This window comes from Fistularia commersonii, chromosome 13 (assembly GCF_037954325.1).
Source record: "Fistularia commersonii isolate RoL2024-O1a breed Wild chromosome 13, RoL_Fcom_v1.0, whole genome shotgun sequence".
NCBI lineage: Eukaryota > Metazoa > Chordata > Actinopteri > Syngnathiformes > Fistulariidae > Fistularia > Fistularia commersonii.
Genome location: NC_141296.1, coordinates 11,338,082 through 11,462,500, shown reverse-complemented (window position 1 = coordinate 11,462,500; position 124,419 = coordinate 11,338,082). Strand labels below are relative to the sequence as shown.

The 124,419-nt window shown below is 38.7% G+C and overlaps 1 protein-coding gene and 1 long non-coding RNA gene across 6 annotated transcripts in view; both read right to left on the bottom strand.

The window, feature by feature from the left end:
• LOC147227909 (uncharacterized) overlaps positions 1-1,391 on the bottom strand; it is a 7,334-nt gene extending 5,943 nt beyond the window's left edge. For both annotated transcript variants that reach the window (XR_015107040.1, XR_015107039.1), the window contains exon 1: positions 1,240-1,391. This is a non-coding gene — a long non-coding RNA (uncharacterized LOC147227909). The remainder of the gene's footprint in view (positions 1-1,239) is intronic.
• Positions 1,392-2,765: 1,374 nt separating this feature from the next.
• pitx2 (paired-like homeodomain 2) lies at positions 2,766-65,296 on the bottom strand. Of its 4 annotated transcripts, none has more exons than XM_086157996.1 (4): positions 64,993-65,296; positions 9,455-9,525; positions 5,208-5,407; positions 2,766-4,455 (listed from the first exon to the last, which is right to left on the bottom strand). In XM_086157996.1, the coding sequence occupies exons 2-4, from the start codon at positions 9,498-9,500 to the stop codon at positions 3,898-3,900; spliced, it is 804 nt and encodes a 267-aa protein (XP_086014122.1). In that variant the 5' UTR covers positions 9,501-9,525; positions 64,993-65,296; the 3' UTR covers positions 2,766-3,897. The 4 variants fall into 4 exon arrangements, with proteins under 4 accessions (XP_086014122.1, XP_086014121.1, XP_086014123.1 ...); XM_086157995.1 differs by lacking the exon at positions 64,993-65,296 and adding an exon at positions 11,760-12,174; XM_086157997.1 differs by lacking the exon at positions 64,993-65,296 and adding an exon at positions 11,760-12,174 and having other exon boundaries at positions 9,455-9,522.
• Between the last annotated feature and the right edge of the window lie 59,123 nt (positions 65,297-124,419).

The following is a 124,419-nucleotide window of genomic DNA, read 5'->3' as shown; positions in this document are numbered from 1 at the left end:
AGGATCGAGCAGAAGTTCCCACTTTTTTTTTTTTTTCTTCTTCCCTTCCAGCCGGCAATGCGTCTTGTTATGGAAAACTTCTCCTTGAGCTTTAGGTGAGGGTGAGAATGTGTGAGGTCACACCATATGACCTTTAGCTGAAGCTGCCGGGCTGCCATTGGTCCAGAGCCAAGACCCCCAAACCCTGGTACACCCTCCTCCCCCGCCCCCCTATAGCCCACCAATTTCTCGCTGCCTGGCTGGTCCGAAACCAAGTGCTCGTGCTGTTTGTGTGCCTTAACCTGGTCCGTCCTATCCACGGCTGATTTAGGACATAAAATAAAAAAATCCTGGGTTAAAACCGCCACCGCTTTAAATGTCAAATATATTGGTGTCGTCCTCAATGTTAGATTGAAGTTATACTACAATACACTACTGACTGCATGAACGTTACAGTCATGAGATCCTGGTTAAATATTGGTTCGACGGTGTGTTTGCACACGGGATAAATGTTTTCTTTAGTCAAGACACGTGGAAACGATAGAAGTTACTGTCTGCAGCCGTAGAGCAGAAAATACCCTGATGACCAATTTCACTGTTAAATATCTGTCCGATTTATCACTTCAGTCGGATCATAAAAACGAGCTGTTTTTTTTTTTTTTTTTTAAGATGCAATAGATGCTCTTCATACTTGATAAAGGTGCAATTACGGAAGAGACTGGCTGATCCATCTCCCGGAGCACATTACCGAACCTACGGGCCTCTCCAAACCTTCCGCAGCATGAATATTGAGAGCTTGTTAATTATTTAGATTGGATGTGTAGCGATTCATGTTTGGATATTTGCACTTCCACGCTTTTATTTGAATTCCCAGCGGAGAGGAGGTGGAAGCTGCGTCGGCGCGGCGTGTTACTTCACACTGTACGATTATTATTATTTTGAATTATCATTTTAAATATCATCCGGGTAGAACAAATCTCTCATCGTGATGTGCTGGTATATTTTGCCAATGGAGCGACAGAAGCGTGAATATAAATTCGACGGTATTGACCGAATTATGCATTGTGTGTATTTCATGGGCACTAATGTGTAATCACACAAGCGTGAAGTAATGTATCATTAAAATAAGTTCAGAAGCGACAATTATGATTTTAACTTCTACGGGTAAAAAAAAATTGTGCAAAAATTAAGATTATCGATTAACCACCATGCCCCCATAATAACGTGCATTTTATTTAAGCCCTTTAAAAAAAATCTTACCTTGAGTGACTTGCGCGGGAAATCATGAAGGAGTTAAAAACCGGCCTGTTTATAAAGTCCCGTCCGTTGTTCCGGCCCCAAATGAAGGTTGCCAAGTGAAGCTCCCAGTCTCCAGGTCACCTCTGCGCAGATGTGGATTGTGCGGATGTGTATTGAGGCTGCAGACGTGCGTATTGGCCTCGATAGGAGCCGAGGCTTATCCTGTCAGCTGATGGTTGCTACGCGTTACCAGCTCCATCAAAACCTGACACTCCGTGCAGCAAAGCGCCTGGACTTTCTTTCATTTTTCTTCTTGAAGAATCCAGTCTATTTCTGGGGGTGGGGAGTTTAGGCCCCTTTGAAGCTCAGTTGGTTCCATTTATGCAAAGAGAAGCGACCTTATGTTTGTTATTTGTACGTTTCTTAATAATAAAAAAAAGAACATCTGGGCTAACTGTGATTTATTTCTCATCAACGGTAATCCCCCCCCCCCCCCCCTAGAGAGATGACCTAAGGGATCTTTGCAAGTCCTACACCAGCTTTCAGCGAGTGGCCGCGCTTATTTTTCCTTTTTACGCCGAGGTCCTTTCATTTAAATTGCACGTCTTTTCATATACAGAAGCTTTTTAGGATGGATGTGGGCAAATTAAAACACGCACGGTTAAAACTGGGAGTAAATATGTCAGCCATTCTTGGGCTGTGTTTGTCTTTCTCTGACTCAGTCTCTCTCCCCGCGGTGCCTCCTCCTGTCCCCAAGCCGTGGAGCTGCAAGTCTCCTCCCGCCTCCTCATCCCTGCACCCGTCCTCATAGTTTCCCGTGTGTGTGTGTGTGTGTGTGTGTGTGTGTGTGTGTGTGTGTGTGTGTGTGTGTGTGTGTGTGTGGAGGGGGGGCGCACTCGTTTGTACCAGTTTGCACAAGTTTGCAGACACCCGCCACCCCTTTTTGTTTTGCTTTGACGCGTTTGCGCACCGTGGCGCATGGCTGCGTACGAGTAATATAGTTGATTTGTTCGAGTTTAATATCAAACAAATCGCTTTCGCTGAAATGACATTTGATTAGATGACACAAATGACCCAAATAGCAGTTTCTTCGCCAACTTGTTTTCCCTTGAAGTGTATTTTCCCTGTATTTCAACCTGATACTATAACTGTACGTGTATTTCCCAGAGCCTCAGCTCATCTGCCTTTGAGTGCCTTTGAGTTCAGACTGGAAAAAAAACCCAAATAGACCGAAACAAAACACGAGAAGACAAACTAATGGAGTTCTGTTATTGTTGTGTAGTCAAACCACTGTTTGTTGATTCCCGTGTTATTTCAAGCACCAGTGCCCGGTCAGGGGCCCCGTGGGTGAGCAGCAGACATGTATTCAGCGCTTAATCTGACGGAGCATCTTGTCTCTATGTGTATTGCAGTCGCCATTGTTTTCCTCTATAGATTAGCAGCACAAGTAGCTCGAATTATCGAATGTCTATAGACAGACTGTCGTTACTTTGCACTGCTAACAGACTTCTAAAACAATGATTCAATAAAAGTCCCCCAGCAGGATGTTTTGAACAATATATTTACTTCCATTAAATAAAACACATTTTTTTGGGGAGGTTGGGGAAAAAAAAAAATGAAACAAACAAACAAAAAATAATTCCGTACCAAATAGTATACACAGAGCAAAAACCAAATAATTTGTCGCAGGAACATTTTAATGCTTCATCTTTTCTTTTTCTTTTTTTTTTAAACTCCAGAATTGCTATTCTAAATCGATATTCACACAGACATTAATAATAAATTTATAATATGTTAGAAACACACAGCTTTTTGGTGCGTTTTAAGTATTTACATTCCCTTTTGTTTTTGCAAGCAAAACATGATTCCTCTTTTGGGGAGGTTTTTTTTTTCTTCTTTTTCTTTCTCCACATGCGTTGATCAATTGAACCTGGAGAGGAACGTAGGGCGAGAGCGCCTGGACGAATAAGAGATGATAATTCGAATATATACAACCTTTCAGTCACAATTGAAAGTCCAAAATCCACGGGAGACCCCCATCCCTTCTTCCTCCTCATCCCCCCGTCGCTTCTTCCCCAACACCATGGCGAGCTTTGAAAAAGAATAAGCCTTTTTTTCTCAGTGAAGCAGGGTGATGCTCGTCAAAGCGGAATAAACCTTTTCTTTAAAAAAAAAAAATGCCGTTTTAGTTTGACTCCGGTTGAGCTTCTTTCAGTGGTTCATCTTCTAGTACCCCATTTTTCCTCATTGAAATGAAAAAAAAAATGAGTTGTAGTAGTCTCTTGTTCCTGTGGCCGGTAGTTTGTAGATCGTCCCCGTACACACTGCAAAAAATGAGCACCGCTTAAAAAGCCATTCAAATCGAACCACCGTGACGCGTTCAATTCTCGCGGGGATGGAAGTGGCTCCGGGTCAAATCGGGGTGGTGGTGGTGGTGGTAGTGGTGGAGGGGGGCATCATGGATAACATACATCACATTCCACCTAAACTTTTATTTATTTATTTACGTATGTATTTCTTTATTTCTTTTAAAATGGCTGCAGATTAATGCGTCTTTCGACGCAAGGCAAAAGAAAGATCTCACCGCCGTGTCTGCTGTCCTCCGCCTCCTCCTCTGGACAGAGAAAAAGAAACTAATGGCTCGCTGGAGGTGGTTATTTTTTGCAGTGCATGTCGGGATTAGACCGGTCTGTCCACCGCGTACTGGCAAGCGCTCAGATTAGTGGCCGGATTCTGCACACTGGCGTATCCGAAACTCGAGTGCTGCTTGGCTTTCAGTCTCAGGCTGGCCAGGCTGGAGTTACAAGTGTCCCTGTACACGTAAGGAGGGGTCGGGGGCGCGTACGGGCACGCCGGCGTGGGCACCCCCGTGTTGAGAGACGGGTTGCTGAGGTTGTTCAAGTTATTGAGGCTGTTGAGGCTGGAGCCCGGGACCCCGGTCACCGCCGAGGGCACCATGCTGGATGTCATGGAGGATATGGAGTTGGGCGGCGAGAACATGGTCTGCGAGGACAGAGGGTTGACGTTCATGGAGTTGAAGAAGGGGAAGCTCTTGGTGGACAAGGAGGCCGACGTCAGGCCCTTTGCAGCCCAGTTGTTGTACGTGTAGCTGGGGTACATGTCGTCGTAAGGCTGCATGAGTCCGTTGAACTGGGGGCCGAAGCCGTTTTTGCAAAGCTCGGCTTGTTGGTTCCTTTCCCGCTTCCTCCATTTGGCTCGTCGGTTCTTGAACCAAACCTAGAGCCGGGCGGGAGAGAAAGAAAAGAAATGTCAATCATTTCCCTAACATCGGAGGGACTAGTTCCACTTAAACATTGATACATAAAAAAACAAATAATTCTGCTTCCTTATTAAAAAAAAAAAAGACCATGCTGATATCACTATTGCGCATTGACGGCGAGTTTATCCGTGCGCCGTCCACGCGGACGCGGCGGTGCACAATCTTGGGGCGAAGCAGGATGTGTATCCTCCCTGCCTCCCGGCCGATCTCTCGTCCAAAAAACCGCCGTGGCGACAATTGCAAAACACACAAGCTTTGCACCTCTTTCACACGAGCAGCGGAACACGACTGGTATCTGTCACCGACACTCGTAAAAAAAAAAAAAAAGCCGTAAGTGTTAACAATGTCATTATTGTGTAATTACGCCGCATATGCTAATGGGTCACTGAACCTACCGCAAACGTCTTGTTTATCATCGCAGTTTTTTTTTTAATCCAATAAGTAAACATGCACATGTTAATCAAAATGACGCGGGAGTGAAGAGTATTTAAACAAATGAGCGCAAATTTGTTTTTCAGCTAAATCCTGTTTATTACATATATGTGATTCACTATGCGCGCCGCCTAATAACGTTGTGAGCATTTTTTTTTAATATATTTTTTTAACTGAATGAGAGGCAAAAGACTGGGAATTATCCCCCCCACCCCCACCCCACCCGCGTCGTCCTTGTTTCTCCACCCGTGGAAGGCGGGCGGAGGGGCGCACTCACCCTGACCCGGGCCTCCGTGAGGTTGGTCCACACGGCGATCTCCTCCCGCGTACTCATGTCCGGGTACCGGTTCCTCTGGAAGGTGGCCTCCAGCTCCTGCAGCTGCTGGCTGGTAAAGTGAGTCCTCTGTCGCCGCTGCCGTTTCTTCTTCGACGGATCGTCCGAAGAGTCGTCGTTTTTGTTCTGGTTCTTCTCTTTCTCTGCCGTGGCGATAGTTGGGTCACGATCGGGCCATAACAACAACAACAAACAATAATATTTTGATGCGTTAAAATAATACGCGTGGGAATGAAAAGTGAGTTAGTCCTTTTTTTTTTTTTACTCATTTTAAAAAATTCAAATTGTAATCTCGAGTCAATTCCCAGTTCGTGTTTAGATCTTTGACACAACACTGAAACTTTTCTCCAGGACGCGCGGTTAAAATGACAGCTACAGCCGCGCATTGATTTTTTTTTTTTTCTATTTTTTTTTGCTCCCTCTTTCCATCAATGTCACCGATCTCTCTCTCTCTTTCTCTTTCTGGTGAAGACATCTGCAGTTTGAAATGAAAGAAATACAATTTAAAAAACAGAATCTGCACCCCGTCCCCTCCTCTTACCGACAGACTCCGGGCTGGATGTGTCGGACACCGTGTGCACCTCTAACCGGTGCTTAGAATCCACGGACCGCTGCAGCGGCTGTAAACTCGAGGCCATGGCCAGAGCCGTGTGCTGCGTGGGGGCGAGTTTATTCCCTGCTAGATGGTGATGATCGATGTTTAAAGGATCCCTCATAGAGTTCATGGGTGAAAGGGGGGGAAAAGGAAAAAAAAAAAAAAAGAACGGCACAACTGGCTGTCAGAAGCAGATTAAGTCCCCTCTTAGCGCGCCCGGGAAACGCCCGCGGACGTCCGTCTGTGGAATGTGTTCGGCTGTCCGAAAACACGCACCGCCGCGCGTCGGAGACGAGAAGCTCAGTTTGCGCGCTGGTTCAAAAGAGGCCATGGAGCGGTGCCATGTTAACGTCGGCGGCCGGCGGCGGCGGCGGCGGCGGCTACCTCGGCTGACTATCAGAGTGACAAGGACAGGTAGGTGATATTAGATCCAGAGGCACACGCACGCCACGCCGCTCTCTCTTCATTTCAGCTGTTGCATGAGCCGCCGGCCGTCCAACTGCGCCTCTGTTCAGCCGGCGACGTCACGGCGTTTGTGCCCGCCCAGATCCTCCCGACAGGCGCGTCCATGTGCTCGTGATGGCTCACCCAGCCAACCGTAGCGCTCGGAAACGAGATATGTCTATCCAATTCGTTCACGTCGGCGCCTCCGACTATTTTCCCCCCTTTTCCAAATAAAAGCATGTAAAGAGAGGGACTGGACGCGCAGTGTACCCGCGGCGCCCCGAGGTGTCGTTTCGCGACAGCCTAAGACCAAAAAAAAAAAAAAAAGAAAAAAAAACAAAACAGAAAACCTCCGAGGTTGGCCTGATTTTATGAGTTGTGGTTCAGTGGCCCAGTAAAACAATTCTCTTCTATTGATGCCCGAGTCGAGCTCAGCCGGCACGGTTTACTCAGGGACTCGTGGTGTATAAAACAAACCACTGGTTGGATTTTGAATTAGAAAAAAAAAAAAAAAAACAGATGGAAAGATGCGCACTGAATGTCAAACACGACAATCCTCCATGGCACATCGAAAAGCAGCTTTTTTAGAAGCACACACGTACGCTTCAAAATTTATATACTTTCAAACCCGCTTGCTGGGGGAGTTATAAGCGTGTGATTCTCCACCCACGGCTTGAGAACAGCCGGCTTAACATTTTATTTTTATTTTATTTTTTTTGTTTTTTTTTTGTCATTTTCATGGAAGAAAATGACATCCTTTGTCATTTCCACCTCACTGCAGTTCAATGGGTCGCGTTGAAAAGCCGGAAGTGATTTGACCTCCCCTCCCCATCCGCCAGGGTTGGAGCTCCCGTTCGACCGACCCCACCGGTGCCGCCGTTAACGGCACCGTTAACGGCGGGTTACTTCTGCTTTTTTTTTTTTTTTTTTATTATTTTGCTTGAGCACCTAACTTGATATTTCCCACCACACTTTGCATGTGACCCACAGTCCTCACCTCCCAACCCCCACCTCCATCATCAGCTCCCTCGTATTTGGCTAATCTGATAATACCCTAATTTCCCTTAGAATTTTTGGAGAACTTTAATGTTCATTTTAATTTTTTATTTTGATAAGTTTGATCCGGTACAGCAGCGGGAGTCTTCTTTTGCTATTTTTTTTTTTTCACCGAATTCCCCAATGGTTGTTTCGGTGATGGCGGATGGAGAAATGTCAGCAGGGTAACTAGATGATGCCCTGTCAAGACTGTTGGGGGGAAAAGGATGATCATATATATTTGTATATTTTCATTTATATTTGTCAGTTCACTCGGGCTACAGTTTTTCCGCCTCAACGCGGCCCGGATGACGCCCGTTCAGACAGGCACATTTGGATTTGGCCCTGTTAAGAAGTTACGGGCCTAATCCCGTGAAAGCCCCCCTGATATATAAATACCAGCAGACCGTGGGCCGTGCACCCAACACACACACGCACACACTCATATGCACACCGGGGAGGGAGACTTTGCAAAGCCAGGGAACCAATCCTCTTTCACATCGAGCAATAAAACCTTGTTTGGATGGTGCAGCTGAATGAAGGTGATGCGCGTTCGAGGTGAAAGTAATATCATCTTAAAACCCCGATAAAACAGATCGATTCATCAAACGCAATATGCGCGTACAAATTAATTGAATATCCCCTGTTTTTTTCTTTCAACACGGATGTTTTATTTACAATAATGTCTATTTTTAAAGTTTAAATGATCTTTTTTTCCCCAAAAGCAGCGATGCCCCATCTTCTGCCGTATTCTAATACCAAACTTGAAGTGGATTATCGGTTTCCTCTTCATTTCTACCTTCCGAATGCTTTATCTCTCTTCTGCGGATTACTCCGCGCAATAGGCCTCCGTCATGGAGGGCCATTAATTAGCAATTCAGTCAATAGGGTGATGGGGGTGGGGTGGTGGTGGTAAGGCTTTTTACATGGGATTAAGGAGACATCAGATTCCTCCATTAGTGTATTCCTCCTCACGAATGGAGCCTTCATTATACCTTTAGCTTTTTTTTTTCCTTTCTTTCCCCGAAGTCAATCCAACAAGCGCAGCATATATTACAGCCACAGCCGAACGGCCGAGGCGGCTTGTTTCTGTATCTGCAATCGTCGCATACGCTCGTCTCCTGCTTCTGCTTTCTTTTTCTTTTTTCTATTTTTTTCTATTTTTATTTTTTTAATCGGCAGCCGTTTAATATCTGCAGAAAAGGGGTGTAGAGCCTGGGATTTGTCTAAAAAAAGAAATAGGAGAAGAGGATGTTTATTAACTTTACTTTCTGGTACAAATGGATAGGGATGGTTATTATTCCTTGTTTTATGTATTCATATTTTTAAATGAGGCAGCCAATACAGGGGTTGAAATGGTTCAGTGGACAAAATAACCGGCTTTGTTAACTCACCAAGATGCCCTTTTTTTTTAATCCGCAAATAAATTGAACGCGTGATATCTGTGTAACCCCGAATATTAAATTGTAGTTGCAGGGTTGCAGTGATGCTCATTCTAGATGCAGGTCTGTATCTGACCGCTAGGTGGCGCTCCAAAACAGCGACAGCCTGCACAAGACGTGGGGCTCAACATGTAGAGGAGTTTCTAGCAGTCAAATCCTGTAAACTAAACCTGCAGGAACTTCTTTGACGATAAAACGAGACGCAGATCCTTTTGGTTTTGGATTCACAATAATAATAATAACCATAATAATAACAATAATAATAATAATGTTTCTTATGTTGAGGACAGCATCATCACTCTTGTCAGTTCTGAAATTAGTCTGTTTTCCTCACGAGTGTAAATAAACCAAAAATACAAGACGTTTATCAATTGTTCATTTCCACACTTAGCTTGCGTACAGTATGACACGGAATCAAATAAAATCAAGTTAATAAAAAATAACCAACCATAACTAACGGTTAACAAAGGTCACGTGTCTGATGCAACACATGGCAAGAACTGTCCAAAACTAAGAGCAAAATATATTCTAAACCATTTTTCTTTCTATACCGAAAACAAGCAAACATAAATCAGTTTAATTCAAAATACTGGGCTTTACAATAAACAATCCAATGATTATTAGGTGCGTGTAAAATACATGCGCAGTATTGATGGACGGATTAGACGCCTTACCTATTTGTGCGCAGGTGGTGGCCAGTTTCCGGCAGTGGGAGTCCATGATCGCAACAGGAAGAAACCAGCTTCTGAAAGAAAAACACAGACAAAAGATGCCATAATTAGACTTAAAGAGAGATAAACCGCCTTCCCACGCGGATTACAGACACGCCGTTCGTGAGCATCAGGCCAAGATGTGCCCACAAGATTAAAAAAAAAAAATTGTGTCTCATTCCACACAATAACACTGTTATTAATGTAAAATTAAATTGCGGGTCAATTGAAAGTGAAGTATGTTATTAATATAATCAAAATAAAAAGAAAGACAGATAACGACACCCGTTTAAACAAAATGGCATTTAAGGAGTGATTGTTTCACTTTTCTTACAAAACTCAAATGTAATTTTGTTCTTTTTTTTATAAAAAATAGCAATAGCCTATTTCAAGAAAAGGGCATTTTGATCGAATAAAACACAAACGATGAAAACATATCAATTTTTTTTTTTTGTTTTGCACTGGGCTGCTTTAAAACACACTTTTTTTGTTGTTTTTTTTTTACTCCCCCTCACTAAATGTATTTCCGAGCGTGTCCCCTCCGCACCGAAGCCGCCGCGCTGAGACAAATGCGGTGTTTTTATTTTCTCCTCCTGCGTGCAGCCTGCGTGCAAGCTGCGAGCGCACCGATTCCGTGGTAAAATCACGGGATTAGAGTCTGATTGAGATGTCTGTCGGTGGGATATTACAAAATTCATTACCGCAGCCCTTCTACTACCTCGATATGAAGTTACACAGATGGGGGCTTTTATTAGTCCAGGCTCTCACTGTTTGTTTATGATAATTCAAGTCGCGGGGGGGGGGGGTGGGGGGGGGGTGGAAGAGAAGGGGGGGTAAAATTTGCATGCAGTCACGCTGTTAACCGTTTTCCCTCAGTCACTCACATCACCTGCTCTACATCAGGTGTTTTTTTTTTTCATTTTTTTTATTATTATTCTCATTATTGCTTTTAGATTTTGAGGGAAAAGACTGCGATATTGGAGGTTAACTTTTTACACGGAGTGTACCTGAGCAACCTTTCGTCTCAGCAGCCCTCTCAGATTGGAAAAGAGGGGAGGTCAGGCTGTAAGGTGGAGGGTTGCAGCATGAGGCTCCATGTTATCTAATCAGTCAGATTTAATGAGGGGCCCCTCTACTATTTCAGCTCCGCGGGGCCCCCCATCACACCAGCCCGTCAAACCACCCTGGCCTTTTAGATTCTGCTGGACGGCGTTTATAAATATACTGACGATTTCCAATGCAAGTCCCTGCCTTAAATCTAAATAAATTGTGTGAATAACACAACGGACTGCTGCATAAAAAAAAAGAATCAAGATACTGACGTGAAATTAGAGCAAAATGCGACACTTTGTTAATTTTGCAAGAAAGACACAATAATAGAAGTGACAACACAACAATAATAACGATAACAACAAGTATAATTGTAATATAACGCATTTACCTATGGATTATGTGGCGTAAAATGTCCTAAATGAAGAGTAAAATGGAATACTGTTCTCTTTCTAAGAATAGCCTTACGTGTGGATCCAAACAGGAAGCGGCTCTAAAATATGGCCATATCAGGATACGATCACGCCGATCACGCGTTTTAATCTGCGGTGCGCTCATCCTCGTTGCACGGAAGCGCGGTCCTCTGCAGCAGCAGCGACGGTCGTTTACCGGTCGGTGAATACCGGTGGCGGCCGCCGCCCCCCTCCCGGTGCGGACAGTAAGAGCTGACAGCGCCCCACGGCTGACGCGACCGCGGCGCGGTTACGAGACCCGGCAGCGGGTACCGGGAGTTGCCGCCTCCGCCTTGGGTTTCATGTGCGGAGGTTACAGAGATGCGTCGAACACACGCACCGACCGGTTCAGGCGACCGGATGATTGCATTTAATCTCGATTTAATAGAATTCACAAAAAGTTTGCACTTTTGAATCTGTTACCAAGTTGCGTTTTTTCCCCCCCTCCTGTCTTATTTGTGCCAACACCCTCACCCCCTCACCTACCCCCACACTTTATTTTATTTTTTTAAATTTTACTTATTTCAACCACGCTCCATCGCAATAAACGATACATCATTATCATCCACCGACCGACCGACGAAGCGATGCCTGTCCTTACATCACTTCACGCTCCTTTGCGTTACAGCCGCGGGTTCGAAATCCGCATCAGAAAACGAAGGGAACGGTTGAAAGAGCTCGAAGTGGAACAAATTCCTTCACTTGCATTTACTCACACCCCCCATTTGGGAGGAAAAAAAAAAGAATGTGTGCGTCTACATACTCACCAGTTGTAGACACCGGTAGGGTTTGATCTTCCCGGTCGCTTCTGATAAGCGGAGTCTATCAGGAAGAGATAAATTCCAGCGTCCAAACTTAGTTTGACCGTCTGCAGTCAAAAAAAGTCGGGCCAAGCGGATCGTCCGTGGGCTTTTTCACGTCTGAGTTTCAGTCTGGAGACGCGTGTTTCTTGGCTCCCTCTGCTATGTTATCCCAAAAAAAAAAAAAAAAAAAAGGTAAAAAAAAAAAAAAAAAGAAACGCGACGCTACCTTTACGGTCGCTTCATGGACGCTCGCAAATTATGGTCTGTTTGCAGCGTCAAGCCAGACGGTGAAAAAAAAAAAGTTGCGCTTCCCCTTCCTGCGTCTCTTCTCTGCTCTTCAACTTTTTCCCCCTTGAAAGACGCGCCGAGAGTGGAGCATTTTCCTCCTTCTTTTGAGCTCAGAGAAGGAGCCGTGCATGTATGCGTGTGTGTGTGTGTGTGTGTGTGTGTGTTTGTGCACGCGCACGTGTGTCTGTTGCGTGTGCTTATAAAGGGGTGTGTTTGCGTATATGTGCGTCTAGTGTGACTGAAGATAAACTTGGAGCTTCTCAACTTTAAACAACCAGACATTCAGAATGGCGTTTTAAAAAAAAACTCATATATGGAAGGGGGGGGGATAAAAAAAAAAGAAAAGAAAGGCTGATAGCCCGCCCCGGTGCGTCAGCCGCACCAACACGCCGAGTGGAGGTGCAGGGGCGCGGAACCGATGGTTCAATTCCCGACCTGCCGCTTAAATACCAAGAATACCCCCCAAAACTCACCGTGCAAAAAAAAAAAAAAAAAAAAAAAAAAGAAAAATCCAAAGCAAAAGCAAAACAATTCTCGAGTCAATCCACTCACTCCTAGTTGATGTGGAGAGACCATTAGAACCTCGGCCTATTATGTAATCCGGAACAGTAGCGCCGTAATTAATGTTTAATTAAGCGGGGTGTTTAACATATTTATAAAGCGTCATGATTCGGAATATTTAAAGATGGATGGGAAACAGACAAATATTTAAATGGATGCATTAGGACTTCTCCCGGGCCAGACATAGCCCTATCGTGTTGCAGATTTATGTGCAGATGAAGTGAACAGCTGGCTCGGATGCAAATGTTCTTTATAGATCCGTTTGGATACAGACTGATTTTTCTTTTTTTTTTTTTTTTCTCGCCACCCTTTTCTTCTTTTCGCATCTCAAGTGAGGGGAGCAGACCGGACGCAGTTCTGTGCCCCCCCCTCCTCCCGTGCCTAATCCTTCTTTTACATTTTTAGTCATACTCCCATTAAATCAGTAATTAATGGGCGCGCCCACACGGGAATTTCCAAGGGGGGGAAGAAAAAGAGAAGGGGGGTGCACAGAAACAATATATCATCCCCCCAAAATTTGGCGAATCAAGTATCTCACGTAATAAAGATCAATACCTGATATTATGATGGTGATTTTGATGATGTAAGTTATGTCATGTAGCCGTTGCGCACAGGCCCCGCAAGGCCGCGTTTATTATCACCCCCTAATGCACAGTCCGGGTAAAAGTCGTGAACAATAATAATGGCAAAATTAATAGAATATATATGTGAGTGTGTGTGTAGGGGGGGGAGTCATTATTTTCCTTCCAACAGTGACACGGGTGTTTCTAATAATTTGACGCATTGGTAGGACGCGCGTATTCCCACTCAGACACTCATGCGTCGAGGAAAACAACAAAAAAATAGAAAAATAAAAAAATAAAGTCGCAGTCTGCATCAAGTACATCTTCAGACAGCGTCCCGCCTGCGCTCGGAGAGAGGCAGGCGTGATGTTCGTTCGTGGTCTCTCCGTTTTAATACAAAGAAGAAAAAAAGATGAGAAAAGAGAGAGAGCGAGAGAGAGAAAGAGAGCGAGAGAAATCAGTTAAGAGCCTCCTCTTTCTCACGCAGAAAAGGTGCGGAGGAATGCCTGGAGTTCAGAGGAGGCTGGCGGGTATGAAATCTTTCGCCTCGGGGGCCAAACTGGCGGCTTCTTTTCATTTCAAGCGCTTATCGATTCTCCGTTGTCATCTTTGGCGACGCAGAAGGACACTTGAAAGAATTTCTGATGTGAGAAACAGGGTGACCTGCTCGGCTGATGCCCTCTCCTGATTTTTAACGAGCACATCAGCCCGAGCTGTACAGTTGGATATGTCAACTTTTTTTTTTTTTTTTTTCCATATCCCCAGTCTCTCCTCTTTTCCTCCTCCTGCATACTGGAGAAGACTTTAAAACTCTATACTACTTTCATGTATATCAGCGTGCATCCATGGCTGCACTTGAATAAAAGCCGACACAGACATAACAGCTTCTAGGTTGTCCAATTTGGCTCCCCTTCATACCGCCTCAGACATTTTCATTTTGAACTTTCATTTCTTTCTTTATTTAGTTGATTGTAAAAGACCTATCTGCTTTCACTCCTTTTCACTATGTGATTGATGACGCCCCTGAAGTTTCACGCCACTGCAGGCTCGACATAATCTAATAAGGCCTGTGGAGATAAGGTGATAAAACATGTCCACTTGAAACGGGATTATTTTGATCTTTGAGGCCACATAAATATGACTCTCAAAGTAATGCAGATTTGCACACTTTTCAGATAATACGCACAGTTGTTATAGGTTTCTGTATGGGTTATTTTTATGCCGAATTATACCTTGACTCAAACTTATCTGTCTTATTGTGTATCAGGCCTTGTTTTATGTCCTTGGGAAATAAATAGTTTTTATAAAGATGCTGTCTCTCTGGGCTGTACATTATCCTTATGCCATGAGGAATCAATTAAAGTACAGTCAAATCAGTCAAACCAAAAAATGTGCTTAGAGGAGCTTTGGTATGATTTCTTCCCTTGCATTGCAGCATGTCTTCTGAATTTACTCAGACACCGCTTCAGCTGAATTGAATTTTTTTTCTCCCATCATTGAGTGAGATATATATATATATATATATATATATATATATATATATACATATATATATATATATATATATACATATATATATCTTCCATCACTCAGTATGTTGACTAACGTGACTAACGCAGATGGGAAGAGGCTACATCATTCTGGGATGCTCTCTGCACATACATCCAATGAATGTGTCTATATTTATATTTTATTCAGCTGTTGAGATGGTCTCCTTGTGTATTCTATCCTAACAAAACCCAAATGAATAAACCGTCCTCAAACCGTCCCCTAGATTTTTAAACTAATCACTTGGTGCATTAAATTAGAAATATAAAATATATATATTTTTTTCTTTTTTATCCAGTGATGCAGCTTTTACACGCCTAAAATAAGTGAACTCAGCAGACAGCAGACGAGGAGGGTGATGAAGACTATTTAGAGACGGACAGGAAAAGGAGAGACAAAACACAAGTCAAGACTTTTTCTCCTCCGGGATGGAAATATCCTGTGTGTAATTCCATTTGTCAAGTATCACTCCAGTATAGTTATTAACGAAAAAGCTGCCTGTAAATTAACCAAATTAAAAGGGCGGCTCTTTGATAGCTCTTGAGCTTGTTGAGCGGCTTTATGCTTGATCCGTACTATTCCAGCTCTGTCACAGTACCAAAGGGAGCGAGGCTACACCAACACTATGCACTCCAACTCAGCAACATGGTTTGTGGTTTAGAAAGTAATATGCAAGGCCAGTAAATGACTTACATGGTTGTCTGCCCTCACTTCTCCTGACATGGCCAGCTAACATGGTGTATATTTAAAAAGCACTCAGGTCTTCGTCTTTGTCTTCTTCTATAATTATCTTATCCTCAGCTTCCAAAGAAAATGTTTGGCTGATGTCATTGCGGTTTTGCTCCTGCGACTGCTCTAATATTAATGAGAGACAGCTTCAAATGAATAACTTCACATTAAACTCTCTTGCTTCTTTTGAGAAAAAAAAAAAAAAGAAGTGAACAAATCAACTCCTGTCATTGCAGGGCAGTAAGAAAAGGCTGTCTCCGCTCCTCTTGACTTTGGACATGACACGGCTTTGGTCGAGCATGATTAAAAACGTCCCTGAGACTGGGATGGCATTCATTAGGCTGACAGCCACAGACAGACAGCGCAGAAGTGTTGTTGATCTTGGGGAAAGTAATAGTCGGTGCATACATAAACACACACGGCTTCAGCCTTAATCACAGGTGTGAGCAGCCCAATAAATTGCTCAAGTAGGTCTCTGATCAATTACATGAAAAATCAATGGGAAGCTGCCACTAACCTGCCTGAGGGGAAATTGGCCAAGAATGAAATTGGTGTGATAAAATGACTATGATGCTCCCTGGGCCGTCAATAACATGTAAAACAGTTCAGCTACATGTTAACTCTCCTGTCAGCAGACCCAGAGGTTGACCCAAAGGTCGCAACTGGAATCAGCTTAGTCTTAATTGGTCTTCTGTGGCAGAGATGGAAAGAAGGCAAGCGAAGGGAGAGATGGCAGCGAAGATGTGATATATTCAAACTGAGTTAGGCCCTGAACTGTATATTTCTTTTTAAAAACAATCCCCAGAATGGATAAAAGATACAATATATATAAACAAATGTAGCTGAATTGTATGTATTCTAATCGCCACCAACCGCTTAATTCAGGATGAATTAGAAGAGTGAAAGACAGAATTGGCCACATTAGGACTAATTTGACACAGAACCCTTTCTTCTGGTTTTGAAAGCATCTACTTTAGATTAATTAATGTGCACGTTCTCAAAACATGAAATTTATGTCATGTTATCTTTGATCACAGTGCATATTGAATATTTGATTGTGTTGAATTTATTTCAAAACCAAGTTTCTCCAATTGAAAGTTTTACCAGAGGACAGATGTTCTTTATTCGGACAACAGGAGAACTTGATACAGTGGCGGTGCATTAAACCACAAAATCTTTAACTTCCAGTTACAGGTTATTTTTCAAAGTAGTCCACATTGCACTGATCTTACTCATTCACGCGAGTCACCTGGTGACTTTAAAAGACATAGGGTGTCTTGTTTTTGTCTCCTTTTTCTCAAAGTGTCATTAACCCCCCCTGCACTGTAAGTGGCGATACCGTATTTTTTTCAAGCCATCAGATAATCAAGAAAAAAAAAAAAAATTGCTTTTCTGATTTTTTTGATTAACAACAACGATCACTGATTGGAATTGCTAGTTATCTTGCCTAGTATAGCAGCTGCTGTACCATTGCTGTACCACAGTTTATAGAGCTGCAGTTTGCTCAGACTATTATTGTCTTATACAATTGCCTACATGTGCAGGAAGTGAGCTATGATTAGAGAATTTGATAACCCCTGTGTCGGCTGTTAGATTCAGGTGCTGCATAGTGGAACACGCATATGCCAATCGCATCCAAGGTCTTGTGATATGCATCGTCTGTGAAACATCTTTGGATGACAAACCTCTCTGAGGTCGTAGCTGCAGGGGAGGAGGTGGTCTTTAACCTCTGTGTTGAACAGGACATGTCAGTGTCAACAAGCTCTCAGTTTTCCACATTGTGTGGCCTTTAGAGTGAGGACACAATAGACTTTGGCTGACCTGGCCGGTTCATTTTTGGTTTAGCCCATGGCTGAGTTCAGCACCGATTAATATGGTTTAATCTTTAATAAAGAACCATTCTGTGCGGGTTGCGATGCTCAAAAAATATCCACAATTCTACAGCTGCTGCTCTCACAATGTAGACTTGGGTGTGGACGTTTTTTTTGGGCCACTGTGCATCCCATCCCTTGATGGTTTGACCACTGTGTCAAATTAGCTCCAAAGACTGGCGCTTTTCCCGGAGGCTTGATCCAGCCACCCTGTTAGCATCCTCAAACTGAAAAGAGGGAGAGCATGAAGATCCCAGTATTACAATTAAAGTGATTTTTTTTTGGGGGGGGGGAACATTTTCTCTATTAAATTTTATGATAATTTATAAAGACAAGCAGCTTGGCACTATTCAGCTACAATTCATTATGTAGCTGACCAAACTCAAGATGGACTTCCAAGCTAAAGAATTTCTGTAAGGGCACAGCGCCCGGCCTCTATCTCAGGTGCCAGCATTGAGGCAAAATATGTTCAAGCCTTCAGAGAATACTGAAACATAGTAGAGAGCAATGTGCACATTGTGTTAAAGGACTTCTTTGACACTGAAGACGAGAGGAGCCTTAAAATCCAAGACTACGGAAAACCCTGAGTCCCTTTTGGACTAGCAGTGATTGTATGGATCTACTTTGATTGTTAAAGTTTCCAAAAGTTCAGAACAAATAAAAAACAAAGGCAACACACAGGCTAATGGGTTCCTCAACTTGATACAAAGTGGTGATGGATGCAAAAACAACATACATGCCCTTACCTGTCAGGTGGATGGGTGTTGGTTATGTGTGCGCGGACACTGTGTGCGCTGTTGTGTGTTAATGTAGGTTTGCAGTTAATGGACCGCTCATGTGGACACAATACAATGCACCTCTCATTTATCTAGAGTTTGTCCGTAAAGCAAATGCAGCAAGTAAATAACTATCTTAGATTGTAAATGACAGGGTGAACTCACATCAGACCCCATCTTGATTATATTATTTCAAACAAACATCCCACATTATTCAGTTGAGCAACATTAGAGTGATACACAACATAGCAGCATCTAATGTGAGATAGTCCATCACAGCCAAGTATTTTTCACCCTTGGATTTTGGTGCGATCGCAGACTGTTTTACAAGCCAGTGAACAGCAGTCACTTTCATAAAAATCCACTGTTGATATAAAATGGCAGTTCACAGAGCTCAGACAGCTGCAGTGAGGAAAGCTTACATATGCAATTGAAGGAGTGTGATCGACCAAGGCTGAATATTTCCGTTTAAGATTTTTAAAGGAAGAAATTGTAAATTGGTATGAAACGAGAGGTGTACGTGGGACATTGTTTGGCATGTCTCGAGCTTTTTGACACTTGCCTGGAGTCCCCATCAAAACACCAGAGTTTTAAGTTGCAGCCCTCAACCTGTGCTCAACAAGCTCTAATCACTTTATTTACAATATGGCATTTTTTTTTATTCAACAATAAAATGAATTGTAATCAGACCTGCTAATTTTTCAACAATATTTTCATCATTTTATATTCACATAGAATTTCAAGTCTTCAAGGGTATACGGCTAAAGTCAGGAAAATGTTTGTGGAAGTCAAAAGTGTGTTTTTGTCTTTTCCGAAATCATAAAATTGCTGTTCATGTGCATCCCAATTGTATCTTACACCCACCTTTGGTTTAAAGACATAAGTATAACTTATTAAGAAACTGTCTTTTGAGTCTTACTTACATTTAAGTCATGTGACTCCAGTTTAACCTGTGTTAAATTAGTCTGATTATCTTCATTATGATAATTACAAAACAATGCACATGTCAGAATAATCAACATGAAAAAAGATGTCACAACAAAATAAAAAAATGTGATGAATCATGGCGATCCAATTTTATTTAGAGTTATTGTTGTATGTTGTTTGCAACTGAGTGGTCACGTAAATATTCTTAACTACTTACTTAAATACTACCAAAATAACAAGCAAGAAATGAGGAAAAGTTTTTTTTTTTTATTTATTATTCTGGCTCTTTTCCCCTAAGCCTGATTAAGGCTTATCAGACAGTGAATTGAATTTTTCTCCATTTAAAATTCAATTTATTCTAGGACTAGCCTTAATCTGTGTCTGAGAAACTGCCTCTTTAGGTTTTGCCTATGACCAGCATAAATATGCAGTTTAATGGAATTTTAGATGAATGACAGAAAAAGCAATAAACATATCTACACGATAATGACAATATAGGTAGATAACAAGCTTGATGGGAAAATATAAGCAACAGATTTAAATATGAGGCAAAAGTCAAAGGGATCAACACCAAAATTTAGAGAAAAATATCATGACAGAGAGAGGGAGGGTGGACTGAGGGAGGGTGGATTCAACATGGCTAATCTGAAATCAGGATGCTGGTCCCATGTCATGTATTCTGATTAATTCCAGTGTTTCACACTCACCTCACTCTTTTTACTGAAACCCATTTGTTACACAAAATACACATCCCAACTGAATGAATGACCCCATGTCCATACATTTAACATAAATTTAAGGTGCTAAAGAGTGAACATCCGCTTCTGCTGTGATCAACTATTAGCTCGTATCCCTTCATTTTTGTGACACGCTTTTCAGGAGAATGGTTCCATAAACTGGAACTTTGCTTGTGTGTAATAGCTACCTCAAACATATTTAAATCTACAGAAGTCTGTAGTAGATCAATAATAATGTCACACACAGACCTCAACAACCTTTCCCTCCGATCTGTACTTCACATTCAGTAATCCATAAGCAGAGAAACATCAAGGTAAAGGTGATATTGGGAGCTGTGTGTGTGTGTGTGTGTGTGTGTGACGGTGTATTAATACAAAAACTCAAGTGATGTGCGGTGGTTTCTGTGCAAGTGTCATGGAAGCGAGATAGAGCAAGGGAGTGAGAGATAGTGGGGGTGTGCTTGAACAACGCGGCTGAGATGGGGGTGTCTAATCCAGTCCCAGTGTGAAACTGTTGACATTTGTGCTTTTTTTCTCCTTCATTATGTGACTGGGGCTGTTTTGCGCTGGATTAGCTACAAATCTCCCATGCAGCACATTCAGCATGCCACAAGTAGTTTAACTTCATTAATAATGGATGAAGAGATTGTAATCCAGGACTAAGAGAGCATGCAGAAGCGCCATACACACAGAAGAGAGACAGGAATAGAGAGGGCATCCCTCTGGTAGAATCATGTTTTTCCCTCTTAAGATCTTTGTGATTGTTATAACATTACTAATCATTCCTACCCACATTTAATATTACATCAATACCATTGTCATTGATTGCAATTTGTCAAGAGCCCACAAAGGTAGGGTGTGTGTAATCAAGAACGTGGAAAGGAGAATAAAAAGGGTGTGGGGCTTCGGAAGTCTCGGGTGTGCATATGGCAGTATCTTCCATTGATTGTGTTTACTCAAGCTTCTCATTGCAGACTATTATAAAAGACCGGGGGACAAACCCTGGCCTAACAGCAGGATAAGGGGGATTAAAGGTATACATATTCACTATTTCTCTCTTTTCTCTGCCAGGTTTGACTTCTGTTAAGGTAATGGTCATATGGTTTTCTCATGGTCACATAAAGGCCAGTGGTGTGAGGGTGGAGATTTCATTTTCTTAGTCCAATCTATAATCCAGATAAGCATGCAAAACAAGAAGAATCTTAACCGGGGCTAAGAGTTGTGGAAAAAAAAATATTGATATCATTTTAAGAAGCCTACATCCCAGTATGGCTGTGTGTCACAATATCTTGTTTGCTTATTAAAAAGAATCACATCAAATTCACAACATATATACTGTAAATGTGTCCTAAACTTTGTCAAACATAGTTTAGTTATAAGGCTTTATATGAGCATCTCACACAGCTTATTTACATGGAAGTATTTAACCTTAAGACACGTTTTACAATACTTAAATACTTTGCAAATTTGTCCCCCCTCCCCCCCCCCCCCCAATTTTGTGATAATCTCAATCATTTTCCTATAAATGCTCTTCAATTTCTTGCATTTGTTCCTCGTCATTTCTTGTTAGCTGTTGAGCAGTTTCTTGCCCATTTTTAGGTGATATTTGTTGCAGATTTTCAGGTAAATTGTCTTAAGTTTGCAGATTTTTCATGGTAATTAACAGACATTTTGTCAATGGCATTTCTCCATGATTTTGAAAACACCTGAGTGACTTTGTAGAAGAAAAATAGCAAAAAACCTTAGTAAGTAGGTGAGTCAGTAAGTAATTAAGTACGTAAATAAATAAATAAATAAATAAATATATAAAAATCACAAATTAAGTAAAGGATTTTCCAGAACAAAAGAGACATTTTTTGACAGTTTACAGTTTGAAATGTGTATGTTTTGCAATTGCAAGGATATAATATGAAGTTGCCAGCTGCTTGGAGAGCTCAGGCATAGAGTATAACGCTGTCATCCTTTTTCCCTGTTTTTTTTTTTTTTTTAATTTCAAACCCTGTTGTCATTGATTTTAGTCAACATTATGAGAGTGAGAGCAGTCTGAGGCAATTTTCCGATTTCTCGAGGTATCCTCAGCAACCCCAAGTGATTAAAAGAAATAAACAAATATGAAACCAATTTCTTGAAATACAGATCGCATTAAATATCATACGATATTGAATTATGATGTGTTTATTTTGTGATACTCGCATTTAAACCGTTGTGACATTTTTATTTAGAGTTAAAATTCCTCAGCTTATCCCACCCTTGAAACAGGGCAGGCCCTATTTATATAACATCAGGAAGTATTAAGGATGTGAATCAATAGACAGTGAGTCATTTAGTTCATTTTAGCTTTTAGGTGTCTTTGAATGCAAAAAAAAAAGGGAAAGGCATTTGTTGTGTACATGTAAGAAATGAGTTAATTTAGTACAGTGAATGTATCCTTTGTTGAATTCATATTTTCTTAAATGTGAAACAAAAACATTCACCAGTTGTTAAGAACATCAGTAGAATCATGATACTGAACAGCTCGGTGGCTGAGGTGTGCCTTGGCAGGGCAGTGGTTGTAATAACTTCCCATTCCAGGTTGAACAAAAATCTTGTTTGTTCTTGTCAGCCTGAATAGAAGGTGGATCACTTCCCTTGCCAATTTAAAGTAATATATTCTCACGAGTTGAGAGAAAACATGACAACTAATCACAAACTTCTTATGTTAAATGATGAAACTGATATTTTAATACGAAGCTATTGCTCTCAGACAATGTAGTCGAATATTGAGTACATTTGACCGATAATATTTTGAGATTTATTCTGACTCAAGGGTATCTTCTAAATGTATCTTTCTATTCTAAAACCTTTTTTTAAAACCTTTATGGGCTGGGGGTACAATTATGTCGTTCACCTGTTATCACAAGTTCTATTAATTGAAACAAACAGTCAAAACCTATGAATCTCATTATCTACTCTTTAAAACTATTACTCTTTCAAATAATAATAATAATTTATATTATTATTATTGGTATTGGTATTAGTAGTCGTAGTAAAAAATCAAAAACCCTTCCTTATTTTAATTCATTCATTCAGTATCTATACTGCTTATCCTGCACTCAGGGTCCCGTTTGGGTTGGAGCCGATCTCAGCTCTGAGTGGGTAAGAGTCAGGCTTCACCCTGGACCAGCCAATAGTCGAGCCAAGGCCTCATATAGAGACATACAACAATTTACGCTGTCATTCACATGTCTAGGCAAGCCAGGTTCTCCAATTCAGGTTCAGGTTCTGCTGCATGTTTTTGTACTGTGGGAGGAAACTGGAGAACCTGGAGAAAACCCTCACAGACACATATAAACTTCACACAGAAGGGCCCCGGGTCAGAATCGAACCAACCAGGGAGCTTGTTGCTGAGAGGTGGAAGCCTAACCGCTGGGCCTATTCTTGTTTACATTACTTGACAATGTGCTTGAAAGAAAAAGATACCACTGTTCATAGCTGTAATAAAAGAATGCAAATCTTGGGCTGAAAAATAACTATCAAGATCAAATTTGACTAATCTATTTATCTTGTCATCATTCGACTGTCCGAGTCAGACATGTACGTTCAGATATATTTACAGCCAAATTAATTTTTCGTGCATCACTCTTGTTTTACTTTAGCGGAAGTGTTTTAAAAAAGGTTTGGTCGATATGGCCGAGCCGCCCAGTTTTCACCTTCAATGGCCGATGAGCAGCTACTGGGCCGGTTGTGGGTTTAACACTTTGCTCAAGGGCAGAGCTGCTGATGCTGTTGATTCAATGGTGAGCACATTCACCGTCCCAGCAGCAAGCCCAGTCCCAGCCCTCCTTGGGTGAGGCTTCTCCTGATCATGCAATTAGCTTCAGGCAGTCTGAGGTTATAGAATATCGGGAGGACAACTTTGATGTGTGAGGTGCCACAGCCTGGGTGATGTCATCGCTCACGATAACTGTAATGGCCAGCCTCGTAAATATTGCTTAAAATTGTTTCAAAGTACATCTTTTGACTGACAGGTCAGTTTGCTTCAAACTGTTGCGAGTGCCCCCAGGCCTGCTCTGAATGTCGCACAGCAGTTTCTTTTGCAGAAACAGAAACACAACATGCCTATAATGATTCCCATCCCTTAATTTCTTTTCTTTGGAATATTAAAAACATGGCAGCTGGATCACATCATAGTTATTAGTTCTTTAGTCATCATTTGTTCAATCTCCTCCAAGGAAGAGAGTGTCTATAACTTTGGAGCCACTTGCACATGCAGGTTTTACTTTGAGCAAGAGCATCATCTCACAAAATCAATGATAACTGATCATTTCTTACAATATCCTTTTGAGAGAAATCTTCCTTGGTTAAGATTGACACAATGGCTTCAAAAATATGGTGATCTTTTTTTTTTTTTTTTAAGGGATTCTTAACTGTTGGCATGAAACAGTGAATCGAGTCAGGGGTGATAACCCATCTGCCACCCTGAGCGTTTTGCATTGAAAACCCTTGTACAATCTAGCCCACGTTTCCTCTGATAACCTTCTGAACTCTGTCATGGAAGATTCTGATAAAAAAAAACTTTTTTTTTGATTGTCTGTGGAGGTTCTCAGTCATCCAGATCATTGTGAATTCTTGTTGAAACCCAAAGAGAAAATTGACATCTTCACCCTGCTACCTCCAGCTCTGCCTCCTGTCTTTTCCTCACTGCTACTGTTTTCCAAGCTGTATGACTTTTTGTCAAATTCTTCTTATCTTGGCAGCTGGACTTAAATTTCTTCTCTTGAAGACATTCCACCCTTCATCCGAGAGGCTTCTTCATTTCAGAACTGACGAAGCTCTGAATGCCTCTTGGAAATTCAAGAAATTCAAGTCCAGTTCTCAAGATAAGAAAATTTTGACAATTTCATCGATTGCAAAGGCAAAGATCATTTGACTGGAAAACAAAAGGTCCCACAGTGAGATCATGGAGTTTGAGGATATCCACAAACCAGTGACGTGCAATGAGGGTCATAGCTGGTGAGGCACGCCTACCATGAGGCAAGAGACCTGTGTGCCTCACTTAGTGGCTCTTTGCAGACATTTATGATCACTCAGCACGAGAAACTAGTAAGATAAGATAAACTTTAATGATCCCCATAGGGGAAATTCCTTTGTCACAGCAGTGTAACAGTTATAATGTCAAAAATTGGACGTAATGGCAGGATGCGGGTGGGCTGGGACCAACAAGGGTAAGAAAGACAGCAGAGTTAGGGCATGACGTGAATGGGTGAGGGAGCGAGGTTGTGGAAGTAGCACAGATGCACCTCAGGCCGGTCAGAGTTGTGTGTAACACACTTGTACGTAGTAACACACATACGGTTGTTGACGAAAAAAAATCACTGTACATTGGAAATGAAGTTCAACACTGCAGCAAAAGTGTTTAAACATTTTAAAAGGGGCATACAGAGAGACAGGCTACGATTTGGAATAAAAGCAATCTAAAGCTAATGAAGTCAAGTGAAAAATACCTTGATCGTGGAAATCACTGATAAATATAGTTATTACCATTTAATCTTTTTTTTTTTATTTTACATTTTTTTCGGTCAAAGATTTGCAAGTGAGGCATGGCCTCTCCTGCCCTCTCCTGACTGCACATCACTGCCAGAAAACAGACCTTGTGAACAATAAACTGGGAAAAGGGGACATTTGTAGTGTCACAGAAAAGGGAAACTATCACACAACAGACAGCCTTTGTGTATCAGTTAACAGGGCAGTGGCTAGTTTGATGAAAGAGTGCAGGAAGTCAATGGTCAAAAGGTATGGAAAAAGTTAATGCGGCAGATAGTGTACGAATGATTACTTTGCAAAGTTTTCTCACTAAGAAATACTTTTTATGGATTATTTCCCTGCACTAGATGGCGTCTGTCAAATTAACCCTAAGGAAAACTTGCTTTTGGCTCTTGGGCTTTGTGACTTATCTGCTGTTTTCCTTGGGAGGAATGTCTCACAGATTTATTGGGGTAAACTATGCTGAAAGAGGAGGTTGCGGCCCAACACTGAGATCCTCAGTGGAGTGCTTAACCCAAACTCTGGTTCAGTCCAGAAAGGTTAGAACATCTAACATTTCCAACCGTACGAGGACAAGACACTCATATTTCACCTTTTTTTATTTGGCTTGCGTTGGAATGACAATTTATAGGGGATATTTAAATTTAAATTTATAAGTATCAAATGGTCACAGCAGAGACATAATGCACTTAGTTTCGATGATAACAAATTAATGTAATGGCATCAACATATGTGAAATATAAGAACAATGACAGTAACACATTTTACTTGAAATCAGCCGCGGCCCCTGTATGTTCATTACAGTGGCTCGGCATTAGCCAAGCCACACGTTCTGTGGTCTGATGAAGCTGAAAGTAACTGATGGAATTATACTTTACTATCTCTTATGAATGAGACTGAAATAATCATATCATGCATGAAATTACAGCTATCTAATTTCTCTCTAAATAATGTGCACTGCTGTGAAATGCATTGGTGTTGCTGAATCGGACACTTCTTTCTTTTATACAGTGTTCGAATACCAGCCCATGCTGGTGAAGATGCCCAGACAACTTATTTATAATTCACTTTACTGTTGCAATTGTGTGAAATGTAAAAATATAATCGTCACTAATCAGATTTTTTGATACATTTTCCATACACCATAGTCATTTTATTGTTCTATTGCCTGCTCAATAGAATAAAAACACACCAAATAAAACAACAACAACGCAGCAAGAACAAAAAATGAAGGGTAACTACAGTATCAACTAAAATAAAATGTGAACACTATAATTTTAACCATCCAACACTTCAAATTGATTGATTCATAGAATTATTTACTATGACTTAGTGATTAAATGTGACAATTTCTAACTTTCTCGGAGTGCCGTTTTCAGTACAGATGTGTAAAATTATGATTTGAGCTGGAGCTAAAAACATTTACATTTTTGATTCTTTTATTTGACAGACATATTTGATAGAATATAGCAGATTATCAAAAATCAATGCTTCTCAAATGTTCTCTTACTTGAGTATACATCTCTAATCATTTGGCAACAGGACGGTTTCTCAGATCAGATCAAGCTAAACCTGCCACTCCTTACTCTGACCTTGCGTTTCACATGCAACCCTTTCTCTATCTACCACCCTATAACAGGTCACTGAATAAACACTAGAAACAAGCGTCTCCATTTCGAGTCTTTCATCTGTAATTCTGAATAGTCTTCAAGCAATGACATAACAGAGCAATAACCTTGTCATGGAAGGGACATTTTCTCGGTGGCTGACTTTACAAGATGCAAGCGCGTATGCTGAGTGCAAAGTTACATCTGGTTCCCCCCGGCTGGAGGGAAAGCTAGCCAGCAGATCCTGAGACTAGGCTGAGCTGCGGGTGGATAGCTCATGCTATCCATGTTTTTTGGACTGTGCACTGCATGCGACGCATCAGCCAAGGCCACATGAGCCCCTGAGCATTCCTCCCACTCTAATGTTTCAATTAACTGCAGCGCTGTCACGAATGGCGCTCGGCTAACAGGAAACACATTGGATTTGACGTGAAAGCCCCAGTTGTTGAAAGATATAATTAGAAGTGTTAAATCTAGTTCCAGATCTTTTCACACAACCCTGCCTTTTTGTGCCTCCCTCCATTCCTAACAATATACCTAACAGGTATTGTTATGCTTCTATAAAGAGCACTAGCGATTACTAAATATTCTTTCAATTAAAGACTTGTTTTGAATGTTTTAAATGGTAGATATACTGTTTTTGCAACAGGTGAGATCAAGTCAAAAGCAATCCTGGGAGACTGTAGCAGAGACTTTGAAAGCTCTGTGTGCTGCTCAAGGGCACTTTGTTGGGGGATGTGATGTGCTCATCATTCAGCTTCCCCACCCAGGTTTTCAAAACAAATCTGGCCGATTCAGACTGTTGTGACCTACCGGTCACAAGAAAGCTTCTCTAACCTTCAGGCTACTCCAGTATTGGAATACTTGTGTAATGAAAAAAGGATGAGATAGTTTATTGTTTGACAAAAAAAGTCTGCAGAGTATAAGGGAAAAGAAAGCAAGGGAGTGGAACCAAAGCTTTCATTATATGACTGATAATGGATCACGCAAATGCTGTGCATCCCTGGTGGTGCTCATTACTTCATTTCGCATGTCTGACGGGATGAATATGAACTCAAAGCTGCTTCAGGGCTTTCTTGTTGCACTGGCTGTTTATTATCATATGTTACTTTAATAAATACGGCATAAGAAAAGCATAATTATGGAAATCAATTGAGGTATTATTGGATCAAATTCCACTTTTGTGACATTCACATGTGGGCCATTTGTGCTTCCACATGTATGTTGAAGTCCACAGTAAATGAGCAAAGGGCAACGATACAGAAATCTAGCAAATGCACAGGGCCTGTAGTCTTTCACGTGGAGAATAAAAATGTGGATAGTCAAAAGTGTCAATCATACAAATATAAACTTGATATATCAATATATATATATGATATCATATATACGATATATATGATATCTATATATCTATATATCTGTAGATATATAGATCTCAGTAGTATGTATATTAGGAAACAAGTGTCCTGCAATTATGCCACAAATCCCCTCTCTGATGCCTTATTCCATGTAACTATTCTTTCATGAATGAAAGAATATTATCGTTTTCAGTAAAATGACACGTCATCTTTTAACATGTTGGAGCAACTCCTCAGGATTAATGGAGAAAAAGGATTTAGAAAGAGAACTGATAAACATATGATGTTGACAGTCCTTTTTGTCCTTTATGACACTCCATTTCTTTTCAGATGGACCATAAGCATATTATTTTTGATGCACAATGACTTCTAACTGTCCAATGTTTCTCAACGAAAAATGTTACAACCAAAAACACTGAAGTAAATCAACCGCACGGCACATTTGTGTTGACTCGTGTAAATATTTCTCCAATGAAATCCAGTATTGTTTCAACAGACACCGTGACACCATATTTATTCATTCAGTCATTATCTATTTAGCTTATCAAGCACACAGGCTGCAGTTTATTTGGAAGCCGTCCCAGCTGTCTTTGGGCGAGAGGGGGTTACATCCTAGACCTGTTGCCAGTTTATCACAGGTCCGCATATAGAGACACACAACCATTCACCCTCTCATCCATAACTACTGTCGGGGGAAGCAGGAGAGCCTCAAACGAACTCATACAAGCATGGGCAGAACATAAAAACTTCATCAGAGAACTGGAATAAAACCTTCTAGCTGTGAGGCAGGAGTGTTAACTACTGATCAAATATTTTACTACTTAACAGCTACAATTGCTTCAAGGAGAGCTTATTTGTAGCTATGCTCGCACATCAATAAATGTTTTAAGATGGATGCGGATGTGGTTAGATATATTGGTGAGAATGTAAGAGGTGAAACCGATTTACATTTATAATTTTTTCAGGTTGAATTAGAAAATAACAGAACAAATATCATCTATAACCTAATTTTTAGTATTAGGCACCACCACCACTGAAACAATGCTATTAAAAAGTCTTTCATGAGCAAGTGTCACGCTGGAGACTGACATTTTGTGTTTGACATCAATAGACAGTGGCAAGCACTATGTAGCCTGATGTTTCCAGGTTTTCTCTCTGATCACATTTGTGAGCTTTATATACAGCTCCAGCAAAAGTTCAAAAATAGAGAAATTCTCTACAAACTTGTGTAAGGATTTGATCTTCTTGATCTTCATAATCCTTTGGTCATCAAACCACAATTGCTGCCCTTCTGAACATAAAAACTGGAATTTTACAATAAAAAAGTGAAATATTAACCATCAAAATGAGTAAGGCATGCCAGTCCAACAAAATAACTAGAGGGAAAACACAAAGCTATTGTGTTTGTGTGATAGAAAATAAATTGTGTACACACAAGATTTGAGGCCGCTGAATGGTGGGTAATGATTGATTGATATGTTCCATTGGCCAGTGGGACATAAAGTCGCCAGTGGTTCACAGGTTGTAGGTTCGTGATCCCTCCAAAGAAAACTGCAGATCCTCAAGTATGTTGAAAGCTTGGCCCTTGTGGACCGGCCAAGTCTTAACCCCTTCTATGGTGCTCATTGTTATAACACAGAGCATTCTGATCGCTGGACCTGAAGGGCAGTTCAAATACCATCAGGTCATCGGGGGCCCATATTAACAGAACCGAGGCTTTGTCACCAATCCCACTCAACTTTCAAGGATCTTTAGGGGAAACAAATCGATCAACTCCTGACTCCATAACTGGTCCATAGGCCATAGAGAAGAAAAACACGATAAAAAAAAGCTTTGTTTGTATGTGAAGCTCCAGCTCTCAGTCCTGCCTGTCACTTAAAGGAAAACAAAACAAACAGCGGTACATTAAATCTTCAAAACATTCAATGCTCGGGGGAAAAGACCACTTTAGTTGTCTCAGGATAGCGGTGTACTATTTAACAAAATGTCACTGAAGAAAATTGAATAATGCTTTTCAGGGTGACCTCCCGGTCTTTCCAATCAAATTTACAAAATATAACACATCTTATCATAACAATGTGGACATGATATGTAAGTACATCAATTCTACACAATAAATTGTTTATAAATTACTGGGATATGGTACTCTTGTATGAAAATGTATGAAATGATAAAATGGAATGCAATATAATGGAGGATATTGATGTCCAGTGTTTAAAGTTTTAATAAAATACCGAAGTTTTTTACATATATAACCAGTTATGTTTTTTTTTTTTTCTCCGAAGTTCACTTACTTGACCTCCAAATGATGAAATGAACTGAAAAATAAAAGCCATCCTCAAACAAGAAACCGACAACGTATCAACCAAGGATTTTCTGAAAATAATAACAGGAAATTACACAGAAGTTTCAGTTGATGTAATAAAAACGTGCAAGAAAATGACCAAACATTCAAACAATGTTTATTTTGGAGAGCAGGACTTCAGCGGTTTGAGTTCTGATTGTCTAATTTATGAATCCTCCATTTTAATTTAATTTATATTGTATTTTAGTTTTCTAGATCAAAAGCTCATATAAACTTTATTTGACCCACATAAACATGATACTAACAGTGTCTGCCTTGTTACATTGACACGTCCTTCTTTTGCTGGAAGTGCACGTATTGTGAGTCACAATGTAACAGATTGGCCACAAATATAAATACAGTATTGTTGACATTTTTTTTTTTTTTGCAATACACTTTAATGTGAAACAAATACTACATAATATTGATGTGTCTCTTTACAGCCCTGATAACCAGTTGGGTTTTCAGCCAAATTAGATTTAGACACATCGCTGAATCGGTCATTGCATGAAGGACAATTGTTACTCAATTGTTTCTCCCTGGGGGCGGCGTGGTGCAGCTCGAGCGATTGTCTCTGGAACTGAACATTCCTGGTTCGATTCTCGGCTTCTCCTAGCGTGTCGTTGTGCTGTTGTGTTGTTGAGCAAGACACTGAACCCCTAACTGCTCCCCTGGCGCCGGTGGACGGCTCGCCTACTGCTCATGGTTCAGCCATGATGGGTTAATTGCAGAGAACAAATTTCCCCACGGGGATTAAAAAAAAGCATAAATTATTATTATAAAGTGTAATATATACTTCCTTTGTAAAGATATCAGGCTGGGTCGTGAGCCCGAGGGCACCATCAGGCAACGAAACCTCCGAATGACACATCCACATTGTACAAGCCTTGTGTCATCCGACCGTTTGTATTTATCTATGCTGGATCTTCTGAGCAAATTTTTTTGGTGGTTGGTCATGTCAAAATATCTTACACTGTTGCATTTGGGATGAATATTATTATGCATGCTGTTGTGTATGTTTTAGTTCAGAAAGGCAAAAAAACAAATGACCGAAACAAAACTCAGAAACAGTGAAGCCTTCGTCTTCCGCAAGGATGCAATATAAGACCACAGCAGTTCAGTAAAGGGCATATAACTATTGGTGTCTTAGGTCACGAATGAGGCTTGTATGTTCATGCGTGCCTCCATCGGCACCCTGGATCGCCTCCTCGGTTTTCTCCCCCCGCTGGTTCACTAAGCAACTCTGCCCTGACCGCAGAGCAAAGGCTCAGAAAGCAAAGGCATAAAGTATGCAGCTCCCAGTGGGAACAGGAGAGCAATACGGTGCGGGAGTAAATGTGCCATCTGTTTACCGACACAACCAACAATTTTGAGGCTTATTTTAATTTGAAATGAAACCTGTGTAACAGAAGAACCACATCACAATGAGGATAGGCAACCAACATAGATGTTCGTTGATTCTGGTTGCTGAAAAGAGCATTTGAAGGGGCTCCCATCCAGAGCACAGTGTTTGTACTAGTAGTTTGTTGTTTTGAGCACACAATGCAGATTTATGTAACAGAGGGTCACTATCATATCTTCCCCAGAGATATTTTATAAACAGACTTTGTGATACAATGTGCTTTGTGTTACACTGTTTCCTGCAAGCACTCTATCATTTCTTGTTTTATCCTGAAAACATATGCGTTTTTCAGTGATGCTACTGCAGGCCACTTTACTGAAGAGATTTGTGTACATATGCAGGATAAGTTCAAAGATCAGCCTCTAAATAGCGGATGCCTCACCTGCTGAATGCCAAAGCAGGCTGATTTTGTTAACATATATTAGTGGACGCAAGCCACTGGATCGTAGTGCATGGAATAATAACCTTAAATATCATTGTTTTTCAAGGTCCATGCTAGTCAATATATTTATTCTTACCTTTCATTAGCTCATGTGACTGTATACTTTTTCTGACTGACCATCGGGTTCATATATTCATATAGCTCATTCATTTATTTTTAAATTAGTTTAGACACTGTGTTTGGAAAAGATTAGATACAAATCCCCAATACAAGTAGACCTTGATGGCAAAAAGAAAAAAAAAGGATAGGATTCATTATGCCACCATCAGTATGTTCAGTTAATATTATCCCATCTGGCTTGGTTGATTTCTATCGCTTTGTCTGACAGTATCAAATATAGGGTGATAATTCAGAGTTACAAAAACAAAAACAGGACATGCATTTTTTCTTGCAGGTGCTGCTCATAAAAATGATTTAGTTAGATGAAAATAGAAAAGAAAAAAAAGAGCACAGTTTACAAGATCAAAATGACTCCATAAGATAGTAGCAAGTAACTCATCACACATCCCAAGGTGGAAGTAAAGTCATGTGAATAACTATTTTTTTGATAAAACGTGTCCTACCTGGCCAAGTCAAACAAAAACTGTTCTTAGCAAACATGTGTAATCCCCACACAATATACTTTTTCAATTATTATTTCATTTCATTCATTTCAGGCCTGTGGCTGTACTTCAATTATCATAGAGGGACAGCATTCAGCTCCATGTCAGCAACGGTAAGACTTATTCAAAGCTTCTTCAATTTAGACAAAATATTTGACATACGATAACAATAACTGACCGTGACACACGAGAAGTAGAAACATCTTTGTCCAGCTGAATATTTCATGTGTTTGTTAGCTGTAAATGTAATTAAATATCTCCCGGAGCTATCTTTACTGTATAAATGACAGTTACAGTACAGGGAAACATCTGCTCTATCCATTCAACTTCTACCAATCAACCACATTTGACACTTACAATCCCAGTCTTCCAGCTCTACACCGTCATTCATCCCAAAGCTCCCCTTAAAGCACTTTTACAAGGTGAGAAGTGCAAGATCCAAAACAACTGAAAACAGAGCTGGTGTATCAGCTGTAGCCATCAATCATAGTTTGATCAATCACTGTCACCTGCTCTGCGCCAGCCTCTCACCAGTCTCTCTGCTGCACCCTTGGTATGTAGCCCTCAGGAATGCTGGGTAATGAGGGATGGCAAGGGGCATTTGGGCTTCTGATTACAGGTCACATCGGGAAGAACGGAAAGCTGTGTCGCGTGGGGATGTATGAGCTTGTTTACATTCATATACAAGGTGTTTAGCTACTGCGTTTATCCAGGGGAACAGTGGGACAAACCTCCTGCATTACAAAAATCTCACGCAAATTACTCAGGAGAGAGGAGGCTTTGAAATCTCGACCGAGGAGGCGCGGCATCGGGGAGGTTTATGATGTGAAAGTTGGAGGATTACGGTTGACCACATCTGAGAAGAGCAGTCGTATCGCTGGTCTTTCAAGAGTTTACCACCTATTAGTCAAAGACGTGTGTTTCTTCTTCTGTGGTCTTCACCTGACTCTTTATAACAGATGCTCACGAATTTTTTCAATTGCTCTTCGTACTAAATGACAAGAACTACAGTACCTCTTGACAGAGGATTGTCAGGTCCATAGTTCTATGAATGGAGGTCTGGCTCTTTCATGCTGTCTTCACCCAAGCATGTTCACGGTAGACATGGTAGAAAATTTCAGAAAAAAAAAAAAAATTGCGTGGTATTTGCATGACAGGGCAACGAGATTCTTGCCGTGTCACCGGCGTTGAAGCTGACCCTCACTGGAGACAGATGGACAAGTGCTCTGCAACTTCGGTGGAGTGCCTGGAGTTGGTATCCTGCAGGGTTATCTTGGCAGGTATCCTGGCCAACAGATTGTCAAATTCTGAAGTAGTGTGGGAGCTGGTCGTCATCCAGATGCTGCTCGTGAAGACGGCGGTGAGATTTCTTGAGCTGCGCACGTCTTTGGAGTACTCAGACATTAAAGTTAATAGCAGCTTCCAGACTTCAGTTTTTTCTTCATTTAATGCCAGTGAGGCAGGGGGTCTTGGAGGACTACAGCCAGTCTCAAAAGTCCTCATTTATCAATCAAACATAGAAACCAGTGCCAATCCACGTTCTAAGATCATCTTACGAATGGAGTCATATTTGATTAATGAAACATTTATAGCTGAAAATGGTCATCATTTAGATATCATACCCTGATTCCGATACGTCTCTCTCAAAGGTTATGATGTGGAGAGTAAATCTAACAACTTTCTGGAAGAAACAGGGGCATCATATGGATTAAAATCTATTTTTAATCATGTGGGGGTGTCATTGGAAAGTGAAAATTAAGTCGTTTTTGGCACAATAAAATAGAAGATATATCAAAAGTAAGCAGATGAAAATGAAAATACAGCTACTTGGAAACCAAATGAAAATCCTAATTAAATAAGACTAAAATCCAAAGAGCTTGGCTGTTAAAGTTCATAGCGTTTTTGTCATTGTCTGAGATTCATTGTTCATGCAATAAGATGCCACACAAAGTTATTATATTGCCATAAGTTAGAATCAAAGTTATTTGGAAAATCAATTATCCCAAATAAGGCAAGCAGACAAGTGGAAAATAAGACATAACATTTTAGTCCTTCAAAGATTTAATAGTATCTGTCATTTTCTATTATTTAAACATTGGCTATTCAATGGTTCACCGATATTTGTTCTGGAAATAGTAGTTCTCCGACACAACAAAGGTTTAAGGTCTCAGAATTATACGTATCTTGAGTGCCTTCAAAGATCACATCGTGATAAGCCAGAAACGGAGATCTCATCATAAATCTATGCTACAAACAGTGACTGTTGGAAGGGAACTTCAAGGCATTAAGAAAATTATTCACAGTGCAAATGGAAATTCCATCAGAAAATTCATGCTCATTTATTATTCATTGTCATCCCCTTACCAAGGCATCACGAGAGGTGATGAAAAAGGATGGCAGATACGCAAGTATATCATTTGGGACTTTAATATATCGCGATCAAAGCGGTGAACTGGAAAAGACAGGATTTAATATGGTATTTGGGCCTAAGTCCGTACTAATTCAATAACATTATGCCAGAGATTTATTAGGCACCTCATTCCCCATAAACACATCTGCTTGCATAGTTTGATGCAGGCAAAACTGCAGTTTGTAATATGGGTCAGAGAGGGTGGCTCTTGAACAATGCTGTTGTGCTGAAGATGTCTTTTTATAGGGAAAAAGTTGATTATTCAAATCAACATTTGGTTCTCTGTTACCACTTGTGAACATATTTTGTCTGGAAAAAAAACAAAAAAAAAAAACAGGAACACTAACTGAAAAAGCAGCTTTCAAAATGGAGCTTCTGTTTTCTGACCATAATGGATTTTTAGAATTTTCAGGTGAAGCATTGCCTCTTGTACAAACTGATCACTCCACGGTTTTCAGTTTACTAGTCCGTTGTGATTTATGAATAGTGGATGATTTACCCCCTGAATTGGACACATTATTTTAGAGGAGACTGCAGACGACATGGAGAGTGATCTGTCAAAATTAACTGGAAAAGTTCCAGTCCTACAAAGGACAGATGTTTCCCCTCCATAAATTGCAATGTAAGGACATCTCCTTTTTAAAACGCTTACAAATGTTAACTGTTTTGAATTTTATCCTGGAATTCATGAGCTGATGCTGCGAGTCTGGTTTCCTGGGGAGACGTTCACGTCATCACTCACCTATCAAGCAAGACCTAATCTCACTATTGAAGAATGTGATTGTAAGGCCTCCTGTTTTCTACTACATTATATGAGACATCCACGAGTTTTGTCCCAGATGGAGGAAGAAATGTATTGTCTTTTACAGGATTCCTTTTTTGGTGTCTTGCACTTCCCTGTAGCTTTTGTAAGGTTTGTGAATTTGTAAAGGGTACAAAGGAGTTTCAGAGAAACGCAAGTGACAGTAAAGGGCCATCGTCTCCTCTGGAATCCATTATGATTTGAATATAATGAAATCATACTAGCTTGATTTGTAGTTCTGGGATAGCCCCTCAAATTTCAGCTTGTGGTTCTTGAGAATCTGAAACCTCAGGAGTGAGTGATTGTTTCAATGTAAATGTGGCATGAAACCCCCTCTATAACATTTCTTTCTGGTCTTGTCATGGTTGATTAGAAATTCCCCCAGTCACTCTTGAGCATTTTACAGTTTGAAAACAGATACAGCGGCTTCAGTTTCATGAAGCAGATATCCCACACAAGGTAAATTGACAAATCGAATCATCGATATGGGAAGTTGGGACAAAGAGAAAGATTGGGCAGACCCCGTGTCAACATGAAATCTTCTTGTTGTTGACAATGAGGCCGACGTGTGCGCAAACAAATGGTTGAGTTTTGCAGGAAGGTATAAGTGAGGCCAGTGCAGTGTTGACATCTCCAGCTGTCTCCTGGGTTGGAATAGATCTGACACCCGCAGTGGTCCAGTGTAGACACCAGCTGGGCCTGGAGCCAGACAAAATGCCTTTCACCTCTCTATCAACGCCGCTATTCTCCCTCGCTCATGACCATGTGCCTGTCTCTTTCACTTCACTCTGCAGAAGATGCTCTCGTCAAAAATCATTTCATCTCCTTATTTCGCTACGCTCTTCAAAAAATTCCCTTGTCCTCCTATTTTTTTTCTCTCTCTCTCTCTCTCTTTCTCAAATGCATCGCTCTTCCGATTCAGTCGCTCCCTCCCCACCTCCCCTGCTCTTCCTCCTCCCACTAGCAAATCCTTTCCAGTGACACAACACTGATTTTCTGCCAACTTTTCTTCCCTCCTTGAACATCAGTCTCTGTGGCACAGTAGCTCTTGACTTTTGTAATGACTTCATACTGCCTCTCTTGGCCAGGGTGGTGGTCAGCTCAAGGAGGGAATGAGGACTCTTGAGAGTCGCAAGTGCTGTCTTCTGCTACTAGTAGCGTGAAAGGTGCAGAGGTGAGATAACAGCATCAGACTATAACATGGTGCGTTATTATTGCCCTTTCTTCGCTACTCTAACACGTGACAAATCGTGACCATTTACTTGACTAAAAGATGACTGTGAAATTTCTTTAAAGTTTCAATTGGAATTTTGCAGTTTATTGTTGTCTTATCTTTGCGGACCAGATGTGTCTGTATCCGATTGAAAAACCAAATTATTAAAATGATCATTTTTGATCTTTTTAATAATTTGGTTTTGAGACTTAAGACTTCCGTCTTGTGTACTAATATAATATTTCATTGTCCTTGGAGTCATTCATCTTGTTTTTAGATCTCCAGCTTTTCTAAAGATATTGGCTAAATAAATAAACTGATAAAGCTCTAGCTTTATGCTTGTATCAAGTTAGACACACAGCTTTGGTATTTATGTTTACACCTACTTAGTCATATGTGTACACAAAAGTTCCCACCTCACAAATAAAATTATACAAATAGCCCTGCTGTAGATGCAGAAAAAAAACGACAGTTGCTTGGCACTGAGCTCTTAATTTTTGACCACATTCAGCATGGTTACCTTTGATTACCTTTGAGGCATTGATTGTCAAATTTCAATGATTTGCCGATAAAAATAACACTTTCTTTTTTCACTCGGATCTGAATTGGATCACTTGAACTGCAGAATTTGAAGGTGACCCAAGACTCATTTCACCTTCTCTTACGCTATAACAGATAAAACACACGCTGGCAGAAAATCCATGAGTTGCAGGGCAGAATCTTAAAGTCGACACGCCTGGTCTTCTTATTGAAACAACCTGTTGTTTTTCATTTTAGTTTCACCAATTTGCTATGAACCGATCAAAGACGCTTTGGCAATTGGTCACATAATCCCAGTTTGACCCCGCATGGTCATCAGCCTGAAAGTGCTATAAGAGTTTGATACACATGGGCATTTTAGAAATTGCATGAGTTGCACTTTGAAGAGAGCATGAGATGGCTACACCATTATTTAAACTTAATATGTCAATCATTTCAGCCATGAGTAGCTCTGTGGGATAAGTTCCGTAACCACAAGGTATCAGCCTTCGCCTGTGCATATTTATGTTCCAGCATCAAAATTGCCTCACTCTGTTCAGCAAATCTGACAAATCCAAGAGCATTACAGTAGGCAATGTGCATATATGTAGACTGACACATGTCTGAGATAAATTATATGTGTGCGCAGCGTAGAACAATAACCGGTAAAATTACTTCACTCTGAGACTACCAATCATCTTTCCCAGAGACATTAATCAATCACTCAACAAACCGCTCTTATGAAGAGATTCTCACCCTCTGCTGAATTAATTGAGTCATAAAATCTGGATGAATATGACAGAAAGAAATAAGCTTGATGATTATTTCTTCCGTGACTCTGCAGAATGTATAGTGTGAAATGTATTTTTTTGTTAAACCAATGAGAACAAATATGAACACTGAGTTTTATTTCAACCGCATGCATATAGTATGTCATTCAGGTTTTTGTGATTAAGGTTCAGCTGGCTATATTGAACTACTTTCTGCTGTAGTTGGCAATACAATCAATTAAAAAAAAAAAAAAAAAGACAAATGAGTCATTTACCCCATCAGATTAACGCTCATGATTTCTCTTGGACGATTCACAAGTGTAGCTAATTACTTTTAATATGAGAAAGGCCAATCAACTGGAAAACTAAAAACTGTGTCAATAATCTGGGAGAAAAGTAGTTTCTGCAGAAGACTTTGCTGTCAGCGGTCTCAAAATTACTTCGGAGAAATTAAATTTCTTCCAAAATCCAGATTAATGGTGCATCATCAACTGCTAAGCTACAGGTCCTGTAGCAGGAGAGAGAGCCATATTGGGTTTGATGAGGGCTCTGAAAAGGGTGCGGAAAGGGAATGGAATGCCTTCAGATTTCATTTGGAGGAAAAATGCTGATGCGGTGGCAAACGAATGCAGACGAAAGGGGTAGAAAAGAGTGAAATAATGATCACAGTCTTGACGTGGTTCTCGAGGCAGATTTTTGTGGTCTCCCAGCAATGTTACAGAAGCAATTCCCAGTTTCGGCTCCTTTCCCCAAATGTTTTCCTATCATCGCTCTTACACTTGCATTTTATAGGGTTCGTATTCTGTGTTTCATGGGCTGGACGGTGTGTGTTTAATGTGTTTAATCGGGCTGATGTAGAGAAACTGATTTAGAAAACTGCATGAGGTAGTTTCTTTTTCAGGGTGTTGACAGTAGTAAATCCTCTTTAGTATTACTAGCAATGTAAGGCTATTTGGCTTCTGGATATGTAGGAAAAAGGTGTCAGCGAAGGAAATTAGCCCTCTGAGAATATAAATGTGCGTAAAAAGTAAACTAGTCATAAACTCAGTAACTCATTGGCTATGCAAATCATTGCAGAACCTTTTGACCTGTGTGGCTTTTATACGAATGAGGAGAAAGATTCTTGAGTTTAAGCCCCTCAGTGACAGGAACTCTGGGCCTTAGGCCAACAGTTATGACTGATGGAGAGCGTCACCTCCTCAGCTGCCCCTGTACCCGGTGAGAGAAAGCTAAAGATGTAGAAGCCAATTTTAGAATGTTATTTCTCACCCTGGGTTGATGGATTACTCCAAAGCCAAACTATGCATAGACCCCAAAGAGTTAAGAATGTGGCGTATTCATAGGATGGGTATGCTATTGTGCACAGTAACTGCACCTTGTTTTCAACCTTTGTTTTTATTTTGGCCCGCTTCATTGCGATAAAGCCGAGTTACTTTTGCATGTGATTACCCTTAAACTCTCGTCTCTGAAACTGAATAAGGCCTTGAGCAAATTGCGCTTGAAGCCAACAAAGCTGGTGGCGTTTGTTTTGAAGGCTGTCTGCTCCCGACTTATGCAGTCTTCGTAGCCGGTTTTGTGTTCTTTGGAGCGCAATCCTACCAGATGTTTGTCTTTGAGCCACTGAAAGTGATAGCTCATGACACAGTGTCGTTTTTCACCACCGTATCTGCCTGCTCTGCTCAACACCCACATAATGCTTCATTTCTCAAGTGGGAATCAATATGTATTTCAAAGTAATATTCTCTGGGAGTAATTTTTTGGTGCTGGGCTGGTATCTTTAAACTGTATGAAAACGATCTTTCAGAAGCAAAGCCTATGTGGGAGGGTTTGGCTTTGAGTGAGGAAAAAGCAAATCGATAGTGGCAGAGATCAATATAATTTTGAATCAATCAGCGTAACTGTAATTCCTACTGTCTCATTGCAGCAAACTCAAAACTGAATGACTTAGACTGTTTTTTTTAGCCCCTATTCAGAAGATTCTTTGTGAGAGATCATCACGGGTGCAATGCATGGATCGTCTGTTTGTGAAAAAGACCTTGACAGTTAAATGAGCAATGCAACAACTGAACAGCATTGTCCATAAAAAGTATATACATTAATAGTAAATTACTCTTTGAATTATGAAAAACTATAGACAACCCAAAAAGGCAGAACAGAAATTTCTCCATGTTATGGTTTAGTTTTCTATCCACAATTTCCCCCTCCAACTGCTCAGTGGCCCCTGTGGTATGTAAGTATCTTTTCAACGCTATGGATTTATAAACGCCTCACCATTGTAAATCATCTCGGAATCAAGCATCCACATGCTCTATATTTATTTCTGTGGCCAAAAATACTGCAACTTTTTTTCCAGGAATCTCTAAAGTCAAGAAGGTTGTCTGATCAGAATGAGGTTCAAAGCCACAACAATACAGAGTTGAAAGTCCCAACAGATGCCGCTGCCCCTCGTCTGGAAAAAAAAACAAAACTGAAAAATGACAGCGATGGCCCATGTATATGCATTATGATAACTTGCTTGAATAGTTTGTATACTTGTCTAAAAATAAATGACATGGGTATCCAACAAGATTGCCCACGTGATTCCTATTTCATCGCTGATAAGACACATCAGCTGCATTCCCCTTTTGAAGGCTAAGAAAATATCTGACAAAAAAAATAACTAAAAAAAAAAAAACTACAAGAAAATCATCAAATCATGAACTGATTTATTGTGTGTGTGTGTGTGTGTGTGTGTGTGTGTGTGTGTGTGTGTGTGTGTGTGTGTGTGTGTGTGTGTGTGTGTGTGTGTGTGTGTGTGTGTGTGTGTGTGTGTGTGTGTGTGTGTGTGTGTGTGTGTGTGTGTGTGTGTGTTTATTTTGTTATTCCCAGTAATATTGGCTTCTATGGATATGTGATACCTAAGAAAAGACACATTCACTTCCAGTATCCTCGAAGGAAATAGCAATTTTAACACCATGCCATCAATACTCTGATGTGCCCAGAACATTGGAGGATCAAAGTCTGAGTCTAATGAATTAGCCCTTTTGCAGAATAATAATTTTGTTGGCTTATTATTTGACTAAAATAGCATGGCAACACATTTGTTGGAATAAGCACCTTCATTGAAAGATTTATTTTGTGAGCTTTCATAATTAACATAAAAAGATATTTATATGTATAAACTATGTTTATATGTCTATTCATTTATTTATTTATTTTTTCACTGGTTATAACACCATCTGGCTGATAGGTTTTTGACAGTGTTTGTAGCCACGGGATTTGTAATAAATATCCAATTCAACCATGACAGTCAGTTCAAACAACTGTTTAATCTTGCTCCATTAACTGGTGAATGGCTTAACTTTGTTCAGGCGGAGCTGAGTGTGAGATGACAGCAGAGTGTTTCACCACGGGTACTAAACTCTCTTTTATTTTCAAACTTGAATATTACAGTTATTGCCAAATGGGTATTGTTTCTGGAAAAAAAGAGTACATTTGATTTTTGGAGTCTGCATTGCTTCTATCTTATACATTTTGTTTTATTTTATATATTTTAAGACACACCAGAAAATAAAACAAGATTTTCTGGTTCCTATGGGTTTAAAGGATGGTGGGTATATGGGGGATAATGTGCATTCATTGTTGAAATTACATGCTTAACAACAGAACTTGGCCTTTCATAAACTGATGAACATAATATGATGATACTGATTCTACTTTTGTACATTAGAGCATCAAAAATACCATGACTAAAGATTCATTTTTGTCCTGACAAAGGACACTGTGCAGATTTAGCTCTGTATTTCCACCCCACAGTGGGTCAAGTTCATGCTCTAACACTTGAATAACAATCTTGGTGAGCTGTAGGTGTCGCGCTGTCAAGGTCAAGCTTTTGTCCTTGATTCAATGAAGAAACAAGGTGATGACAGTCACAGAGAATGTGTAAACTGCTGACACTCTAAGCTAACAAATCAAAGTATAAAATGAAAAAAGAATGATAAAATCACTGGTCTGTTTCTGTAATGCTGATGAATACAAAAAACAAAACAAACCAAAAAAATCCTGAAAATCAAGAGTTTTAATTGAATGTTGCATTTTCACATAACAAAGTGGTATTTTTCTGTCAGTGAAATTACACTTTGCCACATTTCAGAAAAGGTAAACCAAAGCGACAATAATGTACAATAAGGAACTCTTTAGCTTTATAAAAAAAAAAAAAAAATCTAATTAAAAAAACATCAGGATTCCTCTCTGTCCCCTCTCTTTCCATACCTCTTGGAGACTATTCTAAAACCGTTATACAAGTTTTTAAACTCAGACAAACAGATGCTCTTACACAAGTAACATCATATGCATGAATATGTAATATGATCTCATATACTATTTGTATAAGAATCATATCTATTTGAAAGCATTTGTCATATATTGTCATCAAACAGATGAGGTATCTGAAATATAGCCTTTTCTGCTGTCTCTTTGTCTTCTCATTTTGGGACATTTATTTTATTGGAAAAAGATGTTAAAAAAATAACATTACAAACCATCCATCCTTGGTCTGATGGGTCCTCGTGCTTTTGTGCACATTCTTTTGCGACTTTAAATTTACCCCAGTGTTCTAATCCCTGGCATTGTTCTGCTAGTTGGAAACAATGCTAGACATGTTTTTGGATGCAAAGCATTTGAGGTGTCAATGTGGATGGAGTGTAAGTTCACCCCGGGCCACTGTGTAATCTTTCAGATACAGGGATGACTCACTGCACAACTGGAATCAAGGGGGCCACGGTGTCGGGTGTCCCGTGTTCTCAGGAATAACCAATCAATGTCAAGAAACCACAGCAAAGTACAAATTAGCCTGAACCTTGGAGATGCACGTGTGTAGAATCGCATGCTGCAGTACACTTGAGATGTATTACTCTAAAATCAATTTATTTCTCTTGCATGTATCATCTAAAATTTCAAATAACAACATGCTTCTTTCAAGATGTGAAGAAAATCATTGGAGATGACATTCAGAAAGCTCTTTTAGCTCTTGGCCTATCTGCTTAACTCTCCCAAACAATACAGGTTTAAAATTACACTTGTTTTCACATGTGTTAATCTCTGATTCTAAAACTTAAACAAGCCCGGGGAGGTGTGCTCAAGCAAAAATTCCTGTGTAAGTCAGTCAGGTCCAGAGTGCTTGGCTGGAGTGAACGAAATTAATGAAGTCTGTAATGGGTTATCAAAGAAGGGAACATGATATCTATGGCAGCCAACCCCACCTGTTTATGTTGGGGCAGACTTGATATGGAAACACACACACACACACACACACACGCAAGTATCACTCGTCCAGACCGAAGAATTGCAGGTGGGGTTTAAATGCTCCCTCATTGCCAGAACAACAGGTGGATAGGAAATTTTTATGATGTCTGCTCTGCCCATATACAAGTCCAGCAATCTCAGATTGCCTGCCGGAAACAAAAGCAGACAGGAACAGTTTAATATGTATTAAATTTACACTCATTATTCCAATCTTCGGTTAAATAACAAAAAAAAAAGAAACCGCGGGTTGAATAGTATAGTGCAATATTACTAACGATCTAAGATGAATTAAAAAAAAAAAGAAACCCTCAAGGAAATAAGATTCATTGCGCTGCCGTGCTACACTGCCAAGCGAGTCCTGATTATTGATTATTTACGTCTTGCAGCTTTATTTCTTTCCTTTGCTCTGCCTGTCTGTGCATCTGTAGATGTGGAGAGGGAGGTTGTTTACAGATGTTGCACCGATATATTCATGTGAGACGAGCCACTGTATTGATAAAATAAAGTCTGTCTTAGGAAGAGAGCTGTTTCCATTCAAGCGAGATCTTTCTTTGGACCCAGGTTTGCCCGAACGTTTAGTTTAATTCACAAGCTTTTATCTCGGTGACCTATAAAGATTCCGAATATAACTTTTAAACAGATTCTTGAAATCAATCACTTTTCATGAACTGATGACTTCCATTTAAGCTGCAATTTCACCCTGCTCCATTTGCCTTTCCTTAACTAAAGCCAACCACCCTGGTTATTTGTCATTGGCACACATCAGTCATTGTCAGTGGTTGGCAGAAGATGTGGAATGCTTCACTGTGGAGACAAAGTACAGGTACTAACTCTCCAAAGAACACTAAATTTCCAGTCCACATGCTTTGGGAATGAGGATTCGCTGCAAACCTGGCCACATTAAGTATGAACTGCTAATATGTCTATGGTGGTTGTTTTTCTACAGAACGCCAAAGACTTGCGCTGCTTGTGATGTCATTGTGGCCCTTTTAAATCAAAGAAACACATACCTAATATATACCAGATTGTGGGTTAATGGTAGTTTTCCTATTAATACACTGCTGTTTCAAAACAAAATGAACTCCCACTGCAGTGAAATATGCTTATTATATTAGAGGGATGCACATGATTTTCATCTTGGCTCAAATTGGCTGTGGTGGTTTTAAGGTTTATGCTTTGGAGGCGGGTATATTTTTCGGGTATTTCACATCCCTTTTGATGTAATTTTTTTGTTTTTTGACAATATTTAAAAGTCATCTTAGTCTTCAGAAATAGTGCAAAATAGTCAGAATCTATCAGTGGAGGTTACAGCAGCGGTGTACCCTTTTTTTTCTATCTCTATCACAAGACCGTTAAAACTGACTTAAAAAGCTCCATTTGGATTGATCACATAAATGTCAACAAGATCTCTTGTGTGGCTTAAAACAAATCTGATACGTGGACAGTGATTTTATCCGGTCTAAAATAGAACCAAGGTCTTAACTAGACACATGATAGACAGAAGCCTTCTCGGAACATTCAAATGCAATATATAAACCAGGAACCATTTAGTTCACTCTAAATCAAAACTGCCCCTCAAATATAGTCAAAATGTAGGAGAAACTCCTGAGAGTTAGATATGGTTGTGTCTGAGAGCAGTGCTTTTCTCCACAGTACAAAAATGTGGCCAATGCAAACTCCAATTCTAAATCCCAAATTACTATAAAACCTACCCCTTTCAACACAGTGACACAGTTAAAGCTGAACAATTATGGAAACCATATTTCAGCTGAAATAGTCTATTTGATGTGGTGTTGCTACATATTTCATTGCTCCAGTGTTCTGGTAATTCACTCAGGGAAAGTCAAACATCCATTCGTATTTTTTCCTGTTTTAAATCAGGCCAAAGAACCCTGTATGTCTGACTTTTGATGGCGAGGGCTTGTTGTAATAATGTGTTGTGACTAGGAATTTCAGTCCAATATCTATTAGATATTCTGATTACACAAACATTCAATGCTTTACTGTGCTAACACGTTGGTTATTTACAATGCAAGATCTACCGATGCAGTTGATTCAAACCACTGAATAAGCTAGACGCAACGTACTAATCTATTTTACATTCCCAAAGGATTATACTATTTTCTGTTCATGCTGTCCTCCTTAATGTGTATCAACCACAAGCAGACACCAGGCCAAACACCATGAAACAAAACACATGAGTCAGGATGTTGCCTTTGAAGAGGAAGAATTTATTGCAATGTTGGATTGATGCTGATGTTAAGAATGGAGAGAAACTGAAATAGCAGAGACCAGCATTATAAAACTTCTTCTTTGAGTGGGCAACAATGGGAAGCTAATATAAGAGAATGCATGCAGAGTCAGTTTGATACAAATTTCAAATAAGAAAATATATAAATATATACATGAGCGGTTGAGGCAGTTCATTTTCAGATATTTTGTTCAAAACTACATTCATACACTAGATGCAATTGTTTTAATATTAAAGAAAGAGGCATGCATGGGTGAAACACACACTAACACAGAAACAATGATTTATTCTCCCATGGAGCCTTCACAAAATTTCTGGTAACCATTGTTGTAGAATAGCCCAAAAGTAAATGCTTTAAATGCAGCAAATGCTTTAAATGTGCAAAAATGTATGTTAGAAAGAGTTCTCATTGGTCCCCAGAGTGCACATTACATCCTCGAGAGTATCTAAAGATGCTATCTTGGGATTCACTTGTCCAGTCAATCCACTGGCGCCTGGAGAGGCTGATATGACAAGTGCAATAGGCATCTTTTACATGCTCGTCATCCTGAAGTACAATGTCTCATGCCACCATGATTTAAATTCTAATCTTACAGACTCGTGAGTCCTAAACCAGTAAGTGGTGGCCGAGACCCAACTGTTGAGAGGATCTACATCCACAAAAGTACAATGGAGCAGTATCGCAAGAGACAATGCAAACATTGTGTCAGGATCTCTTGAGTGTAGGCCATGACATGTGGCGTTTGGGATGATCGAAACATTAGCAAAGATGTAGCAGAGAATTTCGCAGGACAGATACATTTCTCACTGCTGCATCATGCATTCATGAGTATCATTCTCTTCGATGGTGACCAAACATTGCTGTGGAGAAGTATCAGTGTGTGGATAAGTTCAGCTTGCATGTTGAACCCCTGCTGCGGTTTTGCTGAGTCCCAGAAAAATTTAAATGTAATCTACATATACGCAGAGACATTTTGTACTGTAATATAATTGTATTTATCTACTCAGCGATTTCTTTTGTTGTAGAACTTAATGTTTAGGGTATGAGATTGTGTTATTTGTGGATAGGATACATGGAATTCAACTGGTAACTGCTGCTAGAGTTTCTCTTCCCCTTGATAAAAACAACATCCATCTGTCCATCTCCATCAGTGGCACAGAGATAAGCCACTGCTCCAGTGCCCTTGTGGATGTCACAGCAAACACAGCAACTGTATGTGTTTTGACTCCGATAGGAACATCTCAAGAGATGTGGAATGTATATTTACTTTAAACTTTGAATGAATCACTTTAAATTTTCTATTCAGTGATTATATCTTGCAGCGGAAGGGTTCCTCCAGTCACTGGTGTTCAACCGCCAGCTTCAGAAGTAGGATTCCACACTGAATAGTTGAAGGGCCAGGTAGACTTTTAGGGTCAAGAAAAAAAAAAATCTAAGTCAAGCCACAACTCCCAAGGAGAAGAATGATTTGTCACTGTCTGATATGGTGAATGTGCTTTTGCTATATCCTATCATAGCCTCTGACTACAGTGAATAGATGCAGCCTTAGTTGATTTGCAGGTCCTTTAAACTCTTTGAGTGATTAAATTCCTTCGTAACAGCAGGATGGTTCAAAGCAATTTTGTGCTGCTGTAGGTATAATACACTTAAAGATGCTTTGGTTCTCTTTAGGAGATTAATGGCTTCCATGGCAGTAGGTTACATATGGGCCCATCATCCATGTCTCTCTGCAAAGTACAGTGTTCCAGTCCAATGTGCATGTTCACTTGCACGAGAACCCATCCCTGGCCTGTAAACAGTAACATTTAATAATATCATACCACTCCCTAAGATGTGGATGCTTTTTTTTTCTAACTCTAAGCTTTTCACTTTAGCCTCATTAATGATTTTCTACCATATAACTTTGTAATATAAACTTTTTTTTACTCATCATTAAGACTTTGCATGTGCTCTTTCTGCTAAGTTAGACAAAGTAAACCGATAGTCCAATACCCAAAGATTTATAGTCATGTACTAAAGAGGCACAAATTAATCCTGTTGTGGCTCTTATTTTGCGAGTAACCAATACGAGTAAAACATTATCATCATCAAGGTCATCAGTCAGTTGTTTCTGTTGTAGCTACCGGATGTTTTCCAACCGAGCTTTTCCAATCACCCCCCCACCTCTTCTTATTTTCCATCCCACTGAACTGGAGAGCATGCACTAATAATCTTGGCTTATCATGTCCTTTAGGTTCATCTATATAGAGTGTGTCCTGAATCACTACACACAGGTGCTAATCATTTTCAGTGCACATGGACCAGCACATAGTGAGATCAAAGTTAAGCTCAGTCGTTGCTGGAATGTTTTACCCTACGCTCTAATTTTAGGGTCTCCTTGCTAACTATCTGCCTCTTGGACTTGATTGGAGATTAGCACCGTTTTCGTGCTGGTGATGAGTAAACATCCTTCGTTTTATTTAGAAGCTCTGAATCCTCCCACCACTGCTAAGTGGATGGCCACCTGCTATTTTTGGGAGAACATGGTAAGGGGATATTTAAAGAGACTGGGTTGTTTTACACTCTGATCAAAAACTATAAATAAAAATCTGTGGATGCATCTGTAGCAGAAGGCTGTGGTCCGTGTACAGAATGGAGGTGATTGTGTGTGTGTGTGTGTGTGTGTGTGTGTGTGTGTGTGTGTGTGTGTGTGTGTGTGTGTGTGTGTTTCAGTGAACATGCACATCAGGTGTACAGGTGTGCTTTCATCCTTAGCTATGGAAAGCAGAGAAACTGAGACCCCTACATAAGTGAGTGAAGAAGTATGAACACATTCAACTCACTTGTGTTTGGTGTCAGCTTAGCAGTCAAATGAGTTGTGGAATAATTTTGCAAAGTGTTTGCTATCTATTTGGCAAATCAATGCAAATATGCATGACTAAACTAAGTTTTTGCTTTTGATGTCAGGATATTGTGTATTCAGATAAAATAAAGTCTTAGCAATGACTAACCTGCTGCTGCTGCAAAAAAAAAAAAAAAATCTAAAATATTTCAAAAAATGATCTTGAGATTGAGAGATTGCAGACATATTGCTTTCTTATTAGGTTGCTTAGTAAGCCAGAAATGAATTTGCCGATGTAGACTTAGCTTGTTTCCTCAAGACAGACTCTCTTTCATTAATACATAGCAAGGGCCCAGCAATCTATTGGCTGGACAGAAATCAGACAGCATTTTTTGTAAATATATAATGTTACTTAAATTGTCAGAACCATGTAAAAGTGAATGAGAGAAAATGAAAGTAATAATGTGAGCTCTTTCACATTGCTCACACTGCAGTTACTGGGTGAGGGCAGATGCAGGCATGACAGCTGGACCAATGCAGGACTGTGAAGGTTATGATCACAGTGAGTGATTTCTATCTCGCCATGAACCCACTTACCACAACCTCAAGACCTCTGCTCAGACCCTCAGACAGCTGGACTCTGGTTCTGGTTTCACCACTAGTTTGGCTGTATAACTGCAAACGAAGTATGTCTTGCACTTGTCATTTTCCCAATTACTGTTTCCTGGCATGCCACCCCTTAAATATAATAGCTGACAAATGTTCAACCATTAAGATGTAAGGCCTGGAAAACTTGGAAAATTTGAGTTCAATACTTTTTATCCGTTGAGAAAAATGTACTCCAAGATATTAAAAATAAAGAGACAAGGAGGAAGGGTTTCTCCTTGGGGAGCGGTATCAATGATTTTTTTTTTCCTCTCTTGACTGCCCTACCCCCTTCTCTTTTCTCTACTGCATTCCCCCTGCCCCTTCACACCAGCTGTGGTCTGCACAAAAACTGATTTTTAGAGTGTTAACCACCATGTTCTTCCTGCAGACGGCAGGTTTTCATTTGCAGAGCACAGGGGGCCAATATCTAGGGTAATTCCAAGGGTTTAGTGCCACTGATCTCTTCCCAGCTTACCTTGGGGAGAAAAATTAAAGTGGCGATAAGGCCTTACCCTGCCCACACCATGTTCACCCTGTGCTGCCCGATGCCTTGGTATTGTTGGCCAGTGGAGGCTCACACAGAGAGCACCTGGTCATTCTAATATTCTGTACACAAATTGTTTTTTTTGGGGGAAAAAACATAAACTTATATTGAAACTGCTGATGAGTAGTGGTGCGTGTTCACCATGTGGTTTTAATAATAACATGGTAAAATTGATGATTTGCACCACGCTGTCAACAAAAAATATTGTTTTCTTTTGAAAACACAAAGCAATTGCACAAGAAAAAAATAGCAAGCACTTTAAGTCAGTAATATATTTGATTAATTTAGAAAAGCATATTCAAGTAACCTACATAAATACAAATTTGAAGGACAGGGACGCCACTTGAATACTTTCATTCTGCATTATTGTGCAGGTTTACCTGTTGGCACCTCAGATCAAAAAAAAATACTTTCTAGTACAGGACTTTTTTTTGCAGGTTTTGTATGTGTCTCAGGCAAATATTTTAAATAAAATGATACAATTCAATATGCTGTCCAAAATAATTATTTTTTGATTGTTTTAGATACTATTACTACTACTGATACTTCTACAACTAGTTCCTCAACTACTCCTGCTCTTATCAGTAATAATAATAATAGTGATACTCTTGAGAGAGATTTTCAGTTCTAGACTAGTTCCTTGTAATTGAAGAGTTTTTTAGACTGTTATATCTATGGTGGATTCAGATCAGTATCTGAGCACTTTGACATCAGATGGCATTACTGTGATGTAAATACAGTAGTGCTTTTATAGTGTAGTTTCCTTTTTCTAAGAAAAGATCATAAAACTGTATGCTTTCCCTCAGTGTCACGTTTAGGATATGGAAAACATGTCTGTCTATGCGAATGTGATATCCTCAGAAATCTAATTTGAAATATGTTAAACTTGACAGAACCCAGTTAGTACAGGGCCAATAGATTTTGAGCTACCACCCACCCCTAAAAAAATATGTATATGGTAAGTAATGTAAGTTAAATGGAATGTAAAATTAGTTGCGGCTTGGGAAATTAAATAAGTTGAAAAAAAAATGTAGGTTGGTGTTCCTCTCAAGGACATTGCTATGATCTTATTACTCAGCTGTGTGATGGCAACCATTATAAGGGGAACTCAGGCATATACTCAGGTTTATCATTTTAAGGTAAAATGGACTTGTTTATATTTTTCAACATTACATCATTACTACGGCTGTCCGTAGACAGAATCACTACTTTCAGAGTTTCTTTTTTTCGTCAAGACTCTCAGAAAGTCATGTGTCTGCACATCTTGTGGATGTAAGTGAAACCTAACAAGGAACTGTCGTTCTGACTAATGTGTAAGTTATTAATTTTTTTTTTTTTTTTTTTTTTTTTTTTTTCAAAAAGTGCATCATATAATACGCCCCCCATCTTTGGTTTTCATGTGACATGAGTGTTGGTATGACATTATACCATTGAAATGTGTTTCCAATCAATGTGAGATGTGAAGCCCATGGTAGAACATGCATGCAGCCCTTTGAAATGTTGCACCGAGGGGAAAACATAAACAAATGTTTGCCACCAAGCACGTTCAGATTCTCATCCCCCCTCTCGCTGTCTGTTTAGCCCTGTGCTACAGAAAGCCACAGCCTCACATGAGAGACATTACCAGAGAGGCAGAAAACATGTTTTTGGAATCAAATTATCACAACGCCTCCGCAAAAGATTTGTTTCATAATTGGCTCCTTTCTCAACATTTACACATTGCTTTTCTTATTTCCTTTTAAGATGTAAGGTGGGTGTATTTGGTTTGCTGATTGTCAAGTTGAGGTGTCTTGTGTATGTAAAGTTTATGAGTAGCAGCCAGTCAGAGAATCACAGCGGGACAGAAACAAACTAGAAAAAAAAGAAAAAAAAGAAAAAAGAGTGGCTGCGTCGACATATGAAGCAAAACAAACATTCTGACTTCTAAGCCTTGGCAGACCCTGCTGACGGGTCCCTTGGTTTCTCAGCTTTCCTCCCAGATGCCTTTTAAGCCATTATTCTGTTTTCCTTTTTTTCTTCTACTGGTACTGTTCTGTCTTTTGCTTCTGCTTTACTTTTAGGGTGTGTGTTTCATTAATCTCCAGAGGAACACTGACTGAGAAAGAGAAGGACAAAGAAGTGTGTAAAAGGGCAAAAGTCCTCCTTTATCCAGAGACCCATGCGCACACATAGTTTTGCTGTAACAATACACACGCCCGCTGTGAAATGATACCGTCAAAAGGGCTAATTCCGGCTGAACCCGACATAGCTTCACACCGCATTTTAACAACTCCTCACTTTTGCTGTCAGCTTGAGCAAACACAGACGTCAGGACTATCAGAGAAGTCATCCTTTTCCCTCTTGCTCTCCCCTGCCCACTTCTGAGATGCTACTGCTGCGGAGAAACCCAATCTTTTGTATGATATGAATGGTCTTCTAAAGACTGCCAAATACTTTGTGTAAACAACCTTCATTTTAACCTTCTTCAAAGTGTGAATAAAGACGAAAACGTGAGGTGTCCATTTCCCCCTTGCTGGGGAGGCAGAATGAAAACCACATGCGTAAATATATCCTGGTGTGCGGCGTTAATGTGCACATGAGAGGAAAAACAGTAATCAGATTGGTTTCCTGTGACAAACAATAACATTTATTTTAAACCTGCAGCATTTTTCTCAGGCAGAGGCAGTAGCTCCCATAGTAATCGGAGCCAGACTTGTCTCGAGTCCAAGACATAGGGATGTTGCTAGCTGTCGTCGTACCAGCAGGGCAAGTGGGAGGTCACATAAGCGCTGGTGTAAGACAATATAATAGTGGTCCTTGAAGAGCAATGTTTCTTCAGAACAATCTTCGGGGAGCTCGATGTCACGACTACGTGTTGTAATAATGTGCTTAGCTAATTAATAATTCGAGTTTTCTTTAGCCTTTTCTCCTATTTAAACAGATACGATCGTAGCTGTCGATAACTTATCATTTTAAAAGTGTAGGGCATACCTCAATGAGAAATACTTAAAGAAAAGGTAAAAAAAAGTTAAGGGGGACAATAAAAAATATGTAAATATTGCAGAAAAAAAAAGACATTGAACACTTGCTTGAAGCCTGCCACCCCGTTAATTTTACTAAGCTAAAAATATACAAGTGGAAATTGGAAACTATTTCTAGTGATGTTCACATCTGCTGATCATAAATTCTCATTTGCTATTTTTTCTGTGCCAATTGGTATGAACAGATGTGGGGAAAAAACAAAAGTTTTTCCCTGATGCCAATCAATGTTTATCTTATGTATAAAGAACAAAGAAACATTTGTTTCAGTGCACATTTTACAATTTTGAGAAGATAACGACGTTGAATTCCAAATTGCTGCACTTAAAGCACATTTTCTATCATTTCGGCGCAGCAAGTTCTCTCGGAACCTTTTATTTAATTTTAATGCTCTTTATCCACTACATTTTCTGGTGGTGTCAGTTGCCTTTTGTTCCCAATTTCAAGCAGATTTTTTCTACACCCTTATTCACTTTAATGTATAATATAATATGAACAAATATAATAACTATATTATTATTATTGTTGTTATTATTTCAGAAAGAACACATATTTTAGCGTGATCATATGCAATCTCTTGCTGCACAGTACATATATGAAGACTAGTCTCTCCTTACGAGTCTGTCAGGATCCACATGTTAAGCTCTATTACTGAAATGTTTAAAAATAAAAGCTTTTCTTGGTTTTCCTTTATTTTCATAATGACTGATAGCTTTGGTGCCCCTTGTACTTCAGCTTAACTGTGATCAAGTGGAGACCTATACGAGCTCCCACCATGCTTACTGTGCCTCACAGACCAATGTGCTGGCAATGATGGATCACAAGGTTTTCATCACAAGGTCACAGGAGCTTTCTGCTCACCTCAACTTAAAGGCTTCTGACCTAAGAGTCTCTCCCCCCCCGCTGAAGTGATTTTAGTCAGACAAATTTCTACTCCTACAGGGTGCTGCGTGGGGAGCGGCTGTAAGACTCATCTGCCTCTTGTTATGCTCCCAAATTGAGTGCGCACACAGCGAATGTGTTGGATGAAAATGCAGGGACATGGCCTGCTGAGCAGGAAATAATACTCCTCTAGCAGCCTGTTGGACTTCAGGGGCAGCCACCAATGTGAAGTCTTACTTAGCAGAGGTTGGAATTTTGACATTTCTGTAATATTTATTTACATATCTCTTGTGTTTCTCTTGTGTTTTCCCAAGAGACAATTTTAGAACTTGAACTGTGCTTTATTTTCCCTCTTGGTTTCAATTTCATGGCTTGTCTTAGGGATCTGGAAATGCAGGCAAACGGCTAAAATGAGATTAGATACCAATGACACTATTTAGCTTTGTTTCACAAGGATAAACATTGGAGGTGACTTACTGCAAAGTTAACCACCTGGAAAGAAGCTAATTTTTTTGAATGTTTCTTTTTGTCTCAAAAATATGTTGTATGGGCTGATATGCATTACTTTGCTCGAGTGATACAAAGTCTTTGGTTACTAATTTAGTGTCTGGTGACTATATTACAAATTTCATGGTTAAAGAGAACAGACAGAGGGTATCTAGTGAGCAAGGCAGTTTTTGATGGCATTATTTGATGACTCTTGCAAGCAGATAAGTCACAATACTTACATTCAAAGTAACATGTATCATGCTGGGTATAAAATACTGTTCTAAGACCAATGTGGATACTCAAGACAGGAAAAAATAAAATAAAATAAAATAAAAGTTGTATTGTTTTAAAAACATTAATGGGATGGTACAGAATGTAAACACTAACAATATTCAAAAACTACAGTACAACAGTAAATGAGCAATACCATTGAATAGATTCGTAATTGATTTTTTTGCACATTTTTAAATACATGAATCAAATATGCATCCATGAGAAATTCCGCCAACAATAGTTTGACAAAGTAGATCGATTTTCTTCCAGAATATTTAAGGAAAATATAATATAAATATAATATAATAATAATATAATATAATTTCTAACTTAACATTATCCTTCAGTTTAAATATGCCTTTAAAATTTGTGTTTAGCTGATGTGACTACAAACATTTCTCAGGTATCTTAAAACATAATAGCAAGTTAAAGTTAAGTAGTAGTGTTCTGTTCTATGATGAGATATAAGAATTATAACGAGTGGATGTGAGACTGTTTTTTTTTCTGTGCTGCAGGTCACCCTGTAAGGACTTTAACTGTCCTAAGTTAGAAAGGGGCAAAAGTACCCTGTTGCTCACAACCAGCTAATGCCTGTCTCGGTGCTTTTTTATGCCTTCATTGGATCCTGTATAACCACCATATTAAATTCAGTGGCCCAGGCAGCAAAACCACATCTATTTCAGTGTTAGCCAACCATCCAAGCATGATATGCTGATTACTGATAGACATTAATGGTACTAAGGAGACATCCATTAATACTAATAAATTCATCTGCAAGTTGGATCCCACCAAATTGACATGTCCAAATCTGTTTTCTCTGTGTGGGAAGAACAGTTGCATTCTGTTTTATTTGAACCAGCTGGGTTTAAAATTCTATTTTTTTAACGGAAAGTCTGTGTAACAGATATGAGGCATTTAAGAAGTGTTTTGTAATCATTTTGGTCATTCTTTTTTTAACAGTTCTCTTGTGCTTCAAAAATCGTAGAAGTATAATATTACTGGAGCTCATGTCTGACTTTGAACCACATCGTGTTCCAATTCACATTTATCTTAAATTATTTTTGACATCTTTTGCGCCTCATTTCTTCCTATTCTGACTCTAAAATTCAGTTGCACAAATAATTTCTACAACATCACAAAAGATCCATCTATCTATCTATTTATCTATCTATCTGTCCGTCCGTCTGTCCGTCCGTCTGTTTGTCCGTCCGTCCAAAATCTTTTAATTCACAATGATCATTTACAGCTGCGGCTGTTTTGTGAGAAAATCTTTGGCCGTGTGCAGAAATGGCATGACAGATCTGGTCAACAGTAAACTGGTCTGACTGCAGTTGTGAAACGCAAGGAACTGATGAATACCGAGTGAGATCCGATGACTCAGTCCACATTCAGATGGGGTCCTGGCCATGTTACATTCCTATGAGGGTGTGAACTTAATGTCCTGGACTGCCTGAACAACTGAAGTTGGGTGTCAGTGGGATTAATTTGCGCAAAAGGTATGATCATTTTTACTCAAGAATTGTTGATAACCCACAATGGGGATCTGATACAATTGCGTCAAAGTGTCTCGGCGTCTCGCCGTGGAGTATTTAAAAGTATATAAAGCACATTGAGAGCGGGTTACACCTCTCTGGAGTCATGTGAGGTCCACCATCAGTCGATCTCTGTCTTTCTCTGTTTGTTTTTTCTCCTCAATCAACTTTGGAAAAAATGAGCCACTTGCTTGGTGAGTTCCCAGTTCTTCTACAAATAGGGACATTTTTACTCATACGTGTATCGTAAAACCAGAATTTGTGCCATGACCTAATTAACTATCTGTATGAGGCTCTCCTCATATACACTTTCAATGCCACAACCAAAGACCTCATCTTGTTTCTGTGAGGAACCTTTGTGGAGTATAACTGAATCCGCATCAAGATCCTAATATTTACCACAGGAATGTGGGAACGAAATGAGAATTAATCGAGAATTGAGATGGGAGTAAAGTTTCCACAGGTCATCCGAAGCACAACTCCAAATGAACACGACTCTGTGTCTTCTGGATTGTAACTTTAGCTAAATAATATTCTGCAAGTCTGTGAAGGTTCTCGGCCATCCAGGTCATGATGAATTCTTGTTGAAATCTTCTTGTCGTGGCAACTGGACTTGAATTTCTTCACTTGAATATGTTTCACCCCTCAACCGAGAGGCTTCTTCAGTTCAGAACTGAAGAAGTCTTCAAGTGAAGAAATTCAAGTCCCGTTGCCACAACAAGAAGGTTTCAACAAGAATATTCTGCAACTCAATAATAAGTCAGTGTCCCGATTACAGCATGGCATCCTGCCTTATAAGTGGCTGGATCAATAATTGACGATTAAGGACATTTGCTGAACCTCATGCCAAATAGATTATCTGACATGAGCATGTAATCAGGTAACACCAGCTGATATATATCAAAAATGATTGATATATGTATGAGTGTACATATCCCTCTATCCCAATGTATATTTTCATTCCAATTGTCTTCTAAAACATTGGAGATACAGGTGAAGCGTTAAACTATGTGCTACACTGATGGACAAGTAAAGATTTAGTCAGACCAAACTGTTGTTCTTGCTCTTTTTTTCTTACTCCATCAACTGTCAAAATGCCTCACGTTTTCCATTAAAAGACAATCAAAAAGCAAATTGTCAAGCATTCAGAGGAGGGAGAATGAAAAAAAATTGAGGAGCGAGAGAGGATTAGAAACAGCTTGGAGTGCAAATTGAATTAGCCCTTTTGAGACGACACGGGTAAGAAATGAAATGTCATCCTTGCCTGGGCAGAAATGCAAAACATGTGAATGTGAAGAGCATCTTTTTTTTGCATGCTGACTATTTTACTGTAGTTAGATGTGTCAGACATAAATCACTGCAGGGAGGATGAAAACCAGCCGCCCGCAGCTAACAGACAAACAGACTGTGTGGTGACTCACACCACTGTGGGTGACTCACAACACTGTCTTCAAATTGTATCTCAGATATGAAACAGCAAAGTCTAATTACCTCCTGCAGTGCCATGGCTCTCAGTGGTAAAATAACTGTGTTCATAACTTATTTAATACTTGGAAATGATTCCTAGATACACCAATGCATTCATCATGTTCAGAAAAGAGTAATGTTCCCTGTTGACCATCCAGACATTGATATTTGGTTTAATGTGCTCTGGCGTAGACTGTTTGATTTGCCATGTTGGTCTATCATATGTATAACACCAAAATCTGAAATCTATCTATCTATCTATCTATCTATCTATCTATCTATCTATCTATCTATCTATCTATCTATCTATCTATCTATCTATCTATCTATCTATCTATCTATCTATCTATCTATCTATCTATCTATCTATCTATCTATCTATCTATCTATCTATCTATCTATCTATCTATCTATCTATCTATCCATCCATCCATCCATCCATCCATCCATCCATCCATCCATCCATCCATCCATCCATCCATCCATCCATCCATCCATCCATCCATCCATCCATCCATCCATCCATCCATCCATCCATCCATCCATCCATCCATCCATCCATCCATCCATCCATCCATCTATCTATCTATCTATCTATCTATCTATCTATCTATCTATCTATCTATCTATCTATCTATCTATCTATCTATCTATCTATCTATCTATCTATCTATCTATCTATCTATCTATCTATCTATCTATCTATCTATCTATCTATCTATCTATCTATCTATCTATCTATCTATCTATCTATCTATCTATCTATCTATCTATCTATCCATCTATCCATCTATCCATCTATCCATCTATCCATCTATCCATCTATCTATCTATCTATCTATCTATCTATCTATCTATCCATCCATCCATCCATCCATCCATCCATCCATCCATCCATCCATCTATCTGTGCTCAAGAATTTAACATGTCTGTAATATTGATCCATATAACAATCTCAAACCCAAGGTACATATTAGCTCAATAACCTTTTATACAAAGTGATCTCACTGAAGCAAAGGCTCTTCTGTCACTATTTTCACAGACACGCTGTCTCAACCTGATAGAGGACATTTTTTTTTTTTTTTTCCTCTCCTCCATAAGACAGTGTGCAGCTCCCTGGTGCTGCATTTGAAGTTGATATGTAAGGCTCATCGAAGACGAGCAGACTAGTTGAAGCAGCCTTTGCTTTCTTATACCCTGGCTCCTGCAGGGATGGGGTTGATAATGGCACCAGAAGCAAGCCCAAGACTGTGGATACGTTTTCCAAATTTGGTTTTGGTCAGATCGTGTAACAAAAGTCTGTGTTTTATGGTTTCACTGATGCACCTCAACTGTCTACTTTGCAACAGAATCTGTTATCTTTATTATTTATTTGACGTCGAACACTTGTGTGAAGGCTCGTCCGTTCTGCGTCTGCCGCTACATCTTCTTTATTAATCAGACAGCCTCGCCAGATGTGGTCAAATGATAAAAAACATTTATTCAGCCTTTCATCCATTATCTGCTTCCAGAGTGGCATGGAGATGGAGTCACTCCCAGCTGTTTTATAAATGTAAATATAACAACAATACTGTGACATACAATGAATTAGGTGTGACCCAAAAAAAGGAAGGAAGAAGACAAACATTTAATGATGGTCAGGCTCACATTATTCAGGGATGTTTATCTAGTTGCATAAAAGAAAAAGAATTATGACTGATTTTTTTTATTTCCATGAAATCTTTTTGGTTTGCACTGGATCACTGATATTCTTGACATGTTCCTGGAGGATCATCAGAAGGAACTGTTTTTGCACTACAGTCTAGAAAATTAAGGCCATTTTTTGAGAATACTGTCATTTTAAGTGACTGATGCTTTCAACTTATTTTCAATGTTAAAAATAAATTGTTGAAAATTAAAATTAAAACTACTTGTCATGATTGACAATCAAATTGCATTGGAAATCTGCTGAAATAATTGCTTCTTAAATGGATCTGAACATCTTTATTCATCTGCCTGCCCCTGCATATCCTGCTTACAGTTCCAGAAAAAAAGGCTCTACTACTGGGTTGGTTTGTACCCGTTGTGCGCTATTTCATGTGCGGATCCAGTTAGTGGTCATCTCTTCTTTTGAACACCGGTTGCCATAAATATACAATTACTGCAACCTGAATGTACAAAAAAAAAAAATATGCAGAAATGTAATTTAAATCTAGTTGAGTACATACCTGATATCTTAAAGTATACCTTTGCATTAAAGCTTTAAAATGTTTAAAATCCATCTTAGGGATCAAATTATCAGGATGAACCATTAAGGGAAGAGACAAAAACACAAGAGGAAAAAAACCCAAACATCTTAACAGCACTTGGCTTTTTTGGCATGCTTTCCATAGTAGGCACAAAACAAAGACAAATATTCTAAACATTAATGCATTTAAAGTAAGTCAATAAATACATGAAAGTAATTATCTTTATAATGCTATGAATGGTTTATGGTTAAAAATTGTCAGAAAAAACAGTAAAGACACAGGGTGCCATTCATAATTCATTCTGTAACGCACTGAAAATAAATTCTCTCTACACTCAATTTATGTTTCAATTATGGTGAAAAACACCTGCTTGTTGGATAAATAAAAAGCCACAAGGTATTTTCATTGCACACTGATTGGCTCAACAACTACCTGCTGGTGAAACGTACGCGTCATCTGCAAGTCAGCTTGAGCTCACTGGTCCTCACAGCAAAAGTCCCCAATCTGAGGCGATCCACAGCCAATAGATTTATCAATTCTTCAAATGATATGGTCTGTTATCAAAAATGCATCCTGCAGCCGGTTGGGTGCGATGTTATGCCGGGTTCAAAGGGTTTGTTTGCAAAAACCTAAAGGGAGATTTGCTGAATTTAAATATCAGCCAGAACAACGTTTATCCAGAATAGCTAATTTCATCTTGAAAGTTGGTGCAATCTGTATTTTAAGCAGAGGATTATTGCCAGAGCCACACATGGCTCCCCTTAGCTTTACAGACCTTTGGAGTGAGTTTTACCTTGTTTAGCTGCCCACAATGTTATTGTTTTGTTTCAATCTTACTCCTCTTGTAGTGTCATTTTCAGCCTCGGCAGGCAGCTGCTTTCTGAAGCCGCACTGAAATTTGGCAGTTGGGTGATGAAGATAATGGAACCTGAAGCAGCTTAATAATTGCATATATCTCTCGTGTTTTGACAGAGATTAAAAAGGTCAAAGGAGACTGAACATTAATCTTACATCCAGAAGTAACTTCACTTAAAATGAATGATAATGTTTGCTCTCTAACTACTGGGTGAGTGATTAAGCCACCATTTGCAAAACTTGGCCATAATTTTAGTTTTAACAGCTTCTCTTTCCTATCCATAAGTGGTGAAAATCTTCCAAGCCAAAGAAGCAGATATATTTAAGATTTAAATGCCATTTTCAAGTTGAATTACTTGCTGATGTGAATTATTTGATAATCTATTTTTCAATAAGATCATGATGGCCTTTATTTAGGGACTAAAACGATCTGGACTATTTTACTTTGCTTACTCAGTTATTACTTTTCGAAGAGTTAGATCTAACACAACTTTTTGTCCATTTCATACATGTGGTTCATCAGCTTTCTGTAATGCGTTTGTTCCTTTTAGTTACTATTATAAAAAGAAGAAACAGGACGTGAGACGTGTCCCATATGGGTGGGGGTATTTTATTACTGATATAAGGCACATGTAGTCTGGTGATGATGGGTCTGAAAGTAAGGGTATCCATCACCAGCTGTCTAAAGATGATCAGCCCCCAACCAGCATCACGTCCAATGTCGGGATGAGGGAATGTGACAGTTAAAATGAAAAGACCTTCTCACCCGAAATGATAAAACATGAAGAGACTACTAGAGTCTACTTCTCTCCTTCTCTTTGACAGGACTCGTGTTTTGTAAATGATAAAGTACTGTAAATGACAGTATTGAGCTGGCTCAAACATACATGTTGGGAATAAATACATATTTTCCTTTAACCTTCATGCATTAAGCAAAGGCTTTAAGCAGAAAGTTATGACACAAGTGAACCAAACCCTTAAACTCAATGAGATGAGCACATTGTGGATGCTTTGAAAAAAAAAAAAGATAATGAATAAAGAATGACTGCATGTGGTGCTCTGGTCTAACTTTGCAGGGCTGAGATCCAAGAACTACGTTCCAGTTATAGATTAATACTGACCTCACATGAATTGCAAGACACAGTCACCCAGAGGTTTTTCACAATTTATCAAGGAGAATGCTGACGGCTTTGCCCCTCGGAACTACAGAAACATTCACTTTGAACATGTGCAATAGCGTTTTAGTGAAAGGCCTCCACAGAGCTTTAGGTTATGTAGCTGAACCTGTGGTGACACAAGCCTACAAAAAACATCACTGCAGAGAATTTATGATCGCACCTTCCCCTTCATAGCTGCGATAAATGATGGCTCGCATCCAGCAGGGAAACATCAGAATTATATTTTGGAAAAAAAATAGAAAACACTGACACTCTACATTACAGCTCAAGGGGAGTGTACATTAATTCCCATTGATAACATGAATTTAAGAGCTCATAATCAATGTAAAGTTTATCCAAAAGTCATGAATTTGTCCATTAATATTTTTTACAGTTTTCATGATAATTTGGGGGAATTCAATTGGATATTATTCAATGTTAATAACTATACAGAAACTACCGATTAATCATTTATATGATAATTTGTACATTACCCAGTAAATGAATCCTATATGCAATTGCAAAATTTTGACATATCATTACTACGTGTGGTTAATTAATGCGGATACTGAATACAAAATAATTTTGCTTCAGGAGCCTTCTTTTTCAATTTTTCACCAATGTATAACCCGAGTATAAGTCATAAATTGAAGGGTAAGTTGATAGTTAATGTTCTGAAAAGAAAAGGCGATTTATCCACCAGCTTTTTAATCTGTGAACCCTGTATATAGGTTTAAGAGTTTATCTGTTCAATATTCACTATTTTCTAGTTTGGAATAATTGAATTAACTGTAAACAGCATATCTCTAAACAGTATGTTTCTGCATGAAAATTATTATCAGACAGAATTCTTAACTGTGTGAAATAACATTGGATTGTATCTCGGTATACAAATGATTACAGATCTATGAAAAAAATAGATTTACCAACATTACTGCATCTGATATAATGGGTCCTTCATTTTGTGATTAAAAGTCTCACGTTCAGTACAACCATTTTTTCTTCTTTCTTTTTCTTTCTTACTGTCTCTCTTTTCTGTAACATGGAGCAAGCGAAGGGAAGAAAATCCCAACTTCGCCGAAAGCAGTTTTACATACAGCAAATAGTATCTGATAGTTAACTTAAAACCACTTAAAAGGGCAGCTGCAGGAGTGAAGTGAATAATAGTGTTTAATTTGTCTAATCTTAGCAAGAGCGGCGGCTGGCTGGGGTGGGGGCTTCACTTGTGCCCTGCTGGCACTTAAAGGGAGGCTGCTTACACCACAATGTGGTGCAAAATGCCTGAAATTATTACATTTGGTTGTGTTGCTGTTGTTTTTTTTTTTTTTTATGGACTATTACCCTTTCATTTAAAGTCCATCTATTAACGTGCATCCAAAAGACAGACTAAAAGGAGTGAGGAAGAATGAAATGTGGCACATGCCAAGAACAAGATTGAGAAGACTGAGATGAGATGATTATTTTCTGGATCTTTTCAAGGGCACTGTAATTTGCCCAGGCGCTATCCCTATAAATAAATAATTTAAGTACCTTTTACATGTAGTTTGGAAAGTATTTACAAGGACAAGGTCCTAATACTCTATTTGCAGCAGCAGAGACATCTACTTGGCCACATTATAAGACTACATGCATGGTTAGCCTTATTTAAAATGTCAACAAAATCGTTTCTTTTTGGACGAAGGTTCGAGCGCGGCCGCTCAGTACGAGTGGTTTAAAGATACAAAATAATGCAGATATCAACAGTTTTGTGAGTATTCATCCAAGGCCTGTGGTTTATGCTGAGCTATATTTCCTTTATTTTATTTTCCTAACTGAATCCAGTGGTGCTGCCTCTTGCGTTGCACCAGCCAGCGCCAGTTTGGTAGTGGAAAATGTACTGCTAATTGTTATACTGCTTGTTTTCAATTTGACACAGTTTTATTTTCCTGTAAAAGATGGTTTCGTAGCCAAGACATCTCCGGTGATTCTCCATGCAGCTCCGTCGAATGTTGGTTTGCCTTGAAATAGGAGATGTTGTTCTTTGCTACAAGCAGCTATAGTCTTATACTATTTATTGTTATAATCCCTCAGCACACATTATAATTATGTGACAGAAGTAATACTCTGTGCTGTGATGTGTAAACTTGTGTGACATTAAATACACTTCTAAGATTTCAAATGCGCTTTGAGAAAAAGGAAGAAATGTCTTTTAGGTGTTAAACACTCATGTCCCCTGCAGCTGTAACAAAAACAAATCAAAGTCACGAGTGCCCAACGTTAAGAGGAAAAGGCACACATTGTGGGGAGAAGCCATGTGTGTGTGGATCTCACTTAAACCATGTGGTCACCTCAGTGCTTTCCCACCCCCACCACAATCCCCCACCTCCCCGTCCGTCCATTGAACCCAGGTCTCTTATTTAACTTCCAAGCGCTCATTGTCCCAAAGTGCGACTTGATTACTGGCCTAAGCCCTGTGAAGGTTCGCCTCAGTGGCCACAGCTGATCTTTTATACTAATTTCGGATTAATACAGGGTCTGCAACACTGCGTAAACACAGCCACTGAGAAGGCCCCTGCCACACAGAGCTAAACATTAATCCTCCTTAATGCTGAGAGTCAACTTCCACTCCTTATCAGAATTTGTCTTAATCTCTGCCTAGGCTGTACAAAACTCCACTACTCAATAAGTAAAATGTACAACACTAAACAACAAACGAGCCAATGAGCGCTGGTGGAGTGCAACGGTATGGTAAAGAATAAAAATGAAGCCAGTCTTACCTTACAGAGCTTTTAACCTGGTCCTGGACTGCAGACTCTAAATGAAGATATTATAGGAGCAGGACGGCCAATGGAGTAGATCTGATGTCGTTTTTTTTTTTTTTTCTCTTCTTTTTTTTTTTTTTGTTTGTTTGTTTGTTTGTTTGTTTTTTTCAACCTCCAGTACAAGCGTTCCCAGATATGAAGTAATATCGTGTGCCACCTAATTTGCACCTTTTTCTCTGTGCATTTTCAGTCCTTTCTCCTTTGAATGTTTTCAGCAACTTTCTCAGCTGCACTTCCCTCTTTCTTATTTTTCCCTCTCATGCCGTTATGAATCCACTGATGTGTGGGTTTTGACCATGTGGGTCCTAGTCCCTGTCTACTCTTGCGCCCGTGCCCAGCTCAAACATTCTCGTCTGTAATTTTCTCAATATGAGATATGTGATATATTATTTCTACAAATATCTGGGCTTGGTTAAGCAAGCGTTTCAGAACATTTAGATTTATGATTGGATGTTTTTTTCTATCATGACCACTGGCATATTTATAGTGTGTTAGAGTAAGACGTTCTTTTTTAATGCACTGTGGGACACTTTGTGTGGGAATACTATCCCATGTTTCACTGTGTTCCTATTAGCGTTTGCTTAAATCTGAAGGTTCCTAAAGTCGGGGTCAAAGGAAACAGAAAGGAAACCTGCGAGAATCGTTTTTAGATTTCGACAACATATTTGAATAAATTGTAATCGCAAATTAGTTTCGTACACGACGTTTAAAAAATAACTCTTAAAAAAATCAAAACATGTACTATGAAATGAATTACATGGGAAATTGTTACATAAGAAGGTTGCGTGTCTTTGACTACTCTTTGATTCCCTGTTCACTCTTGTACATGTACATTTCACATGATCGGTGTGTTTGAGCACATCGTGGTCTCTCGCCTATATTTCAGGTGCGATATCAAGACAACATTACACATAGAAGGAGGGTTTACAGGTTAAATTATCTTTTCACAAAAAAGGCAAAAGTTGTTTGGGTGATGAACCTCATGCCAAGGCACTAGAGGGAATGAGGCGACTAATCTTTGTGCAGCCCAGTCCAACAAGCACTACAGCAGGATGACATGTGCACTATGCAGGAGCGGCGTGCGGACTGGACTGTGTGCATGTTAAGCTGGCAAATGTAAACACAGTCGGCTGGGGAAAAAGGAGACCATATAATTATAAAGTTTTTGAATAAGTGCCAAAGTGAGGCATAAGCTCTTATAAAACAGAAGCGTGGATGGAAGAAGTAGGGAATGCTGTGCACATACCATCTATAATGGGGCCTTAACAGACTGCTGTTTAAACCAGTTCTACACTTTGACAAGGCACAGCCTGAGCAAGACTGTTTTCTGTTTCACATAATTTACAAAATAAAATGAGCTCATTCCGAGTTCCCGGGGAAATAGCTTTTAATTTGGTGGTAATGTTTGGCAAGGGTTCCCATAAGTCAGAAAATGAATCATTCTGAATTTTATTCCGCATGAAGATTCATCTTACCGCCTCATAATTATGCCGGTGAATAGATCAATGAGCTGGGGGGATTTCGCTCCAAACTCGGGTCAATAACTTATAGTATTCCTTGAGAAGCTTCTGCGCTGTCTCTAGTCACTCTGCATTATTCAATTTTTACTGAGGTTAGCACTAGTCTTTTATGAGCTGTGAACTGACCACAAATGTACGGACTAGTCTGTCCCAAAGTACATCCCTTACCCCTGTTCCCATCCTTTCTCAGCTACTCCTCTCAAGTCTATGGGAAAGGGCAAAAAAAGATAGCAACAGCTTTAAAACGGAAAAATCCTTTAATGCAATTCCTACCTTATCTAAAACACCTACATATCTGTCTCCAGTCTGCGGCCTTTGAAAGGATATTTCAGGCCTGGGATTGAGGGGGGAAAATCTCCCTTCAGAAGCAAGGCTACGGATGAGTTATAGGCATCTAAGAGGCTGGAAATCTCTGGGGCCTGGCCATGGCTTTAGCATACAGCTCCAACCACACCAGGGTCTTGAGCACAGGCGGCGCCCTCCGGCCCCTCATCAGCTCGCGAAATATAGAGAAGCAAAGTGCTGATATTAAGAATTAAGAGATATTTTGTTTCGTGTTATATTAGGTTCATACATGTTCTGGTGATGTATGGTGAGCTGCAGAGAGACAGATTCTGCTGTCCTTCCAGGTGTTCTGCATCAGATTTCTCACAGTCATTGTTGTCAAAATTCACATATCCAAAAATAAATTAATACATTTAAAAATGAGAATATGTGCAGCATTTTCAATCTGGTCATCTAGAAAATTCTAGACACAAAAAACAGAGCTAAATGGGTTTTGATCACAATTTTTATATTTGGTTTGAAAATAAAGACTGCATAGGAAAGCTGGAAAGCTGGCTGACATTAAATTTGATATACACACACACACACACACACACACACACACACACACACACACACACACGCACGCGCATATTAAATGCTCACTGTTTTATATGTGCTTAAATGAATCAAACTGAACCATGTAAGTGTTTTTTTTATTAATTATAACCAACTACTTTAACTCATTTTCCATTGAATTAGATTTTTCTCACAACCTTGATATTTTTTTCCCCTCTATCAGAAGTCCTTAATAAACTGGAAAAGGATATTATAATAACGATTACTGTATTTTTAAGCATATCCTACACTTAAAATATGAATGCCAGTTAACTAACAGAAAAAAAAGGTTACTTCTCAAAGATCAACTTTCTGAGGACGAGACACACGGTACAAAATTCGCAGTCAAATCTCTGCAGTTGCTTCCAAGTCAAGATAAATTTGTTTCATCGGTGGAATCATTTCTCTGCAGGATCTGACTACTGCTCCTGTCTCAGCATCCATCATATAAATTTACATTTAAAAAGGTGCTAATTTTTGAAAATCTCAGGGGACCATTCTGAAAATGTGATATTCCTTAAACATTGAAGAGCCTTTTAGAGAGAGAGGACTGTCTGCTATTGGCTTTACTGGCTAATACATGTCCTGCCCAGTGTCTCAGTTGTCTTTGCCCCTCCATTAGTCTGGCTTTAACACGCTGCTTTGGTCAGAGCCAGTAAATTTTCCAGCAGAGGATAAAGTTCAAGAAGATAAAATCAAACAGATGTCAGTGTGAGTCTTCGTGACCCATAAAAGTGCTCTCATCAAAGAGCTGAATCATTTGTTTTGAATTATTACATTGTTATCAAACGGGACAGCAGCGGCCTGTTTGAAGAGGAATTTGATCTGTTTGTCTAAAAACATGGGCAGGGATACTCCAACCCACAGGAACCATGGGAAAAGAGTGATGGTTGACGGTTGCAGGCAGCTGGGGATGAGTTTGATTGACAGCAATCAGCTATCTTTGGACTTTGTTTCATTTTGGTCGGAGAGGTGTAATAAATTCTGTTAATGTTGACTGCGTGGCACCTCAGTTTACATGCAATGTAAACCTCATTAATTCAGTGACAGAAAGCGTCGCTTTAGGTTTTTGTTTCATTTTATTATCATTATTATTATTATTTTTTTTTTCTTTTTGATTGACGAATTGCCAATACACCATGTTTTCTCTGATGAAAAAATTGATTTTCACTAATGAAATTTGCGATGTAATCATAAGCAAAATAAGATCCTGGCTGGTTAAGTTGAATAAATGTTAATTCTCTGGGAATTATTTGGCACACATTGGACTTATTTAGTCTCACTCCAGAAGAAGATCATACCATCAGGGTCATACGTTCATAGAAAGTTCATGTTAAGGTTACATTTTTGGCTTATCTCTTAAATCTTGTTTCAACTGATGAGAGAACCCCTGGCCAATAAAATGTTGCTTTTTTGGAAAAAGATCTGCCCAAGATACAATGTAATATATGAAGGAAATAAATACGGAACATCTGACCAAATATACACAAACTATTTGCATCTGTTGTCATAATTCAGGCTCTGAAGAATTTACACCATGAAAAAGAGAACGTGTTGTCTTTTGAAGGGCCTGAAAATAAACTGAATTTCAAAGTATCCGCGGCATAGGAAATTCAAAGTCACCAATGAGTGGGGGAGAGCAAACTAACTTCGAGTGTTTGCACTTTTTGCCCCTGTGAACTTTAGCTGAATGAAGTATGCAAGTCGGGTTGGTACAGTAATCATGTGACATGCAAATGTGTCATTTGATATAGCGAGATCTAAGGAGTTTCTCTCTCCTACCTTACAACGCTATATTGTCATTCATTTTATTTAATGATTTCTTTTGTATGAACAATGCAGCCATTTCAATGTGGGCCTCTATCGAACTCAAACAATTACACCATGTCACAAATGGACAAAAAAAAAAAAAGTATCGTTATTTCCCATGCATTTTAAAGAGAGATAATGTTTACTGACCCAGCTTTACAGGAGTCAGACATTTCTTATGAAAGCAGCGCAGGGGTTGTTGTATCTCTTGCAATGTCCTATCCAGGATGAACCACTAGGGCCTCCCTACCCAGGATCACAGGAAGACATCTCATAAGCATGCCCCAGAGTGTTTTGCTCTCAGGCTATTCTTACTTTTGCAGTGCGGGGGCGGCATGCCGGTAGCCAGATTACTCACCGCAGCAGTCGATACAGTCTCTGCAGCAGAGATTTGGAGCCCCGATCTCTGTCTCCATGACGGGTAGAAGAAGATCATAGCGTATGATCTGATAGTCTGGTGCATTAATGTACTCAGCGTTCCACTTGTCCAAAATGACTTAGGCAACTTGCCAGTGATTCAGAATTGTGTGACAAATAATTTCCGTTATCTATATTTGTACATTTGTAAGATCATTTAAAAAACAATAAAAAAAAATAATACTTATGTAAAATAAACAAGAACATAGTCAGTCCCCTGGCTTACTGTTAAAGGTGCTGTGAAAAGTTAACTGCGTTATTTTTTAATTTTAGAATTTTTTAAACACTTACCACATCTCTATACCATATAATTGTCAAAAAAAATGAGTAAACTTTCTATTATTGTATTGATAAACATTCCACTGACAGCTAACACTAACTAACAATCTGCCTGGAGACCAGGGGACAAAACTAGTGAAAAATTCAGAATGGCTCTATATGCGCAACTCCACCCACTTTTAGAGCGAAAACAAATGTATTTTACGCCATCAGTATTAGATTGACATAAAACAAATTTGTATCAACGGTAATTACATGAATTAAAAGTAATTTCATGTTTATATGAATGTATGTATGAACTTAGTGACACCATCAAATCACCATCCATATATCACAGTGACAATGATGGACAACCTTACAGTGGAGATCCACACCTGTCCGAAGCTTAAGTCTCCTAAACCCATTTCTTTTTATTAAAGGTCCACACAAGCGCTTCCTTTGGACATGATGCATCAAGACCGAGGAAAGCAACAGCCTAATATTCAGGACAAAATATGTCATACTTAATTACCAAATACCTCAATATTGATATTTTGGTGATCGTTAAGCGGACGAGTTTCATAGAGTTTTGACATGATGAAATTTTGATAAATATTCATCTGTAATTTGGATAGAATGACTCTGGCTCAAGGAAATGAAAACCCTAGCTTTTAATACTAAATGAAACCTTACAGAATTTGCACAATGAATGAAGGACACAAAAATGGTCAACATAAGGTGTTACTACACAGAATATAATATTCTGTGAGACAGGAATCAGCTCCTCATCTCAGAGGCTGAAATTAGTATGTTTTGTATTCCTACAGCATTATATGCATGCAGAGCACCAGTAATGCCTCCCTGGATGAATGATTGATTTTTATAATTTATTGCAGCAAAATCTTTACCTCCAGGAGAACTACTCTCACACAACAAATTGATATTTCCCATTGATATTTAACAATCATCAATGATTCTCAGCAGGGACATTAGCTCCCAGAAGCAGCGAAGTTTCTCATCTGCCAGATGTGACACGGGCTTGTAATAATTTGCCGCAGATTGCTCCGGGACCCCCTCCATCCCTGAGTTATTGATACAGTACTCTGGGAAAATAGCTGTATTTTCTGTGGAGGTGAATGATGAGTGTGGTACAGTTTACATACTGTATTCTCCATTGTTTGCCCAGAGGAAGGGAGCCTTGGTGGAATTTGTATTGACTCTACAAATGTTTAATGAGCAAGCAGCAACAGCAGCTGGTTGTGCAACCCTGATGAAATAATGACACATGACATGGCAGCGACTCGAGTGCAGAAAGACTGGACAGGATATGATTTTGCGGATGAACATAATATTTTCATCATAAGTGCAGGTCCAACAGCAATCAATTGGCTTATCAAGAGCAGATGCAATACAGTTTTTAACATGATAATGATAATCATATAATAATATAATGATAATAAGACAAGTGTTTGATGCCTTTCACAAAAAAAAAAACCTGTTTAGAAAATAAACAAAGTATAGTTGGAAAGATAGAAAAGGGGAAAGGAACAAATAGTAATGCAAATGAATCGTGTTGACATATATACACCTATATAGTGTATATATGGCAACAATATTTTTTGATAATTTCATGTTTAAATTTTTTTTTTCTTTCATCATCTCATATCATATGATATATCTGTGGTTTTCATTTTATAAAACATTTCAATTTAATATTATATTAAATTGTTCTCTACATTCAGTGTATTCAAAGATATCTCTCGTCATTTTTGGATATTGTATTGTATGTGGCGGACAGTTCAATCATACCATTTGATCTACTCACCTGATACCTGGTCAATATTGTTACATTCAAACATGAGTAAGTCATCGCCTGCTTGCCTGATGAAGCCTCTTGAAATGGATAGATTTGAAATACTTAAGTAAAAGTTGTTTATTCAACATCAGATCACTGCCGGTACTTCGGACTCCCTTCCATGTATTTGAGGTTAAGTCTCTGTATTTATAATATCATATATATACCTTTGCTTTACAGTTTGCATGTATTGAGATGAGGATTAAAACTATGTATTATTATTTTTTTCTTTCCATATTAATTTTCCCATAGGAAAATATAAACAGCATGATATTGTTTGGGTCTTTGAACAAAAATAAATCAATAAATTATACACACACACACACACACACACACACACACACACACACACACGTATATATATATATATATATATATATATATATATTTCCTCTTTGATCCCTTATAAATCATTGGACCAGAACAGGTAAGGAGCTGAAAGACTGAGGCACCAGGCATTGTGTCGATCTTTAAGAGAGCGTGGGCAGCCACAGTCCACAAAGCTGACCCTGTCATCTGGCAGCAGATTTGCAAGAGAGATAAACTGAGATCCTGCAGGGGATCAAACTCGGCCTCTTTCTCTAACAGAGGATTTAGCAAGCAGAGACTAAAGGGGCTCGAGCAGAATTACTGTGTATGGAGCCAGAATGAGTCGTCGCTTTTTGCCCGCAAGTTGGTTGCTTTCGTGTCTGGATACTGTTTAGCAGGTCAATTCATAACATAAAAATACATTTTGTTTTTTTTTTTTGTTTTTTTTTATCCTGTTTCAGGTTAACTTGAAGGTTTTTTTGTGGGAAAGGAGTACTTAAACAGTACTTATAAACAAAAAAGGTCAGGTGTGGACAGAGGAGAAAATGTAACTTGGGCACATGTTTCACTTGATCTTGGCGACAGTATATTCATGTGTTGGGATTCTAATGTTGGTATTATCAAAATTATGGAAACAATTGTGCATTTAGAAGATATAGAGAAAATGGCTCCACAGCGTAAATGACCTCAACATTTTGATTAATATGTTTTATAGCGAGCAACTCTTAACTGCAGCCGGACATTTTATAGCTATGGAGTGATACTTTGCTTTACCATGGTCTCTCTTTCTCATTTTTCAACTTTGCACATTCACATATGTGTTTATGTATTAATACCTGAAATGTACCTGAATTATGTTAGTTATGGAATGGAGAAAGAGTAATTAAAAACTAAAAATAATATATAATCCTTAATTTCTTGTTGATTTAGAGGACTTTTTGTCCTCCAATTTTTTTTAAACAGTTTTTGATACATACAGATTATACTCACATTTCCGACATAATTGTGAATATTGTCTCGCTAATTTATAAAGAATTTCTGATGAATAGCTCAAGACAAACCCCCCTGTATCTTCTGATATTTATTTTATCCCATGTTGATCAATGCTCACGTGCTACTTTGCTTGATATTGTTTATTTAATCATGGGGGAAACAAACAGAAGCAGGTCCAAGCGGGCTTGTTTATCTATTGAAAGAAATCTCACTGTCAATCTAGCCATTAATTAAGGACAATTAAACTTAATTTGTTTATTCGAAGTTTCTAAAACATTTTTTTCCGAAGATTTCTATCTTTACAGAGGAACTGTCTTTTCCATATCTTTCAATGTTACATTTGAAGGTTTGGAGAAAGCTAATGCTTTTTTATTTTTCCTCTTTACCCTCATGTGTAATTTTCACATGTATTAATGTACTTATTATATTATATTATATACAGGTGTACTCAGGTTTCAGCAAAGCAAGCAGTCCCTATTTATGATCATACTGCTTTGTAGTGTTCGGCATTACAATGCTAAATTTATTATTTTATCCACTTGTAAAGTAAAACAAGTACAGAATATACCACAATTGTGTGTTTGATGCTATTAAATTAAAGGCCATACACTACCATTAGTTAGCAAAAAGTGTCAAAAACAAGAGACATACTAAAATGACTTTGGAGGTGTATGACAAATAAATTCAGATTTTAACAATTAATCATGATACATATATTTAACACACTGCATTTTTAATACAGTCCATTGAAACATGTAGACTTATAAAGGTTTAGGCAGTTTCTGGTATTCACAGCTGAAAGACGGATAGGTGAGTAAATACAATTAATAAAATATTACACGACTAGAAGACTTGAAGGCTTTGCACAGAAAATGCTGTCTGCATTTTAAGCCCGTGTTAGCAAATAACATGCAGGTCGAAGAACTGAGGTGGTTTAAAAGGTCTGGGGTGGAAGCCACACATTTCAATTTCAATGCACTTCAAGAAACAGTAAAAGACTTAGATTTAAAAAGGAAAGGAGAAAAAAATGAAAAAAATAACAACATCAAATAAGATAATACTAAAAAAGGAGGCAAATTAAGACAGGAATTTTAATGGTGGATGAGGTGTTCATGCAGTGGTCAAAGATACATTAAAAGTGTAGTCCATACCCATACTGTGTGCGTGTGTGTGTGTGTGTGTGTGTGTGTGTGTGTGTGTGTGTGTGTGTGTATATATATATATAAATGGGGAAAAAGACAAATAATTAAAAAATAAAAATCGCATTCTGAACAGATAACTCTGGATAAATGCATGCAGCCAAGGTCAGAGTTTCAGTGCGAACAATTAGCCTGCTTCCCCCAGTGCTCTTGCGCAGTACAACTTCTTACTACGATGCTGGTTTCACCTTTTCAGTTTAATCATTTCAGTAGATATTAAACTCTCCCAGCAGGCTAGGGGATATATAGTCCAGGGATTTACCAGGGGATTTGCATTCTCCTTTCTGCTAGTTCAAAATTTCTGTGTCTTCTCAGATCAAATTATCATAACCATCATCAGGCACAACTCCACCATGAAAACGCAGTGCAGGAAAAAACTGTGTCAGCAATTCCATGTGCCCCTTCTTGGAAATATGAAATATGATTATTGTTCATTGCTATGTGGTAGAATTGTGGAAAGCATGAGTTATCAGATGCCTGTGTGATTGACATGAAAAAAAACTGTCATTTGTTGTAGTGAGTTTGTTACATTGCTTTCATGTGTGACCCCAGATATATTTTATTGCAAATATAAAAGCAGCTGTGTTGAAAGCATTATTGTAATAATTTCAGCGGCCTGTATTTTTTGATTCGATGAAAATTAAAAATATTTCAATGCCTGGGAACTGGAAGCACTTCATTAACTGGAACTGAATGGACCAAACACAAGGCAGAATGAAAGTTTACATTGGGTGAACTTTAATCTATTAGGGTATATTATATATCCAACTTAATACATCATCAAGGGGGTTAACACACCATCGCGTGACTAGCTGTGATGCCATAAGACTGAGAGTAAATTAACGTGACGCGGCACACCCCAGACCCTTGATAGACGTGGAAACCTTTATTATTATTTATCTTATTTTGGGTGTGTAAGCTGAGAGCAGACAGGGCGGGTCAGCACAATGTCCGGATTGTTCCTTCCTGCACGCACCTTCATATTGAGAGAGAGAGATGAAGGCTTCCACCTATAGGGGCACCGCTTTACTTTCCAACCTTTAAACCTGAATATGGCTAGTGTGGGAAAAAGTGTGTTTTTCTCCTCTTTGCCTCAGACTGCGAGAGAGCAGGTCAAATCCTCTGCCAGGTGCCCCGGGCTATTTTTCCTTTCCTTTTTTTTTTCTTTTTTTTCTGAAACATCTCCACACCAAGAGAGTAAAAGCTCAGTCAGTCAGTCGAAGGAGGAGGGGAGGCAGAAACACTCTTCTGTTTTCACTTTGTGTGTTTGTTGAACCCTCTGGGGTTGAAATAATTAAGATCAATATATATGAAAGTTCAAGATACTTTTTTTTCCCAAAGTTTGTTCATTTCAAGGTAATTAAAGCATGAACATGATCTCATGTGAGTCCGCGCAGCCTCATCGACATACAGTATCATCGGCATTGGTGAGATTTGCAAGCTGCATCGCTTCCCCATCAGCTAATTACTCTCATGCTTTATTTGTACCAAATCTCACTTTCTCTCTGGGTCAAATATTTGATGGATCACACATGCTTGCACCACAAACTCATCTTTACATTGTCATAAAAAATAAAAATAAGAAAAAAAAAACCAGAATGCATTATCAGTTTGCATTGAAATGTTTTAGATTCACCCTTTTTTAATTGCTTCCCCAGTCACAACTAAAGTGTTGTAATATCTTCTGCTTGTAGAAGCGTATTCTGATTAATTTGGATTGCAGATTATATTATTTGCAATCCAATATTATTACTTATCTAAAATAAATGACAGGTACAACTGCATTGTTTGTCAGAAATTCTTATCTAGCCATACAATGGTGCATTTTGAAATGTTATTCATTTTAAGGTTCAGTAGTTAATCATAAATCATAACAGTAAGAATAACAATCATTTAATGATTTACCTCCCTCTTCAAAAGTTTTTTACATTTCAAAGTTTTTACGAATATTTCTAATTGTACTTTAGTATGCTTACTTTTATATATATTTATACTTTTTTATTATCCGAACAGATCAGTTTGGCAACAATCGTTCTTGCTGCACAACTCAGTATTTTATGATTCGTAACAGGGCTATTTGGCAAATAGAGAAAACACGGAAATGCAACGGTACAATTAAGTGAATGCGAAGAACAGGTTTTTTTTTGTCATCAAACTTCCTTGAATACATTGAACCAAACAACTCATTTTCAATTCTCGCAATGACAAGTAAAAAAACATGAATCGTAAGCGGCTTGCTTTGTACCTGATGGCAATGCGGTGATATTATTACTCTGCTGAGCATCTCTGGCCAGAGTGACACCAGTCCATTACACTGTCAAAGCCTCAACTCTTTCCCTTCCACATCTCAGAGGTCACCTTGTGGAGGATTCCACTATCCATCGTGTCCACGGAACAACAACCCATCATGCCATTGTTCAACCCAATTCCACCTAGGATAGATACAAGGCAACTGCAGAGTGGTTGATAGGGAGTGTGTTCTGTGTGCGTGTGTGTTTAGAAACAGCTGTCCCAGGGGGTTCTTGGTGGACGGCTGCAGCTGTTTAGGCAGGATTTTTGCAAATAATAACAGTACAACTGCATGGTTGGTGGGGTTCTAAACATATATAGATATATAGAGAGAGTGTACAAATTCAATAATCTTCATTTCTCTTTTTTCCTCATCATCAACATTTTGAGATGGTTCAACCTTACATTGACAATGACAAAGACTCTAATGCTTGACTTAACAGTCCTGCATTACAATGTGATTATGTCCTGTGAAACCACAGTCATGTACTGTATCTCTAGTGAAGAACTCCTAAATGGAGCAGTCAAATTACAATGCTTGAAAGGCAACTTCCAGGGGTTGCAATAGTGACGTCTAAAACGTCTTCAGTACATTCACACCATGGGAATAATAAGTCAAGCCAAGCCTAATGACATCAATGAAAAGAAAGGGAGAAAAATGGGTAAACACCCGCGAAATGTAAAAAGAACTACCAAAGTAAAAAAAAAATACACTTGAAAAATTTGAAAGGAGACAACAAATTTCTGTTTGTGTGTAGTATATGAGACAAGTATTCCTTAAAACTGTCTGAAGTTAAAAAAAGATCAGTGCTCAGACAGCCAGAAGTACTGCATGTCTACATGTGTTCTAATAACCCAGCACTATTACGTTGTGCCCGGCATTACATTACATGAGCCTCTCAATAAATAGTCACCGTATCCAGCCACACAAACACATTTTGACAACACATAAAATATAATATAAATTGCATAAATTGTGAATGCTATACTTTTAATACCCCTGTGTGATTTCTTGTGTTGCTTAATTAATAACAAATACTTTTGCATTGACTTCTTTGAGCATCTGTGCTACCCAGGCTGTTCTCTGCTGTCTTCTGCATGCTTCGCATTGAATTATTGAACGCTAGAACAGTATGGGGTCACCGGGTGCCACCCAATTTACAGCTGACATCCCATGTCTCCAATGTGGGCAGGAGGTGAGACACAGATGCCTGCGAGGGCAACAGCTTGTTTCGTGATAAATTTGGAAACAGTACTCGCTGCTCTGCTGATATGGGATGATTAATTGCAATTGTTCCTAAACTCCACGGGTATAGTGGACCATAAAAATAAAATTGACACCACCCGATATCTTTCTTTCCCACAGACTCAGCTGTCTTGTTCGAGTAACTTTATATGTTGTCTAATAGAAGGATGCAGTGCATGTGTGAAAAGCAGTTAATTGACAGATCTCTCGCTGCATATGGACAGAAATACACATAATGCCATTTCAGTTTTGGTTATCTGCTTTGGCCATTTTTTAAGCAATTGTTTTGGGGAGAAATGCTCTGAGGAGTGATTACTTTATTAAAAATAATCTTCAACAGAATGGATTTACACCATCTTACCCCAAATAATAAAATTCATTGCAGCATTTAGCCACCTGCAGGAAATGTATGTACACCGACATGTGCTGTACATCACATTTCTAAAGCAAGACCAGTAATTCAGTAATTTCATGAAAAATGCAACATCATCATACAAATCAGTTTCACAGGCGGAGTTATGATATTAGAAGCACATTTTCACCAATATGGCCTTTGTCATACTTATCTTTCTGATGCAGGTTTGCCTCTTCTGTTTTTATATACATCTTCATTATTGTTATGTATTTAGCTTTTTTAACATTCTCTACCGCTTGGAGTTCATGTCAAAAATACAGGTAAAAAGGATGAGAGGAAAAATGTAACGTTCCCTATCTGTGACTGTCTACTTTTATTGGCGAAAACAAGTTTTTCAGCATTGCATTGCTGTCGTAATGCTGCTCGATTCCTCCCTCATAATCGCAGATATTCTGGCTCCAAATGTCACCTCTGCAGTGGGTGAGGATTGAAATGCAGCATCCATACAGTTGAAGATAGCGAGAATTTCCCACTGGCATTCTCTGTGAAAATGCACACTAAGCGTGATGGCGCAACAATAAAAAATAATTAAAAACTTTTTGTACAGCAGGTTAGTAGTGGGCCATTTAAACTGATATAATTCCCTGCAGATTTGCCATTTAAGCATGGAAGTCCTTAGAATTAGCTGTAAGGTTATACAGAGACAGTGTAAAGTGTTGTTTAGTTTAGATAGACTGGAAGTTGAACAATAGCAATGGAGTGGAAGATACTGCTTCACTTTGCACCAGTAAGAATCAATATAGAAACAAACAAGTCCATTGCTGAAATGAACAGCAATATCTAACTAAGTAGGGATGGACAAGATGATGAAAACAGTTTAATAAATACAGCATTTTTTTAACATCATCCAAAAAAGCTCAACAATGATTGTGATGATTTACTCTGGGAGAAAATCACCAGGAAGAGCACTCTGACCAACGTTGGAAGCCAAAGACAAGAAAATGGACAGATTGTGAAAGGTTTATAAAAAAAAAAAAAAAAAAATGACAGGTCTGAAAAGAAACAAAAATGTGTTGAATTTGTATGGTTATGGAGCTATAAATTGGAATTATTCTTATGTGTTTGCGATCATGGCCTGGATAAAGATAAAGCTCTACCCATAAATCATGACTTCAAGGTCAAGGCTACAAGAACACAATATCTGTCACAAACATGATTTGAAATTTTCAGTACTTGAGCTGGAAGAACATTTTCTTGCAATTTAGTTATCGATTCACTGTCTCGTTCTTTTTTTATCGCTGCTACTGCACTCAATTTACCATATTTCGGTCAAATAAAACATTCCAATAATAAAAGCCTCACATGGCCACTTTTAAATTCTTCTTTCATCAGGACTGGCTGTTCTTATGGTTAAACAAAATAAAGAAAAGGTAAGTAAAAGTAAATGGCTTTTCCTATTGAATGTTATTGCTTTAGGAATTGGAGAAGATGGGTATTGATCTGGCTCATCCTTGGCCATTACTGTTTGGATGGCAATCAGGGAGGCCCGTTAGTTTCTGGGTAAACAAACATTTTCTCCTCTCATGGTGGAGTGGTGTTTAGATTGAGTGCAGTAAGACGCTTGGAAAAACATTTTATATCTGGCTCCTCTGTGCTATTGATAGGACAATTGAAAAAAAGTGTATGTCATTCATGGTTGGTCTGAAAATGATTGTGTCGCCGGCCAGTGAGATCAGATTTGCCCTGGGGTATAAGAAGAAATTTACAAGAGCAAACACTGGGGCAGAATACAGAAAATGTCCAGGGGGTTGTATTGGTATAATTGGTAGCATATATTTACAGAACTCATTTCTCTCATCTTTTGCCACAATTTGATAGTCACTTACTCAAGTTGATGTTAAACCTAGCATGGTAAGCGTGGAAGACTAAAAACTAGTGAGACCCCTGGATTCCTTTTCTTATCGATTGAAGTCTTATTCCTCCCCAGCTAAACCATCATCTACATCCCAGTCAATAAAACAGATTTGTCAAAAAATTATGTAAAAAAAAGTCAATAAAAATACAATATATATTACTAATTAACAATATATAAGATATTAATAGTATCACTTAAGTTTCAGAACTTGCAGTTGAAAATATGGTCTCTATGTTATCAGAGGTTTAGATGTCTTTGCGCGACAAATTTTGCAAAAAATGTGTTGAACTGCTCTATCTGCTAGAGCAATATATATGCTAGAGTCTAGCATATACTGTATATGTATTTTGTCCAGACAATTAAGAGTACCCAGGATTCCAGAAATATATCAATAGCTTGCTTTACTCTGCCAGTGACTAAACTATGGCTGCTGCCTTAGAACACGTACTTTCTTGTTCAAAATAGTTCAAATCAAAATACTTGAATAAGAAGAAAATAAATTACATCCTATTTTAAAAAAATAAACTCAAATATTTCTGTTTTTCAATATTTGGAATATAATTGTTAGCATGTCCATTGGATCTGATGCACGCTTAAAACAGAATTTTTTCTCCATCTGTCTGAAGCAAGGATTTTGGTAATTTTTTTCCTTTCTTTTATTAACACTGTCTATTCCCTTTGAATCCATCATATGACTGGTCAGGTATGAGTGTGAAGCCTTTCACCACTCCAAATGCCATTTCAAACTCATTACCTTTGTCTCGTTTCTGGTCATCCACCCATCATGTTCTGACCTTGAGAGGAGGGATAGAAAGGTGACAACTGAATATCAATTTCCATTAAAGAGAGCTGGCAAAATCTGTTGGACAGAATTTTTCACAGTATTGTGGTGGCACCACAATTTCTACTCTTAAAGGGGATATGGCGTGCTTCAGTGTGTCTGTGCCGTTAAGAGAAGAACTAGTTCCTGATAGAATTGCAGGGTGATGGATTATAATGTGATCATTACAGGATTCTTTATTGTTGTTTCACAAATATGACAGTGGTTTGAGTACAACTTCCCTGTGACCAATGGAATCTATCTATCTATCTATCTATCTATCTATCTATCTATCTATCTATCTATCTATCTATCTATCTATCTATCTATCTATCTATCTATCTATCATCTATCTATCTATCTATCTATCTATCTATCTATCTATCTATCTATCTATCTATCTATCTATCTATCTATCTATCTATCTATCTATCTATCTATCTATCTATCTATCTATCTATCTATCTATCTATCTATCTATCTATCTATCTATCTATCTATCTATCTATCTATCTATCTATCTATCTATCTATCTATCTATCTATCTATCTATCTATCTATCTATCTATCTATCTATCTATCTATCTATCTATCTATCTATCTATCTATCTATCTATCTATCTATCTATCTATCTATCTATCTATCTATCTATCTATCTATCTATCTATCTATCTATCTATCTATCTATCTATCTATCTATCTATCTATCTATCTATCTATCTATCTATCTATCTATCTATCTATCTATCTATCTATCTATCTATCTATCTATCTATCTATCTATCTATCTATCTATCTATCTATCTATCTATCTATCTATCTATCTATCTATCTATCTATCTATCTATCTATCTATCTATCTATCTATCTATCTATCTATCTATCTATCTATCTATCTATCTATCTATCTATCTATCTATCTATCTATCTATCTATCTATCTATCTATCTATCTATCTATCTAAAGTGACAATCATATACTTTGTCAATGCTCTTTTCCATATTTATTGAGTATCATTTAGTCTTGCAAAGGATAACTTAAATAAGCAGCCTCAAATAAACCACCCAGAAAGGGGTTCTTTGACTCATACCTATTATCTAGTTTGCAAGGATATTCTGTCCTTTGGAATAAAGACAGATACTTCTTTTACTTCTCTTAGAAGGGACTTAGAATATGTAACATTTTTTTTCTTGAATGGGAAGACAAATCTTGCACATGAAGCTAGATAATGTTGCATCAGGCAAAACAAGCCGGTGACATTGAGTGATTGAAAAGAAATATTGAAATTGATGGATTTACTAGTTTCATCTTCCCTTTGAAACACAAAAATAATGATTGTCAGTATCCAATAACACAAAATAAAGATTTAGACACTTGCGGATTTGCAGTTTATTTCATGTTTTATTGTTTTGCAGTTGATACTCACTTAACAGAAAATCTAATGTGTCTATTGCAACTGCAATATGTCAAACTCATCTTTTTCATCATTCTGGTTCAATAAGATAAAATGGTAATCCTGTCGAAAGCAATACAACCTTACAAATGAGAGACTTTATCCTCCCCATGACAAAATATGTGAGGACATGCATCAGCTCGAATCAATTACGTTGTAGAATTATGGGCTTGTTTTACTGATATCACCAAGTATCTTAGCAACAGGATCACGCTGGAGTTAAGCCTTGCTGTCTACGACTTCAGGTGATAACCACAAAGCAATAATTTCCCCCCTTCTTTCTCATTTTCACCAGATTGTCATATTTGAGATAGATTTGTTCAGTAAGTGATCTTTATTTAATAAGGTGAGGTTCTACATTTGAAGATTCACACTGGACACATTAAGATTTTGATTGAAGTCTGGACCCACAATAATATATATATTTTTTTTTCTTAATTCTTTTTGTCAGAGAACGACAGTAGACCTACACATATTGATTAAGCCACTGTTCCTCTGCTTGATTATGAATGGGGGAAATCAAAAGCTGTTGGTGGAATCCTTAATATGGAGTTGTCATTTCGAGTCAAATAGAATGCAAATTACTAGTATAATTGAAATGTCAACTTAAACATGCTGTGTGCCTGGCCTGCGGTTACCCCAAGAAGTCAGTTAAAGTCATTTCGTTGATTCAGAGTCTGGCTAATCCTTTTTCATTTCCTCATAGTCTCAGAGGTTAGGAGAATCACGAGACAAGGGGGTATCTGTGGGTGGTTAAGGGGTGGAGGGGTCAGCACATCTGTGAATTACGTTGATATGACTGTCTGGCGGGATAGAAAAGGTCTGAAGTAATTTGTTTTCTTATGTTTCATCAACACTCCAATTACAACTTGAGTTAACTTATTTAAAAGGGGGTCCTGTTAAAAGTACCAATCAGTGAAAGAAGTAATTTGAGTAAAAAGCAGGAAATGTCCTTCTCAATTCAGTGCCTTCCCAGTCAATAGTTATACATCAATAATTAAATGAAATTTCTTTCTATATTGTCATTAAATAACAGAAAACCCTTTTTTTATGCATAAACATTGGATTTGGTCAAGCCATGATAGCGTCAAGTCAGAAACCTTGGAAGCACTAGAGGCCAGGATCGCTCAAAAATATAAACGGATCCTATGACTGTGGTCCTTAAACTTGCTGTCTGCGCATCTCAAAAACTGGATCTATAAAAACATGGACATGTTAAAATCTGACCATTTTCCAGATGCATTTTTGCAGCAGCTGCCTTGAATCTTGGCACTCTAATATATTAATTACAGTGGCCTGTTTTTAACAAGTTCTCCAAAAACGGTTTGCATGAGTGTTAAGTTTGTAAGAGAGACGGTTAAAAAAAAAAACTATGAAAAAACTTGACCTCAGTAAGAGCCTGAGCATTCGTGGTGCTTTTTGTTTTGTGAGTTTTCTGTTTTTCTTCCATTTATTTGTATTGCAAAACCTGGGTTTATCTGCGATTTTGTTGAGAGGTGGCATAAGAGGAGGGTTTTCCACTATTGTCTTCATATTTTCTTATCAAAACCACTTTGAGGGAATGTAAGATTTATGGAAAAAATGACTGTATGACCTTTCACTACCTACCTTTGAGGTCAGTTGTTAATCAGATGAATTAATTCTCAGTAATACAAATGGGTATTTGTCCTCTCAGTTATTTACTTACTTAATTAATGTTTCTCTGCTTTAGATGACATTGTCTGTAATTCAAAGAGTTTTTCCTTGTATTAATCAAGATAAAATAAGATAAGATAAGATAAGATGAGATAATTTTTATGTTTTTTCCCAGAGATAATTTACTATGATGTAATGTTTTAGGATTTCACAGCCATCCACATCCTAGGGCAAATTCCCAGGTGATCACTCCAGTGGATTTGAATAATAAAGCCACATCTATCAACAGATTCAGTTACATATGAAAGCAACCACTCCAATGGTATGACATTTATCCACTTCTACTGAAATATATAAATCGTAACTGCATGATAAAATATGTTGAAGTCACTCCAAAGGGGCTTTTAAGTGCATAAAACTTGATGACATTCATGATTTACACACAAAGAACAGGGGGTCGTATGTAAACTTTCAGCCAACACATTCACAAACATCTGGGACATTTACCTTTCACCTTCATTGTCTCCATCTCAATGACACACAGCCATCAATTTCTGCTACATCTTCAGTTGGACCGTCTTTAAGGTCAATTTGATGGGTCTAAATGGTGGCCTGATGCATTGCCCCTCCTATGTCCCTGTAAATGGCCTTCCCCAAGGGAGTGCTTGTGTTCACTCCCAGTGAAGGTCTGGTGCAATGCTTTTAATATATAAAAGAGATAAAATGCGTTGGTCTAGACTGCAACACACTGTTGGCTCTTGGGATCCAAGGTGCTGAAGTGGCTTTTGATTTTTGTAGCCATAAGATTCAAGATTCAAAGTGTTTATTGTCCCCCATGGGTACAGTCTGATTTCTTTATTACCCATGTAAATATTTTTCCTGTGAAATTTGTTGTTTATTACCCCGCAACCACAACAGCCATCAGGCTCAGATGGATGGCTTTGTGTTTCTAGCCAAGATGCCAAATTTTCACATTTTAATCTCAGAAAAGAGAACATTCACAGCAAAACTATTTCCAGACTAACCTATGATTTTCTGATTTTAGGTGAGCAAGAAATTTTCTTGATAAAGACATTTTTCAACTGTAGAACTATTTTAGTCCCCCTAATAGGTCATACAATTAAAGGTTCTTGAATTTCCTTTTCTTTCAATTTCACATTGTAAACTGATGACCCAATTTTTGTTCCTTCCAGTTTGGAAGTCCAAACTGATAAAGTATTCTTGTGTAACCAAAGGGTGTCTCATTGATTGATCTGGCAGTTGTTACCCCTAGAAATGTGACCAAGACAAATGTAATTTTAGTTTACAGACGTCTCATTCATGTTCAGTGCTTTTTAGAGAACCTCTGCCACTATAAGTTGGTGCCAAACTGCAGTAAAAGAAGAAATTTGTCTTAGCTGGTTCATCTTCTGCTGAGCGCCTCCTGACTCCAGCTTCAGGGGCTGGATGCATTGCTGGTGTACACACACAAAAACACTCATATGCCGTTCTGTTCAAAGAATGAAGAAAGAACACGTAGTGAGAACATTTATATTTCCTCACAATGCCACAAAGTAGGCTTATGGAAAAGTGGCAGTAAATTCCAAAATTAGGAAGTTACATGGCTTTGTCATTGCAAGTTTACTCTTGGATTCTACATTTAGCCTTTGTGATTATATGTCATACAACACAGCTAACATCTTTAATATTTAGAGTAAAAACATATGTTTTACAGTGTATTTGTATAACTGAACACAGTAATCATTTTGAGTATCGTGAGCATACAGGGATTCAAAATTCAAGATTTGTAGTGTTTATTGGGATTTGCACCAGAAACATATTTAACAGTACAACTAAATCATTTTCTTGCTGTCCATAGTGAATGCCAAACAATACAATCTGGCTTTTAAATAAATACATAATGATACACAGTAAGGCAATTAAAAGGGCAACATGTGAAAGATTCAATGGAAATACAAGTAATACAGAAAAGCAAACCATACAGATTGGATTATTTGCCAGTTTGTCCCCTGTTGTTTCATGGTCACTAGTGATTGTGGATATTTACGTGACATATGAGAAGTAAAGTATGCAAATAGGAAAAAGGACACAGTAAAATGTAGACAGTCTGTGAATATTCTGTATCATGCAAAATGACCACCAATTGCTGCAATAAACTAGGGTTGCGGGGGGTGCTGAAGGGGTGCCATTACCCTGATGGTTTAAAAGTATTATCTGTTGTCACTTATGACATGATCATTATGCTCTTATGTCTGCTACAATACTTTCATGTGTGTCTGGAACAAAATAAATGTTAGATACAATAGATCTCAATGTAATCTGTTTCACTTATTTTCTGTCACAAGTAAACAGAATGGTAGGTAGAAATGAACAATCCACACAGTACCAACATTTACAAAAGATGTACCATGGCTGACACAGCAGTGTTTCTGGTTGGGCCCTATGTGGGGTATTTGTTTATTTCAAACTATTCAGGGTCATACTGGCAGTTGGGATAAAATTTTGTATTCGTTTTCTCGGGCCATTTTGGACTTTGTTACAGCGACCCAACGGTAGTAGCAGAGGGCGTTTGTGGCATTCTGTGTGATGGCTGTGGCTCTATTGGTGACTACATTTGTGTATGTTAAAATATAACCACATGAAAAGCTTCAAATTGTTACATTAATCCTTTCCTTAATCAAAGTTGCATAAAATCAAGAAATATTTCTAATATTTGAATTTTGCCTTTCCGATAAGGGTGTCTTTTTACTTCACGTCAAAGTCCATAATGTTTGGTGGGCCACTGGATGCCTGGTGGTCCACTAGTGTATGCTGAATAATGGACCACGATAGACTTAAAACTATATGAATTGACCAAACTTGTTCTCAAATGTGGCTTTTAAAATATTTCCTTTTCTTTGAGTTCAAATAGTCACGCAGTTAAACTGACTGGAGGGAAACTTTAAGAGGTTAATGAATGATAATGGTGATTTAGACGTGATTCATTTTATTTTATGCATTTGTCCGTTTTTATTTATTTTTTTGTGGGAGTGCATATCGTCTTGTGCATATGTGAGTGATTACACAAAGATTTTGATTTATAGAAAGGAACCAGCTATGCACATCTTTATAAATCTCTGTCATTGTGGCTACACACTGTTTTATCTGCACAACATTCGATCCATCTGGATCTGAAACTGGAAATAGAACAGCAGCACTGCAATGGAAAAACTGCTGAAATATATATGTATGTATGTATGTATGTATGTATATATATAGATGTGTGTGTGTGTGTGTATATATATATATATTATTTATTCATTCATTATCTGGACTTATGCTGCTCAGGGTTGCAGGGGTGCTGGTATATATCACAAGTTGCATGTCATAACTTTCAGAATATAAAAAAAAAAGAAGAATAAGTTGCATCCAAAGATGCACATTCTTCTGAGTATGCTGATGGTGTGGTGAAGAAAGGAGTGGATCTGCAGACCATATGGACTATATTATCAATTGTTACAGCCTCAGTTTGTTGGACTCTATGATCCTGTTAAAAGTGTTGATTGACAGATGTGACTTATTGACTGTATGTTGTTCATCTGTGTCCTTCTTTTTTTTTTTTTTTTTTTTTTTTTTTTAATTTTATCTTTTACTTTTTACACAGTTCAAGGCAAGATCACTGATCAGGCCACAATGAGCAAAAGTTGCAGGAGAGTTGTAAGTTGACAGACCATAAAACATGCATTTATATGATATGGGATACTTTGCCATAGAAATTATGATACCCGTCTTTGATTTTAGGGAGAGGCAAAAGTCAAACTAAATTTAACTATGCTCCATTGCCTTGTCGATTGGGACTTTTATTTTATTTCATTTTTTTACGAGTAGTTTTTGTTAGTTGAATTCACAGGGTCTGCAAGCATTCCAAACTCATAGTTAGTCTAATTTTGGTCATGCTTTAATTATTTTAGATCTGGATGAGCAAAGTGTTCTTTCCAAAAACTGTATATGCTTAGTGGATTTTGATCTGATTTCAACTTCGAAGCACATTATCACTGACAATGTTTTCTACATCAGATGGTTTGCCTTGGATAGCCTGACACTTATGCGTCATTCCATATTTTAAGGAATTAATTTCCAGGTGACCATCAATTTCATGTAAAATATTATTCTTAAGTCTATATGTTTGATGTAAAATAAACAAAAAATCTGAGGCTTTTGCTTTCTTCCTGTAAACTACCGAAACTATTGTTATAAATTATTAATATTATTGTTATACATTGACTGGCGGCTGAACCAATGTACAACCTTTGAGTGGTACAGAAATGCCCATGGTGAACTTTTCATACACTAATCCGTTTTACAATAAATTAAAACCCATCACTTCCAAAACAAACCCAAACCTGTCAAGCTCATCCGCATTCTTGCCTTCAATCACTCCAAGTGACCTTTTCTTTTTTCCTGAGGTAATAAAAGCTCGGAAGTCAGATGCTGTGTTTAGTTTTTAATTATCACACTGATCCTTGTGGCAAATAACAGTACCGATCAATATAGGCTACTGGGAAATATTCCACTGTGAATGCATAGAGGGGATTATCACCATCTCCATCATTGTCATCGTCAACGACAAAATCAAATTACTGCTGATGATGAGGCAATGATGCCTTGGGAGATGTGACAGATGGATTTTGTGAATGCAGAGCGAGAGGCTGTCATTTCTGTCTTTAATGCAGCATTTGTGTTGCGTAATACTTTGACATATCACTTTGCAATGCAGACACAGATAGAGGTGAACTAAAGAGGCATAGAAGAACTGACTACATTTTTATCAGATATGACTGATTCATAAAGTTCCCTGGCAATTTGATGCTGGATAGGTCAATGATAATCTATGTATTAAACATTCATAAGTTATTTTTACACATATTTTTACAGATTTTTACAAAATCACATATGTTCAGATGTTTTGGTTTTTCTAAACATAACATTCAAAATAAACAATAAAGCTGTGATTTTTTTTGTCCAAAAATTATATATATTTTTTATAATGTATATATATATATATATTCTCCACATGTTTACCAATCATGGATTAACCATTAGCAGCCAGGGCTTAGGTGTTTTTCTCAACAGCACTTTGATTGCCTAAAAGAAAGTCAGGAATTGAACCCTCCCCAAAATAAGAATTAAAAAAAAACTCTTACCACTTGAGCCAACAAATGTATGTGGGGATAATTACCTGTGCTGTTTAGGTGTTCATCAACATTTGACAGTAACAAGACTGCTTTTCTACAAAGATGCAGAGTTTAATATTTGAAATCAAAACCTTGACTGCAGTTAGTTTTATGAGATCATTTCAGTGTTGCATTCTTTTTTCAGTCTACATACAACTGCTAATCCCTTGCCCAATTATTAAGGTGGATCTAATTCTGAGAACAAGGTAGTTTGCAGAATTGACAGTTATTTGCTCTGTCATAACAAAATTTCCAGGCTTTGATTCCTGACCAACTTGGATTTCTCAAGTGATTTATCAGGTCTGTGAACTGATCTGAAATGTTCATGTTGACCTGAACAGTTACTTTGGGCAGCAAGGTCAGGAATTATGCCTTGGTATTGGAGAAATTTTAATTTGACACATTACTTGAAATGAGGGGCACTGTTCAGTCGACAACAGCAGTTGCAATGTATTTGGGTTTTTAGGAAGTAGCTGTCTGAATTTGAAGAAATTAATGCCTGAGTTGTTTGGTTTATGACTGCAAATCCATAACAGAATCTCTGAATTTAATCTTGAGACATTGAACAGATGTTTACCAGTAAGGGACTCAGGGACTGGTGGACTCGTGCTAGAGTAACTCAGCTGCACTAATTACTTTTTACGTTTCTTTTAGATCCCCATTGTCACACGCACACACACACACACAAACACACACACACACACACACACACACACACACACACACACACACACACACACAAGCACTCACATACATACATACACGTGTACATACAAACGCGAACACTTATATAGAGGTATATCCATATATCTCTATATATGTATGTGTATATATATATATATATTTATAGCTATACATGCTTTTTATGTATTAATTTTGAGCAGTCAAAGTTGCTTGGATAACCAATTACCATTAATATCAATGGCCAAGTTAACTAGTGATACACTTGAAGTCTGTCTGTGGATTCCTCATACTTGCCGCAGCTCTGTCTGTCTCTCTCATTCTTATATGCTTTTTCAATGTAAACCTGAGAGAATTTGATGTGATAATTTGCCAACCTTGGCTTAATCTCTATGTATTCCACAGCATTAGTCATACAGAAGCCAGCTGTTGTCAATAAAGTCTCAGTATATCTGTGTGGGGTAAACCAACATTTAATGTGCTTCTCCAAACATCAACCTCTTGCTGACCTTTTGCCTCTGTGACAAGAGACTATGTAAACTGCACTTATGCTCTTAAGAAAGTTTATAAATGTTGCATGTGCACCCAATGTTTCCTTTGCTAATCAAGCCCAGCCAGTGAAAACAAACTGCCTTTAAATTCAGCTTATGACTTGTGACTTGTGACTTGTGAGAGGTTACTACTCTAGTTCACCGTAACATTCCAGCAAAACATGCCAGCAGCGAAATAAGAGAGGCTGTTTGTAATTTGTCCTGATACCGCTGCACTACTTTTAACCGACAAACAAAAGTTACTTGGTGATACGTTATTGAATGATAAATTTCATGTAATGCTAGTGTGTCACCATTGTGTGGTTTCATGTGGTACCAAGCAAGCGAATTTATATCAGTGTTGGATGCACACATTAAGATTTAATAATAGAGGTAGAAGTCCAATTTGTCTTATTCGTGACAACATAACCTTATGTTCACACAGAGTTCACGATAACTGTTATTGCATATATATTGTGTTTTGTATTTTGTTATAATGGCCTGTCTTTCATCTATTTATCTATGGAGTCATAACATGGGTCTATCTATGGAGTCAAAACAAATGGCAAACAATATGTGTCTGATCTAGGAATGTCTGTCAAAGTTTGGATCTAATTTGACAACACCTCGAGCGCCGCAGTCACAGACATGCAGCCCAAGTCGTAAGCAGTAAAAAGATTCCTTCTTCCTGACTGAGAAATCCATTAATTTATTAGTCCCTTTCTTGCCTCGCCTAATGGCATGTCTAGTCTCTGTGATTTCTTTTACCTCCAACAGAGCTTTGGGAAAATGGGAAACTCACCTTCTCATGCTGTATTTGCCATCAGCTACGGTCCAAGATTAGTCATATTAGGCTGGTTTTATTGCTGTCTTAAGGTGACCCTCAATTGTTAATATACAAGCCTGGGGTGGAAAAGGCCCTGTAAAATGGCACGCCATGCTTGTTTGCATGAAGTCGACCCAAATCTGGGGATATATCAGGTTTGAAAATGGTCCATATTAAGAACTTAAATATTCACATCAAAACAGGCTAAACTTGCCTTGCGGAAATTGTTACTCACGCATGTTGTGGAATTTCAACTTTTTTTTTTTTTTTGACACACCTTTCAAAAACTTGTAGTACAACTGCAAAGCCTTAAAAGCTGAATCACATATTTTCCAGATGTCAGGTTTATCTTTTTAAGCACTGTAGCCAGACATAAGAAGACATCTTTTCAATCTAAAATAAATTGCTTGATAAATGTGATAATGAAATGAATAAAGAGGTTAATCATGTGAATAATAATTTATATTGAATAGTGATATTGGGGGTGGCGAGGTGGCGCAGTGGTTAGCTTTTCGGCCTCAGAGCAGGATGGACTCTGGTTCGATTCTGACAGGGGACCTTTCTGTGTAGAATTTTCCACGTTCTCTCCGTGTCTGTGTTGGTTTCCTCCAGTTTCTCCTAAAAACATACAGTAGGTTAATTGGGAAAATTGCCCAGATGTTTGACTGAGAGAGTCAATGGTTTTCTTTCCGTCTGTGTATGTGGCCCTGCGATTGACTGGCGACCGGTCCAGGATGTATGCCGCCTCTCGCCGATGGCAGCTGGGATAGGTTCAAGCATCCCCTGTGACCCTGAGTAGGATAAGCAAGCGGCAGAAGATGGATGGATGGATATATATAACAGCCTTTTTGACATCTTGTGGAAAATCAGTCTGATCTCTCCTAATAAAAGAACAAACCGCAAAGAAGTGATGAAACTGGAAGACGTTACCCTCTCAGATTCAAACAAAACGCATTTGTAAAACATTGACTTTTCTCCTGAGATTCCTTGCAATATCTTATTTCCACTTATATGTAATATGCTGTGGATAACTTTCTGGATATTCTGGATTCAGTAATCCGTCTCTCTCAGGATTAATCTGCTATTCCCTTTTACCATTCATAAAAGAATGGCTGACTCCTATGCGTTGGTGGCCCCTCGCTGCACGGGAGAAAACTAATAGCAGATTCCCGACCTCAGTGAGGAGAGCATCCAGGACATGATTGATTATGCACTGGCTAAAAAGTTAAAAAATACAAATTTTTAACAATTCCATGTGATTCTTGTGCTGAAAGCCGAAAGTTTACGCGTGTGTTGTGGCTTCATGCAAGCCCGATTCCCTTTCACGTTCTTCCCTTAACTGAAAACGTTGGGTCCACATCAAAGGGCCTAAACATCTGGTTCTGAGTAGCGGCCGAGGGCAGGTGGACACAAGAGGTCTTCATTTCACCAGTGGGGGGATGCCAGAGGGAAGAGGAGGGTTGTTGGCAACACAGAAATGCTCACCACACACTTATGCGTAATTAATCAGAGTTTAAAGAAAGTGGATTGTCATTTCCTGAATGAGTGTTGGAAATTAGCCTTGCAATTAATCACAGTAGTTTATGTGTGGTTATCTCCTGGTTATCAGCAACTTGTTATAAACTGCTTCCAAAGCAGTTAAACACTTATGTGTTTTGAAATAGAAATCAAATTGTAATAAATGTTGCCTTCTTTGTTTGCTTACTGTAAATGTTCCCCTTTTTTGTCCGTTAGACAAAAAGATTGAACACAGCATCCTAACACAGCAGTACATAGATTCAATCTGTAACATTAAATGTACTATCGCCATTGAAACGGCTCACATTTGTATATAACTTTTGCCACCAATAAGCCCAATATAGAAAATTAAGGTTCAAATTTTGACACTCGGGCACCATGATTGCACTGGATTTCGTCAGAGAGTTTGTAAAGTAGAATTATCCGATATGTTGTGTTAATGTAATTTTTTTATGTGTTTTTCCCTCCCAAAGCAATGAGCGGTTAAATGATGTTATTAGGTAGTGCCACTCATAAGGCATTGTTAAAATCATAGAAAGAAGTGATACGTGGTTTTTAGCCATTTCATCTCAGTCTCTTTATCAAAGTGACTCCACCATTTCATCCAGACGGTCTTAATGATGCTCAATTTTGAGACACTTAAAAGTATTTTTTTAAACACAACTAACGCCTGAAAGGTTACAACGGTGCAACCACAATGATAGACTACGGTCTATGGCTTGTTTGACTTGTTTTTTCCACAAACTAGCAAAAGCTTAAATAAATTATTATACATGCAATTTATTATGTATTTTTTTTATCTCTACTGGACAAGAAAATAAAATAAGTAAACGCTAAGAGAACCGTTAGGGGACTGAATGTGTGTCCGTGCGTATGTGTTGGAGCATATAACCTCTGAAGCCACGGCCAAGTCATCCTGCAGAAGATTGCTGGCAGGCCCGGGGTCAGAGATCAACTCTCTCAGGGAATTGTCCCTTTAAAAGGTTATCTGGGCCTCAGTTTGGTGCTGTGATGTGATTTCAGCTTGTAATTGTCCATGATTGAAATAATATATATAATATCAAACAAGCGCTGAAGGTCATCTTTTTTTCTGCGGTTCCCACACTTTCTTTCTTCTGGTTCAAGAATCACTAAATTATCTGGCATATCTATCATCAAGCAATAGTGCGAGAATGATTTTTTGAAAAAAAAAAAAAAAAAAAAGAATACCAATTTCTGGAATTTAAGGAGGAAAAGCATGCTTATTCTGACTAGAGCAGATATCTCCTACAAACAAGACATAACATTATTCTTGTAAAATGTCTCTGTCATCTGAAATGTCATCATACTCATGACATGGTATTCTTCGCTGTGAAACTCCCTTGTCATTTGGATGAGAAGGGACATTTTTTTTTTCCCCTTTCCCCTTTTTCTTTACTGTTTGTTGGTTATTCCTGTTTGAAAAGGATCTCCATCTGCCTGTTTGGAGCTAAGCCTGCTCAGATTCTGCATCTTGTTGGGCAAAAGCTCAGTTAAATCCATGCAAGCCTAATGTTTATCTGATGTGAAAATAATTACTCAAAAGTGTTTTTCTTAATCCTGATAATTAGAGCGCAAAAAGGAAGATCAGTGTCACTGTATATCACGAGGGCCTGCCAATTGACTTCCTGGTCGCTGTAAGTTTCAGGTGAAGATGGGAGCGGATAAAGGTTAGATTAGGCCTAATCCAGAGCAGCAGCAGCCCTTAATCTGTTATGATACAAGGATGATCACTTAAAAAGGTCTAGATCCAGGGCTCTGCCTCCTGGTTGGGCGAGAAAAGACTCGACTGGGACCAGTCTTAAAACCTGCTTAGCGGCACGGTGGCGGAGGCGCCAGCAGCTGTGAGCACTTGTGGACAACCATGGTTAGAGAGCAAGAGAAGAGAGGAGGCAAAGGCAGAGGAAGACATCTAAATATCCCGAGCCTGGGTTTCCCGACGGTGGGTGGACGAGGCTTAGAGGGGGAAACCTGTTGTCGAACAGTAAGCTAAAGATCAACAAGGAGGTTTGAATCCACAGCTATGATTTCATTGGGGCACATCGGGGATCTGCAATTGAAACCTGGAGTGTCATTAAGGGGCAAAATGGAAAACAGTCGGGTTTGTTAGACCGTGTGAGACATATGACTGGTGACCCAGGGAAATTGGACAGATTGAGAGAACAGCAATCTCTCCGGATCATGTTATCAAAATCCATCGGGGTCGTAGTGCAAGCAAAGGAGGGATCAGGCGAGACAATTTGAGAAGCTTGATGAATCAGGGTTGGTAAAGATGGCAGGACGGAATGAAACGTTTGTTAGCACCTTGGGTTTTTGGTGTGGATGCCAGTGAACGCCCGTGAAGGTAGTTCAGTGAATATAGTGTTCATATCTTGTCACTAGGAATTCATTTGTCATAGGTTTCATGATACAAAAGTGAAGAAACACATGAAGATCAACGGCTTCTAAATTAGAGACATGAGTAAGCGAAGCAGAATTCATTTTTTATAATATACTATTCATATCATAATTGGACGGTTTTACCTTACGTCCACGACACATTCATTTGCATTATCTTTTATTGATACACAAGCAGTGATTAATACCATTGTGAGTCATAAGCATAGCTTTCACAGGCTATTGAGCATTGGCGTGTCACAAGTAATTACTTGCATATTTACAAGGTTGTTTTATATGATAATAAGCACATGGAATCAATTTACGCATATGCTTATTGACATTTTTTTGCCCGCCTATTGATTGGCAAAGAAATAACTGGACATCCAGTCGCCTAAAACAGCTTATCCAAATTACTGTGCTGCATCATGTCGAATAAAAACCGTTTGTTCTCATGATTCTTCCAACACACCGGTATTTATTTACTTGTCACAAAATTGGACTATGAGTTACTGTCTACAGCTTATTGGAAATCAGCTGAGGATGGCATTCAGATCAAATTGAAAACAAACTGATGAATTCTCATTTAACTTGTCCGTTAATTAAGCAATTTATATTCAATAATATAAGCTGTCGTAACATCCATTGCAAATTATTACCTTCTTGCGTGTGAGATTGGGTGAGTAAAATTCTACACACACATCACAATAAATGCTCTTTTCAAATCTTTTTTTTTTTTTTTTCTCCATTTTCATCTGGGTATTAATAAGCCTCTGAATCACGCATTCAGTGCACTATGTACCTTTTACATGATAATCACACTAACGGTCTTGCATTTACATTTTACTGTGAAGCAATGTCCACTCTGTGGGAGAATATTTGATATAGATATTTGCAGGTAGAGTATTTTTTGCCATTTTTGTCGAAGGTGACAAAACGAAATGAAACGAAACAGATAATAAGGATAATTAAACAAATTGTTTTCCATTTGATTGACGCCAGACTGGATTTAATCATTATTAGGGGCTTTAGGAACACAGTCCCCTTTCAAGAGATGTGATCAAAATGAAAAAACACCCATTTCAATATGATTTTTTTTTTTTTTTTTTTTTTAAAAGCAAAATGTGATTATCTCTCTGAAAAGACCTTGGCATATGTCTAACATCGCTTCAATTCTAATTTGGCAGCCGTTGAGTGGTGACCCTCAAAGCATGGAAGTCATATCAGACCTAATAATAAACTGGTTTAATGCCACAGTTTCACACCATCTCAGGTGTTGATACACAACAATGTAAGACTCTACACCGCTGAAATGTTCAGACTCTCAAAAGTGATCACAGCAAAGGATTTAAGTCTCAAAACATCGTCACATTACCTGGTGGACAAAGATACGACTATTGTTTCACAATGGTGATTTTGCAGAATTAATGCGATCACAGCATCCATTGAAGCAGAATCTTAATAAACACACAAGCTGTTGTTGACAGACAACGGGGAGTTGTTGTCAGTCTGAATGTTCTTAGATGTTCTGCATGTCATAAGAAAAGTAAGTAAGGAGAAGAAAAAGAGGTGTCGATGTAGTCACACCCCTTAGTGGCCCGACATAAATAACACATATATGGATTAAACTGTATTTTTTTATAATGTCATTGCTTACCTGTGGTTTGCTGTTACATTACAGATAGAAACTGATTGTGTGAGTTTTAATTTAAAATGAGCAGGTCCTGATTCTAGTTACAGTCGGACACACAACTGTTGCAGGGAAAGTCCATCCAAGAGCCTGCGTGGCTTGTCTTTCAAAAACCTCTTAGAAGGCTTAAACCTTTCTGAGATATTCTGATTTTGTGGTTCAATACGTGTTCAGTTTATTTGGTAATCACATAACGTGGCAGTTGATCAGGAGTATAAAAGTGAAGATTATTTTTGTGACCCCCCCCAGCATCCATGTCCATTAAATCGCCTGTGAAACAGAGGCACCGCCTGGGACGAATAGAGAATGAAATAAAAGGTAAATATAAATGAGACTTAACTGTATGAACTTTTTTTGCGGAACTCTAAAAAAACAAAATCGTTCATAAAATCAAATACTAAGATATAAACCGACAATAATAAACTATTGTACAGCGGACAATAGTTCATTATTAACACTTGAGACAGAATCAATAATATCAGGAAAATTGTTTTGCAAGCCATTCAACTTCTTGTCAGAAATGTAAAATGAAGCCTTTTGAAAGGCAATACAAACTACTTTGCACCGCGACTCCACTGGCATTTGTACAATACCGACTGCTGCTGCTGGCCAAATACTAAGCGCTTGGATCATATTAGTGATCAGTTATCATTATCATCAAAATTATGGCTAGAGTCATTGATACGTCTAAATACCGGCTTGATCAGATGGCCGCTAAATAAACTGGTACCGTACTCTACCTATTCTCCGATTTCTTGGTTTGAATCCAGAGCATCCTCCTTCTATCACTTGGTGTCAGCAGAGGCTGAGGCTGCTGAACAGAACTAGGTGATTTAGTTACGAGTTTAAACTGTGCAGATAATCATCAACCAAATGGTTCACTCTAAAGTAGCGACATGTCCACCGACAGAAACAAAAAAGTAAGAAAAATAAAACAGATAAAAATAAATATACTCACAAAAATATCGATGAAACGAGAACTACATGCACGGCTGCATGTACCTGCATTTGCCATATGGTTTATTGCAAAGATTTGTAAGAATGTGTTCATAAAGGAGTCTGATTATACTCAGGCTACAGGCTGATTTACCAGAGTGACTCTGGTGTGCATGGGAGGGCATGTGCAATCTCTTTTGTCTGAATATAAAAGAATAAATATCCCGCTAAATCCGCAGTCCTAGCAGGACCCGGCTAAAGCTGCCGCTCAGTATTCACTGCTGTGCCTCTCTTTGCTCTTTGGTTCCACCATCTTGGAACTTTCCTCTTCTTTGCTGCTCTCGCAGTGAGATGGAGCGAGGGAGGGGAGCGCGGCAGAGGGGAGAGGAAGGAAACCGAGGGAAGAAAATGAATTGGGGTTAGCTTTTGATGTGTTGATTGGGAGAGGAACGAGGACAGCAGCTGCACTCAGAAACCCTCGGGGGAGAGCAGGCTTGATAGCTAAATGAAGACCTCTAGTGCTTCTTGTTAGCCAAGATGGATCCCGCGCCCAGATGAAGCACAATTAGTCAATGGCGGTGGCTTTAGGTGTCCACCGATCACAAGGCACAAGTCAGAGCTTCTCAGAAGCAAAGCTATTGGCAGATAACGCCGCGGGCTGTGTCCTAGCCCTGCTGGCCTTTTTGGGCCTTTTTACCACTACAGAGAAGAGAGCAGAAATCCTGTGCCGGGGGACTCGGCAAATATCGCTCGTCAAATGATCCCTCTGGCATTTGGAATACAGCTGTGCACATCTGATTAGAGCAGGGGAACACGGTCCGGTTGGGCTAAGAAGTGCCTCCTTTCAGATCTTAGCACTTTCCTCATATCATATATACAAAAAGGGTAGATTCTCGATAGAGTTTCAGTTTGTTCATCAGTCAGCAACAGAATCCTTTGTGTCCGTGCAGCTCGCAGGCATACTGTCGTGAGACGATTGATCGCCGTCTGATTGTGTGTTTAAGAGTATCCTCATTTTTAAGCTTAAAACTCCGGAGCAAAAACATGATTCCACATATTGTTACGCCGGATCATTATATACGCCCTCATGAAATATGTTGTTGCTTTTTGGTGTTTCTAGCCACAGAAACTTTAAATATAGACTCACATTTTCTGAGGTAAATGTCAAAATTTTTGTGCTCCTATGTTCCATTTTCAACTGCAAGATATGCAATTTTAACCTTTAGCACAGCCTCTATTTTGATCCCATGTCAAGCCACCCTGCGTCTGAATTTGATCAACTTAAACATCACTTTGACTTTGCATAAGATATAAAAATCTATAAAAGGTCAATGTTGGCACTGGTGATTGCGCATATCTTGAAATTTAAACCATCATCTTGGTTTGATAAGAATTCGATTATACCGGGTGGTTTGCCAGTTTTTCCATTCTGACAATGAGGTTTGTTTTTTTTTTTTTGTGCTACTTTTCCATGCTATGCCACTTGAACAAAACACACCAGACTGTACATTTCAGAAAAAAATGCAAGAACATGTTTGTTTTATTGTCTGTTTTCTACCGGTGCTCCATCCTCTCAGCCTGTCCTCCTACCTCGGCAGCCACTGTTAATGTCACCGGAGCAATGCAAGATGGGGAAGTTTGTGCCACTGCATGATGAAGCGTTCTATTTATATTAAAATGAGGATGCTCCTCTGGGAGATATAGAGGAGAATGGAACAACAAACATGGAGCTTTAGAGTCAAAACAGAAGTGTGTGGGGGACTGGTGACAGTAAAAATGGCAACTCCTCCATACAAAGTGGCCCTAAGGACCTTAGGAAGAGTTATAATACAAACGGTGGCATCCAGGAGGACCTTGTGGGTGTAGCGTATATACTCCGCACTTTGCCATAAAACAACACCCACAGCAATAAAGTAAACCCCTTAAATCCACAAACCACACAGTACTATCCCTTTAAATTGGTCTTATGTGTTGTTTTTACTGTTAATGCGTTGACCAATGGTGTTGTAGTATTAGTTGACCTGTGATAGATTGTTCGGTCTTCCTCTATTTGTTGTAGTACTTGTAAAAGCTTGTGTTTGTTAGTATATTGACTTGTGTCAGTCATGTTTTTCCTCCTTTAAGACAAATGACGCCTCACAGAATTATGTGATTGTGCCAACATTAAATGTTAATATGAATGTTAATACCAAATGCTATATACATATAGGTCTGAATAAGATTTCGGGTAATTTCCGATATGATGTTCATCAAATGTTAACATTTCAATAAAAAAAACAACAAAAAAAAACAATCAAACTCAATTTGAAATAAAAGTAATAAATTTATGAGCAACGCAGGATCCTCGACTGAGCCAAATGCAGAAATATGTAAATATATGAACACTCAAATGGAAAAGTTTTGAATTTGTACTGTTAATGTGGAAAGAGAGCATAACATTAACTGACCTGTAATTATAAGCAGAGTGAAAATAGCCCCATTATCAGCATCCTTCATCAGTTAATTTTGTCAAATCTCAACATATTATTATGGGGTGTTTGGTGATATTATTCTTCATATCAAGGTTTTTGAAATTGAGCTGTGTTATTCAATTCATTTTAATTTCTTTTTTTCAAGCTAAACGCAGATTTGAAAAAAAATAACATATTTCGCATGAATGTAGAACAATTTTCAATGGACCGTTATATTGGAATAATATTGGTAGACCGGTTTTAATTATTTAGTTTGTATTCCATTACAAATGTTCAACCAGAAACTCAGCCAAGTCGACATACAAATATAGGCAATAGAAACTTTCAAATCATTTTCAGTGCACACAGTAGAACGACTTTATCTGCAATTCTTCAATGCAGAACACGTAAGCACTATATTTACTCGTACTTTTCTGACTATGTATGTACTTCGATGCTATCTACGCGCTTTAGATTGACAGGGTTTTTTTAGCTTTTCTTTTAGCAACCGGTATCAGTATTGCATATTGATATCGAATGTGCTTGAAAAATGCAAAATAAAAAAATAAAAAACTGACGAAAACATTTTTCTTACAACTTGTCCAGATAACCTATATTATTGTTCAGCCAGGGTAATTAAGGCCAGTGGGCAATAACAGCTGGGCTTTCCTTTCTTTCCAAGAGCCTGAGTGAGAGTGGAAGAGAAAAGACCCCAGCCCTGCAGTCTGTCTAGTTAATTAAGCTCAGGGGTGAAGGCGTTATTTGTGGGAAAGAATCCAATTATTTTCCCTCTTCACTCCCATAGAGGAGAGGGGTTTGTGTGGTGATGATGATGAAGATGATGATGATACCACTCAGAGCCAAGATAGACACTTCACTACTTATACCCTCTTTCCTTCACAGATTAGTCAGTTCCCATATGTAACTCCGCACCTTTTAAGAATTTTTTTTTTTCGATCTTAATTTTGTGGTGCACTGTTAATATGATTGTACTATCAAGAGTACAGAATAAAATAAACACCCTTGTTAATTGTTGATTCAAAGACAAAGAGACTTACATAAGACAAAAGAACCAATTAAAATCTCTCAAACCTTGATTATCGCTTTTACATCGAAAAACAGACAGCTATATCCCCGTTTGCCTTGGTGTAATAGATGGCCTTGTTTGAACACAGATTTTTCTTTCATTTCTCCATGCAATTAGCGGCCTTAAGAATCTGTGAACCTTGCTGAAAGACACAAATAATTGCCAGTGTTTTAGAAAGTCTCAAGGAGGACTTAAATGTGATCTTCAAAGCAAAGATTACACAATTGATTAAGACACAAGATATATATATATATATATATATGAAAACATTTTCACCATATACTCACATCTTGCTATTGGTGTGGATTTTTCTGTTTGTCTTTTATTTATTTGGTTCAACACTGCTTTCTCTCCATGTCTTAAATGAGAGTATCTTTCCATTGCTGAAGGTATTGCAAATTACTCATTGAATTAGGACATTTGTGTCATAGAGGCTTTGAAATGACAACACATTTTTTTATGATATCAATACAAATACATTCTTGAAATGTCAAATTTTTCAGTAGGCTTCATGCCAATGGACTCTGGATGGAACGGTCTGTTCCTTGGTGATGGGAAACTTATTTCCTTGGCCGAAAAAAATTGAATTTTTCTTAGCTTCTTTTTGAAATTATTCAGTTTCTTGAAAATATATATCCAATAAAATAAAAATGTGTTAATGCACAGCCATGTCAGCACACTAGTAAGTAAAGATGAACTGTAATAATAAATGGGACTAATTCTATTATTTCAATCGGATGTAATTCACACATTTTGATTAAGATTCATTTCAGTTCAAGTCCAATATAGTCAACTTTTATTTTGCTGTAAATTACACTTACCTGTCACATGTGACACATTTACCTAATTTGATTTTTGACTTGAACAAACCTGAGCCTGTTTGATTTGGCTGTTTGCAAGCCGCTGTCTCCTTGTGTACATACAAAGAAATGTCGTATCATTTCACACTTTCATGTCTCCATTGGGAGAGACAGGGCCCCTAATCTGTGCCCGGGAGAGCTAACCCTGCTCTCCCCTCTTGAACTTTGTCTTTGTGCGGGTCATCCTGCCAGGGCCACAGGGGAGAGGCAGCCTCAGCCAAGCCCTAATCCTGGGGAGTCGATAGATTCTGGCATGGCTGCAGGCCTCAGCTCTGCACAGGCAGCCCCGGGAGGACTGCTCATTTCAATAAATGTAAAGTGATGTTGTCCACAAGCAAACATGAAAACCACACACATACATTATTAGACACACACAAGTGCATGCACAAACATGAGCACATACACACACACACACGAATACACATATACTCTCACCTGCGATGAAGAACTCATATGTACGCAGATGTGATGGAGAACTGCTTGTCCTCCGGGCAAAATATGGAGTGATCCAGTGATGTGGTTAAATGACAGGCAAGCGAGTGGAACATTTGCTCGCTTGATGCTGTCGATGCGCCGCTGCTGCCCTGTTAAGACCTTATTTACATTCGTCAGGGTGGAATTGATTTCTTTTTTGCCCTTTACAGACTCCGCAAAGTGCAGACTGGAAGGTAGATGTGCTGCGCGCCTCCATCGAAGCAGAGAATTTCTGTCAAAAGTCTTCCGTATGCAAGGCTGAGAACTTGGGAAACAGATTTTTGAAGTTTAACGAAAAAAAAAAAACAAGGCCCTAATCACATTTTTCTCTTCTGTCCTGCCAAATATGTGAACTCGCCCTCCTACAACCTTCACCTTTATATGTGTGACAGTAACATATGTTGATATTAACCCCCTGTGGAGAATAGGCTGTAAACCCTGGAAATACACACACACACACACATACACACACACACACGCACACACACACACACACACACACACACACACACACACACACACACACACACATATCTCTACATATATATATACTGCTCAAAAAAATAAAGTGAACACTTGTATAAAACAATGTCAATCACACATCTGTGAAATCAAACTGTCCACTTAGGAAGCACTGCTGATTGATTTTGACTTGTTTTTAAGGACATTACATCACAGTTGGATCAGCCTATTGTTTATTTTTCCACTTTAATTTTGAGTGTGACTCCAAATCCACACCTCCATGGGTTCATACATTTTTATTTCCATTGATAATTTTTAATTTTTTTTTAATTTTAATTTTTTTTGTGTGATTTTGTTTTCAGCTCATTCAACTATGTAAAGACCAAAGTATTTAATAAGAATATTTCATTCATTCAGATCTAGAATGTGTTATTTTAGTGCTTTATATTTTTGAGCAGTGTATATGTATTTATATATACATGTGTGTGTGTATGTGCATGTATGTGCAGATGGAAAGCTGTATCCATATGAGTATGTACGTGCACACTGTGTGCCCTGCATGTGGGTTGTTACACAGGTGAGACACAATGAAATGGGTGGCTGAGCCGGTGCCTCCTACCATTAAAGCACTAAATGGGCAGCCGGAGGTCCCTTGGAGTGTGAGAATGAGAAGGGTTCTCTTGGGAGGTGAAGGTCAGCAGGTTTCTGATGGGACTGTATGATTAAGGTCAGACCCAGCGACTACTGTGACTGTGTGAGTCGTTGAGCTGGATGCCAAACTCGTAAGGGTTAAGTTCATGATTTTTTAAACGTGCCATAGTCAACATCCTCACTGAAGAAGAGAGTTTCCAAATGTATAACGGAGAGGTAAATTGTTTGTTTTTTTTAAATCGAGGTAGAAAAAAATTATTATATTTTTCATCAATCGTCAGTTATTTCGGTTTCAATGGATTCATATTTTGAGAAAACCGTAAAGCCAATTTTGAGATCATGTTTTTACATAAACTTTCCTTAACATCTTCCTTTACCAGAATTTCTTGTGAACTTTTATGCTTATCAGTGTCTGGGAAAATCGTACCTGTGTCCAAAACTCTGGACATTCGATTTGAAATGACATCGATATGTGAACAGGATCTTTTAGTGATGAACTGATCACCAAAATTGATTCAGTTTTTCCTGCAGGACTGTCAGGCAATTGAAAATAGGGATCTCATTCCTGTTTTTCCTCAAAATTTGTAGTAGGTTCGACTCAGTAGCAGGTAGGATCAAAATGTACTGGAATCCGGGGGTGACACAGAGACTGCATGAGGAAGCTATCAGGAAATATATATAAAAAAAGAAATCTGGATTAGATTATTAGCAGATCTGATTTGCAGCTGCACTTCATTACATTTTAATGACATCTAAACAATGTAATGATATTTGACAGATCCAAGAGGCCCATATCCAATAGTACTATCAATAAAACATCATCACAGAATAATGACACTCCAGATAGTCTTCACCTACAGCCAATTCAGTGTACGTCTGCACAGACAGATTGACAGATACACAGGCAAATAGATAAATTTGACCTCCAGTACTCAGGGTATTTCACTTATAGCTGCCAGACGTGCCCTGCACCAAAAACTGTTTATTAACAACCCCCCCTAAAAAAATAAATTAGAAGTGGGCCTTCGAATCAAATGCTAAAAGATTATTCCACATAATTATACTAAAGGGCAATTGCTTGATATGTGGTAGGGTCGGAGGTCGTGGCCTGGTATAACCAATCTGTAGGCTTTGGTTGGCAGGCTGTAATACGTAACCAGGCATCAGCCTCTAACCCTATTCCGCAGACTGATTGCTACCTGTCACCTCCCTTCAATTCATGTAAATTGAGTCTGCTTTCTACAGAGGATTCGGGGGTGGAGGACTTGGATGGGGTTTGGGGTGGTTTGGTGTGTGTGTGTGTGTGTGTGTGTGTACGGTGGGACATGTGTCCACTACACCAGTGTCGTCCTGCCGCTGTCGAGTGGTAATGGCTTCTGGGGCAATCAGAGGGAGACATGTTCCTGACTCAACTCCTTTAATAGTCTGTCCTCCTCAGGCTAAAAATTGAATAGTCCCGATATGGCCCTAGGCAGGCGATGAAAATTCAATAATTTGGCCTGGTCAGGTGGTATTTTTTTTGACAGTTGTGTATAATTATGTTTCATCAATATGACAGAGATTGTGTGTTCGTTGTGAAAATACGGATGAGTGACATTGCGACACACAGAGCCGTAAGCCGCTGGTCACCTGGATACCTGACCTCTATACTTTCAATACTGAAGCCCATCTGTCTTGGTTAAACTTCTCAGAAGAACTTGACTCCTGTTGGTCTGGCAGTTCACAGGTTTACGACTTTGTGAAAGCTGATGAAAACTTTAGAGTTTTATGTTTTAAAAGCAATATACAAATACAGTTAATGTCTTAGTTTGTTGTTATTATCTAACAACTTTCTATTTGCATTTGACATTTAGATGATGATAACAAGAATTTAAGATTGTGTAAAAATAAACAACTATTAGCAAACAGCTCTGGTTTTCCCAGTAGTCAATGTAATAATAGAGTGATGAACTTTCACAAAATATTATTTTTCAAGTACTTTATAGTTATTTGTTATATTTTTTATGACTGCCAAACAAGGTATTACAAAGTATCACCATAAGTCCAAATTTAATTAAGGAGCTATTTTTCTGGGAAAGTCCTTTACATTAAAAATCATTCTCCAAAATGGATATCAGGATGATTTATATGTCTAGTTTCATATGTCAAGAGAGCAGACATATAAATTTGTCACATGATAATGAAGTGTGCACGTCTAGCTTATGTATTCTTATTGATTTTTATCCTCCTTGTCAAACACAACTGTTACGCTTTCCAGGAAAAAAAAAAAAGGAGAGAATACATTTCAAATAGAAAATGGCTGTGACACAGAAGCCAAAGTGGTATGGAGCTGAGGCAAAGATGGGGGAGGTGAGGAAAAGGGAAGAGGGGGGCTATTTGGCTCTGTCAGTTTTTATATGACATTATTATTCTCCGGGTTATAAATTTTGGCATGTTAAGATCTCCGACAACAACGACATAAAATTCAATCAATGACAACCCCTTTTCCCCACCTTGACTCGCAGCCCAGCAGCTCAGCCTGCTGATCGTTCTTAAATCAAAGAGAATGGGATTCTACATAATTGTGCAGCAGGAGTGGCCTGGTGTCGGGTCCCAAGCAGTGGCTGTGCCGCTTTATTGAGTTAATGTGAATGGAGGTATAAAACACTGCCTTATGAAACACTACAGCACTGACATATTGCCAAACAGGGCCCATGTTTATTTATCACTGTTGGTGCTTTTGTTGAGGTGGTGGTCCATCTTACTGCTGGTGTTATTGTGCAAAGGGTACTTCTCCGCTGCTAGAAAACTAGTAGTGATATAGTTCTGCCTATTTTTTTCTTATTCAGGGTCACTTTCAGGGCTGTGCAGTGGATCTAGTGCTCTGATATATCTTTATATAAACGGACATGTCTGTCTTTGCTCTCGCACACCGGCCACTTTATTCATATGTATATCACTTAGCTACTTTTGCACTTTGGATACTGTATTTTTGAATTGTGTAGTACGTCGTATTGTCCGGTCGTTGTCGTACAAGTACAAGATGGAACTGAAAACCAGAGGCTTGTAAATATACAAATATATTTAGCCAATAAAGCTGTTTCCGATAGTCAGTGTGATCATGTAGAAATACTTCCTGATGGTCAGAAAAGTGTAATATGTCACATAGTGATAAAACAAGAATATTTTATTGTCTTGTTTTACTATCTGTAACTGCATTTGCAGTCGTTGCCTATTTACTCCAGAAAAAATGTCACATGGATTTTATTACATATGTAAAAACCTTTACACTTCCTCTCAGTGACTGTCAATGTATTGCGTATCTTTTTCTGCTCGGAGCCGTGACTGTTTTCGATCCGCCTGCTTGAGCGCATGCTGATTGCTGAGATTGACCACTATCTGATAGCCTCTTAATTAGAATGCTAATGAGGAGGAGGTTTTGTGCCCTGCCCCTCTGTTATTCCATGCCTTTTCTCCGCAAGGACCTATAATGGAAATGCCATAGAAGATGTGGAATGGATGGGCCCCCAGTTAATAATTCCAATCTGTTGATCAATGGCCCGGTCGATCGGCTGCCATGGACGTCCGGCAGCCGATTCGAACGTCAGCATTTCTGGTAAAACGAATTGCGGGAGCTGACAGGAATTTTATTCTGTGGTTCATCAAGTGGATTCTGTAAAGTTTGCCTAAAGTCTAATTAATTTCTGAATTGTGGAGAAAAAAAAAACTTTATAATGAATACAATCTAGACTTTTCCTTTCTTCAAAAGGTTAGATTTTCCTCTTTTCTCTGGGCGCCTGGGGGTGGGTTTGTTTGAGATCAGCACATGAAACAAAAACGTATTAACAGCATAATAACAACAGATTATGTTCATCTGGGGCGAGGCCCTCCGTTTTCTTGCCAGCTATGAGAGTGAAGTCTTTATTCTGTGAGTTGGCAGTACATTGCACCCTTAAAAAGGTTATTATGTTCCCTCACTTTGGCAGCATTGGCCCACGGAGCTCCGATATTGTGACGAGGGTCGCCTGTACCACATTAGAGCCAATAAATGTGCGTTGGCACTTCCTCAATTTAAAGTAAAGCCCCCTTTCCCTTCTATCTGGTTCTTCATTCCTAATAGGGTATTCCAGCAACGCATCTAATAAGTTGTGGGATGTCTGCGTGGGATACGGCTGAATATTTTTCTTCTGTCTGCTGTTGTTGCGGTGGGAATTTGTCACCTAACAGCTGTTATTTTGCACCGTTGTATTGCACAAAACACTAAATGAGTTTACTGTTTAATTAATTTTCTTAAAATAGGGTTTGCAAAAAATGGCTACCACAGTTGCAGTTGTGGATTTTTTTTCTCTTGTAACATTTACTAGAATTTCTGCCATCATCATGCAAACAAACTAAGGGAAAACTATTTCACTCTCAGAGTGAAAAAAGGAAAGACATGACCCCAATTTTATTTATGAAGAAATTACACATTACAAATATCTATCTCAAAATAATAAATACCCGGTGTGCTTATTGTGGATCTTAAGGAAGTTAAGGTTGTCAAATCTGAAAGCTAAGCTGGTTAACTTTCTGATGCCTATTATGGGAGCTAATATCAACCTCTGGGATCATCCAAAGCCAGCTTTGTCCAGAGAGGACTGAATTCCTCAGACATGTGTATGTGTGCATGTACGTGCATGTATTTGTGCGCGTGCGTTTTTGTACATGTGAGTGTGCACATGTGTGTGTGTGTCTGCTTGCATGCGCCTTTCTGTTAAAGGCAAAGAATCAAAGATTAGAACAGGCCAGTGACTTCCAAACACATTTGTGTTTTTTTTTTGACCACTTCTTGAAAAAGTAAAATCTGAGGGCCGTGGATAATTACCATTGACACACACAAACGCTCTCACACAGCTTCACGCTCACGCCTGATACCTCATTCAAAGTCTGTAAGTAATGATGAACATCCTCCAACAGCAGGACAAGCACTTTCAATGACTGATTAGTGATTGATTGCCCGGAGCATCTCCCCAACGGTTACTGTGTGAGGTTTTTCCTTTTCATCTTTCTCATCCTTACAGAGAAGGACGGAGAGAAAGATAGAGAGGCAGAAGGAGCATGAATTCATTAAATGTGCCAAATCCTTATTCTAAAATTGATCGTCCTTTTTTTAGAGGTGTGTGTGTGTGTGAGTGCGAGTGTATGTGGCTGTGTGCCGGACTCATCTGTATTCCAGATCCATCCCCAGATGATACCACCTCGATCAAAATGAAAATGCAGTAGAATCATAAATGTTCACTAAAATATCTTGCTTTGAAAACATGCAGTTTTGGCTGAAAGTATATCATTCGATGAGCCTGAATTATTGGCAAACTTGTTACCTTTTGTATTTTTTTCTTTTTTTTAACATTAAAACTTTTTGAGCCATCCATGGAGAAGTTCACTTGAAATAAACACATTTGTAACCCTCTAAATTTAGACCAAGATTACTTGTACATCTTGTGACGATAAAAGCAAATTCTATTCTATTCTATTCTATTCTATTCTAGTCTATTCTATTCTATTTTATTCCTGTATTTTGTTGTTTTTAAGGTCGCTCTTCAGAGTCTTCAAAGGATTTCATAGGTCAAGGAAAGACTAACCATCTGTCCCTCTTCTCCTGTAATTAACATTAATGATAGTTTAAATAGCTCAGTAGTGCAGCTTCAAATTTACTCCCGTCAGAGTCAATTAACCAAATGATACATCCCGCCTTCTCCAATTGCCACTCCACAGTGAGAGTGATGAGACATTTCCTTCAGCCATCCGCTGGCAGCAGCCTTAGTCAGCATGACGTGTCCTCCTTAAATACGCATTGATTTGAGGCGTAGCCACATTAAACATTAACTGGTTCACCCGAGCCTCACGTTATGAACACCAGGGGCAATTAATAGAGCAGTAATGGCGGGGGCGACAGATCACTCAGACAGTGGTGAGTGATGACCGCTCTGTTACCACCTGTTCGGTGTGAAGGGAAATGAAGTCAAACATTGGCTTCCTGCTGTGAGACGCTGATTGAAATATACAAGGATACACGCACGCCACTGACAGCCATGTCGGATTGGGCACTTTGAGAAAGGCCAGACTGGTAACAGCTAAAGCATGCAGCATGCTAAGGATTGCAGGAACTGGAAGGGTGTTTAATTGTTAGAAGTGAACAACGAGGGGATATTTATAATATACAAAAAAAAAAAAAAAAAAAAGGAAAAACAGGAATGTCTTTTATGATTTGTTGTTCATTGGTGGTGGAAAGTATTTTCATCACCGCCACTTATATTTAGCTATTTTATGCACAGATGGGTGCAATCGTTTCCAGTAATCACTTAAATTTGTCTGTGATAGGGTGTAAAGCTCTGTCTTAAATTCAGTAATACCATTAACGCTTAAAAATAAAATTCAATAAAATAAAAGCACTGTTTCTTTGGTCTTTTTAATGGCCTAATGTCTTGTTATGTATTGTATGTACTGGTATGTATTAAATATTTTTTATTTTAAAATACTTTACGGTATAAATTTATATAAAGTAATTCTTTATTTTTTGGTTTGTTTCTTTATACACACATGATTTAAAGGCAGTTGCTGCCAATGCCATCTCACCCGTGGGCCTAATTTCTATTTTCTTATTTCTTTCTTGTAAAGGCAAATTTTTTCACTACACCCGTGTTTTCACTTTATTAAAGCACATAATAAATGGAGTTTCAGTATCAACTCCACACCAGACTATGAAATTCTGATCAATTCTTATATCTTAATAATGACAACATTCAGCTGGGAACACATGGCACTGCTATGCTGCTGAGCACACAAGAGTAATGTAACAAAACGATTTAACACATTTTTTTTTCAGTGAAGCAATTGATTGATGTCATACACGGCTTATGTCAAAGTAAGAACTTACCGTGCCCTATTTCTTCTTTGAGTAATACATCTGACAGGGATATCGCTTGATATTTTTACGACCCAATTATTTTGGTAATAATAAATTCTTCAATTGGATGCAAGCTTTTCTTTTATTTTCACATCACTTTCCTTCCTTGTACAGTAGCTCAATACCATAACTGCAGAGAACCCTGCATCCTTTCACCAAAGGAGCATGAAAACAAGCTTCTCGTTCTGAATGATGTCCCTCCCGCTTGTCATTTACTCCTTTTAACAAGGCTTGACAACTCTTAAGTGGCTCTGTTTGTTCTCCTTTATCAGGCCGGCAGCTCCTGGCCCCTTGTATTCAACACACACTACAGTGGAACCAGATGTCCTTTTGCCAGCGGCACAACTTTCAAGTTGACAAGGTCCCCCAAGAGAATAGGGGATGGATCGGTGGCAGGCAGAATTTGTGACTAATAGCCAGTTTGATGTGACAGGGCCCCGCTGTCTGGGGAAATTGAAGCGCGCTCCGTGTCGATACCTTTTGTGTCTCGCTCAGTTGTAGGTTATTGTTGGCTTGGCCTTGGGGACCGAGGGCTGGACAGTTTACATTTCAGACACTACGTGGTCAGCACCAACTTTTTTATTGTAGCTATTGATTGGTCCCTGCCGCCCTGCTGTGGCTAATTTGCTTGTTAACATAAATTTGTCAAAGAGGAATGAGGGGGTGTGGGATGATACTGCCTCCATTTTGCCCCTTTCCACTTTTTCATTTCCACTCTGCATCAGCTCAGACAGTTAATTCAGGGCCTCTTCTTTGTTTAGTTGTTTGTACCTTTCTTGTCCAATAAATGGGGCCTATTTATTAAACAACTAGTTGTTAAGCTGTCACTTAATCAATACAACTCTATGCCTCTTGCTGCCTGGAATAAAAAAAAAACGAGTTAAACACAAACCAGGCATAATGACCTTTTTATGGGCCAATCAGGCAAGGAAATGAACACTGGAGACCGTCCATTTATACCTTTAATCCCGGTTAAGCGATTAACTTTAGAAAATATAATTTTAAATGACAACACATGGCAGTCAGCAGGGCCACACACTTTCTGCTCCCACCCTTGCTGTCAAGTGTTCAGTCTGTCAGTCCACAGAGGAATGCCATGGCTTTCTAACTAACAACAGATTGAATATATCTGTGAGAGAAAAGAGAAAAGGCATGAATTTTATATTAAATTCCTTTGGCTAATCCGGTTCGCTGTTGTGTCCAGACTGAGTTTAGGCAAAATATTAATAATGCATTGAATGGAGCTTATTTTCTTCCTGCTGGAAAGGGTTTAAGGGACTGGTACTTTCTCAAGTTATGCATTCTGGTTATTTGTAAGCACCCAATAACTAAGCAGGTGACAGTTCATTTTATGAGATCTTAAGCCTTCCAAAGCCTGAGAACACCCCTGGTTGGATTTCCTAATACAATAGAGAGATGGTATGAAAAGGAGATAATGAATTGGGGAAATATTTTTATCCTGTTTCTTTGCATCCTTGAATAGTGCTGCCTTAGGCAGTTCCTTAACCTTTACAAGACCATTTACTGTTGAGTAAACAGCAACTTTCTCGTACTTTTCTTCAAGTTACATTAAACATATAAACATGTGAAGAAGTTATGATGCATGTAGTGAAAACTTGTGGGAATTATCTGTCACATGTGGGTTCGTCTCCTCTTCCAGGGACTGAATTATTTTGTTTGGCACAGGCACAAGTGAAACACCATAAACACTGCATACTGTCAAGGTGTTAAACCATTTTCACACCCCAAATAGTGTTTCTCAGTCCGACTGCACCCCATAACTGTCCCTGCCTCATCTCTGGGAAGTAGCATTTTGTTTCTCCTCTTGTAGTCTTGTAGTGGGGGGATATGGTTGGGAATATGACTTTTATGACACGCTGTCTGTGCGCCCCATCCACCCTGAAGCATTTGCACGAGCTCATCCCTGAGCTCCTGCTCTGGATAGTGTGAGATTTCCCAGCATGCCACCGTGTCTTACATATGACTGGGGCTGTGATGAAACGCTCGTCTGCAAGACATGGCACAGGATGTAGTTTCCTTCCTTCCTTTCCAAGTATTAGTGCCATTAAAGCCATCTTATCTGTGACTTTTCAGTCTTTTTCTTTATAGTTTTATTGTTCTTGGAGTGTGAAACTAATTTTAAAACACAGTATTAAATAGCAGATGTAAACACAGGGCATAGATTCACCGAAAATAACCATGCAGAAAAATCCAGCAGGAACCATGAATGGGAATGCAGTTAAGGCAAGACTAACGCATCAATAATTTGAATAAAACGTATTCAATATTTATTCAAGACATAACATTCACCTAGAGTCTTTAGGAAGATATATGTTTATATATAGACGCATGTATACACACATATCATATATTTATATTGTCATCAACCATTATAGTATAGGTGACGTTTCTATAAATGGACACTAAGATTAACAGTGACCACTTGGATGTTGCCTTGAGGGGGTTGGACAATTTGACCTCACCATGACCTTAACCTGGCCATAACCCTGACCTTCATCTGACCTTCAACCTCTAAATGTAACCCTAATGCTGACTCTACGGCAAACCTGCTCCCTTCATCCTGACGGCTTGTGCCTTGGAGGCACATCTGCTTTGGGATCCAGCCTTTGAGCAAGAAGAAGAAAGATGAAGATGAAATCTGACTCCCAGAAGAAATCCAGTCAATTTCGCAGTGATCCGCTACCGTGAGACAAATGTTGATCTTTCGTCACTGAAGCAAAAACAGAAGCGTAGTTGGCACTGGCTCCTCCCAGAATGTGTTTCAGTGTGGAGCTGCTTCATTCACAGTCTCATAGTTTGATGTAAATTTGTCAGGCATGAAATGAGGCTTTGCAACTAATGTCAACACCAATTGATATTTTGAAAATAGAACAGAAATTGGATTTCATGGCTTATGTGTGTATTTTACTTTTGTTGCATTGGTATAGAATAGGAAAAGTATAATTTCGCAATACAAATTCTGTGGAAAACGTGCACTCCGAGAAGGCTGCACGTTTAAAATGTGCCCCTATAAAGGCCAGATATGCAACATCCTACTGAGGGAGCGTGTTCATGTTTTTGCCTTCAGAATTTAAGGCAACACATCACAACATAACCGCTGCACTCATGGGGACTAACATTTTTTTTTAAAACCAGTGTTTACATGTGGCATTTCATCAAATCTGTCCAAGATTATCCATGTCTGTTGGGCATTCCACCATGAAGTATCTCACTGGCTCATCTCAAACGTGGTGGTCTTCAAAATACATGAGCCTGCGGACTGGCCCGGGAGCAAGAGAACAGAAATAAATTTCCCCTCCTTACCCTTCCCTTCCTCTTCTCCCGTTCCTTGTGTCCCTGTGACTCCCAAGCTTTAGCCACACTTTTCATCCCGGCCTCAGAAATACTCCCCTGCGGCTTTTGGCTTTTGTTCTTTTGTGGCCTAAATCTCTGGACTCCAGAGCTTGCATGGTCCCAGGTTGTGATGGGTGGTCACCAATAAGAAAGATAGCTCACATTTTTAGAAAACAGAGGGGGGGGATCTCAACGCATTAAGCACACATTCACTTAAAGCCCTCCCCTTTTGAATCCAGATGCTCATATTGTATTTGACAGTTGTTGGCAGTAAAGTTCAGGCTTTAAAGGAACTGGCTTTCTGTTTCTGTTTTCAACTTTAGTCTCCTAGACTGTAATGAAAGCAAAACAGTAGAAAATTCCCACATTATTAAATAAAACATGTTGATGGCCAGAGGCCAAACATTGTCACGCTAAGAGGGGAAGAGCGTAGTGATCTTCTATTATTTTATATTTTTTGACATTATTTGAATGGCTTAGAGCATGCAAAATCCTGCATTATTGATGTGTTATTAATTTAGACAAATTGATAAAGAAATGTTTTTCAGATGTGCAACCAAGACATCCTGCTCAATCTGATTATTTTTCATCCTGCACATGGATTTGATGCAACAAAGCAACATATGAGTCTAATTTATAATATATGAATTCATACCTTGTGCTTTCCAGACATACTATCTGGTGTCAATACTGCACTTAAATGCCCCTGTTCAACCCCCAGTCTACCAAAGCAAGGGTCATCCAAGGGCCACCATTACGGCTCAATCCAAGATTGGCCGCAGCAGTCTATTAATGAGAAATCCCCATGTCTGACACACCATAATAATATAACACAGTGTACAGAAGATTAACAGGATTCTTACTATATAAGATCCGATCTGCAATCATGTTGCTGCTTTATTTGAACGCTTCAAACACTTATTGTAACTTCATTTGGCGTCGCAACACATCTTTGATTTCACCATCATTCATCTTAATCATTAACTAATGTATCACAAATTATTGTGTCCCCAAATCCAGTTTTATTTTTTATTTATTTTTTTGTTGAACGATGAACATTGTTGTGTGACAAATGTAATGCACATATACATATATATATATATAGAGAGAGAGAGAGAGAGAGATCTATGATGGAATGTGTGTGTATATTTGTTCTGTGTGGCCAAAAGTATTCGCTCACCCATCCAAATAATCAGAATCAGGTGTCCCAATCACTTCCTCGGACACAGGTGTATAAAATGAAGCACCTGGGCATGTATTACAAACATTTGTGAAAGAATGGGTCGCTCTCAGGAGCTCAGTGAATTCCAGCATGGAAATGTGATAGGATGCCGCTCCTTAATATTCCACAGTCAACTATCAGCTGTGTTATAAGACCATGGAAGTTTTTGGGAACAACAGCAACTCAGCCATGAAGTGGTAGACCGCGTAAACAAACGGAGCGCTACAATTGCTACAGACCTTCAAACTTCATGTGGCCTTCGAAGTAGCTCAAGGACAGTGTGCAGAGAGCTTCATAGAATGAGTTTCCATGGATGAACAGCTGCATCCAAGCCACACATCACCAAATGCAATGCAAAGCGTCGGAGGCTGTGGTGTAATCGGAATCCACTGGACTCTAGAGCAGCGGAGACGTGTTCCCTGGAGTGACGAATCACGCTGGCGACCCGGCGATCTGATGGACGAGTCTGTGTTTGGCGGTTGCCAGGAGAACGGTACTTGTCTGACCGCATTGTGCCAAGTGTGAAGTTTGGTGGACGGGGGATTATGGTGTGGGGTTGCCTTTCAGGAGCTGGGCTTGGCCCCTTAGTTCCAGGGAAAGGAACTCTGAAAACTTCAGCATACCAAGACATTTTGGACAATTCCATGCTCCAGACAATGTGGGAACAGTTTGAAGCTGACCCCGTCCTTTTCCAACATGACTATGCACCAGTGCACAAAGCAAGGTCCATAAAGACACGGATGACAGTCTGGCGTGGATGAACTTGACTGGCCTGCACAAGAGTCCTGACCTCAACCCGATAGAACACCTTTGGGATGAATTAGAGTGGAAACTGAGAGCCAGGCCTTCTTGTCAGACATTAGTGTGTGACCTCACACATGCGCTTCTGGAAGAATGGACAGAAATTCCCATAAATACACTCCTGAACCTTGTGGACAGCCTTCCCAGAAGAGTTGAAGCTGTTATAGCAGCAGAGGGTGGACCGACGTCATATTGAACCCCATGGATTAGGAATGGGATGTCACTTACGTTCATATGGGAGTCAAGGGAGGTGAGCGAATACTTTTGGCCATATCGCGTACTTATACTGTATATACCTTTTTTACATTGAGTTTTTGATTCAGCAGCGAATGATACTCTTGTGTGGATTTTTTTTTTTTTTTTCTGAAGACGAAACCCTGCCAGCAATTTTAATGCCACAGATTAGTTAGACACTGTCAATGTGAGTTTTATATAGAAATTAACTTTTGGCTTTAGAAATTATTTTCATTAAATGAAGACATGTCTTCCGCCTAACTTCTGCATTAGTATGCTCTGAGGTGGAGTGTACATTGCCTCCCTTTTCTCTCTCTTTCTACTCGGGACAGCCTTATCGGAGGAATCCTATCCATAATGGAATCCAGATGGAAAGAGATGAGCAAACACACGGCATGGCAAAGATAGAGACATTAATTACCTTTTTGGGAAAGCACATTGTCAAACGATAACAGAATGAAATGAAAATAATGAGCAGGTTTTATATATTAAAGATTTGTGAAGTTATTATAGAATAAGTTGTTTTTGCATGGGTTTTGGTCCTCAATCTGACATTTTGCCTACCGCAAGATAAAGACTCTGCCAACTGAATCTTTGACAAGGATACAGTCGGTATTCATTTTGAAATGTTTGTGTGTGTGTGTGTGTGTGGGGGGTGGGGGGTGGGGGGAGTTAGGTCATCCCTTGAGATGAAATGGTAAATTCCACCATGAAATGTACAGAAGCTATGCACATTGTTCCAGGTAGCACCACTTTGAAATCCACAGACTTGCAACCAAAAATAAAAAAAAAATGGAATATTGTATCTTAGGCTGATGAGAGTGGAAAAAGACATGCCCACCCCCTCCGGCGTCCTCTGTTTCTGTCTGTCTTCCTCGGCCGGTATCCTCAACACCTCTCGTTGGGATTTATTTAGAATATGAGAGGATTGAAGCTACACCTGGCTTGACAGACACTGTGCTACTTTATTAAACCTCATCCGACAAGTATGGCACCGTATTAAAATTGAAAAAGAACCAGTGTGAACCCCCATTCCACCAAATAGACAGTGTGAAATCCTCAGTAAAAGCACCTCAGCGCTGTTTCTCCTGGCCAGGCTCTGTGAAAAGCACAGCAAGGCCCTATTGATATTTAGATGATGCCATAGTAGGTAGAATAGAAAATTTTTTTTTAAAGATATTGATTTTAAATTGCACATTAGGCCTATTGCATGCTGTTTGCTGTAGCTTCTACTACTCGAGGCGTTGTATTGCTTAAGGGAATTTGTATGGATTTTTATAGGGCTTGTTTGTGATAGTGGTGCGGATTGATAAGTGCTCCAATACATACAAGGTTGTAGCGGGAAAAAAATAGTCATCAATGACCTCTTGACCGTCTTCAGACGCATTTGCAGCCAAATGACCTGTTCGGTATGCAAAAGTCATATGACATTAATTTCCTTTTTCCATTTTTTTTGCCCCAGTCTTTATCTTGAGATGGTCCTTGAGGTTTCATAATTAAAAATGTCTCAATGCTTTCCCGATGACGTGTGTGTGTGTGTGTGTATATACAAGAGGAAAATCTCAGCACTAATTAAATTTCATTTCTATTTTGGAGTTCATACAACCATACATGTGATTAATTGTTGTGCAACACTCTGAAACTTTGTGATCAATGTACATTGCCTAATTTATCACAGCACTTAATTCAATCAAACAAATCCATCTTTGCAGAGTTTCTAAAATGTGTCACTGTTTTTAAAATTTGTTAAGTTAGAAAGTATTGTGTATATTGTTAAATATCTGTCATGATCATCAAATCCTATCTAATTGGAAATTCAAAGTTAACAGAGAAAAATGGTCTTTCTTTGATTAATGTCAACAGTATTCTTTGCCAGTCTTAAGAGTTGCTTGTCGGTGACCGGATCATGGGCTTCATAACTGCTGGTATTGTCTGGTTATTCTTCCCTTTTTTACTGTCTTTCTTCGGCACTTCATTTTTTTTCTTAAAGTAAAATGCAGGGTCATCTTAATTTCAGTATTTTCCAAATCAGATTCACACAAGGTCAGATCTTATCGTGGCAGCTGGAACTCTGTTTATTTTGTTGATTATCAGTTTCTTGATTACAATTTTGAAGAAACTAAACCAGTAACCACAATAAGATAAGATTTTACAATGAAAGCCAATGACCTGGATGGCTGAGAATGTTGACGGACTCGCACAAAGTGAATTTTTCTCACCACCATGCTGATGAAAGAGGCTGACCAATATCCTGATCTACGACTAAGAAAACATAGTAAAAATAATTATTTCACATGTATACCAATACGTCAAAGTCTCGGCATTGCCATTGCAATGATTATGATTAGTCGTAGTAGTTGTATTAGTGGTCGTAATAGTATTAGTCTTGGTATTATTATCATTATTGTTGTTGACATGCCTGGTTCTTACATAATTCAAACCTGAGAGAGGAAAACTTTTTATAATTTGTCAACACAATGGTTATATTGTTGGGAGATTCAGACACAAAATTGCTTGGTAATGGTTTGGGTTGAAATAAGATATTTACAAATTTCAGATTTGAGAAAGGCAATGATTCTTACGGACTGGAGTCGGGGCTGTGAACAGGAGATGAAAATCTGTCTCCTGCTGCAACTTTTATCGACACTGCAGTGCTGAGTCATGGTTTAAAAAAGGAAAGAGAAGCTTTCTTCCCTGCAAAACCAAAGTGTTTGTTTGACCCTTCAGTCCCCCCAACCTGACTCCGTACATGTCCTCAGTTTAGCAGCTCCTGACTTTCTGCTTTTTATGGTCAAAATAATCACATCAGTAGATCGCATCTGTTTCCCTCATTCTTGATCTATCTCCATGAAATTTTCAGTTTGTTTGTCCGTTTGTTTTAATTCTAATTAGGTGGGGACAAAGCCTTTGAATATGAATCAAGGGATGACTTTGAGGAAGCAAGCGTTTTTGGTTTCTTTATGGTGGAACAAGAAAATACAACTTTGCCCCTATCCCTACACCTAACACTTTTCTGGGCATCTTTTTGTACTCCTTTTCACTCTACTGTTCTTTCAGCCACCTCTTATTGCGCTGCCCTATATCTTCCCAGCTGTACCTTTTCCCCAGTAAAAAGAAAAAAATGCAAGACAAATCACAGTTATGCATTGCCTAATTTAATAAATGAAGCTAAAGAAACCTGATCGCACAACACACTTGACTCCATAAAGAATCACAAAGGGACTGACTAATGCCAGATGCCGCGGGATGTCTCTGAACAAAGGAGACACACACATGTAATCCTTTTGGGTTTGGGGCGACACTGTCTATTCAATGGGTGCCAACAGAGCTCTCACTCTGTATGACTGACTGTACTTTGACATCACAGGGAGTGGAGGGAAAGATACTCCCTCTTTGAGAGGAGTAAGATGGAAAATCCATTTAGCCAAGCTGACTCATAACCAGAAAAAAAAAAAGGTTGTTTCAGCTTTCAAAATGAATCCATGATGAAATGGTTGTATGGATGTATGGAAATGTGGAGGCCTAGTCATCATGAGGGAAAACAAAATCTTTCATAACACGGCCGGGCTCAAACTACTTGGAGTTTGGTGGCAAAGAGAAAGCAAACACTTGAATAAATTCAAGTGGAAGTCATCTCTGATACAGCATTAATTTAAGTTGAAGTTCTTTTTCTAAGGTGGATATTGCACAAGGTCAATCCTTCTCATGTTAGAATGTTAAATGTTCAGTGATATACATTGATCTTGTGATGAATAACACAAAGACTTACACACATATTTTCCAATGCTTTCCTGTCGAAATTCTGAAAACATGACCACAGCTTATCAGGTAGAGATGCTTCACTTGGATCAAAAACTTCACGGCTCTAAAAGGAATAGTTTCACATCTCAAGCCTTCCTTGAACTGCTTAATTTAATCTTCATTCATTCATACTCTATTCTGCATGTCCTGCAGTTAGGGGATGCAGGACACTGAATCCTATCTCAGATGTCAGTAGGCGAGATATGGCATTCATCCAGTTGCCATTCAGTTTAATACAATCTTTTACTCTAATTCTCTCATTTGGGAAAATTAATCTCCAGTCTACCTACTACATGTTTTGGACTGTGGGAGGAAACCAGACAGCCTGGAGGAATAGATGGATAGATAGATCAATATAAATATATTGCAAATATTATTACATTCATTAAGTTAAAATTTGCTCATTCTGGTGTCATGCAAGAGTAACCTATTACATCTCACCATACTCTTTTCAGCTTTGCATGTATTTTTTTTTTTTCTTTTTAACGATCTGCATTTTTAGGGATCTACACATCAAGCTTTCTAGTTGCCAGATAATGTATGATTTATTTTTATTTTTTTTGTTTAGAATTGCCACTGCACCACAGCTTGCAAACTGTCCTTGAAAAAGCACAGTATAATCCATGGACAAATACAATGCAAGCTGACTTAATCTGCAGGATCACAAGCAAGCATAGGACACATTATTAATGAACAACACTTAAACAACACTACCTAATCTGTTGTGTGGATAATGCTTGATGCTAATGCAGGAATGATTTTGGTGTAACTTTCAGGATTTTAGATTATTTGAAAATCTGTTTCCAGCTTGAAGATTGACAAATAGTCTCGGTCAGATAGAATTTATCTGTCAAGTGAGTATTGCAGAAAACCTTCATTCAGTTTTGTTAGTTTCATGCAGTCAGAGAACATTAAAACTAGGGTAGGATAATGACACAACACAACCCAGAAGATAATTTAGACATCCACTTGATACAGTGTTTCATCTAGACGGATTTAAAGTTATGTGTCCTCTTGTTGGTACCACAAGAAACTTGCTAAAGTTTCTTTTTCTTCCAAATGAAAAGTGCACCTGCTGCAGGCAGAATGAAATTTGATGACTGAAATTACATTGTATCTAACTAGACACTTTACAAAGCTAAACACATGAGTTGTAATGTCATTTAGTCAAATGGCTAATATCATTGAGTTTCAAAGGTAAGAAAATACAACTGAAACTCATTTAGAATATGTGTGACCAAACTGTTGAATATCCCCAATGGGGATCAATAGAGCCTCATCTGGGATAAAGTGTGTGTGTCTCTGTTTTAAAGCATTTAAAAAACAGAAAAATTGTGGTGTTTGGCCATCGTCAGATAAGATAAAAGGAAAAGCTTCTCACAGGAGCACTTTGAAAAATGGCAAGAGCAAAGTTCTTAGAAATAACTTCTCCCATAGTTAGAGGTGAAACCTTTCAACTTATGAAATGTAAACTAATAAAAAATGTCTGCATAAACATCAGGATCTATGTGTGTCCTTCCTTAATCCCAGCTTTTGATCTGTTTAGAGAAAAAGAGGAAATTAGATGACACTTAAAGTTATAGGTATTTATTGGAATTAGAAATATACCAAATTTCAGTGGTGTGTAGGGCAAGGTAGTTGTTAGTTGTTTATTGCATTGTTTTTCTCATATGTATTTCTTCAAATAAGATATATCTGTTTCCAAAAGCAATATAAAAAACAAATTGCTTTTGCATGGCAGTGGCAATGAAAGAACATGCTCTGCATGTCTGCAGATCAAAGTGTGTAGGATTGGGAGCCTTTCAAACTGCATTTATGTCCCAAACTATGGTAATGTGGACTACAAGAATGATATCACCATCCGCAAATATTTTTTTTGTCACTTTGTAGTAACACGGCCCTCTGTGAATGCATGTGTGCGACATTAGTTTGTTATTCATGTGTGGAGGACAGTTGGTAGTGGTTAATGAATCCTTGGTTTTTGTGTTTCCTTTTTTTTTTTTTTAAATTACGCATGATTCAAAACGCACTGTCCATGAACTCAACGTCTGTGTCCGTCTCGTCAATTCGACAACTGTAATATATAACACTTTATTTTACTATCATATTTTGAGCCTTATTTTGACTTCCTACATTGAAACAAAAAACAAATACGTTCTCCATGAATTTTGGTTACTTCAGTATGCCCTGGGTATTGGGACCAACGATGTGCTCTCCAAATAATGTTTTGTTTTTTTTTTTTCATCATTTTGTTAAAGTCTTTTGGTTAACTGTAGCAGTTTCAGCTGGGAACATAGAGAATCCACAGCATGGTGTATTGATACACCATGGGAGATAATGGACTCTTTGAAAACAAAAAAAGGCCCTCCCCTTCTCTATTTTGGAGGGAACATATGTTTGCCTGTCTGTACCTATGTCAACAGCCTCTCCTACAGTAGCAGAGTCCAAAAAGAGCTCTGTTCCTCCTCATGTGCCGTTGGGACGAAAGCTTCCCCGTCAGGCAGGGCCGATAGGACGACTCATTTCACAGCAATGTGCTGGTGTGGTTTCTGTGTAAACATGGAAATGAAAAATGTTTCATTGAAGGCAGAGATATGCGGTCAAAACAAAAAGATGATGCAAGATGTCCCAAAGAAAAAAGAAAAGACACTATCTCAATTGGTAAATCAAAGTGTACCTCTTGACTCCACTCTACCCTCTCTCTTTTTTCTTGGCACGCATACTTAAACCAGATGTCTTTAACAGATAACAAATGTCAGAAGCAATAGCTGATGGAACACCTGGTACAATACAGACAGGCTGACCTGCATCACAAAAGTTCCTTCCCCAACATGGTTGTTATCTTGTTTTTGAAACCGAATTGCGCTTATCGAACAGTTTGGTCTATGGATATTATTGTTTACATTTACTGTCAGAGTTGACAATCAGAAAAATTCATTCAACAATTTATATTACGATATGTTGATGAGAACAATAGTTAGTAACCCTGCATTTTATAACTGCATGTTTTTCTAGCTTTCATATTTGAGACCAAAACAACAACTTTGATCTTCTCAAATGCTTTTCTTACACATTTAACCATCATGATGTATTTGGCTTTCTTTGCTTGAGATATTGTTTGTGACATATGGTTATTCTTTTTACACTCTGACATGCACTTTAACTGGAAGTCCACCCATACACCAATCAAGGCCAAAAGAAAGTTGAAGCCACGGTAGAAACTGGTCGGGGAGGGTGGCCTGGTAATGATTGATGATGTTTCTTGTGACACTGACAGAGAGGGATCAGCAAAAAAACCAATAACTCCTGCATGACTCTGCTTGAGACAGACGCCAGGCACGCTATGCTGTCATTAAAGCTGGCACATCCACGGTGGGACTACAGCAAAAACATCGGTCCACCAGCACATACAAAAAAAATCACTCAACAGAAAAGGTGTCATTCATTGTTGGGAGAACAACCTTATATGCTAAATTTCATTGTAGTATAATCCCACAAAGCAATGATTATATTCTCTCCTGTACAACTTAGATACTGTTTTTTTCCCACAAGCTTCCACTTTGGTCTTCGCTCCAAAATTTAGTTCCTGGCCACCTCTTCCAATGACTGTGAAGGTCCCTGGGCTCAATCAACTCTGTTCATATATTCACTCAGATAATCTGCATCAATGTATTTAGTACAAATTTTACAGAATCCTAGTTTCAAAAACATATTTATTGTCAGTATCCGAAACTCACAAGTAATTACAGGGATTTGGGAATCAAGCAATGTCACGATATCAGGCAATAACTTGATTCAAAATTTTGCCAATATTTCATTTCCCCTAATCATTTTTTCTCTGTAAACTTTTCAACAGCTTATCTGCATCACATTTTGACAAAGAGATATCATGGTTGAACATTCAAAAAAGGTAGAAACCAGATCCTCTCTCACTTAAAAATCAATGTAGCTCATTGGCAAGGTGCTCACTGTTTCAGTATGTATAATCTCATTATTGTAATAATTGGCTGCCACAAAGGATTTAACATTATTCACCAAATGCTTATTTTAAAGTGCTGGGCAGGAATTTGATATTCTTCAAACACAGCTTTGCAACTGTCTTAAACATACACCTATATGATTTTCTGATGAAAAAACACTAGACTAAGTGATTCTAGTCATATTTGTGTTTGCATTTAAAGCAAAGGCAACCAAATGAACTTGATGTGGATTTAATGTAAATTGGAGAAACACGCTGGATTATACCAATACGTCATCTGAGTATGTATTTTGTCTTCCTTTTCCTTCATAAATTAAAAATTGCACCCAGCTGCTACC

What these genes read in the sequence shown, in the direction of transcription:
- pitx2 (XM_086157994.1), bottom strand. Translation starts at nt 5,989, where the DNA reads ATGAACTCTATGAGGGATCCTTTAAACATCGATCATCACCATCTAGCA. An exon ending in ATCCAGCCCGGAGTCTGTCG is followed by an intron (nt 5,408 to 5,805) that starts GTAAGAGGAGGG and finishes TCGCCACGGCAG; the next exon opens with AGAAAGAGAAGAACCAGAAC. An exon ending in TCACGGAGGCCCGGGTCAGG is followed by an intron (nt 4,456 to 5,207) that starts GTGAGTGCGCCC and finishes GCCCGGCTCTAG; the next exon opens with GTTTGGTTCAAGAACCGACG.